This window comes from Gouania willdenowi, chromosome 13, assembly GCF_900634775.1.
Source record: "Gouania willdenowi chromosome 13, fGouWil2.1, whole genome shotgun sequence".
Classification (NCBI taxonomy): domain Eukaryota; kingdom Metazoa; phylum Chordata; class Actinopteri; order Blenniiformes; family Gobiesocidae; genus Gouania; species Gouania willdenowi.
The window spans coordinates 10993621-11118550 of record NC_041056.1 but is presented as its reverse complement, the minus strand read 5'-3'; the positions used below and the strand labels follow the sequence as shown (position 1 = coordinate 11118550).

Below are 124930 nucleotides of genomic sequence, written 5' to 3'. Positions count from 1 at the left end.
TCACTTTCTAATGTCATAAATCTAAAAGTATAACACAGCCAAAATAGTGAACAATTTCTCAATTGTCACCATAATTGTTAGCATTGTTACAAACTGTGTGCCTTCCTGTAAAACCATGAGCTTTCCTACAATATCGCAATAATAATTGTTCCGTGAGGATACTACCATGATTATACTGAACCGCAAGACTTAAATATTGTTACATCCCAACTAATTATGGACGTCCCCAGAAATTGCCCTAATTTTGGCATTTTATGAATGCATACCTAACAATCCGGTGACCTCCCCGCTCCAAGCTCTGCATAGGTCCAGAGCTCCACGGCCTCAGCACACTAGCTGTCGCCCCAGGCTGCCTTGCCCTCGATGCGTCCGGCCATCCTCCCGAATGCTCACGACAGTGAACGGCCTGGCCAAAAGCTCCATTCCACCGGTATCTGAGCCTAAAGACACCAGCAAGCCAGCTGCTGTCTTGGACCAATACGCTTTTAAATGTTCTTATTGATTTTAAACAATTGAATGTTTTATCATGTAAAGCACATTGAGTTGCCTTGAGTATGAAATGCGCTATACAAATAAATTTGCCTTGCCTTGCCTTACGCTGTCCTCTGCGTTTTTGACGCTCCAGCACCCATAGACCTCCATCCCTGCTAGCACATGCTAGCCACCACGTGGTAGCCCAGGCTAATTCCACCTGCTGTCCTGCCTGCATCAAGCACAGCTATGGAGGTCAAGGCTTCTCCCAAGGAGGGAACCGGATGCTCTCAGGCTCGCCTTTGTCAGTGCGGGAACAAAATCTCAGCCAAAGACAAACACACGGTCTGCTCCGAGTGTCTCGGTATGGAATACGCCCGACTGGTGGTCGAATCCCCTGCCTCGCCATCCCGTGGCCCATCGTTGTGACGGACGCCACCAGGTCCCGCTATGAGGACAAGAAGCTTCCCACCTCCAAGGGCACGCCGAGACAAGTTCTCCTAGTTTTCCTGGAGGAAGTGGCGCATCAAAGGAAGGACCGCCCTTTCAGTGGAAAATCTCATGTGGCAGGTGCCTCCACCCTTGACTGCAAGGCTATGGAGAGCCTCGGACTGCTCAGAATGCTGCCAATGGAACTGCTGGTTGCTCTATCTCCCCGGAGACCCATGCTACCGACTAGGGCGGACAGTCTTCAGTCAGACCTGTCTGGCAGGACGTACGCTGCAGCTGCGTTCTCAGTGAGGGATCTAAATGTCCTCTCCTTCCTCACAGTTTACCAAGCTGAACTGTGTGAAAATTTCGCTCAGTCTCAGGACCCAGTCACAATGGAGGAAATTTCAACCGTAGCAGATGTGTCTCTCCACACCCAGCGCTGCTTTGTGCAGGCCATGAGTAACATTATGGGCAACATGGTGCTTCAGGAATGAGTGCATTGGCTCAACCTCGCTAGACTTTCTGACTAGAAAAGAGCAACATCCTTGATGCGCCGGTGGTCCCTGACAGGATGTTCAGCCCGGCACTGGCTTCTATGCAGCGGCGCGGCAAAGAAAAAAAGAGGGTGGATGAAGCGCTTCGCCTGTGTCTTTTATGGAAGCCTCCTGCCCCGTCTCCATCCGCACGGAAGAGACCATCTCAAACTGCCCCCCAGTGTCCGCAGTTCAAGACAGCGAGATCGGCCGCTCTGCGATCCACCCCGCCGCAGCCTCAGCGAGGCCCGCCCGACTGGCCTGGAAAGCCCCCAGCCTCGGCCGCTGCTGGGCCAGCACAGCATTCTCAGAAGAGGGGAAAGGAAAAGACGGTCTGTCCGCTTTCTCCCCTATAGGAGGAGCGGGTGGAGACACTCAGGGCATGCCTTGCGCTGTTTTGACCAGGCAAATCTGATTAGCTGTTCGTCTCCTTGGCTAATCCCCCACGGGGGAAGCCTGTTACAAAGCATCGCCTGTCACACTGGGTTGTGGAGGCCATTGCTTTGGCTTACAAGAGTCAGGGTCTGCGGCCGCCTGAGGGTCTGTATGCACACTCGACTTGAGGTCTTGCCAGTGTCTGTTCAAGACATTTGTGCAGTGACGAGTTGGACCTCCTCCCTCACATTTGTCCGGTTTTACATGCTGGACTTTTCTACTGGTATTTGCTCAATAAGCATGTCTGCAATACGGAAGCTGCCATATCCCATAGTGAGACATCTCACAAAATCGTATGAAATAGAACTTTAGGTTAACTATATAACCCCGGTTCTATGAGTAATGTGAGTGAGATGTCTCACCAGACAACCCTTCTTGCTCAAACGAGTCCCTGGTGGATGGACAGTTCTTCTAGCCAAATCAGGGTTTGATGGATTGAAAACAGTGCTTCTGAGGGCTGCAGGGAGTGTGCATCCCATAGTGAGACATCTCACTCATATTACTCATAAAACCGGGGTTATATACATAACCTAAAGTTTTTGCAATTTCCTTGATGTCTATTTCAAAAGTACTTAAGATGATCGATTCACAATTCAAAAGCTGTTGTATTTCTTGGGGGACGACAAACAGACAAACAGTTAGGTTGTAGGTTACATATTAAAGTAAGATGTTAGATGGTAGATGCTGTTAGCGATAAACCAAGGTTTATTTGCTCACTGAACAGGGAAATGAAATAAACACAAAAGAAACATCACGCTGTTTTTGCATTTGCATCTAAAAGATAAAAATAAGAAGTATGACTCATCTTAATGAGCTAGTTTCCACGAAATTGCACAAAAAGTGTCTAAAACATTTAGAGAAGACACAGCTTTACTTAATATGTTTGAATAATTAGGCTTGATGAAATTTTAATGGTTTTGGTTTTTAAAAATGACAGAAGATGAGAGTGGCACTGTGGAAGAACACAGCCTGTCACATCTGATGACACTCTAAGCTGTATCATGTGGCTCCAGCATCTGACCTTTTCCTCTGGCAACATTATCAATAATTGCTTTTTTAAGATTCAATCCACAGATTTATTCAAAATAAATCAAGTGACAGGTTCCTTTTTCGGAATTGTTACCACTGCCGACATGGACATGTTTCCTGACCTCCTGCTCTGGTGGTTATTGTGTTTGTATGTTGTTATCTATCATCAGTGTGCATGCAGGGCCCTGATTGGGTAGAATATGCTGCACATGGTAACCAAGAGGCAGCTGGCCACTGCTTCCTGACTGAGTCGTTTTTATAAAATGGATACACAAGGATAAAAAGACAGTAGGACCTGGCAGAACAATAATCATAGAACCTGAAAAAAAAACTTTATAGTGCTTCCTTTTTCGAGCCTCCCAGCATGTTCCAATGTTTCGGGTATATTACATAAGATATTCACAGGACAAACTTGTGCAACTGGTGGCTCGGGAGCCACATGAGGCTCTAAGTCGAATTTTGTGAGGCCCACAAAGTTAATATCACAGAAAACACAAACAGCGAAAAATATGCAAAATGATTCCAAAAAACATTACATAAAAAATATTACAAAAAATGAAAATAAAATTGCATGAAGGGACAACAAAAATACAAAAAATGGCTCCAAATACGCAAAAGGATGGCAAAAATAAAAAAAATTGACAGCAATATTAAAAAAAAAAAACATAAAATGACTACAAAAATACAGAAAAATACGCAAAATTATAACAAAAACACAGAAATGTATCCAAAAACACAAAATGACAACAAAAATAACTTACAACTTACAAAACATGACAATGAATGTTTAGTTTAGTTACATCGTTACTACTGACTGAAAATGCAATAGTCAATTTAGAAACCTTAATTGACGTAACATGCATGTTTCTTTTCAAAAATCAAAATTGCTATAAAAGCCTTATTTGCTGAGGAAATGCAACGCTATAACGCAGAAAAAAAACCCAACATGAGTCAGGAAAAGTTGAAGTCATTCATTGTTTATGAAATGTAGATTAACAGAGCAGTCAAGCACACAGTCTGTCCACTAGAACACGATCTTTGAAAAAGTATTATGGTATTACAGTAAATTATTAATCCAGAGGAAAAACTGTCGTGATCTCACTTAAGTACAGATGAAAGGAAAGACGATGTTCTCAGATGATTTTTCACCTAATGAAGTGGAAAACTGGAAAGATATAAAGTAATTTAAAACTATTCAGTGGTAATTATACACCAGTCTAGCTAAACAACAATAACGGTTTTCCTCTCTTTACCAGGAGTTTGCTCTGCTTTGGTGTCCCACATTTGTGCTTTTTGGTTTTCAAAGCATTGCAAATACACACATTATGATCATGTCATCCTCAAAAGACATTTATTGTATTTTATTACTATTCATATTTATGTGTGTATAATATTGTAATTAGGGATGCTTCGAAACAGATACTGCGCTAATAATTCTTTTTGCACATGTAAATTGAGGTTTAATTGTTTGTGGATGGAATAACTTGCCTATTTCTGCTGTTGTAATTATTATTGTCGTTTTAAACTATTATTCTAATATCATTTAACATGTTCTAAATATACTCATACTTGAGAACCAATTCCCAATACCCATTGCTTTGAGTGGTGGCCCATTCTAGCATGAAAAGGATATTTATATTTATATCAAGGTTTGTGGTATCAAGCAGAAAAGAAATGATAATGTTCCAATTCATTGCATTTTGCCAAATACTTTTATTTGTGTGTGGTAGAAGTATCGGTATGAGTACTCGGGATCGGCAAGCACGCAAATCCAAGTATTGGTATCCATTGTTTTTAAATAATATTAATTTATTTAACTATCTTAGTCATGCAGATGTTGGTTCCACCAGATGTCAAATGTTTAAAAAACAGTGGAAAAACAATAAATTTGATCTTGTCTCATTATCTGAGGCTGTTACAGATTTAAAGCAACATGTTATGAATCCCTGCACTGTGTTTTGTAATATCAATATATGTTTCATTCAGTTGTGCAGCAACATTTACTGCTTGGTAAACAGAACAATGGCAATTTGTGTTGCAGGGTTTCAGTTTTGTGTATCATGCATGCTCAGTGTGTAGCGTGCACTAGGGATAGATTTATGAATCGTGGGTTCAGTGCTAATGAGCGCCCCTCACAATATCCTTGAAATGTGGATTGCTCTTGTCGTACCCTGTGGCTGCTTCTACATCAGGAAGCATCACATTTTCTAAATCTTCAGAGAGAGAAAAACAAATGCTACAACAGTGGTTCTCAACCTTTTCAGCCCGCGACCCCCAAAATAAAGGTGCCAGAGATCGGGGACCCCACTGTACCTGAAGGTAGTTGAACACAGACATGAACATTGAATAACAGTCATGTGGATATATGGTCATCTTAAAGATGTAAATTATTGTTTGAATTAGGAATAAAATGGGTTAAAAATGACCAAAAATGGTAGAAAAGGTGTTGAAATGGGATTTTAAAAATCCACAGAAATAGGTAAAAGATTGGTTTCATTATTGGAACAATTAGTTTAAACTGGCAAATATTGGTCATGATTGCGGTTAAATTGGCCAAAATTAGAATGAATTATAGTGAAAAGAAGTTTAAAAATGACAATAATGGGTCAACATATGCAACATTAGGTGGAAAAGTGGTGTACAGGCGTTAGAAGTCCTGAAAACGTCTTGAAAGTGGAAAACATTTGCAGAAAAGGTATTGAAATTTCATAGAGAAGTGGCAGAAATGGGAGTAATGTCACAAAAATGCATTAAAAGGAGCCAAAATATGGTTAAAATATGGCAAAAGAAGTTGCAGGAAAAAGGTAAAAATAAGCAAAAATGGGATCAAATTGATTCATAGTTTCTCAAAGGCATCTGGCAAAATTTATAAATTCAACTAACATTTGGATTTTGTTGCTGCTGGTGTGTAGTCGGCTTGAATAAAAAATAAAATTACAAATTTCTATTGTTTTTCCTGACCTATACAAATATCTACTATTCATCATCCTGCTAAATTGTATATTTAGGCTCAAAATCGGTCCCCTCCTGTTATGTCTGAAATACACACCTTCCCTCCAGTGAACAGATGACTGGTCTAAACTCAAAATTCAGATCAGGCCTGGATTGATTAAACAGGAGTAGAATTAAGACCCACAGCTGTGGCCTTGGGGTCGGTGGCAAAATGCCGGATTTCTAATGCCATCCGATTAATCAGAACTAAATCAAACTGGCTAATTCATTGCTCTGATAGAAAGGCTCAGCAAGTGAAAGATGAAATGTCTATTTATAGAACAGGGATTTTGCATTCAACTGGCAGCGAGGACAGGTTCATAAATATACTCATTGAATAGTTAAATTAACGCAGCTTTCAGGTATTCAAACTCTGTTAGTTCAAGTCACACTCAACTGTGGAATACATTTATTCTCACAAGAATTAAAGCCTACACAAATACAGAAATAGGTTTTTCATCACAGGTCTGTACAAAAAAAATGTGAGGTTTGCAGCATGGAGACATATTTCCTTCTTGTATATAAACATTTATACTGTACATACATATTGACATTTTGCAGTGGAATTTTGCAGCAGGATATTATTTTTTTAAAGAGGTTTCAAATCCTGCTGCTTTTAGAAGATCATGTAAAAATAGAGATGTTCTGTTAAGGTCTTGATGAGTTTGATATACTGTATATATGAAATATACCATATACAATTTGAATCACATATGAGGCAATGAGGTGAAAAACCAAAGCTAACTTCTATATCAATTAATATTGTAGACCAATTAATTAATTCCCAAGATTGGGCAGTTTTTTTCTCTCTTAAAATTAAATATTTTACATCGTTGGCATCACCAGATATTTCAGAGTTTCAAGTACAAATTTCACAAATAGTTTTTCCGATGACAAGTTATAAACTTACCAGTATCAAATAAAAACATGCACTACAGACGATACTATACCCATCTAATATTTGTCATAAATTAACTTTGTTGTACCAACATCAGCAAGTGTAACAGATTCCAGCAAGTTCATTTTGTCTTCTTTTTTGAAATAACATCTTAAGATTTTAATTTATTCAGACAGGAAATTAACTTTGAAGTTTACTTTGATCATCTACTGATTACTTTGATGTGTCCCTATGAGTTCTTTCATAAGGAAAGCATCAAAGCATCTACTGATTGCTTTGATGTGTCCCAACAAGTTCTTTCATAAGGAAAGCATCAAAGCATCTACTGATTGCTTTGATGTGTCCCAACAAGTTATTTCATAAGGAAAGCATCAAAGCATCTACTGATTGCTTTGATGTGTCCCTATGAGTTCTTCCTGAGAGAAGTCACAAAGTAAATTTCAAATTACATTTCCATAAAAAAGTTGTCTGAATGATCTAAATCTTAACATATTATTTCAAAAAAGAAGACAAAATGAACTTGCTGAAATATGTTATACTTGCATATTAGGTATAACAGAATCTGTTTAAGAGCTGACTGTGTGTTTACTGGGAACATATTACTGTTACAAAGGAAACAATGTCTAAATGCATACAACAAAACCCTGTTTGAGATCCCAGCAAGTTTGAACAACAATACACAATTACCAAGTAAAGCTAATGTGTGCACTGTAATTACAGGGGCATCACAACAGGAAATCACACATTTATAGAAGTGATTAAATATTTCATTACTGGACCACCTGTGATTCACAGGAGGTGTGAAAAGAGAGGCCGTGAATCCCTCTAGGCTTGAACATATCATTCTTCTCAGCAGGTTGTCAGATGAAACAAGAGAATAAGAAGTCTGAAGATTTTTTTTCCTTTTACAGTATACGTATAAAATAGTAATTCTCTGACACAATGCTTCAACCCAGTGCAATAAAAAAAAAAAAGTTTTGTTCTGAGGAGCCGACAGTAGAGAGAGAGCTGCAGTAAGAATATGCAGATCTGGTAAAACGGTCTTTTGTTTTCTCTGCACAGGCACATAAAAATCACAGCAGGCTTCAAGTTCCCAGGATGTACAGCTTTACACCACGCACGCACAGACACACACAGTATTTAGTACGGTGGCCCTGAGAGCTCACAACACAACACAAAATGCCCTGAGAGTTCACAACACAGAATGACAAACACCACACAATACAAAATGAAAGTGCATATAAATACAAACGCTACAACGCAACCAACAATGGAAGTCAAAATTCACGACAAAAAGTGACGTTGACGTAGGTACAGTACATAAAAAAGTCCAAGAAGAAGATTGAAACCTAAAGTGACATTCGAAGGAATACTGGGAACAAATCCTTTGATTTGTCTTCTTTGTGGATTTTTACTTCCGTTGTTGGTGTGTATCGGGCTGCTTTCGTGTTGTGTTGCGGCCTTGGTCATTCTGTGTTGTGTTGTGAGCTCTCAGGTCATTTAGGGCCTGTGCACCTCTACTACGAAGCTGGATTTTCTCTTATCGCTCTAACTTCCTCCAATTTATTCGGATGCTGGCTAACGTCTTACCGAGCTAAATCACCATGGTAACTTATGCTGAACACCTAACCTGGTCACCGGTTAGGATAGGAAGTGGAAAAGATCTGAGTGACTACAAAAGGCCCGCCTCCTGACCAATCAGTTCTCTTGGAAAATGACCTTCCCATTGTTAGAAGATCCTTGTTGGTGCAGCTGTGTTTTAGGAAAAGAAAGATTATTAATGGATAAATGCAATCCTTTCATTGATCAATAACATCCTGTAGGAAAGATTTACATCTGATTGACTGATCTACATTCAGCTGATGAAGCCTGTGTTGGACACTCTCCGAATCCTGGTTGGATGAACTCATTCATTCTGTTATTCAGTTATTCATACATACTGTCAGCCTCAGATAAAACATACTACAGTGAAACGATGTGTTCTCATCCCAGTGTGTGAGATAAATTCAGAACTACCTGAATAGAAACACAAAGTGAAACGGATCAGAGCGCTTTCGGTTTATCATCCGATGGATTAATATTGTATAATCTCACGCTTCTATGCATTAACAGTGTCAGCAGCTTCCTGCCTGTGTCCGTTCCTTCCTGCTTTTTCTGCAGCAACAGTGTTGCTTTTGGTCTGAATTGTGACTTTTAATTCTTCATATTTAAAAAAAAAAAAAAATGATTCCTCAATTGTGACGTAAATTGCTCTATAGTTGGTCAGATGTTGCAATCTCCACCCGTCACAGCAGCGTGCATGTAGGCTGTCTGAAATCACCTCGCTTAAGTGAACGTGTTTATATCCTGCTGCGTAGTACACAAACTCTCTGACAAATAATGTTTTGTGAGGTGAAGCCCGCTAACGGAGAGATATCCCAGATATTCTTATCCAGCTTTGTAGTACAGGCCCTTTGTTTTGTGTTGTGAACTTTTAGGGCCACCGTAATTTTGAAAGCAAAAGTGTAATACAATATACATTGCCATTAGATCAACTGTAAAACTAAATGCTTTGGTCATACAATTAATTTCAGGTTCACGTCACACTAATAACAATTAAGGCTTTTGCCTATTCAACAAGTCCAAACAACAACAAAGGTTGAAAAGAGGACAATCAAAATATTTCTTTTTACAAGATTTTTGTATAGAAAAATATGTCTAAACAGAATAAGGTAGTGCCTGGATTTATTACATATTGAGCTGTGGTAAACCAACATAAATAGAATAGAATAGTGAATCTTTTCCTGGATTTTCTACCGTTGCACAATATCCAGCAATAATCTAAAAACACGACATACAAGTTTCATCACGAGTATTGTTGCACTCTCATAACTTTACAAATAAACATCAAGAGACAAATTGTCATTTGAACAATGCTGTCCAGTGACCTGTAAACATTTTCTTTTGTCCAAACAAAAATGTTAGATCCTCCAGTGTTTGTTCTAACCTTCGAGTGGCCCCAAGAGATTTGAAAAAGCTAAAAATTTGCTGAACTCTTCTCTTGCCCTTTCGTTCTTGAAGCAAAAACCACAGCAAGTCAACAACCACAGCAACATAGTGCAAATAAGCTCTCAAGGGCTTAGCATGTGCACATGGAAAAACTTCAAAGGCTGCAGACTGGCTTTGGAGTCTCTGTCAGATGGAATGTTCTGCTTCACTGCTTTGATAGGAATTCAGTGGATGAGAGTTAGACTGGAGTATATACAGAATGGAGGAATATAATAATTTGAGTCAGTGGCGAGGTTTCAGTTGGGTCAACCAGTTCCAGGTTTGCACATACTCAGGGTTAGGATCGAGTCTAGAAGAATGATCACCACCTGTTAACAAATTCAGATCTAATGCATGGTTATTGCATTTGGTCTGAAACGTGTTCAGGTTAATCACCTGCTCAGGCCAAAGTTTGCTGCTAAAAGCTTCAAAACATCCTCCACTCATCCATTTTTCACTTTCTCAAAGAGAGGAAAAAAAAAACTGTAAAATGGAAATGTACTCCATTTAAATAGTTTTACAATCAGAATTCACTTTCAATCTTAATAAATTTCCCAGGATTTAGTAGAGGAGCTGAAGCAACATCGGAGGCATACAGTGGTAAAATGTTGGGCTGTAGAGAAACAACAAGAAGATAATTAGTCAAATCTCACATTTTAGGAAAATGTTTTTGTTTTCACCAACTATTAAAATATATTCATGTTGGCTGAATAACTTTGATAATTATCATCAATGAGATGAGGGATAATTTGCAATTGCTCAGAGAAAAGCAAACAAGCCACGATAGGCAAAGCAAGGACAAAACTAATCAGATCAAATTAAATAAAGAGGGAGCAAATATGAGAGGAAATAAAAGTGAAACACTGGAAGAGATACGAAAAGCTACTACAAACTAAACGTACGTCAACTTAGCGACAAGTAACGTGGGGTAGGCCAATGTATTTCAATGTGATGTATTTTGTTGTAATATTGTAAGAGTGACTGCCCTCTATGGGTTGAAACCCTGCTATTAAAAATTGAATTTGGCTATTGGCTGAGAATAGAGGTTTGTGACATTTTGGTGGCTTCTTACATCATGGACCACCACTGTTAGCCCCACCCCTCCAAAAAAACCTAGCACCTGTGGACTCTACAAACTGTGGCGAGTAGGTTGGATTGAGATAATCGTTAATAGAGAGGTATAATGAGTGTTGAAAAGCTAGTTAGCATTGCATAGATTTTATATCATAGACTGGGCGTGCCTTAGCTGCTACAGGAGCCCCGCCCATAATCAAGGCCTTTTCTTTTATTTCCAGCCTAGACGCACACCAGCCAAAACCTCAGGGTTTAGTTACACTTAAAAGTAATATAAGACTGGCATGAAACCATCCGGTGAGACTCTCCATCCTTCTCTGCCAATGGATGTGAGAATCCTGTGTGTCTTGAATATTTTTGCATTGCATTAATATATATATGTCTTTTCAAGTTACCCAAAATAGGTTTGCTGACCCTCAGCGATGGTAGCGCTAGCAAATTATCCTTAAAGCTTCTCTCTGCTGTTCTATTCTAGAGCTACTCAATTACTCTAGTGCTCAGATCCTGTAGTTATAATTCACATTAAATGCTGTTACAATAATATACAGGGTTGAAAAACTTACATCATTTCTCTATGCCTCTCCTGCTGGTATAATTTATTTAAAAAAATTTAATTTTGTACCAAAAAAAAAAAGTAAAACTAATGCACAAGGACTGCAGAGTTGAATTTAATCATGCTGGATGTTTATTGACTTGGTTGAAACTCGACAGAAAAATCAATCTGGGTTTGTGTCAAGGTTTCGTGGAGCCTAAAGCTTTTAAAGGCTTAACAGACAATTCAGCAGAGCAAAAGGGGGAAAGCTGCATCATTCACTGCAGATTTATTAGCATTGTGTCATGTTTAAAAGCGTTAATGTAGCATTGATTGTTGTTCTGTGGAGGGAAAACAGAAAATATGACTTTTTAAACGCAGGAGCAATCTGAGCAGTTGTTTTTCGTCCTCACTGCCTCGTTGTCTGAAATAATTGGACCATTAGCAGTGTGTGTGCGAAATAAACAAGACTAGAGAGATGTTTGGTCATGACCAACATACCCTTAACTATTTTTTAAAGAATCATGTTTTGCAGATAAAGCTGGATGAGACTGTTTATTTTATTTAAAAAAGGGAGGATTTTATCGACTCATAAGGAAATGATTGTGCCTGCTCAGGCAACCTTTATAAGCCTGGACACAGTAGAACGTGAGTGTTCATATTGTCATCTCCAGGCTTCTCTTTAGCAGTGAGTGCAGCATTAGTATTCTAGCAGCTGTGTTGACTCGAATGCACCTTTTATGAGAAAAATGACCTCTTCAAAAAAACAAAAACAAAGACAGAAATCTCATTAATATTTATAGATGACAAGCTTGGGTTTGCTTTGAATTCATAAAACCAAATATAAAACTCAAATATGTTGCTCCTTCCTTGATTTAATCTTTATCAAATAAACAGTAGGAAAAAGTGTTTTCTTCATTTTTGATTTAATCTTTTTTTCATATTTTAAAAATTGGCATTAAAACCAGTGCTTGGTTTAGTTTAAGTTATAGTCTTTTAATTAAAATGTATTCATCAGGACTATTTAAGTTATAGCCTAAATATATGTAGATGAAAGTGTTATATGTCATTATGTAGTTGCATGTTTTCACTGTATATCTTATCGTATATTTCCTGTAATTTGTATAATTGCTATTCTTTTAGGGTAACAAATTGAACATTCTGTCCAAGGACTACAAATGATAGATAGCCTTTTGGCTAATTCTGGTATATTTTCAGTATTGATTTTAATGCACACTGTCCCTGGTAAATAAACCAATAATTGAAATCTATTGGATCACTTAGCGGCAGTGACGTGCTGTCAGGGTAGGCAAGGTAGGCAGTGCCTACCCAAGGGTGAATTGATATTTTGATTATTTGTTTTAAATATAATATAATTATAAATGATTTATTTTTCCATTTCCAATAGCCTACAGTACCTATAAGTTTGAAAGTGTCCGCATTTTGTGCGTTTCATAGCCCTAATTACTAAACAGCGCAGGGGCGACCGTGGCTCAGGTGGTAGTGGTTCATCTTCTGATCGAGAGGTTGGGGGTTCGAAATTGCTTTATACAAATAAAGTTGATTTGAATTGAATTAACACTTGCCAGCAGAAACATTTGAAATTGTCATTGGTGGTCTTGATTTGCAACGTGCCTACCAAACCCTAGTGGTCACGGCACGTCACTGCTTAGCGTCTTGTCCTGCCGTCCATGAAACAAAAGTAGTTTTGACTGGGTACCTTCCAAAAGAAAATCTTAGTTCTGTTTGGATTTCGTCTCATGTGAAGATTATATTTTCATTTTTATGAAATGACAAAACTAAATATCAATATGTTTTGATACAGTTTTTGGTTCACATGTATTTGCCATCATCTCGTTATTGTCAACTAATGAAATGTAGTCGACAAAAAATATGCAGAAAATGTTATAGTCAACTAAAATAACTCTTTAAAACTACCTGATTTTATATAAAACAACTCAATAATCACCTTGGTTTTCTTAATTTTTTCCGTCCCTCGAAATGATTGTCTCCTTTCTGATGTCAAGGTGTCGTGTCCCCACGATGCATGGAGGCCCGACCCCATGTTGTTTGTCCAACAATCCCTCCACCTCCGGCTCCTGCGCAGTGGTCCTTATCTGATTCGGGTTGGCTCTGAGCACGTTCAGGCTTAGGGTTGGGTGTGCACGGCGGGTCGGGCTGCTGCACCGACATGGTGCGGCGCAGGTGAGTACGTTTGCAAAGGAAGTCTGGTTTCGCCGAGAGCCCGAAAGATCCTTTCCTCAGGACCATCCGCACCGAGGGGGATTTTTTGGGTCTGGCTCGGTGGCCAAACTGAAGAGTGGAGAGGTGCGCTGCGTAGCCTTCACTGAGGAACTGCACATACAGTATCACACACTATAGGTTAGTCCTTACTGCTAGAGGCATTTGAAATAGTATGGATTGCTTCTAAACCCTCCTATTATCCTTGGGGTCAATTTGACCCCAGTCAATGTTTATCATTCAAAAAATAGTTGACTTTTTTTGCTTCATATTTCATGACTTTTCTAATTTGATAGGTACAACTGATTAAGTCAAAAATGAGCATGATGATATTTTTTCAATGTGCTGAATACATATTGCACGCATTGGTGTTCCTCTGGAGTCAATTTCACCCCAAGCTGTTTTAGCTGTGTAAAACGGTGTGTATTGCAATCTTCCCGCTCTCTCTCTTTTTCTGTGTCACTTGAAAATGTCCACTCGGGAAAGGTTTACTGTCAATGATGTTTTGGAACAGCTCTTTCACAGTGAAAGTGACATAGAAAAGAATGTGTCTGAGACAAAAGTCTTTATAAGTTACAAAAAAGGAGACAAAAATAAGTTGTTAATGAGAGGAAAGGGGGGTCACTGACATCAATCGATATGATTCATTAATGTTGTCAGTAAATTTGACAAGATTTAGATGAAAACTATTCCAGATAAATTTCATTCTAATTTAAAAGTTTGGCCTGATGATGGTGCTAAAGAACAGGTCAAGGTTTCATTGTCAAGGGGTTATCTATATATTTAACAAATAAAAAAAAAGTGCCTGACACAAAAAGAACTTGGTCAACAATTTTCAGAAAATTATTTTTTGGAGACAAATATCCCTCGGGGTCAGATTGACTAAATGTGTTAGTAAAGTTTGAGGATAATATGAGGGTTCAGAAAGATGTAACAGATTAAAATGTGATTACCTGACACTGATTCTGGTATTTCTTTGAAGGTCTGCCAACAATATAAATCTGTGAAGGGCTGAGGCCCAGCATGTTGTAAACAGAGATGTCTTTCATGGAGCCATAAGCAGAGATGATCTTAATATGACACTGTGGAGAGATAAAAGACATGTGTTAGGAACATTCAGGTGTTATTCTCAAGGTGAGCTCACATAACATCTCTTTGCTGTGAAATGTACAGGTACACATCAACACATGTCAACAAGTGAGAAAAACAAAGTGTGAAACAATGTGTTCTGTCATCGTTTTACCTCCTGTATGAGGTGCTTGAGGAAGATGGTCTTCTGTCGCAGAGGATCATGAACCAAACCTTCAGAAAAAAAGATCATTCCGTGGGGAAAATTGTGTTGCGATAGCCAAGACACAACGCGCTGTTTCTGCATATCTGGACGGCCTGTGATGTAGATGATCAGATACCCCAAGTCCTGCCAGTGCCTGTGTGTGCAACATCAAAAAACAGACCAACAAAGAGATTCAGTTGATCTGTAGGGGACACACTTAAAGGACACACTTCCTGCTCAATAGCTACATTCTCAATCCATTTTAATCTCTTACAAAGTCAATTTCTCACATTAAAAGGCAGCCGGCAGTTACCTGACAACGTCAACAGCTCCGGGGCGAACCTTGGGGTCACTGCCCATGATTGACACACTGGCAGCAAAGGAACCATCAATGCTGAAGACCACACACTCCATGTTAGTGGGCAACACAGTCAGATAGCCCTCTGCAGTGGTCTGATCGCCCCTTTGGGATTTGATAAAAAACAAACATTGGCCACGTTTACATGAGAGCTTTAATTCCCCTTTAATTCAGAATAAAAGTTAAATCCTCTTTAAACTGACATTGTAAACACTTAATTGCGAATGAAAATAGTAATTCTAAATTAAACGTAAAACCGAATAAAGTGGCTGGTTTATTCTGATTTTATTCCTGAAATAAATAATTCCTTGATCTTGTGAATGTTTAAGTCCCGCTTTAAGGTAATTGCGGTCGTTCTGCGCATGCTCTTTCTGTCGAGATGACGCGATAGTGACGACATAGTAAAAGATGGACGCCCGGACTCGAGCCAAAATTATTTATTTAATAAGAGCTCTGTAACATGTGCAATGACAAATAAAGTTACCGACCTCCCTTAAAAAACATGGATATAATGAAAAGAGTGGATGGATGGAAACAGGCTTCATCGGGACACAAAGCCTTGCACCAGACCCACAGAGCTTCACTAAAAGGCCCGCAAATCATTATAAAGTTCTCCTTTCACTCAATGTCCTGTAGAGTGGAGGTAGAGCAGCCATTGCACTAACTGCTGGCTTTGATTGGCCAAAGTAGTCGTCTGCCTCCCTTCTCCTGCTCAGCTGATTAAAGTGAAACCATATGCTATTGTTGTTGTTGTAGCCAAAAAGAAAAGGTTTTCCCGACCTAAAACAAAATTGAATAAAGCCAAATAAACCTGTTTTCCATGAAAATTACCATTAGGAATTACTATTTCCATGTTAACACAAAGCAGAACAATTTAATTCCAAATAATTCAATTTGGAAAAATAAATTCTGAATGAAGAAACATAATGTAACCATGGCCAGTAAGTACTATGGCTGGTGCATATGTTTGCTGCTTTTTGACAGCTGCCCTTCATAAGTGCCTCCACAGCAGGAATATCAAGGAAAATGTAATGCTTTCTGGTTCTCCCTGCGTTTTCACACCTGCGTTTTCACGCCTGTTGATATAATGCAGCTCTTTGTAAAGGGCATACTGCAGAAGGAAATGCTTACTTGACCACCATTTTAATTGGATACACTCCAAGGCTGAGCCTCTTGCTCTTGGGTATGGTGTATGTGACTCTGCCGCTGCTGTTGGTCACCTCGGTGTCAAAGTGTACCCATCGGCCAGACTGAGGCTGTGTCATCAGCAGGATGTCCACCTGACAAAACCAGGGCAGCTCACTCATTATTCACAGTTGTGTGAGAGAACCCGGGTGTGAGGAATCAAACCATTAGTCACCTTTTCACCAGTCAGAGTCACCATGTCCAAGGGGCCGTACATGAAGCGGCCCACCAGGGTCTGGGGTCCGTCCTCTGTGGCGATTACATCGTTCACTCGATGGTTGGAGGTGACGTTCTGCAGGTCGAGAAATACATCAGACATTTGTGGACTTTTACTGTGCTGTTTTAAACACCTTTTTACTAGGGCTGGGACTTTAGTGTGTTAATTGCGATTCATTAATTACAGAAAAATAATGCACTAAAAAATAAAATGTCAAAACAAAATTCATCAGGTTCATCAATTGCTCTGTTTATTTCATGCCACAGATATTCTAACTATTTTTGCACTGCTGAGTTTCCACTTCTCTGGAATGTTCTGTACTAAGTGTTGTTTTTTTATTTTAATACACATTAACAAATTTGTTAATTAATCTAGCTTACTTAAATTTAAGTTTGTGCTTTGTGAACAATGTAATGATGATATTCCTATTACATTATGTTAGCACTCAGTGATGAAAATAATAAACAATTTAGTTGTTTAAGCTCATTTATTATTTTCATTGATTCAGTTATATACCAAAATCCATTTCAATTGGAAAAACATTGCTATTCGTGTCAACTATTGTTATGAGATTAATTTAGATTAATCGAGACTAATTAAAAAGTCTCTAATTAATTAGATAAATTTTTTTAATCGAGTCCCACCTCTGCTTTTTACACAACTAAGCCAAATTAAATTACAACTTTTCCAAACAACACCAATTTCTGTCATTTACCAAATTTCTTTTTTTATTTGATTTGTTTCTGCATCGACCACCTTTTGCTGTTCAAAGTGTCTGTAATTCCTGACAGACTGTCGTTGGTTGCAGGACTACTTGTTCTCTTTGCTAAATAATAATAATAATAATAATAATAATAATAATAATGCAATTTTGTATAGCACTTTTTTGGACACTCAAAGATGCTTTACAGAATTAAGGGATTATTCTTTCACTCCACACTTAGTGGTGGTAAAATACTATTGTAGCCACAGCTGCCCTGGGCCAGACTGACAGAGGCGAGGCTGCCAAAGTGCGCCATCGGCCCCTCCGACCACTACCAACACTCACTCACGCACGACATTCATACTAGGCAATGTGGGTAAAGTGTCTTGCCCAGGGACACAATCACAGATACCACTGAGGTGACTGCCACCCCACTGTGGCACCTGGAATTCTCATCCACCAACTAACCAGGCCCAGACCTGCTTAGCTTCCGAGATCTAACGGGATCGGGCAATGACAGGCTGGTATGGACTAAATAGTCTTTAATGACTGTTCAGAGTTCATTAGTAAATAAATAAATAAATGATGATATCAGTAAGCAATAAATATCAAGTTACAACGTCTGCAGAAATAAGATAAATTGGATGTTTTACAGACAACACTACCAAAGCTGCATTTGTCCTCAAATAAAAAGCCATCTAAAGCCTTTGAGACAAACGATATCAGCAGAATGTCTGAGGCCGTCAGTGCTTTAATATGCTGCATTTCCAAATGCCCACTTCAATACCTGCTCTGGAGCACCAACTGGGACAACCACTAAAAGTGGATCTATAATTTACAGGCTCTGTTGTTAGTCCGCATTACATTTATATGTCCTCTCTCCCTCATTTTAGTGGAATTTCAACAAATCTTCGCCTTAATCCTTTGGTTTTTATCTTACTGTGTTTTAGTTTGCACTTTAGATGCAATCGTTTTCACGTAAAACGTTGCTTTTGTTAATTTATCCTACCCAATTTTTGCTCGTTATTGCTGTAAAATCCTTGTAAACATTCACAAAATTAACAATACATAAACTAATCAAATTAACACAGTTAAATTTAATGAGTACACCCACAGTAATAGTGTTTTATGAAGCCCCATATTTTTTCTTTTGCTGCGTTTTAGTGGCACAGGTGCGGTAAAACTGTCTGTCGGTGTACTGTTTAATTCAGTTTGCATATTTTCAATGAGAACGCAGAAGTATTTTTCTATTTATTGTATTTTTAACACATTCTGAATGGATGTATGGATGACAATTTGTTCACAGACATTGATAAAGTCATAACGTCCGTTGTTCTCATGTATCAGCTAATAATGACATATGTAAAATATCTTTTCGAGAGATCTAACAAGATTAAATTAAACCATGTGAAGTGTGGATACATTATTATAGCTGTAAGTTGTATGAGTGAGATGGGAGCTTGACGTTCTGAAAAATAGATTTGTGTATGCTGCAGGGCTTTAAAGCGCCAAGCAATTAAATGTGCCTGCCTGCTTTACTGCTTCAAGGTGAATGTGTGGGAATATTAAACATGGACCACTCATGCATTCAGAGAACATCCACTACTCCAGCAGTTAATGATAACCGTGTACTCACAGCAGCAGCCTCAGATACTCCCTGCTTCATTTGTAATAATAAAAATCCTGAGAAATAACACATTTTCAAATGTATTGAACTAACAGGGAACAATGAACACCATATTGCATAAAAAATCAAATATTAAATTAAACTAATTACCTACATTAAAAAAAACTAATGTGATAGTGCAGTAGTCAAAAACACAGGAAATAACTAAACATTGTTTGCAATAAGAGCTAAAAAGCTCAAGGAAACAAAAAAGGAAAATGTTTTTTCAAGTCAGTTCAGCTCCATTTCACATGCCTACGTAAAATAATTTTTTTTGCACTTTAGTTCCACTAATTTAATGTGCTTTTAATAGCTGCTACATTTTTAGGCTTCTCATTATTACTTTATTTGTGTGTAGCTGTTTTGTTTAGTGTTAATGATCTTTTTTGTCAATGAAGAAAGGTCTTCCTGTTTGTCGCACCCCACCTGTTGTACCTCCATTCCCCACCAGGAGGAACACCACACTTTGAGAAGCACTGAGTCAGAAGAAGAAGATGAGCCTAAATATGTAGCGTCTTACTTTTACTGTTTTTTTAAAAATGTGAAAGGCCCAATTTCAACACTGACACAGACAAGTGTGTTAGTTTGATCATGTGCACACATGGAAAGCAAATGAGAAAGTAGATAAAAATGAACCCTGAAAATGTTATCATTTTTATGTCTTCTTTTAAAGCAGGGGTGTCAAACTCATTTTAGTTCAGGGGCCAAATATGGACCAGCGTCTGCTTAAGTGGGCCACAGATTTTAGGCGGTAAAATGAAAATTCAACATTATCGTGCCTTGGTTTGCGCTTCCGCATATAAATGATAAATAAATGATAAAGTATATGTGAGTATATCAGTCCCTGCAGGATCTTCACTTAAATGTACCTAATTTTGGGAATTTGGGGAAATTTCACGGAACAATTGAAGGAAAATTTGCCAGATTTTGGGAATTTGGGGAAATTTTGTGGAAGAATTTAAGGAAAATTTGCCAGATTTCAGATTAAAAATGACTGCCTTCATGTGTTATAAGAACTGGAAAACTGAGCTCTGCAAATATTGTGGATTTTAATTGATTATTTTTTTTTTCATTTGGAGGGGCTGATATATCTCCTAATGAATAAGTTGGTAATTTACAAAATGTGTTGTGTTTTTTCATCATTTTTACTTTTGTGAGCGGGACAAATTTGATGCTCTAAAGGTCTTCAGACCTTGAGTTTGACACGCGTGCTTTAAAGCATCTTTAAGTTAAAAAATTAATTCTGTTCATGAGTGGGTGCAAGCTTGTTTATTAACAATAAAAGTAAATCTAATTATTATTCCTGTTTGTAGGTCAAAATGAGCAATATATGCCAGGAGGAAAAATGTTATTCTTGCCCCTGAAGTTGTGAGTATTAAACAGGATTAGTAAGGTAAATACAAAGGTAAATTTAGAGAAAATGAATACTTCAGTACCCTTAGTTTGACATGTGTTCTTCTTCTAAGCCATTTTTCGCGTGGGCTGGAGGGAGAGAAGGAAGCCGAGTCCAAGTTGTCTGTTTTCTGGGTCTTCACGCAGTCGCATCGCATCAGCTGTCAGAACACACAAACACAAACCAGTGTTTAAAATTCAACTTGACTCCAGGTTAAGGGCATCTCTGCAAGTGAATAATGAGAAAGATTAATCGTCTGGATCTTTTGAAACTAAATCTTCATTTACATTCCAGAATCATTAATCACAGATTATTGAAAGGCGCGTGTGGCAAGAGCCACAAAGTACAGATTAAAGGCAGAGGGGGAATTGAAAGCACTTGTAGAAAATTACTTCTTGTGACTTGAAAGAGAACCTGCATAGAGTTTGAGAACCAATTAGTGGATTGTTTGGGCTTTGAGAAGCTTTTTGTTTCGCAGTGGTAATAAATCATTTGACTTTGTGAAGATGTACTGCGATGTGAGCTTGGAATAATCTATTTTTAACTATTATTGCACTGTACTTTAACTGCTCATCTGACATGTGGCTAAGACCCTTTGCTGCTAATGTAAATACATTGTAAATGACAAACTATAAGTGTGATATAATGTTGAATGCTCGCTGAAAAACAGCAATATAACCAGGTGTGAATGAACAAAAAGAACTCCAGCAAAACATATTTGATCTAAAGTAGGAGTTTAAATCAACAATGTTAAAGTAAGTTACATTAGCTTAAAAATGTATTTTAAGGGCCATTTGATCCATCATGGTCTTTATTAGGGCTGGGCAATATGGACCAAAATATTTTTTCACAAAATGGCGATATACAATAAAAATCTTGATAATTTTATTTCAAATGAAGTCTGACCAGAAAGACAATTCTAGGTTAAAGTTGCTGATGCTGAATGCCACAGAGACACATTTATTAACAAACAGCTGCAAAAAATTTTCTCCTATAAGGGACAGCATGTGTGAGTGAGTTCTGTCTTGTGGATTGTTTGGGGAAAGGTCTGGGTTAGGACTCACACAGTGATCATCTAACTGAGCCTTTCAGTGAAAGCAGCGACTCCTAGTATTTTAAAACTAAATAAGCTATAAAATATATATATACACTGTATTGATATAGGTGATCATGTAATTTTCTATATCACCAAAATAGAAAACTTGTTATAACTTGAATATTAATATATACACCCAGCTCTAGTCTTTATCAACATTAAAATCACTTTTCAGGGACGGAAAGGTATCATTTTGTGTCAGAATAATGTGATGCAAACCTTTTGGTTAAGTCTCTGGATCACATTCATTTGTATGACTTACTAATAATGAATAAAGAAGACCTAATTGTGCAGAACAAACAATCTGAGATCCAAACAGAACAGATGGCAGCCATAACTGAATTTTAATTAGAGTATATTAAAGTCACTGTGGATTTAAAAAGTATGATTAAGAAAAGCAGCTTTTATTAGTAATAACTCAATATGATGAATGACAGGAGTATGACAGAGGCTGGGTCTTGATGTGTGATCTGAATACTAAAAAAACCCCTCAGGTTTAGAGTGGCTGCTGACGTCGTGTTGATGCTGACCTTGCTGTCTTAGATTATTCTAGAACTCAATCAAACAGTCGTGGTATTAATCCACCAAGGTTAAACTGAAATAGAAAAAGTATTTCTATTCACCAAATGTAGTGTATTCAGCAATAAATCCCCATCGTGACTTTGCACAAAAGGACTCAGCCAGTGAAATGTCGGAGAAAATCTTTCAAATATTATTATCATGTTGGCTTATTGTGTGGGAAAACATCAAAAACACTTTTTCGCTTTTTTATGATAATCCAGAAGATATACTTCACTGTGGACAGTGTTAATTTTATCAGTTTATTACCCTTTCTCATAGCTTGGAGCTTTTAATTAAAAATCATTTCTTAATTATGGCACTTAAAAAACTGATCTGATCAGCCGTTTCACAAGCTGAGTGGAAAGCCTGTTCAAATTTGTGTCGAGTCGCTGTGCTGTGAAGCTAATGTGTTACGTGGGGCTGACACTTCTGCTCCAAAGATCAGTTGTGAAGGTGAAAATCTGAATGCTAATCGTGCAGCAGGTTGCTGATGGGCTGCTTTAAAAGAGAAAAGTGTGCTGCTTTTGTAGCACTGTGTCAGTATTAAACTCATACCGCAGTCCCAGCAATGCAAGAAGACGTGGATGATATTTATGTGGACAACAGACAATGACTGGTCATCAATATCTATTTACTGGGTTAATGCCTTTGTACTTGTCTCCACCTGTTGTTAGACATACGCATTTTTCAGCTTTTTCACCTTTTTCTGCACTGTTGGCTGATCTGACGCTTCAAAACTCTCAGAGCACAATGTGTCACTGTTGGAATAAATAAGTAAAAGTAGTAATAGCTGCATGGACGGGGTATCAAACAGCAGAATCTGAGCTTTATTACAAGTATAGTACGTGGTTTGATAGATACCGATATTAGTATTGGTGCATGACTATTCAATCGAGTTTCCAAACTAGACCTGTCAAAGTTCAGGGGCCAAATATGGACCAGTTTGATCTCAAGTGGGCCGCAAATTATTGGCGGGAAAACAAGAGATTTCAACAATAATATGCCCTACTTTGCACTTCCACCTTTAAATGATAAGCAAAGTATGTAAGACACCATCAATATCCAAGTAACATATCATTTCCTGCAGGATGTACACTTACATTTACTTGATTTTATGATACATTTTTACTTAATTTTGAGGAATAATTTAGGAAAATTGAAGGATTTTGGAAAAATTGAGAGTTGTTTCAACAATTTCACAAAACTATGAGTGCTGGCCAATATTGTCACTTTTCATTTAATTTGTGTAATTGAATGGACTGCAATATTTACAATCAAAATAGTTGTAATTTAATTTACATGTTGATTCATAAGTCATTTAATTTTTTTATTTTCTCCTATGGGCCAAATTGAATGCTCTAATGGGCCAGAATTGGCCACCGGGCCTTGAGCTTGACACGTGTTGTATACAGACAATAGGAGCGAGTGTGATCATGTCTGTCTCCATGCGTTAGCTGTGTAATAAACTGGCAGATATTCTGCCTTGTGCCCTAACAAAGCTGGGATATGCACTAGATAAAGTAGTGGATGGATATTAAGCAAAATTCAAGAATGGGTTTTGTACCTGGCGGAGAATAAAAGCTGCCACATCAGTGGATTCCCAGTAGGACGCATGGAAGAGGTGTGGGAGAGCCACAGTGGGGAATGCAGTCAGTACATCAGGGCAGTACAGGGCGTAGTCCAGCCTCTTGGAGCCCCACCAGGTACTGGAAACTGACCCCAAACTCTTTCAGTCAGAAGTTTACACAGTAGATATCATATGTGTAAAAAAATAAAATAAAAATATTTTTCGTAGTTATTGGAGTAAATTGCCACAATTGTTTCCACTGTATGTTATATGAAAAGGTTGTGCAAGGTAACCATTAAAATATCGGATATATAATAAAAATAAAACAAACAAAAGTTGCTTTTAAAACCAACAACAGCAAAAGTTTCAAAATAAGAAAATATCTTAAAACAAACTGAGATAAATCGAATGATTATACACTGCCAAACAAACATACTGTACTTTTGTTAGAGAAAAAGTGTTAACTAAGAGTTTGAGGGAATCATATCAATCAATAAATCTGTATTTACTTATTTATTTAGCACACTTCAACTAAATTAACAGTAACAGAAAGTGCTACATAAGCAAACTCAGTCTCATCAGTCTGGCAGAGCGCAGGTTAAACATACAGTATTTCTATAGAGGGAGAATACAATGCACAGTATTTCAGTGGAACGATAAATGCTGCTTTGATACATATAATTTGTTGCAGCAGCTTGGTTCGTTGTACTCAAGAATTTTCATACTTTTATCATTATAAAAACAAAACAATAATTTGTTATACAAGACAGCTAACAAGTAATATATTGCATAAGACACTCTTGTCAACATTTGAATGTAAATGTTGTCTGTCATAAAAGAAAAAAGCCAATTGGGATACAATGTTGTCTGGAATGGGTAAATGGATAAAGTGCCCCATAATGAATTGATAAACCTAATTATTAGATTATTATGTGATCTGTAATTTGTATCCGCGAGTACCACTTCTACTGATTAGTATTGTGTAACTGGTCATAAAAACCCTGATTAAAGCCCCTTTTAAAAAGCTCCTGAGTGTTGTAAATGCTCTACTTGAAATAAACCAGAATTTACAGTCATAAAATTTAAAGTAGAAATATATCTAATACTATCAGTTCAGAAATGTGGTTTTATCCTTTGCCATTTTTTGTGAATCTTTCCCTGAATTTCAATAAACCTAAAATATCAATAATGTAAAAAACCATTGACCAACAATGTCAAAGCTTAGGGAGCCACATCGGCCCAATTTCAGCTGAATGGGACCAATGAAAGATGACAGCATGACCTCTCTGACTCTACTTACTGTTAGCGATGGTGTTTCCCAGCTGGCCCATGGAGCAAATCGACATTTCACTCTCCACGCTGGTCACGCTGGCTCTGCGAATGCCCTCGTCTCCCCCGTCTTTCTCAGTCCGTCCGTCAGGGGAGGATTGTGGGGAAGATGCTGAGCCTCCATGAGATTGTTCCCCTTCCAGAAACACTTTTGGATGGCTTTGGATACTCTCAGCTGGGGATGGAGGGTTGGAAAGAAAAGAAATGATGGACAAGATGAAAGATTCAATTTGCAGGGGGGGAGTCAAAAGTTTTCATTACAGTTTTCCTAAATTAATTCGAAAAAATACAATTCTTAATATACTGTACATAATATTAAAACATTTTCAGTGACTGTACAAAGTCAGTTAGTTCTACCTCAGGTGTGTAGTATACGTTTTTAGTGAAATGGTACCAAACTTTTGAGACTTTAGGTTGGTTCTTCTATTGCGTAATTCTTCTTCGCAATGTAAATGGTGACATTAACACTGCACCCAGCAGTTCTTGTATGGTACTACAGCAAAAGTTAGACGGAAAGCGGCGGCCGGCCTGATTTTATCATGAATTTACAACATTGAACGACTGATCAACGCACATTTTTTATCAATTATGTTATTAATAATGTTTGCATAATTGTAAATGTTACACACACATTGTGGTTGGCGTGAATCGAGAATGTCAAACACTGCTTATGGGTCAAATATGAGCTCACTACTCTAAGTTAATACTGTAAAATGCCTAATACTAGAATAGTTAACCGCCTACAGGACAAGAATAAATTAAGACTATAAAACACGTTGTTTGCATATTTTATGCTCAACATAAAACAGATTATTCATTGGTTTTGTCTTTGTAACTAAAGACTGCCTACAGTGTTTGCCTGTGGATGGGAAGTGAAATACATTATTTTCCTGCAGGAAAGCCTCCACGCTGCTTTTTTCCTGTTAGTTCTCTGATAATAGTTCATGAGATGGTGAAAATGTTCCCTGGAGAGCCTTTTTTTTTTTTTTTTTAACAAGACATCCTAGATCCACCTATTATTCAGTTACTATATTATTTCATCTATAATTTACTCATGGAAGGGGAAAGTGTCTGCTAGCTCACCTTAAAAGCACATTTATCTTTAATAATGCAAACCATTTTGAGGGCAAAGGGTGATTCGAGCTGAATAGCGACAAGAAGCAGAAACGCAAAGGAAAAATGAATGGAAACTTAAAATGCTTTTTCAATTAAACTCTACTGAGGGCTCATTATCCTCTTCACTGGGTGCAGTTTATTTTTTTTAGAAGGATTAGGAAGATGTGAAGGCTCACTTGTTGCATTTATCCAACCATTATCCTCACAGCAGCATTGATACAGAAAGCTGACCTCACTGGTGACCCACGAGGCGATCTATGTTCAACAAAACCACCCAAGGAAATGTAATCTGTCCATTTGTATGGATGTCAGAAACAAGTGGCCTCACTTTGCTTAAACATTGTTTACATGTCCTATTTACTGTAGTACGAGTCATTGCGGGGCATTAAGTGATTGAAATAGATGAAGAGAGCTGAAGTATAACCTTTATATTTTAAATAACATTATTGCAGGTTGCCAGTCTTTTTTGGATGGTGACCCCCTTCTTATATCACTAATTTCTGGCGATGCTCAAATATTTTTTTTTCTATAATATGTTTGTTATACTTAATAACAAATACAGAGTGGACAGAAATAGTGCACAAAGTAACAAGATGCACCAGCTAAGAAATGCTTATAATGTATTTTTTTTGTATTTCTATTTCTTTATACAGCATTTTATTTGAACTAGATTTATATTTGAGAAAGTAAAAGTATAGAATACAGTTGTTTAAGATTGTTTGTGTTTTCATTTGAAAAATAATATTTAAAAAAATAAAATAAAATTATATATATATATATATATATATATATATATATATATATAGTAATTATTTTAACAGATTCCAGGTGACCCCATTTAAATTTAAGGCGATACCACATGAGGTCAATACCCCAGGTTGAAAAACACTATTATTGTTTTCCGCACCATCCAAACACAAATACTGGCCTGTCCCATGATAACTAGACATCTGCGCATGCATAATGTGGAACCTTTAATCCAAAACAACGGTTATCATTCATTAGACATCTGCTTGTTGTAAATTGGGTGCGTTTGTTATAAATAGCTCCGACCTTCTGTTACAACCACATGTTATGTGCTTGTTTCTCAAGGGTCTGCATCCATAGCAGAATACAGAGCAGACCAAGGTTGGGACCAATTACAATTGGTAATTAATTCCAATTATGACAAAATTGTAATAAAAAAAAAATGCTATTGTAATCGTAATTGAATTGTATATTAGTTTAGTTTAGTTGCTTGGTTAGTGCTAATGCTAGGCTAGTGCTAACAGTATGTTAATGCTAATGCTAGGCTAATGCTATGTTAATGCTAACATTAGGCTAATGGTAACATTAGATTAATGCTAAAGCTAGTTAATGTTATGTTATGCTAATACTATGTTATACGATGCTAGCTAATGTTAAAGGTAGCTAATGCTATACTAGCTAATGTTAATGCTAGCTAATGCTATGCTGACACTAGCTAATGTTAATGCTAGCTAATGCTAACATTAAACTAATACTAACTTTAAATTAATGCTAAAAGCTCGTTAATGTTATACTATGCTATTCAAACGTTAATGCAAGGTTATTGCTCGTTAATGCTATGTTAATGTGATGCAAATGTTATACTATGTTAACGCGATGCTAGCTAATGCTAATGGTAGCTAATGCTATACTATCTAATGTTAATGCTAGCTAATGCTAACATTAAGCTAATACTAACGTTAGATTAATGCTAAAACCTAGTTAATGCTACGCTATGCTATTCGAACGTTAATGCTAGGTTATTGCTAGTTAATGCTATGTTAATGCGATGCAGATGTTATACTAATACTATGTTAATACGATGCTAGCTAATGCTAATGGTAGCTAATGTTATACTGGCTAATGTTAATGCTAGCTAATTCTATGCTGATACTCGCTAATAGTAATTCAAGCTAAAGTTAATGCTAGCTAATGCTAATTTAATAGCTAGCTAATTCTAATGCTAGCTCATGCTAAGCTCAAACAGTGTGACACAGGCCACATTTTCATCAGGAAATGCAAATATTGTAGTTGCCTTTGTAATTGTAATTGGCATGTAAATTAAATAAAAACCATCATTTGCAATTTAATTAAACGCAAACCTGGGGAACCATGTGACAGTTCCATGCCTTACACATATGTAGTTAATCATTAAGATATGTTTCATATCAAGTTTACCCACTACCAGTCAGTTCTCGTGAGGATCGTTTTACCATTTAAAAAGAAATCAAAATCATGCTCAATACAGAAGAAAGGCTCAGACGTCCACACCAAAAATATCAATACCAATATTTTCACGGATAAGAAAGCCTAACAACGTAACCGAGAGATGAAAAACAAATTGGATGATGGATAATATTTGTTGTGTATTTTACAGCTGATTTAAGACATGAGTCAAAACAGACCCGTTATCATAAGAGATGCTAACAGGAAGCTAAGACAAGAGGAAAGATAAGTTCTATAGGGCTATTTCTTTCAAACTCAGTAATTGTGATTATTTGAATTTGAACTTTAGTAATTTAGGATGTAATTCTAATTGACTTTCAGGGAAAAATAATAATTATAATTTTAATTGCAATTGAGTTGTTATTAAACATTAATAATTGAAGTAAATTCAAATTGTAATTTCAAAATGTAATTGACCCCAACTGTTGAGCCGGCACAGATTTGCCAGAAATATATTATAATTTCTCTTTGGGAAATTAAATTGCATTTTGCTCTTCAGTAAGCATGTGTTGAAGAAAATGATGGAAATTAAACAAAGGTAAATGCTATACAATGAATGAGTATAGATAAAAAATTGCTGACGGTGAACAGTCAGTAAATAACAGCAAAATCCATCTGAATAGTGATGATAACATTTTGTATTAATAGCTGAAGAATATACAGTACGTCTTTGTGTGTGCTAAATAGTGTTTGCAGTTGATTTAGCTATAGTTCCTAGAGCCACACACGTAGCAATCTGTTATCATTACTGAGACCTGTCCTGAAACCCCACAGAGGAGCCTTATTTTCTCAGTCAGTGAGAGAAAATTGCTCGCCTTTGTCTCCTTTCACAGCACAACGAGCAGGGAGTTGAAGAAAAGGTGAGAGAGGAAGATACAGCGAGATAGAAAACACAGGGAAAAAAAAAAGATGGAGACAGAGCTAAAAACATCAGAGCCACCAGGGTTTCAGTTGAAGGAATAGAACTCACATTTAAATTAGGCTAGAAACGAGATGTTTTCAGTATGCGGCGCATGAAACAGATGATTACTCTGGTAAAAGCACACCTGGGAAGGAAACTCATTCAATAAACTGTGGCCTTGAAGCATGTCGTAATGAAGAATGACATTAACCTTGCTCCATTCTCCTCCATCCTCCCACGCTAAAGGCTCCTTTTTGCTTCCTTTGCATTTACAAATGAGTGCATTCTTTAAAATAAAATTAAAAAAAGCTAAAGATACATCACAGCCCACATATGTACTATATAAATATTCCTTTAATAATAATAATATTTCCTTGCATGTATAGAGCAGACAGTGCTTAGGTTTTTGCAGTTTTCTGCAATAACGCCGTAGGAACAAAATCACGTCAAAGAGCAAAAGAAAAGCAAAAGCAACAGCAAAAGAAAAGAAAAAACAGAATTAAATATATAGGCCGCCTCGAGATTTGCGTCAACTACAATGTGTGTAACATATACAATAATGCAAAAACGGTTAGGAACATAATTGTCGCGTCATTTAAAACGTCCATCATCCCGAATACGGGTCAAAATGCATGTTCTCACTCATTCACGCTCTTAAGGGATTAAATGTTTCTCAAATACAGCAGCATATCACAAGGTTTTAACCATATAAAACATTCTTAAACACAACCAGCACAGCAAACTATTTTGTTCAACTTGAAGAAAAAAATGGCTACAGATACAAGCCAGCACCTCTCACCTTTAAAGCAATGCCATGTCTTACTGAATCCATATAATTAATCAAAAGTCTCAAAATCTTCCTGGGACATTAAAAAATCCAATGAATCCCAGCATTTATTCCAAAACACAATAAAACTGTTGTAAAAAATAAAATAATATGTAACGTTCTATTTACAAGAAGAAAGCAGCTCCGCCCTTTTTTCTTCATACTTTTTTAGCTCCGTGAGGCTGACCGTGTCATCAAAAATTCTCATTTTTAGATTAATGTTGTAAATTCATTATAAAATCATGCCATGGGGCACTTTCTGCTTAATTTTTGCTGCAGTACCATGCATGAACTGCTGGGGACAGTGTCGCTTTACCATTTATATTGTAAAGAAGAATTGCGCAACAGAAGAACCAAGTCACATCACTCGAGCACCAAAAACTAACTTGTATTTTTTAAAAAACAACAAATTAATTCAGATATTTTTTGCACAGTCACTGTGTTTTATGGCACTTAAAATATTTGTATGTTATGTACATTATACTAAGAATTGTATGCAATGCTCCGCCTGCGCAGTCACCCACGCAACCCCCCACGCAAACTCTGCGTATGCATAACAAGCTTTCTTCTTAGCAACTCAAAGCATGGTTAACAACATACTGCAGTCAGAATGATAAAACACTATCAGTAATATAATCACCACTGAAAAATACTGACTGCTACTTACTGTTAGGGGTGATTATATTTCTCCTCAGAGTAAAGCCAGGAATCAATAGAGCAAAGCTCATTCTGAGCAGCGATCTTTGTAACAAAAGCCTTCATTGTGGTGGGTGTTGATGTAAGTCATACCCACAGGAACTTGATTTGATTGGCTCTCCATGCCTTCATAACAACTAATTACTGCATTACAAAGCAGGAAATGGGTGATGTGCGACGCTGTCTCTCCTCTCTGCACCGGTCTATGATTTCTAATTTAATACGTAATGTGACATCACCCAAACCCAATCAATAGAAGAGTTAGGCAGACCAGTAATTAAACCTGTCTGTGTGTGTGCCTTTACTCTCCACCCCGTTTGACACACTCATCAGCCCCACAGTCAGTAAACATCACAGTAATGTGAAGCCTGAAACTGTTTAATATACGTTACATTAACGCTCACTGGACTTTATATCTATTTTCTGTCCTGCTTCCTTTGTACATTTCGTGTTTTTCATTATTTTTTATATTTTCCTTTTTTTTTTAAATTCTACTTTATATATTGGCAATTGCTTCTCGTATTTTATTTTATTTATGTACCTGCTATTTTAGCCTCGTTTTTTTCCCCCCACCAATACGCCCAATTAATTCCTTGTATATGTAAATGTACTTGGCTATGAAAAATAATTCTGATTCTGAAGTGGGATTAAGCAGCACATTTTGCAGCTGGCTGAGCATGATTTAATGTTTGGATGGAAAATTGAGTTCTTAGAACAATTTGAGACTGAGTCATGTGATAAAAGCATGGAAAAATTGCAATCCTCCAAATATTGTGGAGTTTAATTGAATTAGTGTATTTAGAAAGGCTGAGATATCTATAACTGAAATATTTGGTAACTTACACATTCATTTATGTTTTTTCTGTCTTTTTTTTAACTTTCTCCTGATAATCTAAAGGGCCGCATTTGGCCCCCAGGCATTGAGTTTAGCACATATGCCATTGAAGATTTTTGGATCATTTAAAATATTTTGGTTAGTAATAGAGCCATCTTTATGAAATTTGACTGCGTTACGTCAGTTTGGTTTCTGAAATACCCCCCAAATCTAATCAGGATCGGATCCGGATTGCATACTTTATCCCAATTTTTTGAATAAATGGGGGCTCCCATACATTTGGACCTACTGTATTGTTATCAATGGGGACAGAACATTTCTGTCAAGCCTTTAAAGTGTGAATGGTCATGGTTCAATGATCAGGATCACTTATCCTGATAACTGCAAATATCTGGCAAAAAGAATATTTGCAGCTTCGCGGAGGTTTGTGCTCTCTTGTTGAAACATGTTTTTCACGGTATTCTCTAATTTAAGATTCTCATTTAAATATATAAACGTGTGTTACTTAAGTTAATATTGTAATTACAACTACTTAATAATAATAAAAAATAATATTTTATTATATATATATATAAATATATATATATTTACTACATGTCAATAAGTGACTTACATAAAAATTGCCCCCTATTTTTCAAAAATGATGCTCTATGGTGCTTTTGGTGCATTATATTAGTGTAATTGTGGCTTTTCTTATGTCTTTTTTGTAGCACTTTTCTTAGCATGATGCATTTTCTCGCCTAGTTTTTGTTTGCATGATGCATTTATGATGAAATCTGGTTTCCATGATAGTGTTGACAAAGAATTGAGCTAATAAAAAAGCCTGACTTTTACAGAAATTCAAGTAATGTTACAGATATTCTTTTGATGCTAAAGGGGTAAGGAATAATTTATGAACATGTTTAAAGCTTTAAAACTTTGAGCATATTGTAATCAAAGTGTTCTGAGTGGACAGTGAAGCTATTCTCCTTCTGGCTCTGTAAAATGACATTTTTAAATCCAGGAGCGTGACGCTGGACTTCAACCAATCAGAGATCTTTCTACAAACACGTGTGCTCCATGAACTGTTTTTGGCGTTACTATTGGCTACTCTACTGAAGTTGAGGTGCATTCAGGTACCTACGGTAATAAACGTGCAATGACGGACGTCCCAGCAAAAGTCTCCATAACAGCGTTAGATACAACAGCAAATCAAGAGGGAAAAAGGCAGACCAAAGTGGAGAAGCAACAGTTTAAAGCCACAAACCTACTGAGGAGGAACGGATCGCTTTGTGTCCTTGTGGATCCCTGTGACTATGCAGGGTGCGCCCCACACACACACAGGTGTCAGAGAGAGAGTGATAACAAAAGCGTGTAAACCAAGATAAGCTTATTCGAGGTGAATTAATTCTATAGTCTGGAAGCAGAGTGATGGTTTTCAGTCCGCTCAGAGCGACAGTCAGCAGGGATTACAGCCGCCTCCATGAGCTCTATGGAGGGAACGAGCTGACGGCAGCAGCCGCGTTGCTCCGGACAGTAACTACAGAGTTATACCTGCGTTTATGTTATAGTCTCTAAAACACCAGAAAAATCTCCAATAACACAAGATAAAGTCTAGAAATTTGTCACTATTCTATATTGAGAAAAAAGTTGCTAAGAACGTTCAGAAAATATACCAGTAAGAGAGTTTCAGTATCGGTTTCAAAACGGAGCGGAGAGAGGATTCTACAAACTGCAGCTTTAAGAGTAGAAGGCGGCCAGAAAGAGAGTAGTAGGCACCCGCCGCCTACGCTTCTGGACATCCCTGAATCTTTAATTTTAAACTCTTTCATGAACTTCATTACATTGAGCTGAAAAATGGCATGTCAACAGAATTACATTTTCATTTATACCCATTAGAATAAGGTGGTGGGAATAAAAAATAATCTTGTAAAAATCAAGTTCTGCAAAAACTACAGTACATGATTTTAACCTCCAAATAGGATTTTATGAGATAAAAGCTAAACTTGGCTTGCTGTCATAGACCGCTTGGTTTGTTTTTATCATTGTGTCCAGATTCTTTTTTTTCTTTTGTTGCCATATGAAAAAAAAGAGATTTACTCAACATTTGATTCAGAAACAGCTTTAACTTGCTGAGCTATTTGAGCTACAGGAGTTGATTTCTGTTATTGGACTCCATCCAGACCAGCCTTTCCTCTCCACGGGAATCAATAAGCCTTGGTCACACATAACCCTATCATTCTCTCACTGTGATTTGTTCCTTGGATCACTTTTCATCAACGCCAGTCACAACGAGAGGGAATAAACAACAAAAAGCTCTGAGCCAGGCATCCATTACACTGTGGCAATCGACAAAAATTGCTTCAATGCTCTACATCTATGATCTAAGCTGACGAAACCGAACAAAACAGTAAATACTTACCAGTATATACTCAAAAGTTTGACATTTTACTTGACAGATTTGCTTTTAAGTTACACCAAACTGGCGAGGGAAATAAACTCAATCAATGAATATATTTCCTATTTAAATTTATAGCCCCATCTACTCATTTGGGTTCTTCCGTGAAGGCTGTAATCACAAACAAACAGACCATGTCCAACTTTCTCTGTGTGTTGTCATAACGGCTGTCTGCATGGTCTCTGTGCTTCAAAAATGAGCACCATGTGCTTCAAATAAACCAGCGGCTCATTAGGTTCTACCAGCAGAACTCCTTGGGAAATTCCAGCAGCACTGAGACACATCAGGCAGGCTCATTTCTCACATTTAGCGCCTCGTAATCTCAGGATAGCATCAGGCTAAAGGTCATAAAAATGATCTTCACACAGTGTCTCTCCAGTGTAATCTAACAGAGTGGAGTGCTGTATGGAAAAGTGCATAAGTGTGGGCTCCAAAAAGCTACTAGTTAACCCCATTGTGAAAGAAACTGTATTAAAACCAACCGTCCTACCAATGAGCATGGTGCGTCCATCTCCCAGAGGGTAACGTTGGTAGCGTGGCACAGCAAAAGGTGGCAACTTGTGGAAAAGAGGCTGCAGGAGTGGCTCCAGTCTGGAGGCAGAAGGATCCGACGGATAAAACAGGTTGAAAATCTGGGAACAGGCTGGATGAAGCTGGCTCACTGAGGATCAGAGGACACAGAGTGGACCACAGATGAGATAAATACTGGATGACAAATGTTACATTCTTCATTAAAGAAAACAAAAAGGTGATAAAATAACTTCATTTTAAAGTGATTGCTACTGTTCAGAATAATGGTAAAATGGTAAATGGTAAATGGACTTGATTTATATAGCGCTTTATCCCCACACTGAAGCAGTCCCAAAGCGCTTTACATATCAGCTCATTCACCCAATCACTCTCACATTTCACACACCAGTGGGACAGGACTGCCATGCAAGGCGCTAGTCGACCACTGGGAGCAACTTAGTGTTCAGTGTCTTGCCCAAGGACACTTCGACACATGGTCAGGTACTGGGATCCCCCCAACCTCTCAATCAGAAGGCGACCCTCTACCACCTGAGCCACGGTCGCCCTAATGATTAAATACATTCCTTCTATGGTAATTATGAGGAAGAAATGCAGCTAATGTAGCATTTGCACAAAAATTCAAACTCTTTGGTGTGAATTAATTGCTAGATGAGAATTGCTATACTCCCTTTGCATTTTTGTCAAATCACATGTACCCTCTTCATATCATGAGTACCTCTCCATATTTCCATTTGCTTTGTCATTTGTGGAACAGCAGGCTCTCCTAAACCTCAAACTGTGTCTCATTTGTTCACAACATTGGTACAAATGTAAAACAACGAGTGAAATTTTAAGTTGTTTTTTTTATTTTTTTAAACGAACTTTTATAAGATTTCCTTTGTAATTTGTAACTAATTATTGTCTCCTATTGTCAGAAGTGTGATACAATGGCCTCTACAGCGTAAAATAATCCGGTTTGAATAAATTACAAGAACATTTAGTATTTTATTAAGCAATAGTACTGTTAGTTTGCAGCAAACTTGTCTAAAAATTAGCCTAAGAAGGAACGAGGAACACTTCCCAATTATTTTCAAATTAATTTTTAAATTTTTCCAACTACCCAGCAATGTGCTCCTGTACCCTTATGGGTACACGTACCTCTGTTTGGGAACCACTGCACTAAACTATTGCCAACAATGTAAAATGTATTTAATGTGATTCTTTAAAAATATTTAGATATTTTTAGTGGGAACTGAGGAGCCAGGACACACACAAAAAAAAAATCAATGTCATTCAACAACAAAATGTGTGATGACAAATTGTATTTCACTGAAGTGTTTGTCTTGCTTTTCATATTTTACCATCATGAGACCAAGCCATTCAAAAACAGACAAATAGCAAAAAAAATTACAACGTAGCCCATGTTCTTTTTCATTTTCTATCAATTTTCATGTTGAACATCCCTAGTTCTTTCTGTGCAGTGTGAATATCAAAAAGATGTGAGAAGATGTGAGTTTATGCATGAATGTGTTACCTTGGACGGACGGCAGCACTGTGCGTCTCATGGCCAACACGAGGCCCAGTGGACACCCGAACAGGAAGCAGTCGGACACCTCAAAATCAAAGCGTCCAGGGTTTATCACCAAACTGGTGCTGCTGCCTCCACGCACCTCCACGCTCTCCTTCATCAAACTGAGCGTTAATGGAAAGAGACAAAGTGAAATTCACATCATTAAAACAGCTAACAGCTGTTTGTGTTCATTTCCTAATGCATTCAAACTTGTGTAAATGACACGAGATTGTGTAAGACCTTATCTCCAGTATTCCTGTTTTATCAGGTTGAATTCTTTGTTGGACTGATTTTTAATTTGCACTATTCTTGGCGATTTTTCACGATATTACGTTGCGCGATTTTCGGATTAATTCTAAATGCCATATCTAAATCTATATCAATTTTTTTTTTTTTTTAATTAAAAAAGAAAAAGAAATTTAAGTCTTTTCCACTGCAGGATACATTGTAACTGCACAAAGAAGTGCGCTGAAACCTGGGCATGTTGACAAGCTTGTGTTTTTTCAATAAGATCTAAAAGGAAAGTACTAACTTTCTGCATTTATTGTTGTTCTAAGCATAAAGTCAAAGTTGTTTTAAAAGCCACAGGCAGATTTTATGTTATTTTTTTATTTAAGTTGTTGGCACATGGCATGTTAAAGCTTTGAGTGTAAAATATATTTCATACATAATGTTCTCATGGTGTACAAATTTACATATTAGTTGTTTTTTAAGTCATATATATATATATATATATATATATATATATATATATATATATATATATATATATATATATATATATATATATATATATATATATATATATATATATAAAAACAATTGCAATAATCGGCTTACACTTTAATATCGGGATACATCGTATCGTGACCTATGTATCGGGATACGAATCGTATCGTCAGATGCAAGGCAATACACACCCCTACTATCATCTATGATAGCATTTATTCTGGTTTTTTTTTTTTTACTGTCTCCTCTTGTTTAATCATGCTGCTGCAACAAGTGGATTTCCCCTCTGGGAATCAACAAATGTGTATTCTATTCTATTCTCAATTAAGTCAAGTTTAAATATAACTTTTGTCTTGCCATTATTCCTATTGTGTTATCAGGTTTCACTGATTTCATGGTTCGCTGGAACATTTTCACAATACAAAAGTCTTCCTCAACCTCACGATTAAATCTCCCCAACACCCTTTAATACTGATACCACAACCACATCACAGGAAATGTCTTGTCAAGTTATTTTAGTCAATTCTATTCTATTTGGACTCCTTAGCATATATCATTAACATGAAGTTTCTTAAATGCTCAACTGAATACTAAAATTAGATTAAGTGCTTTCTTAAAGAATGTCTTAAAAAGAGTGGTACATTAGTTTTTTCTCTACTATATTTTTTTTCTAAATTCCTGTTTTAATAAATAATCTGTCCCTGTACAGTGAGTGGCTATTCTGCTAAACATAGAGTAAGCAGCAGGATTGCCTTATATCTTAATATATTCAATATCAATGCAATGACTCAGAAACACAGTTGATAATAGGATGTTTTATTGTGTTTATTTCTTAAAACTGTGAATGTTTTTTTTTCCCCCTCCTTTAAAGGTAGTTTCAATTATGTCCGTTGTGTTTATATGATTTAGCTCTGTTGGTTAGCTCTGTGTAAACATCCGTAAATCAATTCAAACACATTTTCCTGGGTATGCAGAATGGAAGATAGCAAGAAAATAAATAAATAAATCCTTGCAGTGCTCCCAGACTGGTTTACATTATACAGAAGGCGCTAATGTTTGCCAAGAAAGACCAAATTGACATTTCAACCAGGCATGCGCAAGAATTTGCTGTCAAAAGCCACAGTAACCAAACTCATCTCTGAGCGCCGTATTTACATTGGCTGCCATTTGTGAATTGTGAAGCTGTTTTTAGTATTCAAAGGGCCTTAAGTCAATATGTCGAGTCCACATTGTGTCATTAAGGACTGCTCAAATAGCTCTGATGTACCCATGAAATGGAAACAGTACAAATGCAATATATATGCTTGTAATTACAGTTATGCGGGATGTAAATGTAATACACCGTTTGTTTTGCACACGTTCCCCACTGAAAGAACAGATTTTGGAAAAGGTAAGCTAAGCCGAGCCAAGAGAACTATATACAGTATACCGGGCAAAAAAAGAGCCTCAGTCTTGCTGCAAATTGGTATATTGTTATAGATAACGCTAACTTGATAATAATTATAATAATAATAATGGTTTGGATTTATATAGCACTTTTTTTAAGGAGTCTGAAAGCGAATTACAGAAGTTACAGAAACCATTATTCAGTTACACCAGTCACTCATATCAGTCATACCAGTGGTGGTACAGAAGCATGGCTGCCATTTTGCTCCTACAGCCCACCACCAACACAATTCTTACTAATTGATATGAGGCAATGTGGTTAAAGTGCCTTGCCCAAGGACACAACAACAATGACTTGGATAGAGCAGAATTCAAATCCCCAACCCTTCGGTTATTGGATGATCCACTCTACCATTGAGCCATGGTCGCCCAACGTGACATCTGTATTCTAAGTTGGTTTGATGTTAGACATTCAACAGATATTTGGCTATTTGATATTTGGTAGATATTTGGAGTACTTTGAGTATTTCTAACCTCTTTGGTGGTTGGTTTGATATATTGAGCATTTTCAGCCAAATTTCAATCGAACGCCCAATATCAAACTAACCTCACTACAGTTTAGTTTCCGTGTCCGTGCATTCCTTTCAGTTAAATTGTCTTTAAAGTCACAAGCAGTCACATTCCTACACCCATCCATTAAGAAGATCCCAAAGAGGTAGATCACTCCCTTGTTTATTGGATTACTACAAGGCGGCACAATTAAGACCCCCCCAGCATGCTGCTGTAGCACAAGATGTGTTGCAAGGTGGAAGGATTTAGAACTTTCTCAATTAGGTGTACCACTTCAATCTGTGATGGGCTGCAGGACTTTGTATAAAAACCATCTGAACAGCTTAAATCGGTGGACAAAGGTGACTCTCTAAATCTGGTTCAAGGAGTGTAAATCACCAATACTTGAAAGACAGGCACGACAGCTGAGGTGGATCTGCTCTGACCCACACTTTAGGCCAAGTTCAAAACTTGGAGTCGTGCTGGTATTACTTCCTTTTGCACAATCTCATCAAAAGGAGAAATAGACAGTTTTGAAATAAAAATATGGTCTGGAAAAAAACTGACTTCTTTAGATACCTACAGGTCAGGGACTATTTTAATAAGGAGATTAAATCAGTGGAGAAACCTGACGTTAACCTGGCGGACATATTTGTTGACATGTACAAAGGTAAAGAAATAAAGAAATTAGTATCTAAACTTTACTCAATAACTCAATACACAAAGAAGGGCCTTTGGAGGGATTTCTGTTGGCGCAATCTAATAAGATACTTTGTTACCCCAAAAATCAGAGGTGTGCAGGGTGCTCTGACTGGAGGGGGTCTGTGTTGGAGGAAATGAGGGGAGCAGATGGCAGACCACTTTCTCATATTTTGGGATTGCCCGCAGGTTTGACCGTACTGGGATGAAGTTGCACAAGCAGTTAAAAGTATTTTCAGTGGGGTTATTGACTGTTATTGACATTCCAGCTGGCCTTGCAAATCGGGATAAATACCTAACCCTAACCCGAAGATAACATTAGCGGCCACAATAAAGGCAGTGACTCGAAGGTGGTTACAGCCTGATCCTCCAACACAGACTGACTGGGAAATATTATGGCTAATATTGAAAATATGGAGAGAATTACTTTAGCATTGAACCAGAAGATGGATACATTTTATGTTAATTGGGAAAATGGATACATTTTATGTTAATTGGGAAAATGGATCATGTATGTAACCTTGGAAAGTAATCATTGAGCCATTTATGTACAAGTTCACTTGTATCCCTATTATGTATTACTATGTTTTTATTTTTCCTTTCATAAGGACAAATGGATGACCAAATGTATGTTGTTGTTGCTTTGTCTTGTTTACAAATGTTTACAAAAATAAAGTAAAAAAAAAAAAAAAAAGAAGATCTCAAAGGGAATCAGGCAGTTTCATGCTGTCTAAAACTAGCAAATTGTTGTATTCATGCTTAGCAGCTAACATCTGCTCTTGCTTTGAAGGAACAATTGGGCATCTTTGGTCTCGGGCTGTACAACAAAGTGCTATGAGTTGATCCTTTTGCTTTCCAGAAACGGTCAATTCTCTTTTTTTTTTTTTATTTATTGCTAAACTTTCCAGTGCTTGAAAACAAAGATACTTCCTATTTCTCTGATGTCTGTCATTTGCCGTCCCCAGATTTTGCTTACTGTGATCTTCGATCTGATCCCACAAAGTAGCGCGTGGCTGAGGTATCAAATCAGTCTATAATCAGTGAAACTATACTCAGTAAAGCAGGAAAGACTCTGTGAGGTCGGTCTAATGTGAGAAATAATGTGTCTGCAGATTTAATAAGCACTCTGAAGGACTGGGAATACTGAGTGGCAGAAGTTGGGGGCTTGAGAAAGCAAAGGTTAGCTTCTCCTCAGCTAAACTCAGATTTAATCAGGGAGTACAAAGGAACGGGTGCGCTGTCATGAACTCTGCAGCATACCTGTGAATTAATGGGACCCCATCTACAGTGACTGTGATGGTGCGTCTAGCGGAGCACGTAATTCAATGGAAAAACTGGTTCCTTAGAATGAGGTAACATGGTACTTGTAACTCGTGAGGGCTCTCCATCATTCCTGCTGGACTAAATTCAACGACAAATCTCGTTATTCCTCACAAACTGGCTACCATAGACATTAACAGCCAATTTATAGATATAGGTATAGTCAGGCAGGGCAGAGCAGCTGCAAATATTGATAAAGCACGAGGTTGAGACAGGGTGACATCTTCCACGCAAACTTGGACCGGGGCCGACGTGCAACATCTGGTGCGTCATATGAACCCATTAAATACTTGTCTGTGTTGCACGTTGTCTGGCTGAAATTGATGAGTGAACTGCTGCAGCATCCGTCTGTGAGAAATTTGGGCCTTTCTTTGTGCAAATTATAGATACATACACGAGAAGCTTCTTGAAATGTAAATGTAACCACTATGTTAGTACTGAGTAGATGAAATTCTTTTTTTTTACAATGAAAATCTTATTATTCATAATTCTCCTTCATTTGGAAAATGATAAAGACTTACCTTTAAAAACTATTTCGGTAATGACTTGAGTGCAGCGTAACATCTGCTTTTTATCTAATCAAACTAATAAAACTTCACATCTTTACATATAGCTAATGCTCAGCTCTGAATCAACAGCCACAAGCACCTCATCACACTGTGTAAGTAAGACATGAGAATTGTTTCCATACTTTCAGATTAAGCCCATTGTGTCAAGCTGCTCACTTGACCTAATAGGGACAACCCTTGATGACTATTTCAAACAATAATGTAAACTTCGTATATTGTTTTCTTAGCAATCAGACCAAGAACAGGTTAAAAACGTTCTGCTTGCGTCACCTGGAAAAAAAGCTGTGCTGCCCAGAGGAGGAAGTATCTCCATCGTATGAGTCGCTCTGCTTCCGGCTCAGCTGCAGACCGCCCTGACCTTCGTTGGGAGCTGAGATGTCAATGTTGCTTTTACTCAGCCTTTTGCTTGAACTCAAACCAGGGCTGCAGTGCCCCAGCAGAACGGAGTTATCCTGTGAGGAAGGAAGAAGGACTTAACTTAGCTTTAGCAGGAAAATACACAAAATGAAAAGAGTTGATGTTGGAGGTGAGGAAGGGGGAGGGGGGAATCATCCTACAGTCATTTAAAAGAGAAAGATTAATGCAAGCCACACAAATGGGTGGACATTTGCACTCTATGAAAATTACTTCAGTTATCTTCTATACTGTCTTAAAAAAATGTGCTCATTGAGCTGTGGAATATTCATTTATTTTAATATGGAATCACTACAGGAGAAATGTTTCCCTGTTTTTGGTTTAAAACAATTATAATGAGGGTGCGTGACAAAAACATCCTGGTGCAGAGACCAGCAGACCTTAAAAAGAAAAATGTTGAATTGTATGACTAACTAAAATCATCCGATGTTTTTTCCCAACTGAAACAGAAATGATCAACCAGCTTTTAAAATTGCCAGTTTAGTAAGAAAAACTCTCTTTTAAAGTACAAAAATAAAAAATAGACTTAAGACAGACCAAAAACAAGCATAAATTACTTTCTCTTTAAAGCTAGGGTAGGCGATTTTCTCCAGATACACTTTTTAAGTTTTTGGTTGAACTTTTTTTAATGTCCTGATAGGAATTAAAAAAAAGGAATGAAGAAAATCTGTCAACTCTAGCAGCTGTAAATCTGTAATAACTTCAACCAATGGAAAAAAACAAACCGTTTATTTTTTAAACCAATCACGTCTCCCTGTCTCCCTGCTCATTCTCAACACCTCGCGTGTATTTTATAACATATATAATGACAAAGTTTAGTACTTACTTACTTCTGAATGAGACATGAGACAACAAAGTTCCTACACAATACAGACGATGAGCTTAGATGCGCAGCAGAAGCCCTGCTCGTGCTCGTGAGTGAAGGACGGAGCACAGAGGGGAGGGGGGAGGAGGATGAAGGCGGAGCCAACCGGAAAGCTACATTCAAAATCATGCTACCTTTCGAAAATCCCCTACCCTACCTTTAACTTTTCTTATTTCATGTTTTTTTCCTTTAATGGGACCATTAAAGAAAAACCAAAGCTGAAGACTAATTTAAATTTTACAAATTGGTCTACGTGACCCATTATTTTAGGAAAGGCTGTAAAACTGAGGACAATTTGATGAGTTCAGGGGCTCCCACTGAGACTTCAGGTAGTGACATTACAATATAACAATTATGTATAATCAAGCAACCTAAAAAAATACAAACTGAAACCCACAATAAAACACAATAGTTAAACTGGACTGAAAACAATCAACAAATGAAAAGCATGCCTTAGAAAGGATTTTGTATTTTCAAACCACATTCCAAAAATGCTACATAATTTAGAATCTCCTTTATGGGAAATGTATAGGGTATTGCCACATGTCTGTATTACTCAATGTTCGAGCTTTATCCATGTGATGGATGACAAATCACCCAGGATGTCAAACTGTAAGTTAGGAGAAGCTGTAATAGAGGGTGGATGGATGGGAAAATGGGCTGATATCTGTCATAAAGCAGCTGGTGTTTGTCCCCAGGGTTCATAAAGTGTATCATCTCACTCTCACAGCCTCTTTGAGCGCCTACCTTCAGGCTCTCAGTGCTGTTGTTCCTGCTGCTGTTGATGGGGCTGCCAGATCTTTGATGGTTACTAAAGCACAAAGCGTCAAAGCACAGCACGCCACCCACGCAGTCCCCCATCAGACACACCTGCTTGGAGAAAGGATGAGTTAGCCTCCATCTAGCTTCCACATCTGGTCATAAATGAGATGACGCATTGCTAAAATACCTCAGGTTAGATTTTTTTATAATTACAAACAAACTAAGGAACTAACAATTCAGCTTTAATAGTGACTACTGAAGTAAAACAAAAGGTACAATTGTAGGTGTGTAATTTTGACACATCTTCTATTGAACACTCATAATTGGTCTGGAATAATGGATGCAGTGCTGAACTGATTTACCAGTGTACAATATATAAGTATTAATCCACATTTCATCAGCCAGTTTACCAATACAAATATAAAGTCTTAACTGTTGACTGTAATTATGGTAAAAGCTACTTAACTACGGCGAAAATTGAAAAATAAACAACAATGGAAGAGAATTTTGTTTTTAGATATCAAGCCTGCCAAATTAAGATTTGTCAAAAAAAACAAAAAAACTAAAGACAGAGTTTGATTGAAATGATAATGTTTTGTTGACTGGAAACAAAAAAATGCTCTAGTTTAATTACTAACCAAAATGTACAGAATGCAGAGTTTATATAATTTATAAGTCTTTACAGATGTTTTTTAATGAGAATTTAAGGGCCCATGTTAGGTTAAATCAACTTTTCTGTGCTTATGATAAAAGTGCAATTAGGGCTTCATATACATGTCCAAAGTGTTTTTTTAATTGTTTCCCTCAATCATTAGTTAGAGGGTGATTTGCTCCTTTCTTACTGCAGTGTGAGCACAAACACTTCGCTCCAATTTGATGACACGTTCCCACTTTGATGACGAATTTGACGCGGCACTGAGTTGGAGAAGCCACGCCTCCAGGAAGCTCTCTGCCGTGATTGACAAGTAAACAGACACGCCCACAAAGGTGAGCATCTCAGCGTCCTTCTCGCAGTGCTATGTATGTATTTTCTACAGTCTATGTTTGTACTGGTGAACGCCCCGCCCCCACGCTCTGTCTCCTGTTTATAAAGCAGCATGAGCTCAGCTACGGAGTGGGTGGGAGCAGGGCGGGCCGCCAGAGGATGGCCCGCCCTGCTCCCACCCACTTCCTGGAGGAAGTCAGTGTCCCGTCTATAGACACGCCCACTCATGAATATGCATAAGTAGGCCACAAATCAGCCTGTTTGTGTAGAGTTGCTCAGAAAGTGACTTTTCAGAGGCTAAAACTCTGGAAAACAGGCAAGTTTGCGAAAATAAATCTCAAATACTATGTTTTTGGGGTTCTTAGAACAAATGGAGATGGGTGAAAAATAGCATGACATGGGACCTTTAAAGGTTTTGGTACCAAACGAAATTACCTACATTCAAAAGTGATGCTGAAGACTTCTTCTACTTCTCAAATGATTTTCAATGCTAATACCCTAATGCATAATACTCTCCAGGTGCCAAACCATTTCTAAATACTTCTTAAACTTTTATGGTTGATCTTATAAAATGTGTTTTTAAGATCAATAAATCACCCAACATTAATCAGAGAATGGTTATCTAAAGCTGTAACTTTTTCAATAATGTCCATTAATAAAAGTGCTGAACGTGGATCTTTTTTACCCACTAAAATCCTTCTACCGTCAGTTTCTTTAAATCGGGCCTGAAAACACTGTTTAATGCAGCGTTTTCCTCACCCATCATTTGTTTTGTTTTGTAAAGCCTGCTTATTATGGAGCTTATTTTAATGATTTTATTATTTACTATTTCCTAGACAAATTTCACTAATTGTCCTAACATTTTTCAGGCCTTATGATTTTGTCATCTCTATCTGAATGTTTCCTTTTTAATCATGTAAAGCACATTAAGTGACCTTGTGAATCGAAAATGCACTATACAAATAAATTTGCCTTGCCATGTACCTAAATCCATACTGCCCATCACTTATATGTTCTATTTTTATCCAGATATAGCCATTTTCACTTGTCTATTATTCAATTATGTATGAATACAGAACAGGACGCCTTTCCAAATAGAAAAGGTCCAGACACACCTGACCCGTGAATCCCTGGCCATCCTCCGACTGCAGAAAGCTTCGGTAGACCTGGTTGGCTCGGTCAATAACGGTGGCCACTGCGTCTTGGTAGCGGGGGGAGACAATGGCCAGTAGAGGGAGGGCAGCCAGTGGCAGGTGGTCCACACTGCTGGACACACAGCTCTCATCATAACTGTATGGGTTCAGACTGGAGGAAAAAAAAGAGAGAAAGATACTGTTTGTTTGACTTGATCACAGCTTTGCAAAGTTTTATAAATGTTTTTAAATCAGGCCATACAAAACATGCCATGGAGAACGAGACAAACTAAGCAGAGGCTTCACATTTGTGGTCAGACTTTTGTTCATTGGATCCCCATGAGCTTGCACTGTGGTGGTTGCTAATCTTCCTGGGTTCCATAAAAAAAAATAGAAATTCTAGTACACGTAAGAACAGTTAAAATATACAGAACCATCACATAGAAAGGTACATCAAGACACATTTTCATTACACCAACAAATACATTAAAAAAATACATGACACATACATTAAGGTTGATAAAAATATGATTTTAAAGCCTTTTCAAATAAGGCTAAAATTTATGTATTTCAGGTCCCAAAGCAATTTGTTCCATTAGTGAAAAGCTCTAAAAAATACAGAAATTTATTAAGCCAATTAGTAACTATATAAATTATCGTACCCGTGTGGGAGATCAGCTAAAATGAGGTGCTGCCATGCATATTTTATGGTGTAGTACTCAATTGACATCAGCCACAACTCCTCTGTAGAAGGTCATAAAGAAAGACTAAAATTCATCATTACATCTGCCAGAAACTCATAATTTCACCTACTTTTAATTATTTGTTTGTCTGTTAGCACGATTACGTCAAATTTACTACATGGGATTCATTAATTTCCCCTTGGGATAAATTAAGTACTTCTGATTAAAAATAAATTAAAAAAACAGACCACACGTCATGGAAGACTCCGTTGCATTTTGGAGGGGACCCGGATCAATTACAAAAGTTGAAAAATCCCTATATATTATTGCTGGCAAAATTTCAAAAAGTCTTATTTTGTTTTGTAATTGACTGATCTTTATGAAATTTCAGGCAACTTTTTCTCAGGAAATTTAATCTCCCGACATATTTCGACTAACAACTGTCAGTCTTCTTCGGAGGTGATTGCTTTGCTGTATCCCTATGAGTTAATTCATTAGGAAAGCATCAAAGCATCTAATGTTCACTTTCATGTGAAAAAAAAGTTGTCTGAATAAATGAAATCTTAGAAGACATAATTAACTTGCTGGAATTTATGAAAATTGACTCAGTTATGTCAGATTGGTTCCTCAATTACCTCACCGAGTTTCATCCGGATCGGATCCGGATTGCGCATTTCATCCATACATTTGGAGCTACTGTGTAGTTATTGATGGGGGTAGAAATTTCCTATAAGCCTTTAAAATGTGAATTATCATGGTACCATGACCAGAATCATTGATCCAAATAACAGCCAATAACTGACATTTTGCTCTGAGTGCTTTTGTTTGAGAGTTCCACTTTCCAAATGCTCCACTTTAACAGGAAGATGCCCTGAAGATCCTAAAATTCCAACTTCCATCCATCCAAACCATCTCGCTGGGGCAGCTCTACACTTTACCACATGAGTAAGAAGCCGTAGGATGATTCCCAATTTCTCAATGCCCGCTTATGCGTGTTTACACAAAATAACAGATGTGCAATGGGATTCACTGACAGAGATAATTAATGTTTTTTATGTTGTGCACACACAGATCAAGAAACAATTTATGTGACAGCAGGGGGGAAGTCGTAAAGGATGGCACAACGTCAGACTCTCTCCTTAAGCGACCCTGTCAACTTCTATCAGCAGATATGATAACAGTGAGCAGCAGAAACACAGCAGCACATCTTAAATGCCTCACAGCTTAGAGAAGCACAACCTCACTGCTAAAACACAATTCTTCTACATTATTTATGGCAAAATGTACAATAAATGAAAGCGTGACAACTTATTTAGACACTGGTTAAGAATATAAAAAATACATACCAGTATATTTGTATTTTCTGAGCACTTCTCCATTAAACATAACACCTATTTACATTATAGTATTTCCCTGCTCACACTGCACAGTATTTAATGTACGCTGTGACTTTATGTGCATGCATTTCTGTGGAAAAAATAAAATGTTTAAATCAGTCCATGTGGAAATATGTACATCTGCCTGCATGACACAGCGTGACAGCCACTGCCTGTCATTCCAATCAGCCTTTCAGACGTCTTTTGATTAAAGTGCATCAGGAATAATCAGAAAACATTTTTGACACAACATGATAGAGACGAGGGAGCGGTGAGTTCAAAGTAATACATTTCATGGTTAGATTGGATTAGACTGCATTACATTACATTTGACTAGATTATATTAATCCCAGAATGGAGATATTCACACGAAATTCACAAAAACTTATTTAGAGAACTGGAAAAGAAAAAGTGAGATAATAGTAACTATTGCTCATTTGTATCTCTTTTACATACCCGTTTATATTTTTTTAACCACTTTAGATTTTCATTATGTTTTTCCACATATATACATGAACATAGAACAAAAATCAAACATGGCATCAGGTTGTAGCGTACACAGGGGTTTACAGTTTTCAGTTTACATTAATTTTCACCATTATACAAGAAACAAAAGAAGAAAAAGCGTGGCATAATCCTTTAAATGTGTGTTTCTTTGTAAATCTAAACATTTTTTCTATCAAAATACTCCTTTTTATTCTTAAACAAGTCATTTTTGTTTATATTGTTTATCTTCCTATTGAGTATAAAAGGTCATACCCAAAGAAAGTATGAAAGTATGTCCAGAGTCAAATGAAAGCATAGTTATTTTTCCAACTGCAATTTCATATTGCATCGTGATCATGAGCCCATTATCGTAACGTGAACTTAGTGCATCGTCTCAGCCCTATTGAAAGTCCATCATTTTTAAGTTCCATTTTTTAGCCAGCGTCCAAACTATGTGGTTTGTATGTTAAGTTGAAACTCACATTTGCTCATAGTTCCTATAAAACAGGCTGGTCTTGTGTTCCACATCTGTAAACAGTCCTTTTCTTCAGTATGTTCTGGTATGTTCAAAACATGAAGTAGTCTATTGTCAGTAAGAACAGTAGTGGCTCAGCTTTAGAATCTGTTTGCTCCCACACACACTTATTCTGTTGTGTCAACTCATGTAATTAAAGGAAGCCTTAATGAGACAGAGCAAGCCCCTTGCTGATTTGTAGGTAAATAGGAAACCTCTCTCATATATTCAGTCTCACATGGGATCACACTTCGCACACGTTCACATAGCAACAGTGTTTGCTCCCTCGTAAAGGCTGGATATCAAATATGATGTTGGAAGTTATTAAAGAATAGAGAAGACAACTTATGTTCTCATTTGTCCACAATGAGGTCGTCTCCATTTTAGATTAAAGTGATTTGTTTATCAGCTGCTTGTTTATTCCCATTTCAGAAGTGGTTGAGTAAGAAATCCCCAAATCCCCATTTAGTGCCACTGTGAGTTGAATCTGAGCTTTATAGTCACCTCGACATGACTCTCATTAACGGATGCTTCTCTCACACTTCCCCAAAACACAAACTTACTCTCAGAGAACTTAATATTCTAAGCACAAGTCTGGCTTCTAAACAAGCCTAAAAGTCTCAAGACAGGAACAGAGGTTAAACACCTGCTGCGATGCTCCACAAATGTCAGTGGGACATTCATTATTTGCATTGCATAATAAATTACTTGTTCATGCAAACAGTGCCTTAGAATTACCATAAAGTCGGCACTGTTTAAAAAGCATTCATGCATTATTCATTTGCTGTTTTGGCTGGGAAAAGGTGCCGTCTTTGAAGGCAGCAGGTAATTGTTAGTTTCTTCATTTACAACCTTGTTTTGTATTAAATGGCTGCAATTAAAGCTGCTAATCCAGATTTTTTATTATTAGAAAAAATGCCTTATAGATCAAACATCATTTACCCCAAAAAGAAAGAAAAAAGGTTGAAATCGCCACTTGAAAGTTTGTTTCAATCTTCACTGTTAATGAACCGTTTGTTGACATTTTTGAGCATTGCATTGTGGGATGTGGAGTCGTGGAGACTGGTGCATAGAAGTGTTTTTATTTCATTCTTACAGGGATTTCTCATGTTTATTCTGTGATTCTCTAGACTACATTTTTGTTCTAGTTTGTTCGCAGTATCAGCTTGAAATAAAAAGACTTCTATGCATTAGTCTCCATGATTCAACATCCCACAATGCAATGCACAACAATGTCAACAAATGGAGCATTTACTATCGAGATGAAAACAAACTTTCAAGTGACAGATTCAACCATTTTCCTTTCTTTTTATAATAAATAGCTTTGCTTTCATTACTCTTGAAAAAGCGCAAAATCAAAATAATGCAATAACTGGTAATGGAAAGATCTGAATTTCAAAAAAACACTCAAATATCGCTGAAAAGTTTTTAAGCTTTCATGAGAAAGAATTTCAGACATTTAGATATTGAAATGTCTCGCAAAAGCGCTCTGGAAACACTTTCACCGCAAATACACGTCATGGTCACGTGACCACTTCTCTCAGAGAAAACATGGCACAATACGTGTAAACAGAAGAGAGACCGAAACATTCCTTAGCATTATATTTTAAAATGATTACTGCCAAATTAGACGGTAAACATCAAAGGAATGCAGGAGTTTTATTGAAGGTTTTGAGCATCCATTTTCCTGCAGCAAAGTCTAGTGGGATGGGATTTCCAGCCCAAAACAACCATCAGTGGAAACATGTTCAAAATGCAATTATACTCCCTCAACATTTAGAAATATCGCTTTTATTTTTGCCAAAATCTGTAATGGAAACCGAGCTAGTGATGTACGATTCAATGATCTATGAGGCACACACTAATTTTATCTAAGAAAAAATTACCAGGGGTAGCAGCTATAATCTTGTAAATCTGAAGTGAGAAATTCTCTGTGATGCTGGTGATGGTAAGGCAGATCTTGTAATATCAAGGGAACAGTTTTGACAGGGCAGATGATAATCGTGCTCGATCTTTTGGCATTTGTGGCCTACGATTTATTTATAGATACATATCCATCCATCCATTTTCTGACCCCCTTGCTCCTTTTTTCAGGGTTGCAGGGGTCTACTCGTCCCTATCTCCCTCTCTCATTGGGCGTATATCAAATGGAATTAACAAAGTGATGCTCTTAACAGATGGCAGATATTTCCATTCTTCAGGGAATTACATGGCCATTATCTTCAATAGCACAACTCACATGCGAGTATTAATTCAAGGAAGGAGATACTTGTTTTATAGCATTGTAAAGAATGTCTTCTTCCAGTAAAATCACCAGATTTAATGTTGGACAAAGAAACGTGCTTGTTCAAGTACATGTACATGATAGAAAGGTAAGAACACACTCATTAGCAGCTTTATTTAGAGCGTCCATCAAGATCAGAGTCAAGGTTATCAATTATCTTTGAAGCAAAGAAGTTCTTCCTTCATCACTGGCAGTCATTACTATGTTAATTTTTCTAGAACTACGGTCAAAGACTCACATGCTGACACCTGCAGGCATAGTAATTACGAGTCTGTTCTAAACCAAGGTCTTTCTGAAGGAAGGAGAGTCATTATCAGAGTGAAAATCTATAGGAACCTTCTTATGTTTCATAAAATGGCAAATTGAATATCGTCTTGCAGATATATTTATTGTTCCTCTATTTTTCAATTGTTTCTTTGTCACATTGTCACAAACTGGTTTCTGCAGTCCTAATAGGAAAGAGGGCCTGGATGTAGTGGTTGATTGTCCTTAGCTGCAAATGGCCAGAATAATGAGGTGACCAGAGCTGCCTGAAGAGAATGACCCACCAACAGCAGCCAACACTGTATCTAATTAAATTTGTTCAACGTATTTGCCCGATAACTCAGATTAAGATTTATTTAACTAGTTCTCGTGATCCATATATATAAGATCAGTTTGGAAGTTTTTTCTGTATAGGTGTTAATTAGACATGCCACCGTAACAAAATGACACATTCAGAAGCATTTTTTGTCTCAGTTTTAAGCAAACGCACATGTTTATTATATGCTCTTAAAGTCACGGCACTAATATGTGAGGTAGAGAGAGGAGGCAATGTTGCAAAAATAATTGCATGTGCTTTTACAAGCATGTACGTTTACACTGGCTATAAAAATCAGATTACTAGCAATTACTAGTTTGCGCGCACGCACGCACGCACGCACACGCACACGCACACGCACACGCACACGCACACGCACACGCACACGCACACGCACACGCACACGCACACACACACACACACACTTACTTATTTTGCCACCGGAAAATTTATAATTTGGTTTCTTCTTTGAATAATAATGTTAATTTAAACAAAAATCACCTACTTAACGAAAGTGCATACTAATGCCTCCTTAAAGATGTTGATGTCTTCCTTCTAGGATTCCTTGTTGACGAACAATACTTATTGTAACTAAAGTTTAGCATTGTTACAATTTAGCATCATATAAGCTCTTACTAAGTGACAAGCGTGTCGACAAAGGTGACAAACATTGAGAAAGCAGCTGAACAGCCCTCAGCTCACAGAATCCCTTCAGTCTTTGGTTTATTGTCAGATTCTTTATGATGAAAATTTAGCACTGGACAATTTTGGCAAAAGGCTAATATCGACCATGCCTAATAAAAACTACAACCATGCTAATTCAGCAGTGTCAATTATTAAACTTACTGAAAAAAAAAGAATTACTTGAAGGAATCATTTCATTAAAATATGACATCACTAAGTCACTGCTACGCATAGTTTGGTTTGAGCTAGGGAGGCATACGCACATAGCAATACCAACAGTGCATGTTTGAAGGAGTATTATTTGTCAGTGGAAAGGAATTGTGAAACACTCAAGCCAAGTTGGTCTGTTAATGTAAATGTTTGTCTTTCAGATGCTAAGAGAGACAACATGATGAGATTTAAGCAAGGCAATGAGTGCAGCATTAACAATGCAGTTTTAATCTGCCGATTCTTTCAATGCATGTGCTATAGCAAGTAAATGAAAAGGTGTTGTGATCATAGCACACTGTTCACTGACAAAGCATTAGTGGAAAAGGAGTTTGCTGGTGCGTGGGCATGTATGCATGCTGACTAACTGCATATTCAAAGAGTAAACACGACCTCCAGCCACGCAGGCATCGAGTTCAATTTGACTGATGTCAATGGCATGAATACATGTATTTGTAGATGATTTTCCAAAAGCTGACACACCACCTTGGAGATTTTATGAGGCAAAGACAGCAGAGCGAGCATGGTTAAAGTTCCCATGGACACAGAATACACTGCCTGTGTAGAAATGTGGCAGGACAAGCAAACATGTAAGTTATGGACAGATGTGTTCAAGCGTGGGCATCAGCCTTGGTGCAAGGACAGGTGAGCGAGACAAACAAGAACTGATGGGAGATGTTTTTTATCCTTCCTCTCAGGATGTGGTTAAAGCAGAGAAAACGGCAAAGCTGCAGAGCGGCTACACTAATCAAAAGTTGTTGCTTCGAGTCGCCAGCTGAGTCCTGCTAAGATTAATCACTGAAGCAGACGGAGGTCTCGACATGACTGACAAACACATTTTCCCAGTCACAGTGATCAGCGGCAATTCAGAGAAATATAATCTGCTTCTAATTGGACAGCAGTAAAGACAGAGTGACGCTGTCAACGATAAAAGTAGTGATGGGAAATTTAAGACTAATGCATTTCCTGTCACTTTCAAATCTGGTGCTAGTAAAGAAATACAATGAAAACAAGAAAGACATTAAAACCACTAAAAAGTCCATAAAAACATATCTGGCTTAGGTTACTTTCTGTCAAGCTACTAACTATAGAACAGGGCACCAACCCTTAATACTCCACATGCCCATACACCTGAGAGAGCTGTAAATTCTTAGCATTGTACACATTCTGTTTATTGCAGTAGAATTTGCCAAACCTGCAATTTTTCAAACTGTGATGGGAGTGGTAGTGCAAAAAGTTTTTGCATACAGTGTCAGAGAAGATGGTAAGGTGTTAGACCCAAAAGCATGAGGTAAAGGCAGGAATAGAGCATAAAACACTCGAGTAGAAACAGGAAGAATTCGTCAATCTCCCACATAAACATACTGACTAGACTGTGTGAAGACGCTGAGAGGAATCAATTCCCAACAAAAAAAAAGACAAAATCAAATATGAAAATGACGCACCAACCGGCACAGATGATGACATACAGTTAAAGACATAGTGTAGGCCTCATGAATAAATAAGTGGAGGATCATTTGCTTAAAATTTTTTTTTAAAAGGTTGAAATTACTGCTAGAATTTTGTTTTCATCTGCACTGAAAACAAAAGTTTCACACATTGCATTGTGGGATGTCGTGTCCCGTAGACCAGAGTTTCCCAACCAGGGGTAGGTGTACCCCTAGGGGTACATGAGCACATTGCAGATATTCTAAGTTATTTCATAAGTCCGACAATAAAATAGTACGTGTGCGCTATGACTTGTTTTTCAAGTTTAAATGCCTGTTTAAAGGGACATATTCAAAGAAGCTCCTTCTGTGGTAAATGTCATAAAACTTATATATAACACAAGCAGGGTAATTATTTGTTTTGTATTTATTTATTCATATTACTTAATAATTTTTTTGATTCTTATTTTTTTCTAATTTCAACTTTACTATTTTTATTTAATAACAATATAATCATAATATATTAGTATTAATAATACAAACATTTACTATAATATTATTTCTAATATTTATCATTTGTATTGCCTTGAAGGCAACATAATTTTATGTTTAATTTGAGGTAAATAAGAAGATAATGACTGAATTTTAATTGTTCAATTTAAGAAGATGAAATAAAAAAAACGTGCGCTGAATATTCAGTTGTGTTATGTTCTACTTTTGGAGAACCATGAACACGTATGAGTGAAGGTTAGACGGATGCAGGTTAGAAGTCTTTTTCCGTCATTCTATCAATATTTCTAATATTTCTTTGCCAGACAAGAGGAGGACAGTGATGGGCTTGACGCCATTTTTGTTCCAGTTCGTTCTTGTTATTACTTGTGATATCCCCTCAGATCTATCTGTGTAAGTCCTAAAATAAACCACAGCCATTGTTTTGCTGCAACTTTCAGTCCGTGTAAACACCAGAAATGTGTTGGGAAGTCACTTTGGCAGAGTTTTTAGGGGCAACCACACAGGAATCCTGGTAAGAATGAAGTAAAAACACTTCTATGCACCAGTCTATAGGGACTCCACATCCCACGATGCAATGCACAAAACTGTTCAAAAATGTTAAATAAAACAAATGTTCAAGCAACAATTTAAACCTTTTACAGCTTTTTTTGGAGCAAATGATTTTTGAGTTATTGCTTTATTGGGCCTGAAATCTGTTTCTGCTGATTTACAGTAAGTGAGGGTGAAGTTAATCAACACTTTGTTGAAGAAGTTGAGATTAATTCTAAAGAGTGAAGCTCTACTCTTACTTGTTTTCGGCAGAAGTGTCTCAAAACTACACCGCCATCTATTGGTCTGGCATGTATACTACATTGTTTTTTATGCTTCCAGCTAGGGATGTCCCAATACAACTTTTTCATTTCCGACATGATACCGATATTGCAGCCTTGCGTATCGGCCGATACCGTTATTGATGGGATATCAGCATGAATCATACATACTTTTTTTTCTCCTCTCTCTTTTTTTTTTAATAAAAAATATTTACTTATTTTGTAGTGTGGAATGCTAGAAAAGGCTTGATGACGTGATGTTACTCAAACAGAGAACATTAGTCAGACAACAGTAGGTATGAGAAAAACTGACCCATTTATCATTAACCAATTGGTTACATAATTTTTAACCATGAACATAATATCTACAGTATTCTATAATTGAATAAAATCAATAAAAAATCAAGTAAAAAATGAAAAAATCAGAAATCTGGAAATTTGAATCCGATATTCATTTTAAGGGTAATATCGGACCGATGTCGATATCAGATCAGGACACCCCTACTTCCAACAGTCTCATGTAAACGGAGATTGTTTTGAAAACATTGCCGTGTGACTGCCAAACTTTTTGGAAACAAAAACAGAAACAGAAGCAAGTGGCCTATGTCTTCCAGCTGCATTATTTGGCCACTGGACTTACATGTTTGTCAATAGTGGAAATTGTCTCTGTTGTAATTGTCATTCAGCAAAGTTGCACTATGCACCCAAAGCAAACTTTATATAGCAGCTACTACTACTATACAAGGTTCACATAATTTGTCAAGTTGCACGATGCATGCTCCTAATCAAGACATGATTATTTTAAAACTATTTAATACATTTGAGGGAGTTAAAAAATGTCAGTTAATCAGTAAATAAACAGCTGTGATACTTACTTGGATACCAGGGAGAAAGCGTCAGCACACACAGCCGGACACGGCACAAGCTTTATCATCACATGTTCGGCTGCAGCCTGGAAATGTGCCTGTGTCACTTTTTCAAGCACAGAGGCCAACGTTGCCACATCTCCCGCCTTGGTACTTGGGTCCCCACCTGCTGTGTCTAAGATGTTTCCCCCGTGCACAACCAGTAGCAACACGTGGGTCTTACATTTCCTCTGAATGGGAGTGGGGGGAAAAAAGGAAAACCACTTCAGAGGAGAGGCTCAAAGGAAGCAGGAGTTCAGAGGCTGCATTTGGCAAAATGTAGTATAAAACAAATAATAGGACACTTCAAAAGGTTCAGGGGGTGCCAGTGACACATTTCATAATGATTGTACCTCAACATCCTCAAGTCCTTCAATGCTGCTCTGAGGAGGACAGCGACGACCTCCCAGTGGATACAGACCATCTGTAGTGAAGGAAAGAAGTAGGAATTGATAGAAAATAAACAAAAGAGAAGAAGAAAGAGAAAGAATTACTGCAGGAGGCACTTTACCCAGACACATCAATAACAGGAGTATGAATAGCTATTGACCTGTGAGTGTGATCAATATTGCTAAAGCCCTTCCATCCATTTTCTGACCTGCTTGCTCCTTTTTTTCAGGGTCTCAGGGTGCTAAAGCCCTTCATCGCCCTATCTTTGTTTTCAAAAAGGGAATGATAGCAATGTATTTGGGGGGAAAACAACTGAGGCTAATGTTGATTTAGTGGTATTTAGATTTAGATGTTTCTGTCGTGTAGCGTCTACGCAGCTTTCACAAGATTTCCGTCTTTCTGATGCCGGGAGAGAAAACAAACTGTTCTTCTGAAGACAAAAGATAAAGGGATGCAGGGCATTTTTAATCACGACTCGCAGCATATCTTCCATAAGCAGCACATCATGGGAACTGGGCCAAACTCATTACTCCCTCCGGAAGCTACTGCACGCCTTGTCATCCTAACCCGCTCCTATCTCTCTTCTATTTCTCTATTTTTTTTAAACAGAAGACAGGCTCTGTGCTGTTCTGTGCTGTTGTTTATTTGCTTCAACCCTCGCCTGGGACCAGCTGTCATGGGAGGCTCTCACAGCCTTATGCACCAGTTCCCAGTAGCAGCCCAGCCTCCACCTGCCTGCATATCCTAAACAACTCAAAATAAGACAAGGGATTGGGAAAGACTATTTTGGTAACAATGTTATAGAAAATTGATGGACGGGTCATTTTTTTTCCCCCAATGTGTGAAGAAGAAAAGCTCATCAGAAAGCTTGGGTAATTTCTAAAAAATTATATATCAGCAAATAACAGGGAAAACTAACATCACAAAATTGTTTTCTAAAAAATTAAAACAGTTAAACCAGAAAACTAGGTTAATTCAATAGTTTTAGATTATTCAACTCCAAAAATAATTATTAGAAATCATAAGTCTTTTGCAATGTTAATCTCTGAATTATGTATAATTAAAGCTTTCATGCATAATTGAAATTTTAAATTTACACTTAAATCTTTATTTTGACATATAGTTTTATTTACTTCCACCAAGGAGATAATGTTTTCACTGGTGTTTATTTGTTTGTTTGTCTGTTAGCAGGATTACATCAAAAGTACTTAATGGATTTTAAGAAAATGTTAACCAAAGATTGAACTTCTACACCATAAAGAAAATATATATATATATATATATATATATATATATATATATATATATATATATATATATATATATATATATATTTTTTTTTTATTTTTTTTTTTTTTGAGAGGATCAGATCAATATATTGATTCTGGATCAGTTAAAAAAAAAAAAACCTTATCTCTTATCATTGGCAAAATTTAAAAAAATTCATCAATCGGTTCAAAATGTACCGATTGCCATAAAGATTTGAGCCAAAAAAGTGTAAAAGAGTGTACAATCTCTCATGCTCTGTTAGTTGATACAGTATCCTGTCAAATGTGAAAAATCTCTGCAGCTGTTTTATGGATGGCTGTGCAATCTGGACTTGTCATTCAAAGCCAGCAGAAGCTTTTAGTCTTTTTTATCTGGCCTCTCGATGGCAATTATTTTCATTTTGCTGTCACACAAACTGATCTAAAAACTTTCTGCTGGAGTCAAAGCTTTGGTTTATTACCAATGGACCATCATTTGTTTGATTTTGAATGATTGGCGTCAATGTGGACGTACTTCATCTGGGATGGGAGAAAATACTGACAAATGTGCTAAACATTGACATAAATATATTAGCACACTGATACATATACAGTTTTAACCTTTTCATCTCTTGGTTAAAGGGAACCCCATTTTTGTTACAATCAAAATACAAAATGAGATATCTGATATGTTTTAATTCACAATGTTTTGATAATAAACAGATTTGCAAACAAAATGCAATTTATTTAAACTGAAACATGGTGTATTATATTCTCTAATTAATCACATCTACATAAATTCTGTTAAAAATCCTAATTTCAGTTTTAAGTTTGAGCCTCAATCCAAGGCTGGGTTTTTATCAGTATCCAAAGGACAGTAGGGTTAGTTAATAGCTCTTAATGTGCTTTAAATTTGAATCTTCCAACATTAACAGTGTACTGAAATCGGATAAAATGTAAATTTATTCAAGCCTTTTCCATTTAAATAGATTTGATTTACTGTTTTGAAAACTGTGCTCTTTAGATGTCCAAAGACTTGTTAAGAAATGGAAAAGATATCTGCGCGTAAAATCAAGATATTTGAGTCTAAGATGAACAAAGAGTCAAAGTAAATGAATAAATCCCATTATACGGGGATATAAAACTCTGGGCTGATTACCCACTTATCCATATATATATAATGTTACAATGACTCTTTAAACTTTCATTAGTACGTACTCTTGTTTTTATTGTCTCTACTTTCATTGTAAAGTTTTTGAAAAGCGCTATATAAAATAATTATATTATATATAGATATAATTATTATTATTTAAATTAAGATGGTTACCTAATCATCAGCAAGGATTAGTATGGACGGGGAAAAGTACTTTTTTTGGTCTTTATTATTTCATATTATTACTTTATTATCATTGTTCTAAAATATGTAATTGCACTTTTTATGTTATTTTTATGCGTTTTGAAGGATATTTAACCTTTATCAATAAAGGTTACAGTTTTGACCCATTTTGTTTAAAATGGGTCAACATTTGCCAATGTTAAAAGTGTTTGTCAAAATATAGTTGTTTTTTTTCCTTTTTAACAAATGGCCTTTAAAACTCTAGCATCCCAGAATGCATTGCATTGTATTCCAAAATTAAGTAGCACCCAAACAAACTGGATGTAAAGGTTAAGACAACCACTTATTTGAATTTTGGGATGACATTTAATTTTGCCCATTTTTTTCTTTTTCAGTCAGCATCTGTTACTGCATACTGTGTTTTTAATTAAATAAATGAAATCAAACGAAATTAGCTGGCGGAAAGCAAACAACGCCACTGTTAATTTCCAGTGGGCTTTGAGCCCAGTCAGGCGCTTGCTGATGGCAGTCACACATTGTACATCTGTTGTCATATTGACATTTTTTTACAGTTCATCCTCAAGAGAGCAACAGAATATTGACCCCTGACAAAGTGTTGTAAGGATGAAATGGCTCCACAGGAGTTAACTGACGCTGAAATATCAAATATTGATCTATTGATTCATGTTCAGCATCCCCGTGCCAACCTGTCACAACTATGATCTAAAATATATTGTTACATTTTATAGTGTGGGTGACGTTTTAGTTGCCTTTCTCTCTCTCTCTCTCTCTGTCTGACTGACTGATGCTCCTCACAGGGCCAAACCACATCCGTCTCACATTTATCACCTTCACATGAAGCAAACCGGGAAAGACAAGGACAGCAAGATGAGAGTGAGAGGTAAAAGGCTGCATTTATCATTGAGACAATTGGCTTCTTCACCACAGATTTCTGTCTTTCACCCTTCACATTTCCAGCCTTGTGGAATGTAAATGAAGCATCAGAGAACCACATCATCGTGAAAAAGGATCTGCTTAAGAGAACGTTTTCTTCCAAAAACCCTGCGTAATACATTATCATGAAATAACTGATAAGATTCAAATAATTCATGGCATAAGAAACTTCACAAGGGTCTGAAATATCAAGCCTAATCTGATCCCTTTTCATGCGCCACTTTGCCTTAAGACTACAAATATGGCAAACTATGCAATTGAATTCGGCCCCATAAACCACTGGGGGTCCCCAAAAGAGTCCTCGGCCTCATCTGAGGGGAATGAAAGTTCCCTGTTTTATCCATAATATCCTTACAGAGCACAAACCCCCACCAGAAGCCAACTATCCTCTTTGCCAAATATTCACAATTATCTGCATCAGTGATCCTGATCATTCACACTTTAAAAGGTCCCATATCATGCATTTTTCACCCATCTTCATTTGTTCTAAAAATTCCAAAAACATAGTATTTGAGGTTTATTTTCCCAAACTCGCCTGTTTTCCAGAGTTTTAGCCCTTAGTGGGTGTGTCTATACGCTGACTTGCCCTGAGGCAGATCAGTGATCACCAAAGCAAATTTCTCATGCTTTCCACACACTGTTATTGTTTTCAGCCAAAAAACTACACATTACAGTGAAACATATGGATATTTAAAAAGCTATCGTGTGAGTCCGTCTCCGCGCTGTGTTCATCCAGCAGCAGCAGCAGTCAGCAGCTTCAAACAATCACCGGAGTTTTAAGCTGCTAATTCACTTTCTTCTCCTCCTCAACTTTTTTAAATACAGGAATAGTGCATTTAAGGTGATAATCATTTGTTTATCACCTCAACCGTTGCGTCGCATTGGGTCACAAACATCAGATCACGTCAAAGGCGATACGATGTCCACTCCATGGGTGCCTACACTGCAGTGTTCACCGTGGACTCGGCGCAGAATGCTAATGACGTCACTAGCATTTCAATCGCTCAATTTTCAGAAGAGGGCAGAGAAGCAGCTCAGAGAGCAGGATTATTGAGGACTTGTCAGAGATGCAGGAAGGAATCCCAATAATACTTGCAATATCATGCAAATCAAAAAAGTTGATTTGCATGATATAGGACTTTTAAAGGCTTGTAAGAAAGTTCTATCCCCAATAATAGTGATACAATCGGTCCAAATGTAGATGTATAATGCCATTTTTACAGAAACCTGCGATGATATGCGCCATCTGGATCAATGCTGATTGAAACTTGGAGGAGTAATTGAGGAACAAACCTGGCATTACTGAGTCAAATTAAATTTTCGAAATTTCGCCAATAATGAGATCATTATGAGATTTCTTCAAATTGATCAAGAACCAGTATATTGGTCCAGATCTCCTCCAAAATCTAATAAAATCTTCCATGGTCTGTCTTTGGTTAAGGTTTTGTTCAAATCCATTAAGTACGTTATTCTTCTAACAGACAAACAAACAAGTTGCATGTTCTCCCTAAAAGTGTGTTGGTTTATTTTAGTTTCCTCTCATACAAACAGATGGTTTCTTGAGTTAGATTGAGAATGCTTGGTGCTTAACAACAGAAACTGTACAGATCAACACATGATTTTAATGTTCATAATGATTTTTAAACTGTTAAATGTTTTCTGTTGCACTTTTTAATCATGTAAAGCACATTGCAATGCCTTGTGATGAAATGTGCTATACAAATAAATTTGTCTCGACAAAACCAAGCATGTGTTCTACTAATAACAAATAGTTGTTCATGTCTTGTTATACGAATTTGTCATTACACCTAATGCTTTCTTTTATTCATACTGTTTCAATACAACAAGGAGATTGTTTTAACATTAGCATTTCTTTTGACACCCAGTAACAGTTTATCTTCTTTTTTGAAGAAAACCTGTTTTTTTTTTGTTTTTTAAATAAGAAAGAGAAAATGTTTGGTGAATCACTTGAATCACTTAATCTCTAACTGATACACGTGTAAAGGATATGGTCATTAAAAGTATTTTATTCACAAGTCAATGTTTTGCGCTGATACGTTAGCTGAGCTTTTATAACATTTAATCATCAACTTGTTTCTGTATCAGCCAAATCACTGAGTCACTCTTTAAAATCTCATTATCTAAAGAGAAACTGTACAGTAGGTATTTCAAGTAGCCCAGCATGCTTCTATTTCTGAATACTTTGATAGTTTCTATATATTGGAGCGAGTAAGGAGGGTGAAGCAGGGTTTAGGATGATTGATTTAGGCTACAACTCCTTCAGAATACAGCTATGTTACTCCAGTCACACTGTAAGTGGTTGGGAAGTGTTCTCAGGGAGGCTTTTAATATTCTCCTTAAAGTGAAACCACTTGATGATCTCCCTGCTCCTGGACACGCTATCAACTCACCTAACATCCTCCTCAGGTCAACTTCAACAATCTTTTTCAACCCATAAGGATCTTTAAAGATTGGTTTGTGTCAATAAAAGCTGATGATCATGTACCTTTGAAACACAGTTGAGCTTTTTAAATAGCGATTATTATCTATGAATTCTTTAGGTATCAAGAGGTTACAATACTGGTTTGTCTGTTGAATGGATAAACAGTATTCCCCTGAACTCTGGCACAGCATAGGCATGCTAACATTTCTCCATCTGTTCCCTGCTGCTGGATCCAGGGTCTGTCACTCTGCAAAAGGTCCCCGTCACATCATTAGTTCCACTACATGATACACCACCACACACACAAAACAAACAAACCAGCACAAGCACATTCTCCAATAATGTGCATAGTCAGTGCAACAATCCCAGGTGCTACACATTTATACAAACCATCTGCTGTGCTTTAAGCAATTGAAGAAACAATACTAAGTATCAAACTATTCCTCCATTAATCAACTCTGACAGATATTCATAAAAGTCAATCCCTGATTGTGATTACACATGGGATCTTAGTAAACATAGAAATTATGTATTAGTGAAAATAAAAAAAGCTATTATTGAAAATTAAATTGACAAAACTATAGCAAGAATATTTTTTATAGAGCTCTCTTCTCCCATGCACATACAGTAAGTCAGAAAACCGCACAGCAGCGCTGTTTTTGGCTGTGCGCTATTCTCCCCCTGTACTTAGTCACTGCGAGTCTTCATCCCAGCGGCCCTGAAATGTGGGCGTTCCCAGTCAAATCTGGCCTTTCACGCATTCTCCCAGTGGCTCGATAAAGTGAAACATTATATTGCACTAGAAGTTTGGACTCAGTTACAATTTAAGTCACACAGACTCATGATATTTCAAAAGAGACTCCCAGAAAAGAATCTACAGCTAAACTGACACTATCATGCCGTCATGGGGTGGCGGGGGGGGGGGGGGTAACGCATGCACGCCAAATAATTGACCATCAGCATTTCTAATTTACATTTACCAATGTGCACAGTGCATTAGTTTTATCAAATCAACCTGTTACTTTGTTTTTCAAAGAAGGCGTTACAAATTAAAAGTATGCTTTAACATTTTCATGGATTTCAATGACATTTACAAGCGTTGGAAAAACTCCATGTTCCGGGATTTCAGGGCAGCCCCAAAAAATCACGACCCAGTCCACCTACTTGGCTTTAGTCTGCCTTCGTTTACAGACTAACTGGCGTTGGGTCGATTTACGCGCAGTGAGTGTGTCAGGAACCTGGATCAAAGAATAAGCGTGTAACTGCAGGCGCGTAAAAATACGCTTAAATCCAGACTGGAGAATAGGGCCCATAGTACATTTATTAATGGAAAAAATGTTTGGTATTTCTTCAAATTAACCTTTTAACTGTAAAATAAATAAAACTCCAGTCCGCCAGGCACCAAATATCCTCTTGATATGCAGTTATCTGGATCATTGATCCAGATTATGGTACCATGATCATTCACACTTTAAAGGCTTGTGAGAATTTTCCATCCCCATTAATACAAACAATACAGAAGGTCCAAATGCATGCACACCCCCATTTTTCCGCAAAATTGCAATGAAATGCGCAAACCAGGTCTGATCCGGATGAAATTCAAGATAAGGATTTTTTTTCAAAGTGATCCAGAGTCAAACAGGATTTAGGCAAACATGGTAAACACAAAACTCAATGTGGAGCTGAGGTGTGACGTCTTGTTTTGTTTTTTTTATTTCAATACACTGATCCTCCTCCTCCTTCCTCTCCCTCTTTGCTCCAGGCGACAGCAGTGTTGTTTGGGTGTGATTCTCTGTTGTCAGAGTGTGAGCCGCAGCGTTTCTTGCTTATTATTGTGTTAGACAGACACGCTCAACTGCGCACAAACGTGGATTTGAATGCACAGCTACACACACACAAATGTAGATAAACATTTCCCACAGACTTTAAGGTACAAAAGACAAGCCTGAACCGCCTCATTAGTAGGTTTTTAAAAGTTTACACGTTTTTCTGTCCTTCTTTTATGAAAATATTCCCACGTAGAAAACAAAAGCATCAATTTAATGCAAATTAAAAAGAAAAATGGCATCTTTACAAGGAGCATGTGCATAAAATCACTTGACTGGAAGGGGCATGAGCAGAATATAGATGATCCCTTAAATTCATGTTTGGTGTCTCTCGCTGCATGTGTTTCTGAATGGAGCTGCAGGGTGCATGCAGAAAATAGAGCAGAGCTATGGTGCTCCATCGAAAATGAAAAATCATTCCCCATTCAATCTCTTCCCCCCCCCGGGTCCCTTCATGCTAAATTATATTCTCGTACTATTTTATTGTGCCAGGAAGGAGAAAAAAAAATGATGTGTGTCAGTGTGTTCTTTAAAAGCTTATCTTCAGTGATCTAAAGCCAAACTGTGTGTGTGCGTCCACTGACGGTGTGTCTCAGCCTCACTGCAAACACCCAAGGAAGCAGCCAAGCCGCGGTCAGGAGGTTGTGTTTGGAAAAGAGTGTCATTTCAGCAAGAGACGGGCTTATATAATGTGGCTATTTCAGGTCATCTCCTTCATGTAGTATCAACATTGACCACAGCATAGATATATACACAGATACCAGTGTTTGCATAAGGGGAAGATGGAAAAGCCTGTGAGAGATTGAAGCAATCACAGACATTAAATCACAAAATGTCACCTATCAAGAGTTTGTTTTATTATTAGTAAGAATGCAGGAGACTACATTAAGTTAAAGCATAGACTGTAAAAAGAATGGACGGGACAAGCTCCCTGGTGAAGTGAAGCTTTTATTCTTAGAGCTCCCCCTGCTGACTGGCTGCAGTATAGGTCATAAACCCCGCCTCTTCAATAATAACAGATGGGATGTGGGTCAAACTATAGAGTTAAAATACTCATCACATAATTTTTTTCCAAATCAAAACTCTGCTGTGATCATTAGTTATTATCACCCTACATTGTGTTCAAGTGCTCATTCAGTGAAGTTTGTTTTAAATTAGTTTGAGAAAACGTACATTTTACGTCATATATGGCAATGACTGACAACCACGAGTCTTACTTAGCTCTCTTTGTGAATAGCAGTTACGTCATGACGCGTGATTTTCTTCATTTTCAAATAGAGTACGTTTAGATATTTAAGTTGAAATATATCGTGATTTTGTGCTAACCTCTATGATTTGAACAAGCCGTTGGTAGAATTTCCAGCGGGAAAGACACTCATGTTTTTGGCGTAGCTGGGCTGCGTAAGTTATCAGGAGAGTACGCTAAATGGGCGGGCATGTTACCAGGGCTCCTCTAGCCAGACCCTACTGCGCAGACTCTGGCTCAAAACAACGTCAAATTTGCAAGATGGAACCGCCCTTAAGCGCCGTATTTTGGCTTCAAGAATGTTGAGTGGGAACAGCTACAGTGCACGCACACTGGTTAAACCTTTTCAACCTATTGCAACATTTTTCCAACATTTGAACCTTTTACAACCTTAATGCTAATGTTAAGCTATTGCTAGGTTAGTACTTATTTAATGGTAGGTTAATGCTATTGCTAGGCTTTTGCTAGGTTAATGATAATGCTAGGTTAATGCTAATGTAAGGCAGTTATTGCTAGGTGAATGGTAATGCTAGGTTAATGTTATTGCTAGGATAATGCTAACAAACTGCCCAGAAGTGGAACAAACTGCCAGCAGATCAGAAGTCAGCATCCAATGTGAACATTTTTAAATCAAAGTTAAAGACACTCTTCCTCTACTGCGTGTGATTGAGAGAGAGATTTTTGGTCATGTTGTTGTTGATGTAATGTTTGTTGATGATTTTAAATGTTTTTGGGTTTTTTGTTACTGACTTTAATGTGCTTATTGATTTTAAGCTGTTGAATGTTTTCTGTAGCACTTTTTGATCATGTAAAGCACATTGAGTTGCGTTGCGTATGAAATGCACTACAGTATACAAATACATTTACGTTAAGCTAATGCTAATATTATACTAATGCTTGGATAATGCTAGTTCGTGCTAATGCTATCTAAAGCTAATTTACGTTAATGCTAGCTAATGATAATTCTAGCTATAATGCTAATGAATGCTAACTAACTAATACTAATGTTAGCTAATGCTAATAAATGCAATTGCAAGGTAAATGTTATTGCTCAGTTAATGCTAATGTTAGGTTAATGCTAATGTTAGGTTAATGCTAATGTTAGGTTAATGCTATTCCTAGGATAAGGCTATTGCTAGGATGATGCGAACATTCGGTTAATGTTATTGCTAGGATAATGCTAACACCAGGTTAATGCTAATGTTGTGATAATGCTAGTTAATGCTAAGTTAATGCTAGCTAATTTATACTCATGCCTGGTTAATGCTAGCTCATGTTAATGCTAGTTAATGATAATTTATGGTAATGCTAGCTAATGCTATTGCTTGGTACATGTTATTACTAGGTTAATGCTATTGCTAGGATACGACTATTGCTAAGATAATGCTAACATTAAGCTAATGCTAGGTTAATGTTATTGCTATGATGATGCTAACACCAGGCTCATGCTAATGTTATGCTAATGCTAGTTAGTGCTAAGCTAATTCTAGGTAATGCTAATATAATGCTAGCTAATGTTATACTAATGCTAATACTTGGTTAATACTAATCTAATGCAGTGTGACATGGGCCAGCACCTGCATCCTCACTTTCATTTTCTTCAGGACATGCAAATATTCTAGTTGTTATTATTATTACCATTTTTAAGAATAAAGGAGCAAAGGAAAAAGCGAGAAGGATTATGAATGATTTGCAGTCGTGTTCAAGGCAAATCTGTCCCTTACCATCCGTCCGTTTTCCCCCCAACCCAGCGTGCGCACGCACGCATACACGCACACACACACACACGGAGGGAAAGTGTTTGTGGCTTGCTGAGTAATGATTGTAGGAATATTCGCTAGCTGGATGAAAAGGAAGTGGCTTAGGGGGCAAATAAATGGAGAGGGCGAGGAGAGATAGAATAAAGGGATAGAGGAATAATTGAGAGCAAAAAACAGAGAACACAGACTAGACCTGCTTTGGAAAAACAATGGAAATAGATGGAGATGAAAGGGTGGAGAGGTGATGATTATTACACAGCTCTGACAAACAGCCACACCTTATGCCTATTTCCTGATGACAGTTTCACTGGAAAATGATCCACGATACGGTTCTGTTGTAGCCCTCAAACCTTTTAATATAAGCCACTTACAGTAAATCACAAGCAACTGGGAGACTAAAATGAGCGTCTAGGACTCTAGTGCTGGTTTTAAACCTGGGTTATAAATCTACCAGCTGGTTGCAAACAAATACGTGTTTATGGAATTATTTTTTCTTTATTTATTTTTTCCTCTTAACTTGCACAAAATGCACAATTTGAATTAAAATACATGTTTCTGCACTGTAATATTACTTTCCAGTAGAAACAATCAATTTATTTCCCTTTAACTCTTTCTGTTTTATACAATTTCTGTTGCTATGGTCACTCGGTTGGAGCTAAATTGATGTCAATAAAAACAGAGTCGCTCAGTAAGCAGACACACATTTACATGCAGGATTGCACGCTGGAGTATTTTTTACGATGAGTGATAAATAAGAGACAGTGGGCAGAAGAAGTTGAAGACTAAATTAATTTACAAATATTTAGACAACGCAAAGAAATATCTCAAAAAAACAGTGTGAGAAGAAAAAGTGTTAAAGTGCCTTTTTATCCATCTTTAGTTTTATCACCAAAATTGTGGCTTTTTATAGCCTAGTTTTGCCTTTATTTGTTATAGAAATAGGAAAAACTCACAGCCAAGCCATGGTTTTATACTACACTCTTATGGTTAATTATAGTTCTTTGGTTTTTTTGCTCCAGGAAAGTTGCTTCAATTCATACCTGGATCATTATTTACAGGAGATAAATTACTGCATTGGTTCCCAAACTAGGGCGAGATGCCAAAACGGGGGTTGCGAGGGGGGATGGGCATGTGCTAGAATGGCCTTTATTAATAAAGAGCTTTATTACTGTTCAAAAATATGTGATTGCAAATGTAATGTTCTTTTTTATGACTTCTGAAGGAGAATAGTCTACATTTTTATTTGGTAATACTTTAATTGAAGTTTTATGCATAAGGCTGACATTACGTGGTCATTATTATGACATGACACCTGTCATTACTCTTAACGCTACATAACCCCACTAGATCCCTCCACCTAACCCAAAAATGCCAACATAGCTCCAAAGTTGTCATAAAAGCCTTAATGACACCTTATTCATGCTAATGACAGCTTAATGTCAGCCTTAGGTATAAAACATCAATAAAGTGTGACCTTTTATTTCTTTCTGCCCTTTCTGTGCGATGGGGGGGCTGAGAGTTTTCATTCTTCAAAGGGGGTTTAGTAAAAAAAAAAGGAAACTATTGATTTATCGTGTGCACTTCTGTTGTGATGTCCATATTTTCACCTTCACGTGTTCTAGTACAGAGGTCACCAACCTTTCTGAAACTGTGAGCAACTTCATAGGTACTGAATAGTGCAAAGGGCTACCAGTGAAAAAAAGCACGTCTTAAATACTACATTTTCAAGGTTTCACTTTAATTAGAGGTTAAGATAATAAGGAAGACTGGCAGTAACTTAAAAAGGTAGGAAATGCTATTTTATTTAATTGTTTCATTTTCATAGAAAATTAGCTTCTTATTTTACTAGCTATCAACAAACAACTTTTAACTAATCATTTAACATGTAACATTTGTAAAATATGTTACATGTTAAATCATATTTTAGAAAAATCCACCTTGTGTTTTTAAAAATATATCTTATATACAGTATATATCATATTATATACAGTGTTGGGAAGGTTACTTTCAAAATGTAATCAGTTACAGATTACATGTCCAAACATGTAATGTGTAACTTAAATCTAAGTACTGTAATCTGATTACTTGGATTACTTTCACATTAAATTACATTTTTTCAGTGTAGGCATGCAGCCGTCAATGGAAAAAATAAAGATAACTATTGTAAATACATCCTCTATAGGTGCTGATGGTGATATTATACTTCTCAGTAATAACACAAACAGAATAATCATCTATAGAGCTGCAACTAGCGATTATTATCATAATCGATTAATCGGTCAATAAATTAATCGATTAATCAGACTATCGTTTATCTGTAAAGCACATTTAAAACCTGCTTAAGCTGATTAAACTGAAAAAAGTGTCTCTCACACAAGTGCGCACACAAATCTCTGCAGGTGAAGCAAACAGCTCTGCATTACGGTCAGTGACATAAATCGCACAACGCAAGGAATCGATGATGAAATTTGTTGCCATGCTTTTAATAGATGATTTTTTATCAATTTTATTGATTATTGCTGCAGCGTTAATCATCTGTTTTAAATGTAATGTGTGAAATCTACTCGTCTAGTCAACAAACCATGTTAGCACATCATGGAGGACTTTGTATGTAAGGAAACAGACTAGTGCTAACTGTAGACAGTAGCCCATCTGTAACTGCACATTACTAAGCAGATAGAGATTAGGATGCTGCTATCTCACTATTAGGGGTGTGCATTGCTTGGCATCTGGCGCTGCGATTTGTGTCCAGATACATAGGTCACGATACGATACATCCCAAGTATAAGGAGATTATTGCGATTTTTTTTTTAATATATGACTTGAGAAACAACTAATCTGTACATCTGTACACCTTCATGAGAACATTATGTATGAAATATATTTTATTGGCATATTTTACACTGAAAACATTGGCTTTAACATGACACGTGCCAACAACTTAAAATAAAACAAATAACATGCAATCTGCCTGTGGCTTTTAAACCAACATGACTTTAGTGCAACTTAACTGAGGTATATGCCTAGAACAACAAATAAATGCAGAAAGTTAGTGTTTTCTTTTTAAATTTTTTTGAAAAAACACAAGCTGGTCAACATGCCCAGGTTTCAGCGCACTTCTTTTGTGCAGTTATAATGTCTCCTGCAGTGGAAAATATTTTCCTGGTTAAATATTAGGTAAAAAAAATAAATAGATTTTTTAAACTAATTAAAAAAATAAATCGATATGGATGCATTCTGACTTGATCCAAGAATTGCGCGACGTAATATCGCGATATATCATATTTACATTGGGGCTTCTGGGAAAACCACTGTGTTGCCATGTTGGTAGTGAATTAGCCTGCAAAACTGAAAAGTAACTGTGCAATCCATTGATTTTAACAATGTACCTGTAATCTGATTACTAACCATTTAAACTGTAACTGTAATGGATTACATATAATATAATTATTACTCCCCAACACTGATTATATACAGTATAACGTACCACAACACAAACCTCGAAGATCACACTTGTGTTTTCTTGTCTCTGTGTATGTTGGTAATGTGCTACTCTCCTGTTTGAGCTCCTTCTGTCTTCAGTGTCGTTATATATGTGACGAGTCATGAAGCTTGTAAAAAATACATTATCCCCAAATAAAACTGGCTTGTGGTTTTAATCAATTTGTTCTCTCATCTTGACTTTCAACATTCACTTAATTTTTTTGTGATAAAATTGTTGTATTTAATTGTGATGCAGTAATGTCAAAAAGAATCGACATCGTATGTGTACAAAGCCCGTCTCTGTGGTCATATGTTCTTCTATTTCACAATGCAATACATGTTTAAAACCTACAAATGGCTTTCTTTCTACTACAACAGGAAAAGAAAAAGCTTTCCGCTTGTATTTGAAGTAATCTCACCCGGCTTTAAGTGTCTTGTTCCTGTCCACTCTCTATGGGTGACTCATATCCATCACATCAGCAGGGTCTCTTTACTGAGTGTCTTTCTTCCCTGCAGCCCACACATGTGTTTGTGTGTCTTTCACATAGCACAATATTTACTCGCCGATATCACCTCCTCAAGACCTGAAATCTATCACGTCCCCTATTGTTTAGAGGCATATTTCAAGAAAGTCCAACAAGGATCTGAATCTATTTGTGCTGCTAATGTCAATTAATATTAACAAACCTTTATAGACCATGTTCAAGGCTTTATTTAGTTAATCAATTACTTTAATTTCATTATCTGCTGTGTCAGAAATTAATTCATCAATTCCTTTAACTTACCCAATTATAAATGAATTAATCTGGTGAGTGGTTAATGTCATATATATTAAAGACCTCTGCCTTACCGAGTTAGCTAAGATCCAGGGTATAACACTGTGCAGAAGCCACACAACGATCATACATCCTTTTTTTTTTTTAATTTTTTCAATAATCTAGTTTAATAGATGACTGAAGATTTAACACTGGCCACGGTTACATGATGTTTTTTAATTCTGAATTAGTTATTCCAAAATAAATCACTCGGAATTAAAGTGTCCTGCTTCATGTTTACATGGTAAGAGTAATTCCCGAACTGAGGTTTAAAATGGAAAACCGTTTTTTCGGCTTTAGTTAATTCCGCTTTAAGTCTGGGGGTTGGAAAGGCTCTGATGGGACAGGGGGCGAATGTGACGTATCTCGTCTATTGGGATAAACACACAACAAACATTTTTATTGTCGGCTGAAACACAGAAGACCACATGAGAACTGTTTTCACCTTTATTTTGATTGTAATTCGACAATAACACACTTTGGTACACGGGGCGGAAGAGAGATATGAACTGGTGAATAAATGGTGAATAAATCCCAGTAAAACTCTGGAAAACAATACATATTTGCTCCCTGGTAAAGATAGTAGGTCTAACAACTGTTACAATGATAAAGTTGCCTTTGCAGCAGTATGGGGACGCATTTACTCCATCTCCGGGTGAACAGGCTTCACCCGTCCGATGAAGCCGTTCCTTTTGCTGATCTCCATGTGTCTGTGTTAATGTCCGCATGTTTATGCCTCCGTCCATCCTCTTTTTTCAATATATTGATGTCTTTTAAGGCTCTTATTAAATAGTGTTGGCTCTATTACGGGCCGCCATGTTGAATTATGCCATCATCCAGTGCGTCATCGCCGCAAGTCGCACATGCGCAAAACGAATGAAATTAACTTAAAGCGGAATTAAGTGTTAAGTGTTTACAAGAAAGAGGAATTTTTTAATTTGGAATTAAAAATGGAATAAACCAGCCACCTAATTTAGAATTAAGTTTAATCAGAATTACAATAGCATTAGGAATGAAGTGTTTACAAGGTCAGGTTGAAGAGGAATTAACTTTTACTCTGCTTTAAAGAGGAATTAAAGCTCCCATGTAAATGTGGCCAATGAAGACAGCCAGTATGGCATTTACTGCTCAGAAGAGCTGAAATTATCAGATAAACAGATCAAATTTGGTGTTAATGACTAGATGTGTTAGCTAATGACTTTGGCCTAACGACTTTGGATACTCCCACTGAATCCCAGCACTGATTAAAAGCATTCACTGCAGTTTGTCAAACCTTTGAGCTCACATAACAGTTTAGTAAGCAGGTTGCAAGTTGATTGACATACCGGTAGTTCACAAAACCTTGCATTTTATGCTTCGACAGTTTTCATTGAGGACATCAGGGGCATTTTAGTTGGCCATAATAACTTCATCTATATGATAAATCTATAAGTCCAATAACTGCATTCTCATTTGTAAAATAAGAGCAGACAGGCAACTGTTGGACTGGGGCCACACACATATTTATATACTGTATATTAATTTCATTTTAAAAACATGCAAAATGGAAAAAAATAAATAAAAATGCACAAACGGACAACAGAACCAAAAAAAAATCCAAATTTACTCCATAAACACACAAGGAAACGTCAAACAGACAAAAATGACTGTAGAAAAAACAAAACAAAAACAAAAATTACTCCAAAACACAAAATGACAACAAAAAAACACAAAATGATTTCAAAACATACAAAACAATTAAAGAAAAATGCAAATAATGATTCCAATAAGACAAAATAAAAACACAGAAAATGAGGGGGAAATTACAACAAAATATATGAGATACAAAAAAACAAAAAAAAAAAAAACAACTTTCCCTGCTTCTCGGAAAGTTTCAATTAAAAACTAAAGACCTGCAAAAACCTCAATAACACCTAAAGGCACAAACTTAACTCAATAAGTAAAAACTGTAAAAAGAACGTGTAGTAATATGTTTTCTAGTTATTCGAAATTGATATCACAGCAGAGGCTTTGATGAATGAAAGGAATTAAATACATTCTGTCTGTCTACATTTTGCAGATCCTTTTTCTTATATGTAGAGTTAACATTTACATTACTGTCTTAAATGTGTGTTTGGGGACATTTGGTTACACAAGTCTTTGAAATTCAATGCAGAGGTACTCGTTTGTTGTGAGAAAGCTTTTCCACTTTTGGCTCTAACAGACGTTAAAGGTAGTCTTTGAGTTACTGGATTATGTAAGAGGAAAGGATCAGAAAATGCCTTTCAACCCAGAGCAGAGGCAGACACAGATACTGCAGTAGCCACGATAATCCTTATGAAGGAACCCTGCAATCTGATACTAAAAAAAAACAGAAATGTTGTGAAGTCAAGTAAGATATATTCGATACGTTTTTTAAAACTTCAAAAATTTAAAAATTAAATAAAAATAAAAACTCAATTTATAATATAGAGATGAAATCCTCAAACTTTTGTACTGGTGCACTGACGGGATGAAACCAGGTCAGGTGACAAAGGAATACATTAGTTTTCGATATTATTATATTAAATATAATGATTTTTTTTTTTACATTTTATTTCATTTAATTTTATTTCATTTTTTTTATTTTAGTCGTGATATATTTTTATCATGCCTACAAAGACATTTTCACTTTTAAAGGCTGCCTTACAATGACTATAGTTATACTTTTTATTTAATAGTAATAATAATAAGGAAGATTAGGTTTTTCTTTACTGTCCTCCCATATTCAAACAATATGTGCAACATTTTGACTGGAAACAATAAAAGAATGCAAAGTTTTACATTAAGCTATCATTTCCAATTTAAAAAGAAAGCAAATAAATTGAACGTGTGCTAATATTGAAGCTTTAAAATGTGTCCTCTAATGCTTTCAGTGTTGGCGTTTTAAAGAGAGAGAGAGAAACATTTCAGATGTGAAATTATTTGTTAAAATGTGAAAGCAATGCATTGACAACAGCCACATTTGTATGAATGTGCAGATTATAGTCACTCTAAACCTCATTGTTGTGGCCTTTCATGCACCTGCAGCGACTGAGCAAACAAAACCTCTGTCAACACGGCTTTAATGTAACCCAACGGCCCTGAAACAGCGCTCCAACTGTAAAAATGTAGCTTTTAGCAGAGGCGAAGTTGAGTGGTGGTTACTGAGAGTGAAGCAGTGTGACTCAGTGATGAACGAGGCCAGTGAGAATTTTCACTTACTGTTTTATGTATGAAGGTAAAAGTGACTTGCTTAGTGTAAAAAAAAAAAAAAAAAAAGGTAAAAGACAAAACAATAGTCAGCGACTGTGAAACTTTACACTTTGGAGCACTCGACATGACATTACTACAGGGACAGTGGAGCTACGTCTAGCTAAGCTGCTCTGCTGTCACAGGAGCCACAGGAAGTGTTTCTTCCCCCTCAGCCATTATAGGATGTTTAATAAAGCACTGACAGACAAGTCTGCAGGAGTCCCCTCTCTCTCACACACTCTATAAATGCTGTTTATTAACACTATCCCTGTGTGTGAATTGTTTGTTGATATATTTGAATATATTTATTGTATTTATTTTGGTATTCTGAGTATCCATTTCTTCTCACTTTTTAGTTTTGAAACTAATTAATTAAAAAAATGAGTCTATCGAGAAAGTGATACTTCACTTTCAGCCACATGGACTAATTTGACAAGGATTGAAAAACAGGTTTTAAAAAAAAAGCTATAAAGGGTATAAATACAAACATTTTGTCTAGTTTATTACTTCACAACTGCTTATTGATATATATACACATTTTCACATTATTTAGAGTCTTCAACATTTGTCAAATGCATTAAAGCATTTTTACTAGGCATGTAACGATTCACTCAACTCCCGATACGATTCGATTCACAATACTGGGTTCACGATACGATTCTCACACAATTTATTTTACAAAATGTGACTGTAGACAAATGACTGAAAAATATTCCTTCATTTTTTTGGGGAAAAAAACTAGAAAATACTGTACTATTTTCCTTTTATTTTTCATTGTCAAAAGAATCCCTTGATAAACTATTCAAAACAATGCAATTTAACTAAAAATAAATCTTGAATGAAATAAATAAAGGAATAAAACAAATGAAGAAGAAGCCTATTAATTTAAATTCTGGTTCTATAGTAAACAATGCAAAACTGTAGAATAGTTCCTTTTCTTTTGAAAAGTGCAACTGAAAATGTATTTTGTGCCTTAACCAGTCATTGCACTGTATTTACGGCAGATATTTGTTTGGACCAGCAGAGGGCGCTGGTAACCCAGTGGTCGGTTGGCATGCAGATATTCTTGCAGTGAAAAAGAAATGCTATGCTAGCAGACAGAGCTAATGGAAAAACGTGACTTTTACAGATATTCACGTAATATTACAGATATTCTTTCAGTGCTAGAGGGGTAAGGTCTCATTTATGAACATGTGCAAGAGTAGAAGGTGACCAGAAAGAAAGTAGTTGCAGATTCTGCCCGCCGCCAACACTTCTGGACAAGAGGATATATAGCGTCCTCTGCTGTTTAAAAAAAGGACCGCGATTCAAGTTTCACAGTATCGATATGAACCGTGATACCTATGAATCGATTTTTAACTGCCTTATGATTAATCGTTACATCCCTAATTTTTACTGTAAAATAAAAAAAAAAAAATCTGTAAAAGCACCAATGTTGTGAATTCTGACAATCTAAGCCAGTGTTTTTCAACCTTGCGGTCGTGCCCCCATGTGGGGTTGCCTGGAATTAAAATAGGGTTGCCTAAAATTATTTGACAAAAAAAATATTTAGTTTTTTTTATATTACTATAAAATTACTATCATTTAATTATTATTATTTACCACACACAATCTCACACAAGTATTCTATACTTTCACTTTCTCAAATATAACACTCGTTTAAATAAAATGCAGTATAAAAATATCTGAGCTAGCGCATCTTATCACTTTGTGCACTAATCCTGGCTACTCCGTATTTGCAATGCAGTATAACAAACATGATCAAAAACTAATTCCATATAAATAAAACAAATATCTCTGAGGTCACCAGAAATGTGTGATATAAGAATGGGGTCATGAGCTCTAAAAGGTCGAGAACCACTGATCTAAGCAAAGAAAATGGAATTTCCCCAAAAGTTAATCTTGAAGAAATTAAATCGTATTTCTTCACACATGCAACAAAAACAATAATGCTTTATTGTGGTTTACTTTCAATTTTGTTTCAAAATAACTGCAGTTTCCCCTCTGTCTACTTGAGCCACAGATGTAAATGTATCTCCTAACAGATTACATCGCATGAATCCCTCCTCATCCTGTCACGGTGACGATGCTCTAACGTCAGCGTTAGCAGGGCAGTACTGTGCACCTCAAAGAAGTGGAGGCTTTTCATCCCTGCAGTGGTTCAGTGGGAGTGTACACAAATCCAGTCTGACACTCACCCTACGCTAGTAACTACACTACATGGATGTATTTTGAGTCTTTATATTTCCAGCACCTCGAGCAATAACAGACAACAGTATACACCAGTGTGAAGTGTTTCACAACAGCAGCTTTACCAGTTATTTATGACAGAAGTGTTTAATGTATTTCAACAGCACCCACTTCTTTTCAAATAGAAGAGTATGGTTCTTTAAATAAAAAAAAAAACAGAAACGTAAAGAGCAAAGGGTTCATATTTGAAAACACCAAAAGAAAAAATGTACTGAGAAAAAAAATCCCATTCACATTTTATCATTCTGTGTCCCTCACTTAATTATTTTTCTCCATTGCCTGCCGACAGATGCACTTATCATCATGCTGTTGGCTAATTCTTTGTTTAACGATAATTCTTTTATGTGTGATACTTTCTTGAGTAGCTGCAACAAAAGCAATTTCCCTCTGGGATAATTAAAGGAATTCTGATTCTGATTAATTCCTAGTATTCACAGTGCTATTACTTATTTCCTTTTATGCAGTAGTGTCCTAAACCATTCCCTGCTATTTATAAATGATCTGTGAAACTTTTTTGAAAGGTTTGAATTTAGGCTTTTGCACAGTAACAGGCTTTATTACCTTTCACGCTTATGTATACAAGTTGTATGGATGAGATTGTAGACAAATGGAAGTCTGAACATAGATTGATAAATGTTTCTTTTTATAGCTGTGAGAAAACGTTGCTTGTGCTTTTCTTCTGCCTCACCGTGAGGAGATGAAAAATGTATTAAATCAAACATTGGATCAGAGCTGCAGGCCAGGCACTGTGTTATCAGCGTCACCGAAAGTGGCGACAAACAATATCCACTCCAGTGTTGAGCATGTACAGTATGCAACAAAAAAAAAAAAAAAAAGATTGTGTGTGAGATTGTGTGGTGTTGCGAGTGTGTGCGTACCGTGCGTCTGGTCCTCCATTTGTCCCAGAGTCTCGATCTGCTCCACCAGGTCATTGGAGTTCCACTGACTCATGCCCAGCAGAATGGCGCTCTTGCCCTCCATGACATCTGCTCGGACACACGCGCACACAGATAAAGAGGAGTGAGATAACCAAAACCCCATTTTTCCGCAGCACATCAATTATATAGCAGCCTTTGTTCAACATCACTCTCAATGATCAAAGCCAACAACATTAAAGGACCTTTTTTTTCATCTCTCTTTCTTGTTTCTTTAGCTGGCACATCCACCAATATCTATTTTTTTATATATATATATATATATATATATTTACAGCTGAACTCACAATTCTAGCATTCATGTAACTTCCATTTCCTTGGCCTGATTTGATATGTAGTTAGCTTTAATGGAGATACAATAATATACATTTAGTTGTGACAAATCTTAACAAGAGCATTTAGAGAGCAAAAACCTCCACCAAAAGCCAAATATCCTCTTTTACCTGATCACTGATCCTGATTTTTCCCCTTTAAAGGCTTGTAAAAAACTTCTATCCCCAATAATAACCATACAGTAGGTCCAAATGTGTTTTTTAAATATTGAGATGAAATGAGCGAACCGGATCTGATCCGGATGTAACTCAGGGGTGTCACTCATTTTAGCTCAGGGGCCTAAAGTAGTTTGTCTTAAGTCTTAAATCTTTACACTGGCTCCCAGTCAGCCTCAGAATAGACTTTAAAGTTCTGCTGCTGGTGTAGAAATCTGTGAATGGGTTTGGTCCAGAATACATCAGTGAGATGTTATTCAGGTGTGAACCCAACAGGTCTCTCAGATCAATGGACACAGGTCAGATAGTGGAGCCCAGAGTTCACAGTCAACATGGTGATGCTGCTTTTAGTTGTTATGCTGCAAAAAAGTGGAACTAACTGCCAGCAGAACTGAAGTCAGCATCCAATGTGAACATTTTTAAATCAAAGTTAAAGGCACTCTTTCTCTACAGCGACATTTTTGATCATGTTGTTGATGACTTTAAATGTTTTGGAGTTTTTTGCCGACTTAAACATTCTTTTAGATTTTAAACTGTTGAATGTTTTCTGTTGCAATTTTTTTTTATCATGTACACATTGAAATGCATTGTGTATGAAATTTTCCATTTCAAATTTCATTGATTTGTGACTTTTTTATGTAATTTGCAGAAATTATGTGAAATAATTGCAGGAAAATTGAGTTCTTTGAACAATTTTAAATGTTAAATGACTGCAGTCGTGTGAAAAAAAGCATCTTACAGATATTGTGGAGTTTCATTGAATTTGTGTATTTAGATATCTGAGCTGATATATCTCAACTGAATTATTTGGTAATTTGAACAATAATTTGTGTTTTTCTGACTTTTTAAACTTTCTCCTGCGGGCCAATTTGATGGCCCCCAGACCTTGAGTTTGACACTTGCTGTAGAGTAATCGAAGACCCAACCGGACATAACGAGTCAAATTATAAAAATATTAATCAATTACGAACTATGATACACATTTTAGAATTTTACCCAATGAAGAGATTGATAGTTTTTTGATTTTTCAAACTGATCCAGAATCAGTCAATCAGATTCCCTCCAAAATGTAAAGGAGTCTTTCATGGCATAAGGCCTATCACTAGGTTAAGCACTCTTGACGTAATCCTGCAGCCAGACAAACAAACAAATAAACGGCATTTGAAATCCCCTCCTTGACTGAAGTAATGACAAAGATTGTCCAGAAAGGTCAAACACATATATATTTTTTTTCCAATGTAGGTTACAGGCAATTATTGTGCAGCCTTTTTTCAGCATCTGAATTATACCAGTACTTAAATCACATCTACACAATAAAATGTCTACTGCAACATATTTGTGAAGTTGATGTTGTCCTATTAATGTCTTTCAAAAGATTTCAATCTAACAATACCCTATTGGGAAAATAACGGTTGCGGACTGTGTATTTATGTGTAAACATAGCGGCAAGGAGAAATAGCAGACTGGCCCAAATACAAGTAATTTTCAGAGATTAGGTTTGAAAAATGGGTCATGTTATTTTCGATCAGCAGAAGAAACACAAAATATAACTTTTTACATGGGGGAATTGCACTTGTGCTAGAGATAACCTATATTTGCGTAACCACTAGAAAAATCCCTTTTTTTCTAAGCACTTTTTTCTAAGCACTGCATGTGCATTTCTGTTGAGGAACAAGCGGATATTACTATTTTTATATGTGTTACACTTGTAATCTGGGCTCGGTTTCATGCCAGTAATTCCTGGATCGACAACAAGTGTTTTTTTCCCTGCATTTGGACATTCTTCTGGTTTACCCTCGCTCCGTGTTCTTGGTTTGCCTTTTTGTTTTTTTTAATTTCCTCTGCCTCCCTGGACTGACCACCTGTGTGCCCAATCCCCATTTGCCTGACCATGCCTCAAGAAACAATAAAGATTGGTATTATGCACCTGAGCTCCGCCTCCATCCCTGCATTTGGGTCTGCACCTACGCCTGCACGTGACAATTTCAGTATACTTTTATTAATCCCAGTTTGCCTTTGAAAAAACTTCAAAATGGTCTACACGAGCTTCTTTGAATTAAATTATCTTTAGTAAAAGTTAGAGTTATATTAGTGCAAGAATCAATACATCATTACCTAAAATCTTCATTTTATTGCTCTTTCTGCCAAAGACTCTAAAAAACTTGTTAACGCCATTATATTGAAGGATACATGCACTAGTCATGCCAGTACTTTTCTGACAGTTTTAATTTGTGTAATAAGCCAATTGGATGTAAATAGTTTTGGCCAGATGTGACATTGCAAAGTTGATCCAGAGGCTGCGTTATTCATTCGCCCCTCCCTTCATTCTTTGATTTTCATCATTTACATTTATTACTACAGCGAGTATGACGATGAGTGCTGCATGTGTCTGGAGTTGTTATTGCCAACGTTTGTTGCGATATGAGCTGCAGATCGTACTCCACGATTAGACTGAGGAGGAGAGAGACCAGACATCGCGGCTGAAGAGACGTATAATCACGGTTTTTTTTGGTCTTATTTATTTGTTTAAACAGACATGTTCAGACAGGCTTATGGATGATGTAAATGACTGTTTTTAACTTGCTGTTGTATTTTGCTTCATTTGATGTAAAGCACTTTGTGACCTTTGACTGTAAAAAATGCTCTATAAATAAAGTTTACTTAGTTACATCAGAGGACCCAATTTAGGGATATATGATGAGCACCTCACCATTCATCTCGTCATATAAAAGGCGGTAACACTTTACTTGAAGTTTTATACATTAGGCCGACATTACGCTGTCATTATTATGACATGACACTTGTTATTAGCCTAAATAAGGTGTTTTAATGCCACCTTATTCATGCTAATGACAGATAATGACAGCGTCATGTCAGCCTAATGTATAAAACTTCAAGTGTTAAAGATCTATGCCAAACAAAACACATTGTTATGCACCATATTCATTTTATTAACTTTTAAAACTGGGACTACTTTACAGTTTAAGAGCCTGTGTTCCGCCATTTTTAAATCACGTGATTGATGACATCACACAGCCCCATGTGCAGGTAAAAATTCCATTGTTTTCTATTGGAGTAAAGCATTCAGCCTGCTTTTTAGCTCAATTAGCAGCTTTTTTGGTGAAAATGACAATTTGTGCTATTATTTTTGCTTGTCCTATCATTAAACCTTAGCCTGTGAAAAATAGTATCAGTGAATACTTTGGACTTTCAACATGTGATTGTAGCCAAGCTTTAAAAACTCAGGTGTTTTTTTTATTATTTATATTTATTAGTCGAATTAGAGAACTTCAGCATCACAGAAACAACTGTCTACTCATTTCAGGTTGTTATCCAGTTATTCAGGAGACTTTCTGTCCATCCTGTACGATTGTGCCTCGCAGCTAAGACACTCTAAACCAAGTGTACATGTCTGTCAGTGTGGATTGAACAGCGGTGTACCAGGAGTTCACAGTTTGACTTTGGCTATATCCGCTCTCCTTTCTTCTCCTTTTGTTTTCGCCTTTCCTCTGATCACACAGTGTTGTGCAATGATGCTGAAGCTTAACAGGCATACTTGAGGAAACACACACACACACACGCGCGCACGCACGCACACAGAAAATTGGAAAGGAGCAAAGTAATGGCAGAGCAGCTTGTGAGAAAGAAAAAGAGAATGCAAAGCCGGCTTTTACAGGAAAATGCTGCAAACACTCGATCATCTCAAGGAGGGAATGTGGAGCAGAAATGATCACAGTTCATACGATAGCTTCTCTAAGGAGCCCAATGCACACAAAAGCCTCAAATGTTAAAACAAAATGAGCAAATGGCAGCAATAATTACCTACATCACCTGTTTGAGGAGCACACGAGGGTTCCGTGAAACAGGATTTGATCAACACGCAAAGAATAAAACAGATGTGCTGCAGTGTGCTTACAGCTGACATCCCCAAAGGATGAAATAGATTCAGAAACATCCATCAACCTGTCAGCTCACACAGTTTGCATTTCTGGATCTCATTTTCATACATTAGGTGTAGCATGAGAATTGCCAAAATACTTCTGCTTCATTTTCTTATCCGTTCGACATCCGATGACGCACAATGGAGATGAGATTGCTTAGGGGATAATCCTGAAAAAGGGGAATAAACAGGATGAGTCAGGTAAGTAGAGCGTAGAGGATGGATGGCACTAAAACACACCAGGTGCAGCACACAAAGAGTTTCATACAAGAAATCAGACAGAACAGAATACGAAAGAGTGTCTGTGTCAGTATGTGTGTGTGTGAGGACAATATTCAGTCTAGGTGCTGTGTTTATGCAAAGCCATGTTTCAACTAAAACAGTTAACTCAAGCTATAGTGGTATTAACGTTTGTGATGTTTTATATTATATATTTATATTCTTTAAATCATCTATTTAGTGTGAAAGCTGCTGGGCACAATAACTATGTTTATAACACAGATAAAGACATAATATAGTCCTCACAAATGAATAACTCAAATTGTCGCTCACTTTTGCATCCATCACAAACAATCCTTTTCTTGATTTAAACTTAGGAAACATTTTTGCCCATTGCATTGTGGGATTCGGAGTTTTGTAGAACAGGGGTGTCAAATTTGGGCCAAATATGAACCAGTTTGATAAGTAAGCCGCAAATTTTAGTTTGGAAGATGAACAATTTAACATCAATTGTGCCCTGGTTTTTAATATGACTCCCTCTAGGATCTTCACTTCAAAAATTCTTGATTTTGAAACAAATTTTTGTGTCATTTAGAGAAATGTGGTGGAATCATTTGTAAAAAAAAAAAAAAAAATTGCAACATTCGTAAAAAAAAAAAAAGTAGAGTTCTTTCCACAATTCACAATTAAAAATGACTGGAAATCTGCAAGCCCCTAAAAATATTGCAGTTCCATTAAATTAGTGAATTTGAGATATCCACAACCGGATTATTTGGTAATTTACACATTCATTTATGTAATCTCTGTCATTTTTACTGTCTCCTGCAGGCCAAATTAAATGCTCTAAATGGCCGGATTTGGCCCCCGGCTTCGAGTTTGCCCCATGTGCTGTAGAAGAATGAAAAGTGGCCACCGACGCAAGAAAGAAAAAATTAAAAAGTATTTTTACTTCATTTTTGGGGCACACTAGAGAATGTACTAACACAGGGTGACCACAGGTAGGAAGAAGTTATATTTAAGACTTTTTAAGACCTTTTTAATACCACCTAAAATACAATTTAAGACCAAACTTACAATGGAAATACAGACCAAAAAGAAAATATATTAATTATTAATGTACAATAAGGAAAAATGAAAATAATCAGTTGTTCAAGAACATTCTTCAAATGTATTTATTAATGTAGAAAGAGAACAAAATATCAATTGTCCTAAACAATATTTATGGAAACACAATTCTCACAACATTTAGTAACAGTGGACAATAACCCAGAAATATAAAATGACTGGAACCTGTGAGCAAATAAAAACGCCCAAGTGCTTTTATCAGATCCTTCACCGTGTAATGCCATATGTGGAGCTTTGATCTAAAACTAGGCCTTCTAAGAAAATTTAAATAACTAGACTGGGTTTTCAAGCCACTTGTCATTAAATCGACATTTTCCCATTTGGCGCAACCAAAAAGGCCAAGTTAGCTGGCAGACTTATTGCGTCACGTTATCTAAATGACAGGGCGAGATGGAATGAAATGAGAAGAGCGTTCAGTCCCTGCTGAGCAGAAATTCTCGTGATGACGTGACTAAAGCACATTTAAGACCTGATCTGAATTTAAGACAATGAAGAAATAAATAGAAAATACTTTTGAAGGCCTTTTATTTGCAAAAAAATATATTTAGGACTTTTCAAGGACCCGCGGTCACCCTGTAAGAGCTGTAGAAAAACGTTAATACGAGTTCAAAAATTTACATTTTTGGACACATTGTTATTTTAAAGTACTGCAAACAATTTGCACAAACTCTCTTTAAACATATATGAAAGTAAAGTGCTGCATCCAGTGTGTGTCAGAAGAGGAAAAGAGCTCACGTGATTAGATTTTTTTACATCGCCATGTTGGCAGGGGAAGCAGACGCGTATATTGCACCCAGTGTTCTTATCACATCTATGGAGTTAGCCATAAAGAAGGACAAAGTTCCAGATCTACAGTACCTGGACATATACAACTACTTAATTGACGTCCCATTGTCCTACTAGAGGAGAATCTTTGACAGCCAAGAAAAGTCTGGAGGGGTACGAATGGACGATGGATGTGGATTTGTAATGAACCTTCAGCTTTGGTGTCTACCTGCTAAAGATAGTGTCATCATCACCACAGTAAGTAGAGACCTGCAGACAGGGCTAATAAACACCTTCTATCAGAGTTATTACCTGACAGAAGGCAACAAAACAGACATCTGTCCTAGGCAGTCACAGAAAGAAGGCACATGATTAATATTTAGGCTAACTCGTTTTACATTTATTTATTCAAATTATTTTTTTAGGAGCTTTGGAGGTGGAGGCTTTTTACTGCTGAGTCACTGATTGAAATTTAAGATATAGTCAACGCACATAGTGATGCAGCAGAGAGACTTTTAGCTTTTGAACATGTTCCCTGCTCTGCACGAAGTCAGTACCACAATAGATATCTGCTTCCCTATGAAGGAAATATTTATTGAAAGAAGCACTTTGAACAAATACTGAACCTTTTACTTATACGTTCCATTCGTATTGCCACGACACAATACAGAGTTTCAGCAAAAAGATCTATTGCGGTAAATCTCAAGTAACTCAAAATTACTCGTGATTAAAAAGTGTAATTGTTTGACAGAACTAATATGTTTTTTATTATCATCATGAAAGAAATCAGTTGACTTAAGAGTTACCTGAGCAAGATGGCAATTACCCTGCATCTTTTATTCCTTTGTTGTGTTGTGGCGAGTAGTAAAACAAACTGTTCGTAATTATTATATTTTTATGTAGAGACATTAGATAAAAACTTTTTGTATTATTATGATTTGAATAAACACTTCATTTCACTTTTCTTTGTGAAAATCTAAGATTATTAGTTTTTTAGGGACGAGTTATAGGGGATTTAGCAGGACTATAACTAGACATCTTCCAAAGTTAAGCATGGATGTTTTGAGTGTAAATATTTATCTATATATATATATATATATATATATATATATATAACTATCATGGTTTTAAATCCTTTCTTTTTACATATAAATCATACAGTTGTGGTCTATATGAAGTGGAACTGTACTGCTTGGGTCTGAATTCCTCATTATTATAGCTCCACAGACCCCTTTTCTACCCCTTTTCTGATGTGCTTCTGAGAGCAACTCGTTTTTGGTGCGGTCTCTTTAAATGCAAATGAGACACTCCATACCCCGCCCCCTCTTCAGGTGACACTCGGTTCAACTCCACCCTGCTCGGCCATTTTTGTAGTTTGATAGAAGAGATACGGCTATGGAGCGGCGCATAAACTTTTTATTCAGAGGTTATTTACAAAATGTCAACAACGGAAGACTTGTCCATCCAGCCTTACATGTTCGAGCCAGAGTCTGACCCGGTGGAGCGAGATGAAAATGAAGATGATGAACTTGCAGAACCCTAACAAGTGAGCTAACACAAGCTAACGCTAGCGCCAAGCTAACGTCACGAAATGCATTTTAATACAGTCTTTTCAAAGACAAAAACGGCAAAATGAAATGACTAATGAAAACTTTAGACTTAAATTAAATCACGTAGGCCATATCATCAAGGATCTAAAACGAGCACACAGCGCTAACATAACAAAACAATGACAGGGACGTCTTATCATCACACTTTTTAGCGTTATTTACAGCTTACCGAAGTGCTCTGTTCGTCGTCTCCAAAGATAGAAGGAATTGAACCCTTAATCAGACAAAGTCTTTCGGCAAATCCTTCTTTATACTGGCGGAGGTTGCTGAAGCAGTCATCCTTGAAGTGCTGCGCGCACACAAAAATGACCTTACCCACAGATGTGGGTACATTTCCGGGAAAAATAAGACTCAACCAGGCACTTTGAAAAGGTTCTGATGCTGGGAGACGGTGTAATGAAGCGTGTGGGTTACTACATCCAACAACCGAACATTTTGACTTATCCTCTCGAAACTTCGGCATCCTTGAGCTTGGACTACAAAATAAAAGCGAGAAATAAAAATGGCGGATTGCTCGAAGTGTTGGACCTGGAGTTGATGTACTAATTTGGCAGTTCCGCTGCAAATACTGTGATGTAATAGTTAAAAAAACGTAATAGAGAATAGAAAAATCGAAACAGATTGAAAAATATGAGCAAAACAGAATATAAAGATATCTACGGAGCACCTGAAGAGACTAATTAGATTTTTTCTGTACTTCTAAGCACTCTAAATATACAACAAAATGCATTTAAGGGCTAAAAAAGTGGATTTAGCATGATATGTCCCCTTTAATGTCCATCTTTACCATGTCACAATCGTACAGTGGTTACACCACAGTAAAGTGGATACACGTTAATAAATAAATGACCTAGTTGCATGCAAACACAATAGCATTTTATCACGGCATTATCCTGCTGGAGCTGCCAAAGTAAAAGTCTTCCTTTCAATTCTTCTCACTTTTTAAAATCAAGCAATTGAATAGAAAATCTGAAATAACAGATTGCAAAGCTGTCGGACTTGTCCACAGCTCTCATTTATACACAATGTGGCAATGAAGTTGGCAATAATTCATCAGCCCCAGGACACATTCAGTCCAGAAAAAAAATAGAAAATCATCATTTTAAAGTTGTAAGATTAACTAGTCAGCGGGTCTGAATGTAGCTTCCCCGACGGCTCCGCCTTTACCCCCTCCTCTGTCCGCTCCGTCGCACTCACATGCATGCGCACAGCTGCTGCAGAAGAGGAGCTCAGCACATCACTTTTATTGTGTAGAAACTTTGTTGTCTCATGTCTCACTCAACAGAAAGTAAACAATAAACTTCATCACTATATATGTCAAAAAAACGTGACCAAAAACTCTGTTTTAAAACTTTTAACTCTGTCAGTGGTGACGCGCTTTCAGTGTGAGCTTCTGCAAGCGAGAGATTGAGAACGAGCAGGGAGACGAGATTGGTTAAAAAAGAAACGGTTAGATTTTTTCCAATGGTCGAAATTATTACAGATTTACAGCTGCTACAGTTGACAGATTTTCTTAGTTCCTTTTTCAGAGCACAAAAGATCTTGATTTTTGTCAGGACATAAAGACAATTTCAACCAAAAATTTAAAAAGTGTACTTGGAGAAAATCGCCTACCACAGCCCATGTTTTTTTTTTTTTTTTTTGAAAAAACACACAATCTTTTAAAAAATATTCATGTTGATATTTTCCTGTGCAAAATGTCTTTCACAGTACAGTATGTCTGTCAAAAGAAAAGTTTCTTTCAAAATAAAAGACAAGTCCAACATGAGAGACATTAAGGGTGTGCGATCTGACAATATTAGATCATTAAGGATTAAAACATGAAGATCTTCCAAATCACGGCGATCGTAGAACCGTCTGTAGTGCACATTTTAACCCTAGCGGTGCCACGTCTGCGTCATATGCCTGTTGTCCATACACAGCACATTCACAGGTTTTTTCTCTGCCAAATCACACCATTTGTTAGAGTTTTGAGCTAATTCTAGTCAGCATGTCAGTATTACAGACACCGAAGAATTATTGAGCGCTTAAACAGGGCAGAAGTACGCTGATCCGCTCCCCCAGAGCAATAAGCTGCAGCTAACGGGGAAGTTTACACATTCTTAAAGGGACAGTGTCCCAAATGTGATTTACTTTAAAAACTACTTTAAGCAGCTCAGAGCTGCTCTGAAAAACACAACAATACAGAATTTAATCACACATTTGAGCATTAATGAAGGATAAAGTCAAAAGTGACACAAAATGTTGATATTGTGCTGCTAGTAATTAATAAAAGGGTCTTTGTGGCATTTTTCTCAACTGACTTTGACCCTTATTGCTTTTCTTGTAAAACTATTGAAAAAAACAAAAAAAATTGAATGGAGTTTATATCGCCTATTGCCATTTTGAGGAAAAATACAGAGATATGAATATTGGTCCATATCACCCAGGCCTATGTAACCAAAGCAGTATATTATATTATTATATTGTAAAGGATATTATTGTCTAAAACTGTGTGAAATGAGGCGTTCAAAACACTGTTTTAAGTAGGATTTATTAAGATACCTCAAACCTCAAAAGCAAATGGAAATCACTAGACTAATCTGCTGCCTTGTTTTGTACCAATGTGTTGCTAATGCTAAACCACTTTAGTTAAACTATGTAAAAAGACTATAAGAAACATGTCAGCCCTTTGTTTGATGTTAATTGTACTTGGAACCAGTTTGATGAATTGCTTACATACAATTTTTTAAATTATTTGAAAATTACTTCGTCTTAAATTTTCTTTTATTCCTTTTTTCCATTTAGGGCTAATAGTCTAAATGATTTGAATGAAAAAGATCATGACAAAATTGTGATCGTGATTTTACCAAGAAATCATATCGCCCACCCTTAAGAGACACTAAGTATTTATTTATTTATGACCACTTTTGGGTCCCCCCACCAGGAGAGAATCGCTGATTTAGAGCACCCAAAAGCAGCACAAATTGGGCATTTTGAGTGAAAAAAGCTGCTAAATCACCTAAAAAGCAGGCGGAATGCTTCACTCCAATAGAAACACAATGAGGTTTTACAGGCAAATGGGGCCGTGTGACATCATAAATCATGTGATTTCAAGATGGCGGAACATAGGTTCTATAATGGGTTTTGTTAGGCATAGATCTTTGGTAACACTTTACTTAAAGTTTTATACATAAGGCTGACATTACGCTGTCATTAGCTTGAATAAGGGTGTCATGAAGGCTGTCATCAAGTGTTTGCTAATTTGTGACACCTTTCGCTAAATTAGGACACCTTTGGAGCTATGTTGGCCTTTTTTTGGGTTAGGTGGAGGGATCTAGTGTTAGGTACGGTTAGGGGTGAGGGTAATGAAGGGTTAGGGTAAAGAAAGACACCTCATGAAAACCTTCATGACACCTTATTCATGCTAATGACTTGTGACCTGTCATAATAATTACAGCATAATGTGTAAAACTTCAAGTGCTACCAGATTTTCTAAAAAGTACATTTCAAAAGTTTTAGGCCACATTTGTTAAAAGAAGGAGCTCAGCATTTGTCTCATTAAACAAACAAATAAAACAGAAATCAATCCCACACAGATTGCACTGACACAATGCTATGGGCGAAGTAGAACAATTAAACTCTAAGAAGAGTGCAATATCTCCATACGCAGTCTTTTCAGTGAATGGACCATTAAACATCGACAACAAATAAGTCTATGTCAGTCTTTTCAGAAAACGGTTAAGAAGATACTTTCCCTCTGGTTGTGTTCAGAGTAAACAATTTGACGCTCTATCGTGTCCTTCCTCAGAGTAAACGTATTCCTAATAAGGCCGCTGTGTATTTTGTTTTTCTTCTTTACCATGCAATCAAATGTGATCTTCAGAACGGCTTTTTATCTCTTTTCATTCAAGAGTGCATGCCTGGGTTTGGTTCTCTGCCAGAGAATGAGAGTGTTTTACACTCGGCAGCATTGGAGGGGAAGGAGACAGAAGTACAAAATGTCTTCACAGGATTTTTTTTAAGTGCCAGTAGTGGGACCCACCACAGCTGTGTGTGTGTGTGTGTGTTACACGTCTGTTTTCATCAGCGCTACTGGCACGATCTCAGAACCTAGTGTGAGCGTGCATGTAAGCATATGTTTACGCCTGCACAAGGAGCAAAGGGCTTAGTTAACGGAGATGACAGCTGCACTCTCTCTGCTGTGAGGCTTTAGTCTTTTTTAGGCAGAATTTTGAAGGATTTCTTTTTTTTTTTCTTGATAGAATGAGGCACCTGGTTTGTGACAGAATTGGAGAAAGTTGTGACCTGCAGTGACAGAGGACACTTGGTATCTCTCATAATAAGGATGTCTCACCTATAACCACTTTGACAGGGAGGTCCTTGTTCTCAGTCAAATTAACAGTCAAAAATGACCTGTGGCTCTGAGGCTAGGTAGCAGATTTGGGGAGAAATAAAACTATGGAGGAGGCCTGTGGGTGGGGTCCCCGTCAAGACCCCCCAGTGTCTGCCGTGTTCTGGCCTGGCCACCTCCCTTTGCCTGGGTGCCGGGCACCAGATTTAAACTATCATTTCTCCCTCTTTCTCAAGTTTTTCATTTTTTCCCTCTCTTCTCTCAATTTTATAATAACTATTTTGTATATACTGTATATATATATATGTATTTGTCTATTATTAACATGTTATTGTCTCCTCCCCTCAAAAATAAAATAATAATTATTGGCCTTCGACAGCATGTGTAGACAAAGTTAAAGAAACAAAAACCATAATACTATAACTAAATGTCTTTATATTCAATAATCCTATTCATAAAATATATTCAGATGAACTTGTTAGAAGCCTATTTTCACGCACAAGGACAAACAGTTTCAGAACATAGGATTTCAACTTAATCTAAATCTAACAATAACACAAGCAAGTACATTAGCGATGAGACAAATCAGATATAAACAACCTCAGGGACTTAAATCAGCAGTAAACATAATATTTAACTATCTACAATACAAGAAACTGATTGATTTCTAAATGTAAAACATCTTCTAACTAAAGATATGAACTTTTGAATCTATGCTTTGACCCAAATAATTTGTGTATTTATGTCTTGATGAGCGCTTGTCTTTGACCCTGACAATCACAAATGTCTTATGTATCATAATAAAAGAAGGCCAAAGGAAGGAGAAACCAGATAACAACACGGAATAAATAGAAGAAATAATTAAAATCATAATAATCATAAAAAAACTGTATTGGTGTATTAAAATGTGTGAGTGTGTGAGGAGGGGCATGTGCAATTTCATTGTTCTTATGCAATGACAATAAAAGCTTCTTTCCTTTTCTAGCTAGGGCTTTGACTTTAACGTGTTAATGTGATTAATTATTTACAGAAAAATAACACAAAAAAAATAAATAATAATAATAATTTTTTTGCAATCAAAACAGCGCGGATTCCGTGAATAAGCATGAATATAAATTACTGAAACACAAGTTTGTGAACAATGCAATCATAATATTCTTTATTCATATTGCACAATATGTTAGCACTCAGTGATGAAAATAATAAACAATTTTGTTGTTTAAGCTCATTCATTGTTTTCATTGATTCAGTCATATAACAAAATCAATTTCAACTTGAAAAACGTGGCTTCTCGTGTCAAATATTGTTATGGGATTAATTTAGATTAATTGAGCCCTGCCACTAATTCTATTTCATTGTAATTCATATTTCATAACATTTACACATGAGCGAGTATAGGCCACGATGAAGAGGAATAACATTGAACAACATTTGTACTGTATTATATATACAGCCAACACACACTCGCAGCACTGGCAGATAACTAAAGTAGAGAAAGGACGTAATGGTTTTCTTTAAGGATGCAGGCTAAATAAGAATACTCTAAATAAGCGTGTGTTTATAAAGGTTTTCTTTTTTGCTCGATACCGCTCCAGTTTCTTAGTGAGCTCTAACAGCAACAAAAACACTCTACTGCCACAACAGAGAAAGTCCTTCAAAAGCCCTTTCTTTTATTTTTCTTTCTAAAGAGCAGAATCCTGCTTTGTTGTACATGTGGCACTTCATTTCCTGCTTTTTTGGTTTTCACATTCTAAGAACTAAAAGGACATTTGCATTGGTTGGTCACAATGTTGCTGAAATGTTGGCAATTCAAGCATTTTCATTATTTTTTTCATAAATCCTATGAAAGAGGATGAAAATAGCTTCATGGTTGACATTTCTAGATGAATCGCCTTCTTATCTTCTGTCTGTAATTATTTGTAGCCACAGTGTCTCATATGTCAGTGGTCTTATTGTTATTTCTGGGTTTTTTAAGACACGTTTTGATCAGATAGTCTTTCAGTGTAACATATAAATGTTTATTCATACAAGTTATGTCACAATAACGATACCTCTACATAGAAAACACACTTTCAAAATGAAATTACAGTGAACACATCCGATTGTCTTTAATTTTACCTTTACACATAGTGAAGATATTTCATGGCTGAGTGTGGAATGTTGCACTGTAGACGCTTAGAGCGAAATGAGACGCATCCGTTCACAATCAACACAGACATTTTATTTTTTCCCCCAGTGGTTCCTTGTTATAGGTAGGTACTGTGACACCAGTTCCATTTGATACATTTCAAGTAATACAGTGCTCTGCCTCTGTTACAGCAGTTATAACCTTAAATATTTCATATTTTCTGGGAGGCTACGCTCTGAACTTGCCTATTTTGCAAAAGAGAAAACCTAAAAGGATTTGTGTGTGTGTGTGTGTGTGTGTGTGTGTGTGTGTGTGTTTGCGCGCGTAAGAGAAACCACAATGAGGGAAGGTAATTATCATCCATTCATCAAATATTTTTATAAAGCATAGGACTTGAGGCCAGCAGAAATATTTTTTTTTCCTCCTTACACAGTGCATACAAACAAACAAACACTCTGAAAATGAAAAAATCATCAATGTAAAATGAGAGACATAAAAGCTGAACTTAAGCCCACTGCCTCTTAGTTGGATAAGCATCCAAAGTGGAGAATTGTGTTAGGCTACTTATTTTGAATGAACTCCTTCTATGAACCATGTGACATGTTAGTGAAATCTGGAAAGTAGGGATGTAACGATTAATCGTAAGGCAGTTAAAAATCGATTCATAGGTATCACGGTTGATGTCGATTTTCTGACAATTGAATCGCAGTACTTTTTTACTTTTTTATCCGGAAGTGTTGGCGGCGGGCGGAGTCTGCCAATACTTTCTTTCTGGCCGCCTTCTACTCTTAAATATGTTAATAAATGATTCATTACCCCTTTAGCACCAAAAGAATATCTGTAATATTACTTGAATATCTGTAAAAGTCACGTTTTTCTATTAGCTCTGTCTGCTAGCATAGCTTATCTTCTTCACTGCAAGATATCTGCATGCCAACCGACCACTGTGTTACCAGCGCCCTCTGCTGGTCCAAACAAATATGACGTAAATCAGTGCAATCACGGTTTTTTTTTTTTTAAAGTCCAATTGTTAAGGCACAAAATACATTTTCAGTTGCACTTTTAAAAGAAAAAGAACTATTATGCAGTTTTGCATTGTTTATTATAGAACCAGAATTTAAATTAATAGGCTTCATTTTCATTTGTATTATTCCTTTATTTATTTAATTCAAGATTTATTTTTAGTTAAATTGCATTGTTTTGAATAGTTTATCAAGGAATTATTTTGACAATGAAAAATATAAGGAAAATAATACAGTATTTTCTAGTTTTTTTCCCAAAAAAAAAATTTGTCTACAGTCCCATTTTGTAAATGAAAAAATCGTGAGAGAATCGTATCGTGAACCCAGTATCGTGAATCGAATTGTATCGGGAGTTGAGTGAATCGTTACATCCCTACTGGAAAGACTTCAGTTCAGGCGACTTCTGGTGTAACATTATTCTATTATTAAATAATATCTCTGTCTCCATGTTTCAAAGCTGTATTGGACTGACCCGTCTCCCTGCCTTGAATGTTAAATGAGTTAGGATAGGCTCCAACTCCACAACAGGATTACAGACTTGAAATGAATAACTATATCAAAGGCTTTGGGGAATTTTAGACAATACTGCGTAATGTTACATAAGACCCAAAACTGTATGTTAGTAGGATGTTCTAGACTTAAAAAGTGGGCAGTGTGGCCCTGTGATTGCTGGTTCAACTACTGAGGTAGAATATGGAACCATTCTGTGCAATGTGTACATGTCCTCTCCTAGTTTTCCGAGTTTACTTGGAGTGCTCAGGTTTTCCAAAACATTAGAACTATACATGTTAAGGACATTGGTAGAGGTTGGCCAAAATCTAGTGGCCTTTAATTTGTCTAAATGTATTGTATAATGACAAAGAACCTTTTCATCGTAGAGTAAACATTAAAGTTGTGTTGAAACTATCAATCTTTCTGTTACTTCAAAGTCTAAAACTTGAGATAAGTCATCAATTGAAGATGATTTCTTTGTTTGGCACAGCTAAACAGCACCCATACCTAGAAACCTAGCTATTTACTGAGTTACAAAAGATAAATAAGCTATTTTCAAGGAACACAACAACAATAGAAATCCTGTCATGAGTCATTTCAAACACTGAATTCAAGAATAATGAGAAAAACTGTCAGTTGTCTCATCTTCCAGCTTTTACCAATAAAAGCAGTGGTTTTTGGCACTGAAGTAAGACAAACTCATCTTATTTCTTACTTTTCACATGGTGCCTCATGCCAGATTGAAAATGACTGGTTTGTCAAGTCATTTTTCAATATAAACCAAAAAGGGAATTTTTTAATAATTTTTTTAACATAAAAAAGAGAAAAGGTTTAGAGGTGCACCACTCAAAGATTAAAGTTACTGTGACTAGTGTTCAAATATCTGTCAATAAGTGATAATTAGGTCCTGAACACATTAAAACTGTAAGGTGATTGCAAGATGACATTGCGATGATATGCCAAATAGTGGAAATAAAATATTATTCTTACCTCTAGCATCAAAAAACTCCTCGTCTGAACTGTCGACTGATTCTTGGGCGATATTTTGTAGACACCAATGAGTGGCGCTGTGTTTCCTTGGCCCTGTAAATGACAGAGGAAAGACATGAGCATCATGCATTTAGATGAATAGACCCTTGATTTAAACTTTAGAAGGCAGTTGACGTGTTTTAATGTTTGACCACAAGCTAGAAAATGATACCTGCAGTTGACTTGTCTCTTGCTCAACACAAGCCCAATTTAGAGAGGGTTTTGCCATTATTCCAACAACAGAGACATGGAAACTATGCACTTTTGCCCTCCATTCTTTTTCATCTTTTTTTGCTTTTAGTTGATTGATCAGGAGACCAAGGATAATTGGCCTTTCAAATGTCACAGCAGGTGAAAAGATCTTAATGGATTTTTCTTTCAACGCTGTCATAACAAGTCCGAAAATGGTTTTTATGATGTCTTTTCACACAGGGAGTGAGGATGAAAAATATTTAAACCTCTTCTTCCCATTTATACAGGTTATTCACGCTTGAGTGTCACAATAAGAAAAAAAAAAACTAATGTAAGTTTTCAGGAAACAGTTTTTTAAAATGACTGAGGAAATTGACTTTGACAAGCTTGGCTGAAACTGGCATAAAATAAAGTCAATCATCCTGAAGTTGATAGGACTCATGACAAAATATTATTAGCCATTTTCATTCTCTTTGTTTCAGAAGCTCTTCGTCAAAACTGCACCAATTTTCAGCTAACGTTCACGAAACATTCCTCTGACGTCATCATCTCCTTTGGTTGATAATCCACGGATCATCCGAGCACTAGGGGTGAGTTGTGGCAAGGATGTTGCAATACGATACGTATCGCAATACGTGGGTCACGATACAACATTATCACGATATTCTACCCAGTTAATGTAAAAATTAAACGTAGAGATGAAAAATCAAGTTGCTGTATATGTTCATCAGAAGATATTGATCAGTCAGAGGACGAAGTCAGTCAAAACTATTTGCTTCAAAACATCCTATTTATTATTTGTTATTAGTGTTTTTGCACATTTTCACTAAAAAAAAGAAAATGCAGTGTTACACACTGCCATCATAAAATAAAGTGCAACAAGTTTCTTTTCACTGAAACTACTGTGTAGAAGTTTCAAAGTAACCATGACAACATAATGATGGCATTGTAACAACTATAAGTGAGAACATTAAGGATAAATCACCCTGAGTTACTGATAATGCACAAAAATAAGAAAAAATAATGTATCCTATTGTATCAGTTTAAGCACTGATCTGAACAGATTATATGGAAATAAAATGTGCATACATAAATATTGCAGAATTACACACTGCCATCATAAAATCAAGTGCATCAAATAACCATTGCAGCACATTGAAAGCATTATAACCACCACTGAAATATTGCACAAATACACAAAAATATTGAGTAAGTATTAAAAAAAAATGAAATAAAAAAAAAAAAAAAATTTTAAAAAAACAAAACAATTTAAATAAAAAAAAAAATCGATTTAAAATCGGCACCCGAAAAAAAATCACTATATATATCGTGAAATTGATTTTTTTTCACACCACTACCAAGCACCGGATGCATCCTCGTAGCTGTAATAAACCACATTTTCCCTTTGAAAAAAGCAATTCTTACAGCTACATTTCTCTATGAGCCACAGCTCTAATTAGTAACATCTTGTCCCTTTATACAGCAGGCTCGACACACATAATATGTATTGTATTGTATGAAACATAGAACAAAATCAATGTCAAGGGAAGTACAAATAACAGTGGTGTGGAAGATAGCTCTGATAGTGCTGTTGCCTTTCAGATTAAAATGACATGTTCTTCCTGTATGTACAAAAATGTCCAAAACAGCCTAAAATCAACTTTAACAATAACTGATGATTGCATCCATATGTCTATGTATCCTAGGCCTATATCAGATAATATAATACTGAAAGAAGAAAACAAAAAGACTGGATTCATTTTGTGAAAAAACTAACAGCTGTAGAATAATACTGTGTCACTGAAAATCTGATATTGCTTGTGTCTTTTAAGAATGGAAGTAACTGATGACAGGAACATGTATAATACATAAAAATGAATTTAATCAAGTATGGGCAGAGGTGAAAGTAACAGATTACTGGAGTTACTGTAATTGAGTTGTTTTTATGGGTAAGGCCCCACAGACTACAGCTGCTTTTAAACAAAGCCTTAAGACTCATCTTTCAATAAAAAAGACGTCTACTAATTTCTCTTTTGGATGTTTTCTAGGTTTTTACATTTCCTTTGTTCTTTCAAACTCTGTAGCACTTTGAGATTTTGAAATGTTAAGTGCTCTACAAATAAAATGTATTATTATTATTATTTTTATTATTATTATTATTATTATAATAATATATCCAAATCAGAAATGGTACTTGTACTATACGTTTTAAAAGAAGTAATTCATTACATTTCTACATCAACTGTTACTGAGTAAATTATATTTTTTAATTAAATTTAATTTAAAATGATCAATGCACATTGTGAAACTAGAAAAATGAAATGACCAGACAACAATCAAATGCATCACATCATAGCCGACAAAGCAGATTATTTCTCAGTTTTAGAGTTCATTAATTTACCTATTCTTAGAGCCTGAATTTTTTTTTTCAATTTTAAATTGAATTCATTGGTATTATTCTATTTAAAAAAATAATTGTACAAGATTTGGTCTCTTTCTTTTTAAGTTTATACATGAGATGTTTACTGTATGCAAGGGAACCATGGCATGATTTATTACCAGAAATAAACATGGGAGGGTGAAAATAACTAGTAACTTTTACTTTGAGTATTATTTAAATTGAGCTACTTTTTACTTGATTATTTTATGTATGACTTACTTGTACTTGAGTACATATTAAATCCAGTAACAGTACTTCTGCTTGAGTAAGATACAGTATATCAGTACTCTTTATACCTCTGAGTATGGGCTGCTCTCTGGATTTTCTGAAATGGTTTAAGTGAATTTTGTACTGGCAAAGAGGAAATAAAGATGAATTGTCTTGTTTTTAAGGCACTGCTTCTATGTTCTGATTAACACCTAATGTCTGAGTCCTTCCATCCACAGAAAGGTCTTATGATAGATAACGTCCTACGATTAAAAAAAATTAAAAAATGACCTAAACTAGACATTTTCCAGCAGTTGCATGAAGTTGTGATAACAAGGCAGTAGAAACAAGTCGTATTTCAGATAAAGAGAGAAACCAAGTGACAGTTCACTGCTGCTTTACCTTCACCTTTAGCTTAGCACCACTACTTTCCATCAAATTGCTCTCCCTGGGTTTCATGAGCCGTGAACCGTCACAAAGCCTATAACACGGTCATCTTGACCCGCAGTGGAGAGCTGAAGAGGAGATTAGTTTGGCCCTGAAGTCAGCATTTATTCAGCATCAACATCCACACCAAAAGCAACGATATTTATGCACTTTACATGGCAGCTATTTACAGTAGAGCATCTCTGAACATTAATTAGTGTCCCTCAGCTGCTAGTCGGGCAGCTCAACATATCCGCATATGTAAATACATCTCGGTCAAATTACTGTGTGTAATTCAGTATTCACAAAGGTGAAACTGCACCAAAAGGCTAGATCAGAGCAACCTTTACAAATCTAAAAATAGAGCAGCTGAAAACATTTGAGCTGGACCATAAAGTGAAAATAGCAGGTGCAGGTATTGTTGAGAGCTATCAAACACCAGACAGCAGCTCGGTCTGCTTTTGACACATTTCATTTGTGTTTCATGCTTTGAGTTGTGCCCAATCCATGCCAGAGGCTCACACACTTCTTCTTGGTATTTTTAATCACCAAATGCAAGACTTAATATTGACTAATGATATTGGCTTGGATTCATTTTTTGTTCCCCACACAGTAACTCAAAGTCTAGCAAGAAAAATTAATAAATGTGTTTACACACACGCACACGCACAATTATTTTTTTTAAAAACGTACATCTATATATTTTCCTGTGCAACATACAGTTCACAGCATGCCTGTCAAAAAAAGTGTCTTTCAAAATAAAAGACAAGTCCAATATGAGAGATATTAAGTATTTATTTTTTTTTTACCAGCTGTCCGCGACCCACCCAGTAAAGGTACGCGACCCACTTTTGGGTCCCGACCCACCAGTTGAGAATCGCTGCTTTAAAAGAAACTCTCACACAGAGAGAAAACACATGTAAAGTTTAAACCTCTTTTAAAATGAGTTATGTGAGCTGAGTCAGTGCTGCTAAACTATATTATAGAAAAACCGACCTGAACGCCCATGGGAATGTATTGTTATTGTCTTTAGGAGCTTTATTTAGTTTTCTCCCAGTTCCCTCTTAGAAAATACACAAGCTAGAAGAACAGACTTTTTATATGGATATATGTAATATTTGTTTAGATAACCACTTTGTAAACAAAAGATTACATTTTGTTATCTTTAACCTGAGATAGGCTCAATAGACACAATGACTGTATAAATATAGACTGGATAACAGCTTTTATCAAAAAGGAAATAAATATTACAAATACAGGCAAGATCAACCAGAAAGCTTATAGTGTTCCCTCCTCTCTGACTGACTCTTTGTACTTTAGCATTTAGAAGCAACACTTCATTTTCAAATTCTGGCATTTAGAGCTTCCATTTCCCAAAGCTTAATAAAACATACGCATCTTTTTTCTCCACAATTTGATACCATTTCTGTTTTATCATACAACATATACCAGCCTTATTTCTTTACTGAAAATGTAACACAATATAATGAATCATGAAGCTTTATTTTATAATAAAAGATGAAGAAACTTGTGTTGGTCAGTTGGGCTATTTATTTGTGAGGGCAAAAATGCAACCAAGCATGGGTAAACAGCATGACAACTATTGACAAGGACAAATTTCTTTTTTTTAACAGTTGGGGCAGGAAATCATCAGTTGTATGTGACAACAGTGTTTTCACCATCTGAGGATACTGGTCACTTCATACTGGGGGACTAACAGGCATATCTTTGTACCCTGCAAGCTTTACTCACATATCATTTCGTGTTATTGTTGACTTCGGAGATTGTATTTTCAAATTAGTTACCTTATACTTACAATATTGTTGATTTGTTAGAGACTGATCACCTAAATTGTGTACAATATTTTCTAACGTTTTTTTTCTTCCCTCTGCGTTAACGCCTCCTACACAGTTTGTCCGATTTTGACAAATAAGCTATCAAAACGTTCAGAAAGTTCCCAGATTATGCTTGTACTTTGATAATTTGTAATTTTTTGAATTTTTTGTGAAACTGCATTGACTTCTCAGCTTCAATCCCAATTTTAGAGTGGACAGCTTGATAAGCTAGAGTGCAGCTGCTCCAGTTTGCAAACCATTTTGTTCAACCCATTTCAACCTTATTGTTAATGTTCAACTACTTCTATGTTAATGAAAATGCTAGGCTAATGTTAATGCCAGGTTCGTGCTAATGCTGGGATAATGCTGTTGCTAGGCGAATACTAATGCTAGGTAATTCTAATGTTCGATTAATGATAATGCTATTGTTAAGTTAATGCTATAGCTATGCATCCTCGCTAGCATTTCTTTAGGAAATGTAAATATTCTAGTTTGTTCAGTACTTAATCGATAAAACAAGCACATCCATCCATCTCTCCTGCGCCTGTCATACCTCTGCTTTTTTTCTGCAGTTATTGAGAGATCCACACTGGGCTTGGCTGAGTGTCACAGTGTTGAGAGTTCCTCTGGGCACATCCGAAGTGTGAAAGGGAGCTGGAATTTTTTTTATAATGAAATAAAAACACTTTGTAGCCAATGCTGGAAGGCAAGCACTGTCACAGTTTTCTGCATCATGGGATTTGTTTTGTTGAGTGCACTATTAAAACTGTCAGTCAGTGAGAAAGCCAATGAAAGTGCTTTTAAAGTACTGCTTTTTAATTGAACTTCACTATGGGCTCCATTCTCCCATGCCCGTAAATCAAAAAAGCCGGGAAGCGGGACTGTTTTTGGCTGCGCGCTATTCTTCCCCTGTACTTAAGTCAGTCACTGTGCGCCTCCATCCAAGTTACGCACTCTGCGTGGAGCAGCCCTGAAATATGGGCGTTCCCATTCAAATCTGGCTTTATGACATTCTCCCATCTGCTTAAGTCCTTTTCCTCTTACACACTTCTGAACCTGGAATAAGTGCCGCACCCCGATGAGGTGAAACATTAGATTGCACAAGAAGTATGGACTTGGTTACAATTTAAGCCACACACACTCATAATATTGCTGTTTGTTGTTTGTTTTGAAGCAAGTTTCTATTGTAGCAAAGCTGTCTTCATGGAGCTCGTTCTGGATGGCAAAAATGCACAAACAGCCAATCAGCTACAGACGGGCGGACCCAATGTGTAGAAACAGCCTATCATATCTCCGGACGTCACCAGTAACAGGCAAACAGCCAATCATTCAGCAGCTGTGGAGTTCGGTTGCCATGTTGGTGAGTAGCGTGCAGTGGCTTAGACTGTGCAGTGGCTTAGACTGTGCAGTGAGAACCCGGGAGGAGAATAGAGCAGCCGCAATGTAGGGGAAACTGGTACCGGTAGTATCGTAATCCACGGTAGTACCGTTGCATAGAATTTCTAGTATAGTAGGAACCGTTACAATTTGGCACCGCGGGGTACCGTGTGTATCGTGCAACTATATAACTATCATGAATCCCTTGTTAGGTTGAGTTTAGCCAGTAAAAATCTTCGACCACAAGCAACAATTTGTATTCAGACATTTACTCTGGTTTGAACTAGGGCTGGGCGATATGGCCTTTTATAAATACCGCGATATTTTTAGGCCATGTCACGATACACGATATATATCTCGATATTTTGCATTACCCTTGAATTAACACTTTGATGCACAAAATCACACCAGTATGATGATTCTATATGTCTACATTAAAACATTCTTGATCATACTGCATTAATATATGCCAATTTTAAACTTTCATGCAAAAAAGGGGATATCACAACTAAGTCAAAGTTGACATAACTATTTATTAAACAGTGAGTGGCTCAAACATAAAATTGTCAACAGAAAGAGCACGTTCTGTGCAAAATTGTCACAGAGACATTTCAAAACAAGACATTAGTGCAGGATGCAACTCACATGGCATTTCAAAACACAAAATTAAAGTGCACTTTTTGTACATAATGCCACTACAATATTTTAAAACAAATAGTGCCCTTTTGTGCATGTTGTCATTAAGATGACATTTCAAAAAAAAAAAAAAAAAAAAAAAAAAGTCCACGAGTTTAACGGTATGGTCATTTTCAACACCGCGCAGACTACAAGCTGCGATATATCGAGTATATTCGATATATCGCCCAGCTCTAGTTTGAACGTCTTTATTCTGCAAAAATCAAGCAAGCAAAAGCAAATGCGTTATTCTTTTTTAAATTGAAAGTGACACAACGAAAGACAGACGAAGCATGGCCTGAGTGCGTCTCCCTGGACTGTGTTAAAAAAAACCCTCAGTCTGAATATCTTTACCACAGAAGTAGAACACGGCATCACATGAGCACCGGTCACTCATCCTGCTCTTCTTTCATCTATTTCATTCAATTATCCATTTTCATCAGCAGAGTTGCCTGGAGCCACTTCTGACATAGAAATCATCCATTACTGCATTTACAGGTGATACCCTGTGTGCACCATGATAATGATTGTCTAGCCTTGTACATGTCAGTGAATGGTGGTATTTTTACTGTGTTATGAGATTTATTACATTGAAAATAAGAACAATAGAGGTTTGGCTCTTTGAAATGAGCCAATATTAAGCAAATAAAATAAAGGCTACATTTCGCTATTCAAAAATGCCCTGAACTACTTTAAGTCATACACCAGCTCTCTTTATGTCCTATAGATTGTGGATTGTTGAATTGAACCAAAAAACATAGATAGGTTAATGTAAAAAAACAACAATAGATTGAGTTCTTCTACTGTCAACATTTACACTGTAATAGGGAACAGTGCAGCTAATTATTATAGGAAAAGCTAAATCTCAACTTTGGCAGAAAAAAATCTGCTGAGCTGCATGTTTGCTAACCTAGTTTTGCTTTTAAATGTTGTAATTTGTCAGAAAATATTTTTTTTATCATGTTTGGAAATGCATGTATGTGCTTTTTTTTTTTTAAATAAATTTTTAAATAATTATTTTGAGCAACACAAAACACATGATATTTGTTGTGTTTTGTAGTATAAAACATGTGATACTAAACTGCTTTCTAAGTAAGAGTATAATTGAAAATTGTATCACTTTGAAAAAGCCCATAATACAATGTCTATTGAAAAAAAAAAAAACATACATTATAGCTGTGAATATTGTAATCGTATTCAAAGTGATGGATGAACAGCAGCTCATACCACTTTTAATCAACTGTAGGAGTAAACCAGAGCACCCGCGAAAAGAAGGTATTAACTCCATTATGACATTTATATTGGGGAGAAAAATAATTTCTCCATCTCTAATCTATTCATCTATAAGTAATATTTCCTTGCTTTCAGTTGTCTGTCACATCAGATGCAATAAGGAAATCAAGTTAAGACACATTGACCTGTAGGTATGAAATATAGAGCAACCCCTATGTTTTGGGAATCGGCTGTTGAGATCAGCTGCAAAATTACAAATTCAGAGATGGAAAGAAGTAAGAAATGGTTCACATGGAGACTCGAAAAGATTTATAATGAAACTCGTTCGTCTTTCTCTGCTGTTCATCTCTTGAGCCTCAGCAAGACTGCAGATAAAAACCCTTAAATGGCACGGCAAGGCAAGGGGGGACCAAGCAGCTGCTTCCAGCATCACAGGGAATAAATGAGAAATCTATCTCCTGTGACCTTACCACGCACCTGTTTGAGTAATGTGCACAGTGTGCTTCTGATATATAAAAAAATGAACGACAGTCGTCATATTGAGTTTCATAAGCTTGGATCAAACATGTCATTCAAACCTATGCATTTATTCATAATTGAGTCAGGGACTTAATTCAACTATCAAAAAGTGATGTCACATATGGATTTTTCCACAATATGATCATATGCATTCATGTTAAAGTTTGAATCCTCAGCATAATTTTTTTGGTGCTGCTTTAAATTATTTTAAACTGATGCATTTCAATTTCAAGTTATTTACTGCTGTCCAGAATAAATTTCAGGTCCAGAAAGGTTTAAAGGCCTGGGTTTAATAGTTCCTGTTAGGTTAGGGTTAGATTTTAGGCTTAGGTTATGGGTTCAGTCACAGTGTTTGGTGGCTAGGTTTAGGGTCGGATTAGGATTAGAGGGTTAACGTAGTTTGACATTTGTACTATGTAGCACAAAAAAACGAAGGAAATCCTGTTGGCAAGCACGAAACACTAGATTAATTTACGCGAAAGTATTATGGTCTCCCGTGACACCTCATCTGGCCATGCCTCGTACATTCTAGTGTCATCCTAGACAACAGCAGCAGGTGCTCTATTCTCGTGAGGTGAAGTTTATTACACATATGGGGTTAGGACCACATACGTATGTGTATGGTGATGACAGTCTGACGAGATGAGGTTAGACAGGAAGCTCCATGGAATATGATCTTTGCAGATGACATTGTGATCTGTACGAAGAGCAGGTGGAGGAACATCTAGGAAGGTGGAGGTATGTCCTGTGTTTGAATGCGAGGAATCCAAGAGGAGCGGTGAGGTTACAGGGAGTATAAATAAAGAAGGTGGAGGATTTTAAGTACTTTGGGTCAACAATTCACATCCTGCCAGTGTCAGGTGGGATGTGTGATAAAAGAGAGCAGCCATGTTGTATTATTTAGATACAGTAGCAGGTTATACTAGGATAGGGAAGGGTTAGGAGAGGAGGAAGCAGAGATGAAGATGTTGAGATTCTCTTGAGTGACGAGAATTGATAGGATCAGGAATGAGTACATGAGAGGGATGACACATGTTCAATGAATAAAGTCAGAAAGGCCAGACTGAGATAATTTGGACATGTACAGTGGAGGGACTGTGAATATACAGTATTTGCAGAAGAATGCTGAGGTTGGAACTGCCAGCCAGGAAGCCGAGAAGATTTATGGATGTAGTGAAATAGGACATGAAGTCAGTTGGTTTGAGAGAAGAGGATGCAGAGGATAGGGTTAGATGGATGTAGAGGTTCCACTGTGGCAACTTCTGAAGGGAACAACCATAAGGAAAAGAAGAAGAAGAAGAAAAATATAGGATATTCTGTTATCTGGATCAGTGATCTGATTTATAATAACCATACAGTAGGTCCAAATGTATGGATACCCCAATCTTTTAAAAAGAATTGCAATGAAATATGCAATGCAGATCCAATCCAGATGAAACTTGTTGGGGTAATTTAGTATATATAATATATATCCCGATAATTTCTGGTATTTATCACGATAACGATAAACATCACGATAAATTTAAAAAAAAAAAACAATAAATAAATAAATAAAACAATTTCCAACTTAAAGTGTAAACAGGTTCCTTACAAACACAAATACATTTGAATACATCAACACTAGACACATTAAAAAAGGCTACAATAGGTGCTGACTCAAAGAGCTCATGAGCTGATATTTTATGGAATATATTTGTGCATGTGGGTCACTATAGTAGTGTTATTTTATGTAATTAATTTCTTTCCTCACTTAAAATGGAATTATTTTCACAAAAAAAATGAAGCACATGAAAAGCACAAATGACTTCATTAGTGTTTTTACTGTTGCTGTTTACTTGTTTCATTTATCTGATAATGAGTTACATAAAGTTATGATTGATAAATAACTCTGATTTCCTATAATTAAACCAGATCAAGCTGATGATTTCATCATTCAGTATATTTTGGTGTAATAATTGCAATAGTTACATTAGTCTAATGGAACCAGCGTTGTCTTAAAAATAGCGAAAAGTGACGTTAGTATTTATGCTAACATTTATTTCACACAACGTGTGACATGTTTAGCTTTTATCCTTCCATACAAGTGTTAAATCTGACCATAAACAAATCAATGGCTCTCTGTGGGTTTATGACAGTAAGACGTGTAGTTTTTATTTGGTCTATTCCTTATATGGAGTAGTTAGGGTTAGCTCTTAGCCCAGTCAGTGTGTTGGTGGGTTAGCTTAGCATAGTTAGCTTTAGTTGAGTGTCCAGTTCATAATCGTTGCTGCGGGTTCATCTCTGTCCCCGTGTTTGCGGAACTTTGGGTGGATCTGACGGAGGAAGTTGGATTGGATCCCTTTGTTGGATGTTTATCTGGTTTTAACAACGTAGCGGTCCATGTTGTATCGCGGCACGGCAGCCTCAGGTAACCGTGATGAGCACCAGTGTCAGTGCGTGTGTGAGGGCTGTGGGGTGGGAGCAGCGGTGGTGCACACCGTGGAGGCTCTGCTGCCGTGAACAGTGCTCCGCTCCAGAGAAAAATAAGTTGTTGCAACAAACTTGTGGGCAATTTTGGACCGTGGAGCAAGGTTTTTATGGGGATTCTTGGCTAAATTGAGGGACAAATGGCCCGTGGCCCTCGCTAATTTCTGACATGGGCATTTATTGTTTCTATCGTGGGATGACATATTCTTACCGTGAGAATGTGTTTGACAATATATCGTGAACGACGATATATTGCACATTCTTATCAGATACTTTCAAAAAGTTTCACTGATGCAAATCTTCATATGTGAATTAGACACATTATCTTCTCCATTGAAGCAAAATAAGAAGAGAATGTGAGTTTGGTAATGAAAGGAATGATGGTTTGGACCATAGACTGTAAAAAGATTAGACGAGACAAGCTCCCTGGTGGAGTGAGGCTTTTATTTCTAGAGCTCCCTCTGCTGACTGGCTGCAGCATAGATCATAAACCCCGCCTCCTCAATGATAACAGATGGGATGTGGGTCAAACTGTAAAGTTAAAATACTTGTCACATAATTTTTTTTCCAAACCTAAACTCTGCTTCAAGAACGTTGAGTGGGAACAGCTACAGTGCACACCCACTGGTTTGGACAAACTGTTTAGAAATGTACTGCATATGATTATACTTGAAACTATTTTTCCAGGGATTAGAAGTCTATTATGAAATTTATCAGAACTAAATGAATGAACTTTTGCCATTGATTTACTGTACCTGCAACAGACTTGCCAATTATTTTCTATCTTGCTTGCATGGTAGTATGCCAGGAAAAAAGGTCAATAAGAACCTTTTTCAGCCTCCTACGGCCCATTATCATCCCTCTGTCATCAGTATAATGAATATGAAGATTTGTGTATCCGTGCGCTCATTAAAGGTTCAGAAATGCCGAACAATTAAAATTTCTACATGGCGAAATTGATGTTTTCAGAAGTATATTTAAACTGAGACCTCTGCAAAGCAATTTTGCTTTGAATCAGTGACCAACCTCCCTAAAAAACAACAAAAAAACTACTCCTCTCCAAACCAGATGTTCTGTAAATTACACCATTGATGATCTGCTCATTTTATAATTAGAAGCTCTTACTTTTCAAGCAAAGTACAGGAATCCAACAAACCTACAAGCACAGCTGGGTACTATAGTAATATGGGAGAGTGAATATTGGACAAGCTGCAGAAGCAGAGTAATATCCCAGATGTCAAGAGGATATCCAATAATATTTTTTGTTTTGTGCATGAAGAAAAGACAGGAAATGTGAGAAGTAAAATTGCCTCCGCTCCTCTACATGCAACATGCTCCAGCAGGTGATAATTAATCACACAGAGCTAGCTTAGCATCGCAATGACTTCAAGCAGAAAAAAATTTATAGAAATATATATATATATATATATATATATATATATATATGGTCCAACTAAAATAATTAGCATATTTAAAAAATCTCAATAACAAGTCATTGTAGATCTGGTGAATAATAGCCTACACGTTTCACTTCAGAATTGTAACACAGACAAGAGGAGACATAACAATTTGAGAAATAATGTGTTTGGTCACCCTGTTGGATACGTTCTAGTTCACAACAACTACTAATGAACTGTTAGTGTTGAAAACGCAACATTTGCAAAGGTAAAAATCCTAAATTCTGCATTGTAATACAATGAGTTCTATAAAAAGTGGATTTATAATTATGATTATTAGTTTGGGGTGATAGAACCAATCCCATCTGATTTATAAGGCAAGCGAGGCTAACAACAACAATCAAGAAATATATTTATGTTTTACTTACTCGACTTCTCATCAGTTAAGGCAATGCTTTACCTGAGGATAATTAATCCTACATGTATGTAAAGGTTCTCTGCCAACCTAATCATGTTCATTCTAAAAGCTTAGTTGAAGAAGCCTGTTGAATGAAATGTAAAATGTCTTCCAAAATTTTAAGCCCAGTTTCCTCATATAAAATACCAGAATCATTATTATAAATTGAGGATCGCCTTAGTTCAGGCAGGCACGGAAGTCAAGCTAGCCAAGCCCCATCAGCTAACAGTGGCTGTTAACAACTGACACCATCCATCGCCTAATCCAGTTATCATTCAGCTGATCATGTTAAATGCTTCCCATTAGTTAGAGTTAGTAACAACGCTGTATTTCAATGACTATAACACACCTACTTCTGCACGCTTCGCAACGCACCCCCACCCCAGCACCTCCTCTTCTGTCTAAATAAACGGTGTTCACTGTTGCCATGTAAAGTATGTGCTTCTGTTCCAGGGGGTCCTGCTGACCGCTCTCTCTGCTTATGCCTTTCCATGTAGCTCATGGAAGAGCGCTTTGGGGCTGAGAGGTCCCAGAACAGAGCCTTACCGCCAAATCTGAACTGCAAGCTAATAAACAATTTGACGAAAGTTATCTTGACTGAAATGTAACAGTGGGTTTATGACAATAACTTTTAGTTAAAGAAAAAAACTGGAGTTTGAAACAAGTTCCTTTGTTTCTGAGATGAATTTATATATGTTTTGTGTATTTGGGCACATTGTGTTGGTGAAAATAGTGGCTTTGCAACTACTTAATCTGAAAAATAAATGTCTACTTCCCATTTAACTAATCCCATTGAACTCAGGCACATTATTGATGTACTAAAGTAAAGTGCACTTCTTAAGTAGTGCCAAATTGGAGTGATTCTGACCATTTACTCTATTTTAAGAAAGAGGTAAAAGAGTGAGTAGTGTTTGTGTGTCCTCTTTAACTGATTGATTGTTGAGGGTCTTGTTTGTCCGTGAAGGCTTTCAGTCATCCAGCTTAAATCTAGTGGCTCAGTCGAGGAAACATGAAACCTTCAGTTCTGATGAAGCTCCTTGGACGAGAGGGAGATGTCTTTAGCAAGTTCAGTTGCCTTGACTAAGCTACTATAATTGTGTCTCTGCAACAGGTGAGTAAACTGCAGATTAAAGAAAACAAAAAGAGGTTTAATTCCTCTAATCCTAACCTAACCCATTAAGAAAATGTTGCAACACACAAACACATCATAGTAGCTACACTGCCCCTGGCAAACAAAACAACCCAATAATAAAGTCTTAATGATAATGGTCATGTTACTGCAAGATCACCTTAACTCATGCTGGGACTGGAAAGTTATGGTACTAATGTATTCTGCCTCAGAGAGTGATTTATGGCTGACACCTTTGATGGATTCACATGTGTTGGAAAAAGAACAAATCAAAGAATTTACCTTCTAAAATCTATGACGGAACTACTGAATTTTAGAAAGACCATCTTCAAAAAGCTTTTGTCGGTTGAGTTGTTCATAGAAACTACAAGCGATAATTGTTTCATAAATGGAAAGCTTTAAAAGCCCTTGACAGTTCAGCTGAAAGCTTAATGGGGTGCTTCAGTCACTGAATCAAAAAAAATAAAAACTTTTGAAAGTACTCGATATTTCTTTCCCTTGTGGCCAGGACACTACAGGCTTCGGTGTCCCGATACAATATTGATATTGGATATCGGTCCGATATCAGCCAGAAAACAAATATCAGATTTTATCGGACTGCATCTAAAATCCCCTACATATATTATATTTACTCAGTTGTAGAATACTCTAGAATAAGGTTAAAATTTATGTAACCAATTGGTTAATAATAAATGGGTCAGTTTTTGTCATACCTACTGTTGCTGACTATTGTTCTCTGTTTGAGTAACATCACTCGATCAAGCCTTTTTCTAACATTCCACACTACTAAGGCTGAAAAGATTCATCAAGTTACTCGATTACAAAAATTCCTCGAGGCAAAAATTGTGCCTCAAAGCATCGTTACATTCCTATGATGCGCACTATACACGCAGGGACCGCACAGCACTAGCGTGTCATCAATGCGCGACAAACATTCTGCATTTAGTTAGAGTACGCAACAGAGAATGTCAAAAGTCTGGGATCATTACATCCTCAAAAATGAAGAGAATAAGGTGCAATCATGTGTTTACTGCAAACAATACCTGGCATACCACAGCAGTACTTCACCGATTCAGCATCTGAACCAAAAGCATCCACATGCTGTTTCAACAAGCGTCGCTGAAACAAGGTAATGTAGCGCGAGGACGGGCCGATAATCAATCAATAAATAAATTAACCGGACGATAAATGAAAATGAAGGCGGAAGCTTTCCAGCTTTGATATATTGACATATGCATGTGTATTTGGCTGCGTGCCTGTCGGCTGTGGCTGCAGAGGTTAGCGTTAGCAACGGATATAAAACAGCAGATAACTCAGTCAATTCTAATAATTTCTCAGTGAACCTGCAGCGTATTTACTCTAAACTAGTACATGACCGCCAGGCAATCTTAGATTTAGGTAAATCAAACAGCTTTACATTTGAGAAAAAGGGCATTGAATTTGAGAAATTGTAGCATTAAATATTGTGGTACGCCTCAGTGCCTGTGCTCTGAAGTGCTGTGGATTGTCAGCAGCACAAGATTTTGATATAGAAGAGAAATACTTCATTAAGCCAGAGATAAATTAATTTTCTCAGCTGCTAAAAACATAATTCCAGTGTTTGTCAAACACATACACAGCTTTCTAGGTTACCACTGCAAACAGACTCACCCCAGAAATTATTTATTATTTGTTAGTAGTTAGTTAGCTGACTTAACTGTATTGTTATTTAATTGTTGGCACTGGCACTTATAAACACTACATGGTTACATTGCAATAAATGGGCTTAGTTTTGGAGCCAATTGTTTTTGGGTTTTTTTTTAGAAATAAAAGCCACGTCATTTTCATTATGCATTATTTGTTTTGGTTACTTAAAAACGAAAAAAAAAATATGTATCCGATTAATCGACTGATAAAGTGCTAGATTAATCGATTCCAAAAAGAATCGATAGCGGCAGCCCTACACACAACAAAATAAGTAATAAAAGTATGTATGATTCATGCCGGTATCGCATTGGATCGATATTGGTCACAGCCAATACTCAAGGCTGCAATATCGGTATCGTATCGGAAGTGAAAACGTTGTATCGGCACATCCCTACTTCTAACACTACGAGTCTTAGCATCGAGGAGAGACGATTACCGCACACTCAACTGTTTAGCAACAACACAAATGGGTGCTATTGAAGATAAGATTTAGAGTTTTAAAGGTTTCCCAAAGGGTTCTACTGTCATATTCAAGATATTATTTTCTGTCAATGTGAGCTTTGTGACAGTGTCTAAGTGAGTGGGAACACAATGTACCGCAAAATGTGCAGACCATTGGGACAACACTATCTATCCATTGTAACTGTCGTATCAAACCATGTTGTCATGTTTATTTTAACGTCTCAACCTAAAATCTGATTGTCACAAAATAAATTTAGACCCATTCAACCAAAAACTGTTGAGCCTGCACCAATTGTGGCCTCAGACTCCCTATCTTAGCTGACAGGAGTAATGCCAAGATTAGTTACTGCTTCATCACACCCACTTCAATGTTTGATGTGCTGTACAGTCAGAGATGGCCCTCTGTATACCTTAGAGGGAACGCCATGGATGAAGATTCACCTTCGATCATCTCGAACCAATCTTGCCTTTCTCCACAAATCTTTGGCCTCGACATGTATCATCTCATCTCAGAAAACCAAAGAGCTGTTCATTTGATATTTTTTGTTTCCATCTGCAAACCACAGACTGTTAAGATGGCTTTGCACCTTCACAGTTAATCCAAGTCGATCTGCAGCTCCTCAACTCTTTAAACCAGCCTGTCTGGGATTTACAAAGCCGTTTAAAGGAACAATCAGCTTGCCTCAGAATGAATAAGAAAGGCTTTCTTATTCATTCTGAGGCAAGCTTTAACCTTAAATGCAATACAGTCTTTTTTTTTATAGTATTATCCAAGTACCATTCCACTTCAAAATATTTATTAAAAACATGATTTAAGTAGTTATACCCAATAAAGAGGCTTTGAAGTGTATTTCCCATTAACCGTTTCCTTCCACATTCTTTTGACTTCAAACACCATTTTTCTGTTTATTTTGTGAATTGTTCCTCTTGACATGAGTCCATGAACTCTTCCTGTGGTGAACTTAAAATAACACTTTCATAAGATCAAAAACAATAAGAAAGGCCACAGTCTGAAAGCATTAATTCAAGCCACTAAACACTGAAAAGCTTTTGGCTAAACTACTGTAATCGTTAGGGGATGGAGATGCACAGTGCATACAGCAAACAGTTGTGAGGTAATGAAGACAGCAAACTAAAACATTGAAGCACAGAATGTCGAGACGGTCTATTTTCTGGGAAGAAACAGCCTAACTTTGCAGAGACAAGTGTCTGTTTGTCAGCATCCTGCAGCTCTATTTTTAGCTGCATGCTGAGCTTCTGAAAACGCAGGTAGGCTGCCCATTTATTCATTTAGACAGCAAGGGAAAAGAGACCTTGAGACTGATCTAGTTTCAGAAGTTAAGAGGAGCTCGAAGGAGTGAGACCTTACACACAAACCTGAAAGAGTTGCTGACATGAGAAGTAGAGAAGAGAACAGACTTAGAGTGAGAGTCTGATGACGTGTGGTGAAATGTCTGAGGAGCAATTTCACACAAATATAGTTGCATTGCACTGAATGGTGAGCATTACAAAAGTAACTTGCAGTACACACAAGGCTTTTGTCTATAGATGTCGGGTTTGAATCGCCAAAACCAACTGGTCTGATAAAAGAACAGATTACACCATCCTAAGCCAATGCGCAATTTAAAGGTATGTTCTAGGTAACAATAATATTACGACCTAATGATGAATGAACAGTGATTATATTTTGATCATTACACCTGTAAGTGGCAGTGACATACAGTGAGGTTCATGGGAGGTGAGACACTGACCTTTTAAGAATACATTATTCATTTTTTAAGGCAAATGTATCACAACAGGATGTGTTGATTGCTCTCTTGTTGGATTTCTTTCTCACTAAAAATATAAACAACCATTTTTACCATTGGTTAATGGTACGTTCACACCAAAAGCATTTCGGACGTCAAAATCGTGCCTCGTGCGCGTAATTGGACACTTGTGCTCATTGAATACAGACGTTTGTCATCAGTGTCAAAGATTCTCAGGACGCACGTCAAGGGGAGGGGCTTCTCTGTTGCCGGTGGTTTTCATACAAAGGATGATATTGTGGCGATCACTTACGTTCATAATTCACGCAGTGACTGTGAAGTGGTGGAGAACATTGTGTGGTGAAGGCGGTGTTTCCAGTCGGATGTATTTTGGTGTGACTCAGTGTGTGCACTGTGATGTCAGAGGGCTATAGAGAAGTGTGGTTGAATGGAGAATAAAGTTTGGAGTTCCTTGCTGAACACGCCCCCACTGACTCCCGTTCATCGGCTCTACATTATCGAGAGAGTAGCTTAGCTTTATTTGCTCCTCGGCGCCGTTTCTGGATTCACCAGAGCTGCGCTTGGACGTGAGTCGCATTCAGCGCTACTTCCGTCTCTCCCGTGCCCAGTTTGACGACCTGCTGACTGGCATCTGCGCTCACATCTCCTACCAGGACACCAACTACAGCTGCTCTATTCCAGCAGAAGAGCCTGTCCATCTATGTACCTCCGCCTCCGGATAGTGGGTTTTTTTTCTTATTATTATTATTCTGAATACGTCACGGTTGGGGAACGCTCCTGATTGGTCGACGTGCCGCGATATGCCCCAAAAGTTCAACAATTCCAACTCCAACTGGAAGCGCCGGACGCACACCAAAAGTGTCCGCCGCGCGAAAAGCTTCAAAACGCATTGCACAGGAGGCGCGGGACGCACAGCGGGACCGCCGATGCTCTCTAGATGCGCGTCCACCATGTATTGTGAATGTAAACCTGCCGCTTTCAATGCGTTTGGTGTGAAAGCGCCATTAGTCTTTGAGCTCACGAGCAGAAGTGCACACTGCTTACTCCGTTAATATCACTGTGGTTTTATGACCCATCAGCAAGACTTTACATGTTATACATCCACCATATCTCACAAAATTTTGTGACATCGTTACAAAATTGTTATTGTTTTGTGCGTTAGAACACAATTTTGTCATATTTTTCGTGTTGAAAAGCAAAAAGTGCTTTTCATGTGAATAACTTCTGACTTAAATACATCAGTTTCAATTTACTTCCAAGAAGCATAAAAACTATTTGTGAAAGTGAATTGCAGCACGACAAACCTACCGAAAGCGTGCTGCCACAAACAAAACAATGGATTCTTTCATTTTCTCCCATGAGATCGGGTAAGCAGATCCCCAACAGTGCAACATGCTTTTAAATCAGCCCAAGTTGCTGCATGGCTCTCTGTAAGTCATAAACTTTCATTATACACCCAGGGTTTCCATAATTCAAGATAATGTATTCTATATTATACGCTACTGGCAATGTCACAATATTTAGTGAGATACGGTCGGATCTGCAGCTCGCTGCCTGCCTGTGATGTTTATCAACGTATTTGAATGAAAAATGGAAAAATTCCATCCAGTGATCAAAATGGCTGAATTTATGAGGGGAAAATAAACAAATAAGTGGACAAATGTCAACATTTCATTAATTTTATCATTACTTTATTTATTATTTTCTTTGATGGATGAAAAGTGAGGCATCTGATCACACGTCCATGGTAAGTGGATGGGATACACTAGACCATAAGAGTCAAACTCAAGGCCCGGGGGCCAAATCCGGCCCTTTAGAGCATCCAATTCGGTCTGCAGCAGCAAGCAAAAAAGTCAGAGAAGCCATACATTTTTATGTAAATGACCAACTAATTCAGTTGATTCAGCTAGATATCGCCAAAATAATACACAAATTCAATTAAATTAGCGGGCCTGACAAAATCCTGCAATTTTCTTAAAATTATTCCACAAAATCTACTTAAATTACAAAAAAAAGGGTCAAAATCAAATTATTGAAAGTGAAAATCTGGCAGGGACTGATATCTGTCATTTATTGCTCTGATATTATCAGTGACATATATACTTTATAATTTATTTATATGCAGAAGTGCTAACTAGAGCACAATAATGATTAAATTACTCATTTTCACCCTTAAATCTGTGGCCCACAAAAGATGAACTGCTCTGTATTTGGCCCCTGAACTAAAACGAGTTTGACACCCCTGCACTAGACAACAAATGACATATTCTACTCAGACCTCAAGCTTTAAAAGTGTTAAAGTTAGAAGGTGTGAGGATTAGAGGGGCAGTGAATACAACTGAACAGGGGTGGCTGAAAAACTTGGTCAGGATTGATCAGAAATGACAGCTCTTGTGCTGCTCCTGGATTATCCTTCAAAAATAAAGAATGAAGAAAAACAAGTAACTGACAAGAGAGTCATGGGTGGCGAAGATTCAGTAATGCATGAAGGAACAAAATCTAGGCTTGTTCAGGTGCATTGGTTCAGATGGAAATTATATTTACATTGCAGTTTAAGGCACAACAGGGACATTTACAGTATAAGACTATATAGCGTAAAATTAGTGTAAGTTTGATGTTTTATTGAGAACACCTTGGCCTACTGTCTGAATACGAGCTGCTGTAGAGATCATTTAATGTTTAATGGGACTTACTTTTATGGGATTAATTGTTTGCAAAAAGTAAACAATATGGAGATAAACTGTGATATGATTTTGTAGCGTTTTGCTCGACAATTGGTGCGTTCACTTCAGCCATGATGAGGAAATGTAAAGTGTAGCCAGAGTTGCTTAGCCTTTTTCCACACTAATGTTCTTTTTTGCTGCAAAATAGAATAAAAAGAGGGAATTAATTCAACTAAATTTTATTTATATAGCCCAAAATACAACAAAGCCATCTCAAAGCGCTTAACAATATAATATTCATAGTAAGAATTCAAGCAGAACTAAGTAAGTTGAGCTTAGGGCTGCCCCTAAAGGTCCCTTTTGGTTATGTCACTGTCGTAAAAACACTCCGCATCCCCGAGGCAGCAGCTCCTCCCTCCCGCTTCAGTGAGACGGGCAGCGGGAGGCTTCCTCAAAGTACCGGGGCAACGTTAAAGCGGTTCATCTTGAATAAGCCTACATTCTGAGTGAACTCATCCTTTAGTAACTCCGTAAGTTGACCATTTATAAAATGGCGCCGTGTATGATAAGAGAAGTGATCAGCCAGTGGTCTACCCTGTCTCTCACTCACACACACACACACACACACGCACACGCACGCACGCACGGTGTGAACGCAACTTTAGTGTGTATTGGGCTGTCATAAAGCAGTACGTGTTGTCACAAGAACGAGAACAGAGCTGTGAGACTGCCACCGGGTCGGAGGCAGGAAAAGTTGCAAGTGCTGTTTTCTGGCCAGAGACAGCGGGGGGAGTGGGGGGGGTGAAAAACCCCCCGATCACACTTGCATTACCCTCACAGGGACCACAATAGGGATTTATCAAGGTGAAAAAGTGACTTAGTTCTGCTTTAAGTATAAACAAGTCAACGTCATGACAATAAAGATGTGTGAACTCAACTACTGTCACGGCTTAGAAGACTAATATCTCCATAAAAACTTTCAGCGCTACACTCATAGATGGGGTCGAGCGATATCCAATAAAAATAGATACACACATAAAATTAATGTATGACGGCAGCAACAATGACCTCACTCCAACTGCTTCTCGCCATCAGTCTGCCACCGGCCAGCGTCACTGGGTTTACATGGTCTTATAACGCTAAGCAGTGGTAATCAAGGAAGTTGCTGTGAAATTTTCATCAGCAAGTGAATGACGAGACTCAAACAAAAATAATTACAATCTACTAGAAAAGAGATTGAGCTTCAGCTGCTGAGAACCAAAAGCTTTTTATATGTAGGCATAGAAGTTGATTTGTTTCCTGACTTTGCTTATTTTAAAGGGGACATATCATGGTTTTAAATCCTTCCTTTTTAGATATAAATCATACAGTTGTGGTCTATATAAAGCAGAACTGCACTGCTTGGGTCTGAATTCCTCATTATTATAGCTCCACCCCTTTTCTACCCCTTTTCTGATGTGCTTCTAAGAGCAACTCGTTTTGGTGCGGTCTCTTTAAATGTAAATGAGACACTTCATACCCCGCCCCTTCTCCAGGTTCAACTCCACCCTGCTCGGCCATTTTTGTAGTTTGATAGAAGAGATATGGCTATGTAGCGGCGCAGAAAAAGTTTATTCACACGTTGGTGTGCCGCTTCCTGTTCAACCATGATTGCACACAAAGTCCATAAAGACCAGAGGTGAAAGTAACGAACTACAAGTACTCACGTTACTGTCATTGAGTTGTTTTTATGGGTACTGCTTTGAGTATATTTCTAAATCAGTAATTTTATTTGTAAAATTCAAAAGAAGTAAAGTAATTCATTACATTTCTATGTCCAACAATTACTGAGTGAATTATTATTTTTAGTTTCAAAATAGTGAATGTACATTGTGAAACTACAAAAAGGAAATGACCAGACAACATTCAAAGCCGACCAAACGCATTAAACTTAATGCACGGCGCCAAAACAGCAATGAATGCTGGTTATTTTCTCACTTCATAGAGTTCAGAAATTTTGCTATACTTAGAGGCTGATAATTTTTTTTATTTTGAATTGAATTCATTTTATATTTAAAAAAAAAATATTGTATATTTTGACAAACCTTTTATTTTTATACAGATGCCTTTGTGGAAAATAAATAAAATTCCAGTTGTGCAAGATTTAATTTCTACCTTTTTAAGTTTACACGAGATGTTTACTGTATGCAAGGGAACCGTGACAAGATGTATTACCAATAATAATGAACTTCTACTTTGAGTAATATTTTTAACTGAGCTACTTTTTACTTGTACTTGAGTATTTTGTGTATTGTACATAGTAAAATTTCAATCAAGTACTTCAGCTTGAATAGGATACATCAGTACTCTTTACACCTCTGATAAAGACATGGATGAACACACTTAAATTGCATTCCTTTCCAGCAAGTCACAGCTAGTAAACATTGAGTAGACTTTTTTAATAAACCCTAAGAACAAGATGTCATTAGTGTGAAGCCTTTAAGTTCATGGGACAAGAAATTAAAAAGCAGATGAACAACCTGTCTAACAACACTCAAAGCCAACTCATATTTCCTATTGGGAAGAAAAACTATCCAAGGATTGGGTAATAATGGGAGGAGGTTCCCCAACAATAGCCTTGCATTATGGCTTTCTCACTCTGGGAATGTAACTAAGTGTGTGAATGAGTGACTGATTAACAACGTGGAACAAATTGGACCCATCAAGTGTTAATCAGGTGCCTCAGAAGTGTATTCACTTCACCAACATCCAAATAGGTTGGGAAATGTAAAAAAGGAATCAGCTGTTAGTGGTTGATATGTTGTGGCTAAATGGTGTAAGGAAGCAAACATGAAGGTTTCTAATCTCAGACAGCAGGACTTTTAAGGAAAAGCAGAGACAAATTTCTACCTTCTTTTAATGCATTAGGTCACCACTTAAGAGTTTTCCCGATCTGATATTTTATTGATCACTAAAAGCTGTTCTTGCACTGTGGAAAGCATCATGGCTGCACACAGACTGAACACAGAGCTTTCATCTGAAAGAAGTCCCAGCAACTTGCTCAGGGGTTCTTCAACAGGGAAGAAAGAACTGCCACTTGGCTCCTTATCCCTGGGCCATGCGGCACACATAAAGGTTATATGTTCACTTGATGTTCAGTGACACTTCACAATAGATTTAGGTCAATCGGAAAGAAAAAAAAAAAAAAAAAAAATCACTGACAATTTTTCTCATGAGTACCGACATGAACAAATTATGTACTTTCACAAGATGACAAATGCTAATATGTTGACAAACATACTGAAGAACCTTAGTGATAAATAAACCGCCATCCTTAAGTTGGGCAAATAACCAGAAAAGTTTGAAGTTCATCAGATCTGAATGGCTCTTGTGAGCATCAATACATTGTTGTTAGTGAAAAGCAAGGAACGTTTATGCAAAATAAATGCCTTTTCATTTCATATCACACAAATTCATTATGACAGTTCATAGAATTCAATAGAAAGTCATATTTATTGTCAGCAACACTTTGAAATCCATTCCATTGTTGCTTTTCACTCACTGGCTATTTCCTATCAGTTTGAATCAAACACACAATTGAAAGTTTTTTTTTCTACACTAGACTACAGTCGTGTCCTCTCTGATTAAAAGAGACCAAAAATAGCACCAAAGCGCCAAAAATATGCTGAGGATGACCGAACGTGGTCAGGTGAGTCTAACCTTCACAGAAAAGAGGGTACACAGCTGCCTCTGAGCTGAGGATCTTTGGTTCAATCCCACCCTGGAATTAAATATTTCAGGATTCAATGTGATCTTGGATTTTAGTTCACATCCATCAATTCTGACTGGAACCAATCCCAGCCCAAACTCTGAAGAATATTAATCCATCAATTCAGGACCTTTGAGAGACCCTTACAGTCATTCAATGTGATACATCCTGCACAAATAAATAAGGTGGGTGGTATCTTAAAGAGGCATCTTTAGTTCTGTCTTTCTGTTTGGGAATTCTACTTGTAATGTTAGGGACCCTTTTTGTGTTTTCACTCAGATGACTCATCATTCTCTCTCACTCTCTCTCACTCACTGTGGTAAATCCATACTAATGGCTCTCAAAGTTTTGTCAAAGTCAAGCATCTACATGGCAATACAAACCAACACAGAACACCCAGCATCACATACATGATGTCACTTCAAAAGTCACCTATATACAAAAGCACTCAATGAGCACAAACCTCCACCAAGCGCTAAATATCCTTTTTGCCAGATTATTTGGACGAGTGATCCTGATCATGATACCATGATCATTCACACTTTAAAGGCTTGGGGAAAAAAATTAAGTCCATAAATAGTATAGTAGGTCTAAATGTATGGACATCCCTATTTTCTTTAGAAAATAAATAAATAAAAATCACAATGAAATACTCAATCTGGATCTGATCCAGAGGAAACTCAGTGGGATAACTGAGGAACCAAACTGACATAACTGAGTCAGATTTCATAAAGATCGGTCAATTACAAACTGAGATATGCATTTCTGAAATTTCGCCAATGACGATAGACAGTGATTTTTCATACTGATCCAGAATCAATATTGTTCCAGATCCCCTACAAAATTTCACAAAACATTTTAAGTAGTTCTGATGTAACAGACAAACCAATAAATACACACTTGTGAAATATATTAACTTTATGGTCGTGGCCATTGATAGGAAACGTATCAATAGCCCCACATTGGCCAGTTTAGGTGACGTGATAGGTGCACCACGTGACAAAAAGTTGTGTCAGTTTTATTTTAGCTCATATTTATTTTAGCCCTAACCCTATCCCTAATCCAGGAAATATCCTAAAATGTTTATTTTTTTCGTATATGTCTTTTCAAAGGTGGAATTTGCCACGTTACGTATTATGTTAAAATTTTAAAATATATATGACAAAAGAGCAGGATTCGAACCCACGGCAACATTCTTAAATCAGGGGCCACTGGGCCATTACGCTTATGTAGACAAGGTCCGGAAAACGTATCCATAGTCCGGGGGCTATGGATACGTTTTCGTATCAATAGACACTTAACTTTATCGCAGAGATTTAAAAAATAATAATAATAACTATTTTTGATCCTCATCATAACCATAGTTTTTGCCTAGCACTATTGATGCATATTAAACAAAAAAGGAAAAATTAGGTCCAGAATGAATTTCCACACATGGGGGGGGGGGTCTCATCTGTATCTCCTGAACAAACTCGCGCACACACCCAACGTCCATGTGGGGAAACAAGCAGAAAACACTCAGAGAACATGCAAACTCCACAGGGGTGCGGCCACTAATGATTGAACACATGACCTCGATGCAACTTGCAGACAGTCTCCTAATTCCCTTTAATCAATTAATGGTCTCTGTCTGTGTGTTATCGTGTGTGTGTGTGACAAACAAGTGACTGGGACGGGCTTTAGAACCCATGACCACCTGGGAAAGAGTGAACGGGTCCCACCGGGCTTAGTCTTCACTGATGTGACCCTGCGGCGTCACCGGGAATGGGTCAGACTTTGTGATGGCACGTGCACTGACACCCTAAAATGGACACACCTGCTGTCACGCACACTGATTGGGACCCTGGAGGAGCACGCGAGCAGCTCCAGATGTTCTCACGCGCATTCCTCTATCTATCTATCTATCTATCTATCTGCTGCTGCACGCGGTGGAGCTTATATCCACTACCGGTGTTTATAGCCTTACCTTTGATCCTGGTCTCCTTAGACATGGTGTCCGGTGGTGTCGCGCTGTTTTTGGGGAGGATTCTTGCACCGTGTCTTATCTCTGCTGCAGCTGCTGCTGCTGGTGGTGGTGGTGCTGCTGCTGCTGCACCCTGACGCTGCCACACTTGGTGCGGGTGATGCGGCTTCCACACAAACAGGTGTACCTGCAACTGTGCGCTGGTTCACCTGAGCGAACACGTGCCAAGATCCCCTGATTTTTCTGCTAACAGCTCGTGCCTCGTCCCGCTCCTCTCTCCCTGTGAATCAGCTGGAGTTGCTTTTCCAACACGACTGCCTCCAGCGGTGCGCGCACGTCTGAAGGCTGTTGAAGGGCAAACGTCCACTCCCAGCAGCCCGTGTGCCCGACCTGTGACTTCCCTCTGCGGTCCACAAGTATCCCACAACAACGAAACACCTCAGTCACTCACACTGTCCTGCTCACGCCTCACAGCAGCCAATCAGCGTCCGCACTGCTGCTGACACTCCTCATTGGAAATGAGGATAAGATACATTACGCACAAACTTAGCAAACATCAAAATAGGGATTTATGTGTTTTATGTTTAATATGTTCATCTTTTACTTTATAGGAACAAGTTCTGGTACTTAAACTAGGATCTGGGGCCCCTGGAGTGTCTGTATGTTAAAAATCTACTATTTTTTTTTATTTTTTTATTAAAACGTTAACCTACATATTATGTAAACACTCTGTTGAGGACTCAAAAGCCTAAATTATGATCGCTGGGTTTGTAAATAACTGACTCTTGAACAGTTTGAATTGAAGTAAAATGTAGATGATCCCATATCAACACAAACGATGAAATGTCAATTAAGATGCTACTAGTGATGTGAGGATTAAGATTGTGTGAACAATATTTTATTTCTTTATATGAATATATAATTCATAATCGTTCAGGCTAAACAGTGAATGTTGTCAAATTTGAGATTTTCATGAGGAAGTTTTACATATCGTCTTGGGGGTCTGGGGTTTGTGTTGTCATCTTAGTTTTAAATCAACGTATTTATTTATTTATGCCAAACATTAAAAAAACAATATAAAGCTATCATTGCTCACTCAAAAAAGTAGACAAACTCACGCAATATTTAAGAAGGGGCAGAAGAAAGCGTAAACCTTATCTTGTCCTGCCCCTAATAAGCAGTGGCTATCCGTAGGGTTGCAGTATCAATATACCAACATTCTATCACTAAGCAGTGCCCCTCATTGGCAGCTTAGGACACGTGACTAAGACCAAACCTAACCATATACCTAACCCTAAAAATTGTTGCGATATAGGGTTATGACCTATCCCTAACCCTAAGTGTACTTTGGTAAACGTACCAATAGCACGGCAACCGTACGAATAAGCCCTTTCCCCCTAATATTGCATTTTTGTAGTTGCTTGGGTTGTAATCAGCTGCTGTTTCCCATCTCACCACAACAGGAAGCTTATTGTTCATTTAAACAGACTTTTGGTTGTGCATTTTCTTTGAGATATATATATATATATAAAAAGTGACCATTTGTCACAAATCTCCAGTTTCCACTATTCCTGCCTGGTCACTGCACCTTGGTTCCTTCTTCAAACATGACACCTCATCTTCACAGATTGGTTTGAAGTTTAAAATGAAATTTGGATGAATCATGAGATTAGCTGTTGTGTGAGAATAGGTTGTTGGCGATTGGAAACCTCAGAGATATGCCAAAGACCTACAGATAAGGAGCGTGGACATCCACGGGTTAAACACAGGATTAACCACCCAGCAGCAAAATATGGTTGAAAAGTCGTCTTTGCCACACGTCGATAAACAAACAACGTCAAAATTAAGTTCAAATTACCCCAAAGAGGGTTAAGATTGTTGAACTATTACCCCAAATGAGAAGTCCTATTTCCAGTGACTATGTTTGGGCCTCACTTGGGAAAAATGTGCTAAATCTGGACCAAGTTGGATGTTGCAATAACAGCCCAATTTCTATGACTATATTTGGGATTAAATTGGATTACGTTGAACGGTTTAATAACAACCCAATTATTACAACTATACTTGGGCTGAATTTGGACGAAGTGGGACGATCCAATGACAACTACATTTCAACAACTATATTGTGGCCAACTTTAGACCAATTACCAACCCCCCAACCCCCAATTTCAAGGTATAGATAAGGGCTTAAATTGGACTACATTGGATGGTCCAATAATAACTGAATTTCAACAACTTTATTGGCACTAAATTGTACTAAACGGTCCAAAAATCGAGTGCTAAATCAAGGCTAAGACGGACCGACCAGATTTAGTCCAAAAAAGAAAATCTAAATGACATTGGGTGTTTGGTGGGTTAGGATTTAGAACTGAAACACTTTAAAGATAAACTCTGCATATACATTTGCTTTCAAGTGTCTCATGATACTCAAAATAAAACCTCTATCATCAAATTCAAGGCCTGCACATTCAAATAAGTCTATCAACTTCTTTTTCTTCCAATTTACCAGATGAAAAATAAATGGTCTTTTAGCTCCTTAAATTCCACTTTGATAATCTGAATATTGATATAAATAGGTACTTCTTAATTATTTACAAGATGGTTTTCAATTCTGAACAGCAGCACAACAGCGTTTTTCCACTGTGGCTCAATGCGCACATTACCTCAGGTGTGAAGTGGTCATGATAACATCCCCCCACCCCCCTCTGACGAGTGCTCCTAACTCTCACGGGAGAACATGAGATCAATGTTTCATTTGAAAGCTGTTTGGGGATTAAAGATTATTAAGGGGAAATATTTGTGGCCAAACAGTCTGGATAAAATCTACAAACTAAACATAGACATTGCTGCGGCTCCATGAATGTGCCATATATAAAATGTATGAAAGCTTAAGCCAAGAACACAAAGAAAAAAAGTAATTGGAAAAAGGCTTCAGGGTCAGGAAGCCAGAAAGACAGATTGCACTGATTAGAGCAAACGGCTTCACTGACGGGGTCTAAAATGTGTGATCGACTGTGGATAATTTTTATTGTGAAAAACACCTTCTTCACACCGCTGAGTTTACACAAATCCCAAAAGCCCGTGCATGACACACAAACGTGCAGCATATTTTAGTAGGCGTATGAGACAAGAGAGCGTGAGAAATGGTTTACCTTTTTGTTATTATTTTTTTGCTCGAGGCAACT

At 37.0% G+C, this 124930-nt stretch overlaps 1 protein-coding gene across 1 annotated transcript; it reads right to left on the bottom strand.

Moving 5' to 3' along the window:
* Positions 1-6534: 6534 nt before the first annotated feature.
* Positions 6535-122196, bottom strand: LOC114474850 (membrane-associated phosphatidylinositol transfer protein 3-like). The gene is made up of 20 exons (XM_028465412.1): positions 121749-122196; positions 95063-95155; positions 77894-78001; positions 56367-56437; positions 55984-56204; positions 45528-45717; positions 43413-43535; positions 41657-41838; positions 36099-36256; positions 34545-34715; positions 24983-25186; positions 23680-23828; positions 20502-20618; positions 16655-16771; positions 16426-16574; positions 15250-15399; positions 14907-15090; positions 14617-14745; positions 13392-13777; positions 6535-10429 (listed from the first exon to the last, which is right to left on the bottom strand). Exons 1-19 carry the CDS (start codon positions 121771-121773, stop codon positions 13445-13447), a joined length of 2874 nt encoding a protein of 957 aa, XP_028321213.1. The 5' UTR covers positions 121774-122196; the 3' UTR covers positions 6535-10429; positions 13392-13444.
* Between the last annotated feature and the right edge of the window lie 2734 nt (positions 122197-124930).

Coding starts and splice junctions, on each gene's coding strand:
- LOC114474850 (XM_028465412.1), bottom strand. CDS start 121,773: ATGTCTAAGGAGACCAGGATCAAAG. Junction 23,829..24,982: donor GGGAAACACCATCGCTAACA/GTAAGTAGAGTC, acceptor GTTTGGGGTCAG/TTTCCAGTACCTGGTGGGGC. Junction 13,778..14,616: donor AATACCAGAATCAGTGTCAG/GTAATCACATTT, acceptor CTGTATGTGCAG/TTCCTCAGTGAAGGCTACGC.